At 38.2% G+C, this 103,493-nt stretch overlaps 7 protein-coding genes across 11 annotated transcripts; 4 read left to right on the top strand and 3 right to left on the bottom strand.

The window, feature by feature from the left end:
- Window positions 1-514: 514 nt before the first annotated feature.
- ap1m2 (adaptor related protein complex 1 subunit mu 2) lies at window positions 515-7,784 on the top strand. The gene is made up of 12 exons (XM_067458817.1): window positions 515-687; window positions 1,218-1,374; window positions 1,911-1,978; window positions 2,079-2,209; window positions 2,297-2,444; window positions 3,428-3,554; window positions 3,652-3,794; window positions 5,004-5,075; window positions 5,225-5,383; window positions 5,528-5,653; window positions 7,013-7,088; window positions 7,507-7,784. Exons 1-12 carry the CDS (start codon window positions 646-648, stop codon window positions 7,530-7,532), a joined length of 1,275 nt encoding a protein of 424 aa, XP_067314918.1. The 5' UTR covers window positions 515-645; the 3' UTR covers window positions 7,533-7,784.
- A 137-nt stretch (window positions 7,785-7,921) lies between these two features.
- Window positions 7,922-10,361, top strand: cdkn2d (cyclin-dependent kinase inhibitor 2D (p19, inhibits CDK4)). 2 transcript variants are annotated; one of them, XM_067458818.1, is made up of 3 exons: window positions 7,922-8,226; window positions 8,385-8,537; window positions 9,513-10,361. In XM_067458818.1, the coding sequence occupies exons 2-3, from the start codon at window positions 8,394-8,396 to the stop codon at window positions 9,873-9,875; spliced, it is 507 nt and encodes a 168-aa protein (XP_067314919.1). In that variant the 5' UTR covers window positions 7,922-8,226; window positions 8,385-8,393; the 3' UTR covers window positions 9,876-10,361. The 2 variants fall into 2 exon arrangements, with proteins under 2 accessions (XP_067314919.1, XP_067314921.1); XM_067458820.1 differs by having other exon boundaries at window positions 8,350-8,537.
- Window positions 10,362-16,687: 6,326 nt separating this feature from the next.
- Window positions 16,688-26,462, bottom strand: si:zfos-323e3.4 (volume-regulated anion channel subunit LRRC8E). 2 transcript variants are annotated; one of them, XM_067458814.1, is made up of 3 exons: window positions 26,316-26,462; window positions 23,990-24,149; window positions 16,688-21,109 (listed from the first exon to the last, which is right to left on the bottom strand). In XM_067458814.1, the coding sequence occupies exons 2-3, from the start codon at window positions 24,128-24,130 to the stop codon at window positions 18,845-18,847; spliced, it is 2,406 nt and encodes an 801-aa protein (XP_067314915.1). In that variant the 5' UTR covers window positions 24,131-24,149; window positions 26,316-26,462; the 3' UTR covers window positions 16,688-18,844. The 2 variants fall into 2 exon arrangements, with proteins under 2 accessions (XP_067314915.1, XP_067314914.1); XM_067458813.1 differs by lacking the exon at window positions 26,316-26,462 and adding an exon at window positions 25,034-25,110.
- Window positions 26,463-27,816: 1,354 nt separating this feature from the next.
- On the bottom strand, window positions 27,817-43,329 carry keap1b (kelch-like ECH-associated protein 1b). Of its 2 annotated transcripts, none has more exons than XM_067458815.1 (7): window positions 43,183-43,329; window positions 41,035-41,898; window positions 39,264-39,509; window positions 35,849-36,525; window positions 33,328-33,533; window positions 32,426-32,602; window positions 27,817-28,984 (listed from the first exon to the last, which is right to left on the bottom strand). In XM_067458815.1, the coding sequence occupies exons 2-7, from the start codon at window positions 41,344-41,346 to the stop codon at window positions 28,821-28,823; spliced, it is 1,782 nt and encodes a 593-aa protein (XP_067314916.1). In that variant the 5' UTR covers window positions 41,347-41,898; window positions 43,183-43,329; the 3' UTR covers window positions 27,817-28,820. The 2 variants fall into 2 exon arrangements, with proteins under 2 accessions (XP_067314916.1, XP_067314917.1); XM_067458816.1 differs by lacking the exon at window positions 43,183-43,329 and adding an exon at window positions 43,042-43,155.
- A 7,428-nt stretch (window positions 43,330-50,757) lies between these two features.
- On the bottom strand, window positions 50,758-55,329 carry s1pr5b (sphingosine-1-phosphate receptor 5b). Its single transcript, XM_067458234.1, has 2 exons — window positions 55,208-55,329; window positions 50,758-53,574 (listed from the first exon to the last, which is right to left on the bottom strand). The coding sequence occupies exon 2, from the start codon at window positions 53,355-53,357 to the stop codon at window positions 52,200-52,202; it is 1,158 nt and encodes a 385-aa protein (XP_067314335.1). The 5' UTR covers window positions 53,358-53,574; window positions 55,208-55,329; the 3' UTR covers window positions 50,758-52,199.
- A 28,246-nt stretch (window positions 55,330-83,575) lies between these two features.
- fdx2 (ferredoxin 2) lies at window positions 83,576-86,266 on the top strand. Its single transcript, XM_067458812.1, has 5 exons — window positions 83,576-83,777; window positions 83,855-83,909; window positions 83,986-84,092; window positions 84,577-84,664; window positions 85,427-86,266. Exons 1-5 carry the CDS (start codon window positions 83,603-83,605, stop codon window positions 85,581-85,583), a joined length of 582 nt encoding a protein of 193 aa, XP_067314913.1. The 5' UTR covers window positions 83,576-83,602; the 3' UTR covers window positions 85,584-86,266.
- A 557-nt stretch (window positions 86,267-86,823) lies between these two features.
- zglp1 (zinc finger GATA like protein 1) lies at window positions 86,824-93,985 on the top strand. 2 transcript variants are annotated; one of them, XM_067458811.1, is made up of 5 exons: window positions 86,824-87,947; window positions 89,268-90,210; window positions 90,281-90,390; window positions 91,940-92,033; window positions 93,440-93,985. In XM_067458811.1, the coding sequence occupies exons 2-5, from the start codon at window positions 89,285-89,287 to the stop codon at window positions 93,558-93,560; spliced, it is 1,251 nt and encodes a 416-aa protein (XP_067314912.1). In that variant the 5' UTR covers window positions 86,824-87,947; window positions 89,268-89,284; the 3' UTR covers window positions 93,561-93,985. The 2 variants fall into 2 exon arrangements, with proteins under 2 accessions (XP_067314912.1, XP_067314911.1); XM_067458810.1 differs by having other exon boundaries at window positions 86,825-88,115.
- Window positions 93,986-103,493: the final 9,508 nt, after the last annotated feature.

The raw sequence follows: 103,493 nt of genomic DNA, 5'->3' as shown, positions 1-103,493 counted from the left end.
TTTGGCTTCAGTTGCAGAAGGGATGAGATAACGCTAGTGTTATCAGAGGAAATATATCGACACTATGCCAGAGAGATGTGCTGCTGTAAATTGCTGCAAAAGGTGGACAAATATTAAAGTTAAAGTGCATAAAAACAGTACGACATCTGATGTTTGATGTTCAGAGCAACCATCTGCATGTTTCATGAACATTATGAAATTAATTAATGTTTTGGAGGCAAAAAAGGTCATTTTTTTAAATTCCACATATTTTCTGATCTGTCAGGTGGTCTTATAATTGTAGCCTCCACTGTATAAACACCACAACAATTATTATATTATTATTTAGTAATTGCACAAAATAATTATAGAAAATAAAGCATTTGCATACATTTATGCTTTAGCAGCGTTTGCATGCCTTAAGGGTTCAAGTTTCTCTGATGAGCGTGGTTTGATGTTGCCCTCTACCGGGGCTGCTCGGCTGTCACGTGATCTCTGGTAATGTTTTACCTGGCGCTGTGTGTGACGTCATCGCGCACCGTGCAGGAAAAGGAACTGGTGATGAGTTCATAACTCTCCGCTAACTACGGGAATGTAACTGTACCTACTTTAAACTGATTTAACCGTGTTCAACACTGATCCAGGTGATTTGATTAACTTTAGAGCATGTCTGCGTCAGCTGTGTTCGTGTTGGATCTGAAGGGGAAGGTAATTAGGACTTATTACGACCGACTCTATAGGTGATATTAAAATTAACCCGATTTAAATAGGTGTTCATGAGTCGCTGTTTATAATAATCTGAGCATTTATACAGCTGTCTACTCAAACGACTATAACAACATCAGTCTTTATTGGCGACATAGTGTTTAATTATTTAATGTCATATGATAGTAACCTATTTTGAAGATGTGCCCTATTTGAACAGCATAGAGGTGTTACAGTTCATGACATGAGCAAACGTCATTTCCTTCCCAAAGAGGAAGGAGTATTAGCACATATAAAAAGTGTGGCTAAATTAGGAACCGCATACAACTCTTACTATTTTTTGCCATAGAAAGATGTGGTAAAAGTAGTAGGAGTAGTATACTAGTATGCGGTTCTAAATACAGCATGTCTATTGTTGTGGAGTAGATGACATCACTCAAGAAATGGGTCATAAAGATCATAAATGATGAAACTAAATCTATCTGCCGTAGTTTGATGCAAATGTCACGTTTCCCAATTTGTCTTCCCATCAGGTGCTGATATGCCGCAACTACAAAGGCGATGTTGACATGTCCGAGATTGACCACTTCTTCAACCTGCTAATGCAACAGGAAGAGGAGGGGCTTGTTTGTCCTGTGATGTCACATGGCAGCGTCCACTTCCTCTGGATCAAGCACAGCAATCTGTACTGTATCCTTTACATCACAAACTTCCCAATCTGATTGTGAAAGATAAAGTTATTCCAAATAACCAGTGTCAATTAGAATGTATGGGGTGTCTCAATTTGCATACTTATGCACTATTCTATACCGATTTGTAGTATAACTTTAAATACCTGTTTGATGTACTTAATTAACTGAAAAAACAACATGTGGAATGTTGGACACTTGACTCGACTGTCATAGCTTTAATTACGTGGGGGGGAGGCATTAGACTCAGATGATGAATGACAAAAAAAACGTAGAAAATTAATACACTACACAGTTGAGTGCATAAGTACATAATGTAAAAATGCATAAGTGCATAGTCTATAAGTGCATAGTACATAGTGTATAAGGCAGCTAAGTGCATAGTGCATAAGTGTATAAGTGCATAGTCCGTAGTGTATAGTGCGTCATTTGGGATGCAACTTGTGTTTTGTTGGTATATGTTGAATTTTCAATGCTGTTCAATTGTGTATCAATTTCCAATGTACCCGTTTAAACTTAACCTGCCATTAAAATCAGTGGTGGCCACCACCAACAAGAACTCTAATGCATCTTTGGTGTATGCCTTTCTGTATAAGCTCGTGGAGGTAAGCCGACTCGTAGTCGTTCATTAACTACCGCTGTTAATTCTCCAAGCGAGGTCTGAATTACATGCTAAGAAACAAACACTTCTCACGGCCTCTTCAGGTGTTCACTGAGTATTTCAAGGAGTTGGAGGAAGAGAGCATTCAGGATAACTTTGTTATCGTGTACGAGCTGCTCGACGAGCTCATGGACTTTGGATTCCCGCAGACGACGGACAGCAAGATTCTTCAGGAGTAAGACCCGTTTGCTTTATTCGGTCATGAAGAAACTAATTTCCTGCAGATCTGTGACCTCCTGTGTGTTGATGGTCTTCCTCTTAGGTACATCACTCAGCAGGGTAACAAACTTGAGGTGACCAAAACCAAAGTGCCCACTACAGTCACCAACGCAGTGTCCTGGAGATCAGAGGGCATTAAATACAAGAAGAACGAAGTTTTCATCGACGTAATTGAGTCCATTAATGTGCTGGTGAGTTACTTCATCTTCCTTTAATTGAATTTCAGCAGGTGTTTCACAGAGGAAGGTGTTTCTTGGTGATTCTTTAGGGGTGTACAATATATATCACACACTACGTGATGTAGTCTAGTAGGTTAGACTAGTGCTCATTTCGAAAATCATGCAGTGAAAGCGTAGCCTGGATGCAAGCCCCGCCCACAACATTTGAGCTCGGGCAGTTCGGTCTGGACTTGATCCATAGAGGAGTAATTATGCCCGAAAAGAAACTGTTCGGACCAATGAAATTATCAGGGCGGGCTGATAATGAGAGCTTATTTGTATATGCATTCACCTTCACTATTTCTCTCTGAAATGAAGATCATGTTGGTAAGTACTCTGTGTATTATTAAATTCTTTCTTTTACAACATTATGGATAGTCTTTTTACACCCCTAATATACTACACACTGCAATTTAAAAACAGGTATATGCTTTTAAAGCAGATTAAATATATTGCAGATTAAATATAACATGGATAACATGAAATAACTATTTTTGTCAGCTTAAATGTTAATTATTAGTCAATCAAACCCCTTTATCTAAACCTCTCTACTTAACTGTCGGTTGTGCACATACATTTTACACACATTTTGTCGTTTTTGAACACTTAACTTCTATTTATATTGCTGAACCGAATCCTACTCCAAAGAGAAATAGGTTGTGGGCAATATTAGCTGTTAAAGTGTGCAGGGATCCACACTTTGAAAATCTCCCGGAAATAGTAGACCATTCAGGGACTGGCATACTCTTTGGGACACACTTATTTTAATCTCACGTACTATTTAGGATGCAAGGCATGGCTCACTCATTAAAAGTGACTTGCTGCCACCTACTGGCAGTTTTACTTTCACATTTAAAGTATCTTTTTAAAATCATTTCAAATGATCAATAATCAATGTTTTATGTTTGCACCCATCTAGTCTCCTTAAGTGTTTAAAGATGTTTGTGTGTGTTTAGGTGAATGCTAACGGCAGCGTTATGAGCAGTGATATCGTGGGCAGCATCAAGCTGAAGACGATGCTCTCAGGAATGCCAGAGCTCAGGTTGGGCCTCAACGACCGCGTGCTGTTCGCCCTCACTGGCCGTACGAATCAGCCGTTATTAACTAAGCTGTTTGAATTCATTAAGTGTATTGTGCAGGATGAGTTCAGTCCTGAAAATAACGTGTTGTGTGTGCACAGGAGACAAAGGGAAGACTGTAACAATGGAGGATGTGAAGTTTCATCAGTGTGTCCGTCTGTCACGTTTCGAAGGTGACCGAACCATCTCTTTCATCCCACCTGACGGAGAGTCGGAGCTCATGTCATACCGTATCAACACACACGTAAGGCTCCTGCACCAGTACATCAGTGGCTAACTAAACATTTTTTTATTATCTCTGTCGCCTACACACCTGTTTTATCTTCCTCTGTGGAAGATATACCATGCAATTGACCAATTTTTTGCTGTTTTTCATGAAGTGACTGATACAGCATGCACTTCAACCAAACTTGCTCTCAAACTCACAAAAAAATTGTGGTAGAGTTTATTAAAGGCTGCTGTTCGATTTGATCTTACAGATTGTCCTCCTATTATGATTTTTTTGTTTTATTCCCTTTCATGTAGTGTGCAGTAGAGTTGTTTGTGAATGTTAAAGGTCTGCAATGTTTCGAAGGTCAAAATGCAGATTAATGGAGTTATTGTCTCAAAAGAAAGAAGTGATTCTGAACTGCTAAAACGAGTCATCTTTCAGTCGTCTTCCTTCCTTCCTTGAACCTACATAAAGGACTAGAGGGTGACACGGGAATGGATTTTCAAACGACTCCCGTACCACTCCCACAAAAAAAAATCCTTTCCCATCCCAATCCCACAAAAAACAGGAAAATTCCCGTCCCAATCCCAGAAGAATGATTCCCGTTCCCTCCCACTCCCGTGTTGTTTGTTTGGACAGAATATCTGTTACAGTAAAAAATTAAATACAGGTCACAGCATACCCATGCCCAGTTGAATAAAATCCCAAAATGTTGTTTTTGTTTAAGATGGCAGTTCAATATAATAACAATGCATACACAATTAATTCCACTTAAATCATCTATCCAAACACAGGCACACACGTGCACGCTCAGTAAATGTCTTGCAGCTGGCTTATGCGTTTTCTCGCCTTCTTTTTTGTTACTTCAGACTGCCCTAAAATGTCAGTGAGCACAACTGAGGTATCATTTTCTTTAAAAAACTTAGTTCTGGGTTTTTTAGCTTGTTTGCTGTTTATCCTTTCACATAGCAGCTTTTAGACATTGTTCTGTTTTTTTTTTTTTTGTGCCGCTCTATTTCTATAGGTTTGTTACTATTTTGGAAGCGTTTTCTCATAAATGACAGAAAATTCTGTGTTTGTTGGGGAAAGTGTTAAAATACAATAATAGGGGCACTTTAGACAATCCAACTGGAGAACATCCATTTTACCATTTTGAACATGATCATCATAGTTGATCATATCCATTGTGTGTGTAGTGTTGCAAAAGTCTCTTTATTAACCTTATCAGTCTTTCATCTGCAGGTAAAGCCACTCATTTGGATAGAGTCAGTTATTGAGAAGTTCTCTCACAGTCGAGTGGAGATCATGGTGAAGGTTTGTCAGCAAAACTTTCTTCATTGCACCATACTGGAGATATTCCGAGTTTAAATTAAAAAAAAAAATTATTGCATTGTTCAGCTAATGTAGAAATGTAGTCTGACTTTCCATGTGTGAATCCCCCTCTCTCTCTATTTGTATTTCAGGCCAAAGGACAATTTAAAAAGCAGTCTGTAGCCAATAATGTTGAGATTCGTGTGCCTGTGCCGAGTGATGCTGACTCTCCCAAGTTTAAAACCAGCACAGGTCATGCTAAATACGTTCCGGAAAAGAACTGGGTGGTGTGGAGCATTAAATCCTTCCCAGTAAGGAACCATTTACTGATGCCTAGCTCTTCTGTCATAAGATGTTGTTTTGTGAAGACCATTGTCATTTGTTTATTTCAGATTCTCATGCACTTTGTTCAAAAAGACTCTCTCTTGTCTCTCTGTTATTGTGTCCATTGACAGGGTGGGAAGGAGTTTCTCATGCGTGCCCACTTCGGCCTGCCAAGTGTTGAAAATGACGAAAAAGAGGGAAAACCTCCGATCACCGTCAAGTTTGAGATCCCATATTTCACAGTGTCAGGCATACAGGTGTGTATGACTTTTGCATGGGCATTTGCATATGCGTTATCACTCGGTTTACTTGTGTCAAATGTTTCATGTGCAGACAATCCATTTGCATATTGATAGTGCCCTGATACCTGTAAATCATACAATATCCCAAAAATCGAGTGTGCGAGACAGAAGCCCTGTTTTCACCCAGTATTGAGATGCATTTTTAGTGATATGATCCCAAATGGTCAGTCAAGACACTACTGTTTTGTTTAACTGGAATTATTTTGCGTTTTAAATGATTCGCCTGTGACCACTTGCGTTCATGTCCTTTTATTCACACTTTATATCACTTTCACAGCACTAATAATATAATATAATATGATTTATTATAATATAATAAAGTAGTAATGCATTGGGGCAATGTATTCTGGGGGGGGATTCGTTTTTGCAGGATTGGACGTCTGCATGTGTTCTTTAAACATGATCTGCTTAAGATCTTATGTAAGACTTTATGATCGGTTATGGAACTGTGACTCAGATATGAAAAATGTGATTTTATTTGAAAGGGACAATACATGAAGATCATTGAGAATATCTCTAGATTCTCATTGGTTGCTGGCGAAGTTGTCACATGGCGATACTATAGCAACACCTATCAGCACTCCTCCCTTTTGTCCAATTATGGCAGTCGTGTTGGCGTGTGTTGCCTCTGATTGGTGTAAGTGTGCTTGTTGTCATGCAGCTCTGTTTTCGATCAAGTGTGCGATGTAAAGGGGCAGCCATGAACATAATAATACAATATATTGTAATATAATATAAAATTCTGAGGTATGCAATATTCTTTAAAGGGGTGGGTTGGTTTGTGCCATCTCCCGGAAATTAGTTTTTGCAGGATTGGATGTCTGCGCGTGTTCTTTAAACACGGTCTGTTTAAGATCTTATGTAAGACTTCATGATCAGTTATGGAACTTGTGAAAAATTGTATTTGAAAGCTACAATACATGAAGATCATTGAGAAGAACCTAGATTCTCATTGGTTGCTGGCACAGTTGCCACCTGGCAATACTGTAGCAACGCCTATCTGCACTCCTCCCTTTTGTCCAATTATGGCAGCCGTCTTGGCGCGTGTGGCCTCTGATTGGTGGAAGTGTGTTTGTCGTCATGCAGCACTGATTTCGATCAAGTTTGCGAGGTGCAACCATGAACATAATATAATATAATATAAAATTCTGTTGTAATGCAATGTATTCGGGGGGGGGGGGGGGGGGGGGGATTTTGCAGGATGGGATGTCTGCATGTGTTCTTTAAACATGGTCTGCTTAAATCTAATTTAGGCTTTATGAGCAGTTATGGAGCTTGTGTCTCAGGAAATAAAAAATATATATTTTTTATAAGGTACGATACATGAAGATCATTGAGAAGAGTGGCTATCAGGCACTGCCGTGGGTCCGCTACATCACACAGAGTGGAGGTGAGGAAATGGTTTTGCATATTTTTAACAAACCAGGTTTTTTAGTAATTAAATTTTAGTAGGTTTTCTTATTCACACAAACAAGGAACAATGTTAAACATACACTAGCTCAATCAGTTTAACAAAAACACTGATAGACCAGCACAAAACTAAATTAAATGAATAAACATAATAATATTAAATAATAATAATAATTAATACTAGTAAACAAAATTCCCAGGCCTTGCCATATAATTACAATTTATTACAAATAGCACCAAAAAAAGCAACCTTTAAATGTCCTGCACTTAGAATACTGTATATTTATTGTCCCATAAAGCAGTTTTTTTTCCTAAAAGATTGTGTTTTGCAATGGAGCAGATGTCAAAATGAAGAATGATGTTTTAATCTCTGTATTTATATCTGTGTATGCTTTCAGATTACCAGCTCAGGACAAACAACTGATGTGGACTGCAGACACGTACATGACTTGCACATCAAATTGTTTTTTTTTTTGAGGAAAAATAAGTTTATGTAATGTTTATGTCTATGTTTTTAGTCGATTTTATCCTGTCAGAATTTCATTTAATTTTACCCTGAATGTAAACATAACAAACATTTCAGTCACAATGTATGTAGTGCTTTTTGCACCAAATCATGGAATATGTTGTCAATCATTTTTTTTCCAATAAATGGAATATATTTGTCTTGAAATTATTGATAAATGTGGTGACTGTTCCTGTTGTTGACATATTTCTGGGTCTTGTGTAGACCGTCACAAAGGCCCGCTCTTTTTTCCACACACACACGCACACTAACACACACTCAGTGAATGAACGCTACAGTTTACAAATAAACCTTCTCAAATCGCCCGCCTTCTGCGCGCTAGATTCTGATTGGTCGCTGACGCAGTTACCACGGCGATACTGTAGCAACGCCTATCAGCACTCCTCCCTTTTGTCCAGTTATGGTAGCCGCGTTGGCGTGTGTGGCTCCTGATTGGTGGAAGTGTGCTTGTCGTCATGCAGCACTGTTGCCGATCAAGCGCGCAATGTAAAGGCGCAAACGCGAACCGAGCATATATATGTGATTGTTTTGACGTATTTTTGTAAACAGATAAACAGCCAACGGTCACTCATCCAGAAACAGCAAAGTAGAGGTAAGCGTGTTAAATGTCGTTCGTACGTCAATGTGGATGTTTCTCAGTTCCATTTATCCAGTTCTCAGATAGATCCGCGTTAATGTTCCGCATCACCGAATTATTTCCTCGGGTTTATCTCAGATCCGATCTTATGTGACTGGTTCGTGTCCGTCCAGGTGTTTCAGATGATGGTTCTTGACGGGTTCGGCTGCGGGAAGAGTCTCAGCACGGCGGCGGCTCGGGGGAATGTGGACGCGGTTCGGCGGATCCTCCAGGATCACCGGGTCGAACCGGACACGCTCAATGAGTTCGGGAAAACCGCACTGCAGGTGAGTTACTCATTTACAGCAATAAAAGTCATAATACACGAAACACATTCCTACTATTTGTTTCGCTTTCCTTTTGCGCCGTGCATCTGACTGCGATGATGTCATAATGACCGCTGTCATTCATTACGTTTATTTACTTTTCTGCCGAGCAATGCAATGATCGAATTAATGCAGTAATCACATCAAAAAGTAAAACTAAACATAAAAGTATAAAAACAGGAACTAAATAGCTAGTAATGTAACTACTCGATTTTTTTTTTATTAAACAGGAATGGTAGAACTGGCATAGCTTTAAAGGTTTAGTTCACTCAAAAATTATCCAATAATTTACTCACCCTCAAGCCATCCTTGGTGTAGATGACTTTATTCTTTCAGTCAAACACAATTGGAGTTATATTAATAAATTATCCTGGCTCTTCCAAGCTTTATGATGGGAATGATCTTGGATTTTGAAGCCCAAAAATGAATATCAATCCATCCATTGTAAAAGTTATCCATACGGCTCCAGGGGTTAATAAAGGCCTTTTGAAGTTCTGCATTTGTGGAAGAAAAATATCTGTGTTTATAACTTTTATAACCAAATTTATAAGCCAGTACTTATAGATAATACAGTTATAAATATTAAAAACACAAACGCATGATTTCACTTCAGAAGGGATTTATTTACACCCTCAAGCTGTATGGATTACTTTTATGATGGCTGGATGCACTTTTTTTTTTCTGGGCTTCAAAATCCAAGTTACCATTCACTCCCATTATAAAGCTTGGAAGAGCCAGTATATTTTTTAATATAACTCTGAATGTGTTTGGCTGAAAGGAGAGAGTCATACACCTGGTGACCTAGGATGGTTTGAAGGTGAGTAAATTATGGGATAATTTACATTTCTGAGGTCAGATTATTTAGCTTCCCAAGACATTTTTTCACCACTGGTTATCAGCTGTAAAGCACTCAGTGAGATGTTTGGTGTGCTGTAGGTGATGATGATGGGCTGCACCAGTGTAGCGTGTGTGTTGCTGGACCACGGTGCTGACCCAAACATCCAGGACCGGTGCGGCGTGACCCCTACGCACGATGCAGCCCGCACGGGTTTCCTGGACACACTGCGAGTTTTGGTGGATTACGGCGCCTCTGTCAATGTCCCTGACCACAGCGGCGCTTTGCCTATCCATATCGCCATCCGTGAAGGCAATTGGGACGTGGTGGAGTACCTGGCCCCGCTGTCAAACCTGAGGCACCAGGACAACCAAGGAGCCAATGTTTTGGACGTGGCCCGGGACGCATGCGCTCCGGAGATCGTGGAGCTGATAGAGCACCTGATGGCAAGCAGTTCGAATTGAAGAACTATATGGTGTCTGAGCCATCAGTGCTCATTAGCAGGTTGTAATTTATATTAATATGTTGGATGTTGAGATATATGTTTGCATAGTTTGTAGTTGAACTGATAATTTTAGCTGGAATATGTAGCACCAGTTTTGCACAGAGCAAATCCCTGCACTGATTCAAGAGAGCTGCTCTCCTTCAGTCACGTGTGGGTTTGCCAGGCACACATGTAAATAACTTTCTTTGGTATTTTGCAAAATATTTCTGTGCAGAAACTTGAACTGTTAACATTTTTATTCTTGTGAAATTATTCCCTGCCATCCGTGCACTGATGAATTCTCGTTTTGTGTGCAAGTTTGGTTGGAGTGTTAACATCTGTAAATAACATTGTATGAATTTATCTGACTTATTTATTGAAGAATTGTATATTAACGTTATGTTTACTGTGGTATTTCAAATGTTATTTATTAATGTTTAATAAATGAAAACTCACTTTGTCTGAATTGTTAGTCGTGTCGTTTTTCCTCATCAAGAATATTAAAAACAAACGTAAATCAGGGTTTCTTACTTCCTGCTTCTACAAATGATGGCCTTAGATCAAGGTCTTAAATCAGCAGAAAGTCTTAAATTCATAAAGTGGCATTAAATGTTGCATGCGCTGCATAATATCATTCTCAGTATTTTTGTTTTGTTTTCCCATACAAATATCTGACAATCCTAAAATCAAAATACTGTACATTTACTTGAGATGCAAAATTATATGAAGTCCTGGTTTTGGACTCAAATCATGCTTCAATCAAATCAATGCTTAAACATGTTTTTGTTTATTTTTGAATCAAGTAAAAAAAAAAAAAAAAAAGCCTGAAAGATCTTATTTATTTTTGTCCCTCAAGTAAATGCTCCTTGATTTAAAAATCATTAGACTATTGCACTGGAAAACAAGTAAAAAATACTGAGGTAGAACATCAATACATTTGAGTGTGATTAGAAGGAAAAGTAAAAGTTATTTTCATAGTGTTTGGTAGCAGAGGTATTAAAGCCATAAGCAATGGTTTTGTAAAAGTAACTAAAATGTAATGGAGATATGTTCGCAGTTGAACTTTAAACCTTTTAAATCATTGCTAATACAAGGCCTGTTTCTCCCTAGACAATAACATTTAGAAAACATATGGCGTAATGTGTTTAATTCAGTTTATTCCTTATATTTTCTTTACTTTGTCAATCAATCAATCAATCAACTTTATTTATATAGCGCTTTTACAATCACGATTGTGTCAAAGCAGCTTCACAGTGTCAAACAGGATAATATTGCGACAAAATTAGATTTGGCTGTACAGTCGTACTGGAGAAAACAGTGATGTTATCAGCTTATTTTAATTTATCATATAGCGACAATGTTGGCAGATCAGTATTATAGTTTATAGAATTAAATAAGACCTAATTCATACATTTTATTTGTATAATAAGTTGAATAACTTTAATCATATTTTTAGTGTCCCCAACTGAGCAAGCCAAGCCAAAGGCGACAGTGGCAAGGAACCGAAACTCCATCAGGGCGTGATGGAGAAAAATAAACCTTGGGAGAAACCAGACTCAGTCGGGGTGCCAGTTCTCCTCTGGCCTATTAACACACCGTGTAAGATTATTATTCTGGCAACCTTACAGGTCGGAAATCATATTAGATCGGATTATTCAAAATTTTCAGGGTATCACGGAAGAGACAGATTTATTTAGGATGGGGCGTCGATTACACAAGAGTATGAATACATGAAAGATCGGAATTATTGCGCCGAAGACGGGTTTTGAGCAAGTCATGCCAGTGAGGCAAATTCGGAGGAGACACCATTTGACACGGCTCAGCAGACACTCCAGGATGCGTTGGTCATGTCCAGGCAGGTCCACCATCCGATCCGGACAGGGCCCAGATCCGGGATAAACCTCGGGATAAACAGAGAGACTAACATTAGCGTAGATGTCACTCTTTTTATGATGTAACGAGTACATCAGGTGTTATGGGAAGTGTTCCCGGTTCCGGCTGACCTAGTTAATGCAGCCTAACAATCAGTCAATTGATTTGAATAATGAAAGTTAAAAATTTTCTATGTGTATGCCATAGTAAAGAGATGTGTTTTTAGTCTAGATTTAAACTGACAGAGTGTGTCTGCTTCCCGAACAATGCTAGGAAGACTATTCCACAATTTAGGAGCTAAATAGGAAAATGATCGACCGCCTGCAGTTGATTTAGATATTCTAGGTATTATCAACTGGCCAGAGTTTTGAGACCGCAATCGACGGGATGGAGTATAATGCGTTAAGAGCTCGCTTAAGTACCGGGGAGCTAAACTATTTAGTGCTTTGTAAGTAATAAGCAAGATTTTAAAATGTATGCGATGTTTAATAGGGAGCCAGTGCAGTGTTGACAGAACTGGACTAATATGATCATACTTCCTGGTTCTAGTAAGAACTCTAGCTGCTGCATTTTGGACTAGCTGGAGTTTGTTTATTAAGCGAACAGGGCAACCACCCAGTAGAGCATTACAATAATCTAGCCTTGAGCTCATGAACGCATGTACTAACTGTTCAGCATTTTGCATTGAAAGCATGTGCCGTAATTTAGATATATTTTTAAGATGATAGAATGCGGTTTTACAGATGCTAGAAACGTGGCTTTCAAATGAAAGATTGGTATCAAAGAGCACACCCAGGTTCCTCACTGACGACGAGGGCTTGACAGAGCGGTCATCAAGTGTTAGACAGTATTCTCGGTTACTACTTGTGGAGCTTTTCTGTCCAATAATTAAAAATTCAGTTTTATCTGAATTAAGTTGCAGAAAATTACTATTCATCCAATTTTTTATATCAGCTATGCATTCTGTTAATCTTGTGAATTGGTAGGTTTCGTCAGGGCGTGAGGAAATATAGAGCTGAGTATCGTCAGCATAACAATGAAAACTAACGCCATGCTTCCTAATGATATCTCCCAGTGGTAGCATATACAGGGTGAAAAGCAACGGTCCTAACACTGAGCCTTGCGGTACCCCATACTGAACTTGTGATCGGTGTGACAGTTTGTCTTAAAAAGGTCTTGAAAAAATCTGAAATTTACTTCATGAAGCCAGCAAAAACCCATTACATTAAAACAAAACACCAGGCACATGTTATGTCATGTTATGTGTCTTTATTTTTAGGACCAATGATGCGACTCATTGAAGCAGTTCTCGAACATTTGTGACCCTGAACTACAAAATCAGTCATATGGTTAAATTAACATAATCTGAAAGCTGATAAATAAGCTTTCCATTGATATATGGTTTGTTATGATTGGCCACATTTGGCCAAGATACAACATTTGAAAATCTGAGGGTGAGAAAAATGAAATATTGAGAAAATCGCCCAAATGAAGTCCTTAGCAATGCAAATTACTATTCATACTAATTTTTTAAATTATTTTTTACAGTAGGAAATTTACAAATCATCTTAAAGGAACATGATATTCACTTAATATCCTAATGATTTTTGGCATAAAAGAAAAAATATATAATTTTTACTCATACTCAGGAAAGACTTTTGTTTTTTACTCACTTATGACTTTTGAGTCATACAAGTTTTGTGGGGTCACATTAGTATATTACCACTAACTATACTGTAAAACTTGACGAATTCACTGCACAAGCCTAATGTTGCCTTCTTATCATTTCTGAAGGTGCGTCTAGTGTCCGTATGAGCTCAAGGTGACCCTGAACGGGCACAATTACCCAACACAGGAATGTGTGTGACTGTACAAGGCAAACATTGTGCTTTCACAGAGCTTTGCTTTGAACAGACAGTCTGTTTTTCTGGAGGGTTTACAACTCAGAGAGGACACAGACACAATGGCACGCTTGTTTGCTCACTGCATTCAAGCCAAAAACTCGGGATACCGCTTACATCCGCAGCAAAGCCTTCACTGTATCTGCTGCATAATATTGACGGTTTTCAGGCAGTCTGAGCGGTTTGTCATTTTAATGAGCAGTTCTCTGTAATGCATCAATTACTGCTTGAAGTCTGATAGGAAAAAGATCAGATTAAACAAACAACTTTTATACGCTCAACTTCATCAGAGCTGTCACTAATAAAACAGTGAGTGTTTGAGATCACTGAACAAAGTCCACATACTACGCGAGTAAATCATCCTCTGGAATAACTGATTGACACATTTACCTAATGGGTTTTAAAACAATGAACTCATGCCGTTCCCTTAAATCACAATTTATTTTTCTCAAACACTGGTGACCTGAAGCTTCAACTTTATTTTCTTGATTGAAATGACACAATTTTAGGGGGACTTTTGTATACTTTAGATGATTGCATGCAGTGTCAATGACACAAACCAACTTCTCTCAATACTGAGTGCACTTATTCCAACGCTGAGCAGTTTGACACATTTGTTCATCTTTCTTCTAAAATACACCATAGTCACTTTTTCATAGATGTCTTAAAATCAACATATTCTACCAAAACATAAACATTCATCACACTCAACAAAAACACTTTATAATTCATATGACCTTCAAGACATCATACTGGCAGCTTGTGAGGAAGTCCAATGTACACACAAATTAAACCGTTCAAACTAATACTGTACAATAAAAAACAAGTGTCTACACAACCACAGAACATATTCTTCTCTAAATATATAAGAGACTGGCTTATACAGTACCGGTCAAAAGTTTGCAAAAATTACAATTTTTATTGTTTTTGAAAGAAGTCTCTATTGCTGCATTTATTTGATGACAAATAGAAAAAAATTGAATATTGACATATTAGAATTTAAAATATTTGTTTTCTATTTAAATATAATTTAAAGTGTAATTTATTCATGTGATCAAAGCTGAATTTTCAGCATCATTACTCCAGTCTTCAGCATCACATGATCCTTCAGAAATCATTCACAGGAATAAATTCCATTTTTAGGTATATTAAAATAGAAAGCCATTATTTTAAATTATAACCATTTTTTTCTGTACTTTTCATCATATCAGACTTCTTTCAAAAACATTAAAAATAGTAATGTTTCCAAAATTTTGATCGGTACTGTATATGAAAATATCTCTGTGCAACAGTTTTCTTCACTTAGTCACAAATTCTTCTCATCTACATCGTACCATATGAGTTTCAGACAATCTTCAGCAGATATGTCCAGACATCCGCAATATATAAGAAAATAGAGAGAGAAAAAGGAAACAAAATGCAGCCTTTCAGTACTGATTTCAAGAATATTGTTGAATATGGTCATGAAAAGAATCTGTATATTAAAAAAAAGACAAAATGATTCAATGTAATACTACCTGTCTGAAGAGTGAATGTGTTAATCAATAAATAAACATAACTGATAGATAGAGACTTCTGATTCTTTAAAGACCACCCTTGAACCCTGTTCTCTCTTCAGACCCTCATGTACTGACTACAACTAATCTGCCAGTAGAGGGAGCCACTGAAGCTTCAGCTGATTGGCTCAAGGTTTAGCTGCTACTTTTAAATTATTTGCATATTTTGACAGTTCATTTTTTGCAAATATAACATTCAGTTACAACTATTTCATTATACTGCTTTGCAGGGTCTTAAACGTGTCGACGTTGATGTCACAGGTCAGGATAGTAGGTAAGTAGTGAAGGGTTTTTTTGGACTGTGTGTGTGTGTGTTCTTGTGGTGTCATCAGCCAATCACTGTTGGAATAACAAGTCAGTAGTCACATGACATTTACAGCTCAGGTGGTTGGCTGAACTGAATGCGATTGCGCAATGTTTCTAATAGTGTACTTAATGATATGAAAAGGAATGTTTACAGCTTTGTCCAGGTATAAAGATAAAGCTACACACACACACACACACACACACACACACACCTGTGGAATTTTCCATTGCTTAGCCACACCTGCATCAAGAAACAACAGAATCTTCATTGTTTAGGAATTGCCTTATTCTCTGGCTGTAGTGTGTCTGTTGTTATGAAAAAAGCAATCATTTCTAATCAGATCTATCCAGGTGTTCGCGTTTAAGCACTGGGGTGAACTTATTTCAGTAGATAGCCATGAGCTATACTATTGCAAAAAAACAAAAAAATTCAGGCTAAAGGAACACAAACACTGGGATTATGTAGATCTCTCAGCATGAACAATGATTGTCTTCTGTAGCAGCTGTTGATCAGTGACCTCTAGTGTGTTCATGGCCTCAAATGCACTACGCTCTCTCCGTGGGAAAAGGTCACAGCTGCTCAAAACATCAGAAGTAATCAACTACGACTAATCTCATTTACATCTCATCTATGCTCATGGCACTGTAAGTGTTAGCATAGAGTGCAACAGTGCCCACCAACTTTTTCAGTAGGATTGATTCCAGAAGTATTACAATAGTCTAATACAGCAAGGTTTATTACATTACAAAGTTGGATTGCTAAAAATGATTGGAAAATTGGTCAAAAACAATTGATTTAAAGATGTTGATTATGCGTACAGAAACAACATTTTATGTTTATTGCAAAATATACATATACATACAAAAATTTAAGTAGTTTGAGGTCATAGGGAGACTGACTACATTAGTCACTTACAATGCTCCATAGGAGTGGGCGGCACAATTTCTTGTTGTGAGTTACTGATAGGTGAAGATTTCAAATTTTGCACCAGGAATTTGCAACCTTAAAAATAAGTTGAATCTTACAATCAGTACCATAAAATAACAACATTGTTCGTTTATTAGTTACTGTTTAAAAGAATTCACCAATAGGGAAAATAAATGGGATATTTAGGCTACTTCCAAACCAACTGTTTTGGTTTGGAGGACATTTGATGTTTCTCGCCGCGGCTGCTCACTGGTGGTCTCCCTTGGGCTTAAGCTACATGGTGGCTGAAGTTTGCACCGGGCTAGCGTCATCCGGGCCATCGTCATCGGTGTCCGGCATGATGTTGGGATGTTCCGCTTCTCGGCTGTGCCGCTGTTCCGTCCTGCATTGCGGCCGTGGAGCAGCTTGGACCTCACACCTCGTGGAGCATCTTTCCTCACACCTCCCCCTCACTCTCTCATTTCTGTCAATAGGGAGATGTGAGGGAAGATGTTTCGGCCGGGACTTTTTACTGCGCCGAGCCGAAGTACTCTCAGAAGTGCTATTCCGCCATACATTATAGTTCTCCTTTTTAATCCGATTAGAAACGCGCCACGTTTTATTTTGTCACCATACTTGATCGTTCAACTATTCGTGTAAGTGTTTTTAAATAGGGGAAACGTGGAGGTGTTTGGTACTTCTAACTTGATCTCTGTTTGGTTCCATAGTGAATGAACTGGGCTTAGTGGGCTAAGCTAAATGCTGTCAGATTGTCACTGCGTGTCAGAGATTAAGTGCACGCACTGAGACGAGAGAGGTGTGTATCAACTCGTTTAAGTTAAGGGAATAACATAGTTTAATATGAAAAGGCAGTGAAGTATCCCTTTAAACTTAAAGAAGCGTGCTTGTAAGCGCCCCCTTTGAGGCTGCTATGCGCCCTCAATGCGCACTTCAGCTGAGTCCGCAAGTTTGCGAGCTACGCAGAGGACTTCTACCTGGCAGTCAAAGCAGCATTACGTCGTGAAAATGCGGACTCAGAGGAAGACCGTGAGGGTTTAGAGGGTGCCATTTGGGACAGGGCCATAGTTTCCTGTAAAGTTTAGCTCCAACCCTGATCAAACACACCTGAACCAGCTAATTAAAATCTTGATAAAGACTTCATAATTACAGACAGGTGTGTTGAAACTCTGAACTGAGCTCCTGTCATAGGCTGCATCCAAAATCGCAACTATATATTAGGCAAAAAACGTATGGATTAAAAAGTATGTGGAAAAAATAAGTATTTCTGAATTAATAATACTCATAAAATAATAGGCAAAACGTACCTGGATGACCTACTTTTTCCAACGAGATTCTGAAGAGTGCATACGATGGACTCTTCACTACCCCATGAGGCCACAGGAGAGGATTTGTAAATGGCAGTGAAGCGAAACAACTGATGCTGGAAGGTCACATGATAATCACAACATGGCAAATACGGTATGTCCAAATTTCAATTATACTACAAGTATTCATACTCTACAGAACATTCTTTTTAGTGGTTGCAAAGTAAGAACGTCGTAAACACAATGACTGTCATGGGACCTACCTTATGTGTGTAGTAAGAACTGTGCTTGTATAACACTCAAAAAGGAACTTTAATTGCTATAAACAGTGAACATCGAGTTCTCTTCATTGCTTATATCAGCAAATAAATCAGCTACACTGTAAACACATTACGCTGGCAGAAATCCCCAAATTTGAGGCCATCAGTGGCCTCATTTAAATAAAAAAAACCTCAAAAATTAATTTAGCAGAGCTTAAAATTTTGATTTTGTACAACATGTTAATTGCAGTTTAATTAAAATGTTGACTAGCCAAACTCATACAAATTAAATTCATTAACAACATTTTAACTCTTTTACAACAATAGCACAGTTGCATGTGCTAGTATAACTAGAAAATTGATTATCACTACACATGTGCATGTACACACCATTCGACATACACAGTCTTAATAAAAATGCAATCCATCCTTGACCGAACCACAGGCTCTACTGTTCACAATGGTAACATATTAAAAACTGCAACATAACATAAACCCTGTAAGTCCCAACATAAAAGAGGCTTAAACGCTAACACATCTTGGCTTATATTAATGCAAAACACACAAAATAACACTATTTCAACATTTATTCTCCTTATGCAGTCTGACGCAAGGCATGCTGGGAACTGGAAACTAAATCAACTAAATATGAGTAATTGAGTTAAAAAAAAATCTGTTAACTACCAGGAACTTTCAGTAATTTTTGACCGAAACTAACGTTCATTTGGTTAATTTCACTGTTCAGGCTCACAGTGTATGATTTGTTCAAAGCACTCTCCATTAAAAAATAAGACTGTGTGAATGGCAGCAAGTGTTGTGATTTTATCTGTGCTTCAATCTGTCTTTAACGTCTGGAGGAAGCATGTCCATCACATTGTCATCCACTACCAGTGCAGCCAGTTTCAGCAAAGGACAGTCGACGATCTCTGCAGGCAGAGACTCCAGCTTGTTTCCATTCAGCTCGAGTCGAACCAGCTGAGCCAGATTCCTAACCTGTGGGGACAAGGTGGAAATGCTGTTATTTCCCAAAGCTAGAACTTTCAGCCTCTTGCAGGAGAACAGCTCTTCAGGAAGACTCCTCAGAAAATTAAAGGCCACTGAGAGGAACTGCAGACACTTTAGGACGTTGATCTCCTTGGGCAGAGATGTCAGCTGGTTGTGGGAGAGGTCCAGATGTCGGAGATTGGCGCATAAACACAGGGAAAGAGGAATCATCCCAATCTTATTCCAGCTGACGTTCAGTGTCTCCAGGGCACAGAGTTTGTTGATATGTTGTGGTATGCCTTTAATGTCATTGTACCAGAGTTTGAGGGTTGTCAAACGGCGGCAGTGCTGCAGACTGAAGATTTCTTCAAATGCGACGAGCCGGTTCTCTCTAAGGTCCAGCTCCTGCAGCTGAGAAAGGCTGAAGGTTGCACTGGGGATTCGGTCAAGACAGCAGCCCCTCAGCTCCAAAGTGGCCAGGTTGACCAGCTTCTTCAGGCTGTTGAAAACCTGAAGCCTGGTCACCTCGTTGTGAATGCACAGTCGCAAAAGCGAATTAGAAACGTCCACAATACTGGGTGGTATCTTGATCAGTTTGCTACAAAACGTCAGCACACGCAGGTTTTTAAGCTTACGTAAAGTGTCCAGGATTGGACTGCGAGAGAGCTCGTTGCTTAGAGGGCCGCTCAGGTGAAGCTCTTCTAGGCTCTGTAAGTTGTACATCCACAGGGGCAGTTGTTCCGGGACCTCAAAGGTCAGACGGAGAACCTTCAGGTTCTCACGCAGATAATTAAAGGCCTCTAGCTGGAGCTTGGCTGGACTGTTGATTAACACAATCTCCTGTAAGGCTGTGAGCTGGGTTACACTTCCGGGGACCGTGACATTGCTTATCATTTCCAGTTTGAGTGACTCTACTTCAGAAATCTCAAAGACAGTGTCTGGTAATCCTGGCAGCTTGAACAAGTGGAGCTCCAACCTCTTGCTCGCATTGTGCTCCAAGCGGGCACGGAGTTTATTTGCCGTCCATTCGTTGTTGAGGTTCATCTGCCTTAAGCGGCATTCGCTCACCTCGGAGAGGAAGACGGCAAAGCGTTTGGAGTACAAGGCATCATACTGGTCACTAAGGTGCAGGAGAAATGCAAAATCGTTTTCAACATCTGGGATGTCATTAATTCCAGTCTCCAAGCGAACTGCCTCAAATGAGTACTCTTTCAATGGTCGATGAAACAGCCAATAAAGTGAATAGATACACAGCAGTCCATACACCCCAACGAAGCATATGTAACCATATGCTAATTTGGAGAATAGATGTGCTTTATTGTTGTTACAGCAGAAAGCCTCAAACCCCGTCAGATCTGGAGGCACTGAGCAAATCACGACAATCTGGATGTTTGGAACCAAGATGATACTATAAACAGTGATCAGAGCAAATTTAAAGACTTTAAGCACCGTCTGTAGCACATACATGTAGTAAAGAAGATCTGCTTTTTCAACATTAGTCCGAAACTTCTTGACTTTTTCAAATAGGGCTTTGGCCTGCTCTCCCTCTTTTTTATCCAAGAGTGAAGCCCCCGATTCTGACAGTTTCTGGTCCTTTATAGATGATCGGATCAGAGACACCATGTCATCATCGTTGTCCGTGGCTGATTTGGTCCTTGTATTCCTTCTCCATACAACCCTTCTCTCTTCTCGCCTTTCTTCGGACACTTCGCTGATGGCTCTTGTAGTCCAGGGAGAGTCGAAACATTTCCCCAGTATGATTACAAACATCTCGATCTTAGACAATGTCCCTGGGAACTTAAACCAAAAGCTGCTGGCCACCATGAAGATCATACTGTGGATGATCACAAGGTAAGGGAAGTACTTGCCATACCAATGCACAGCACGTTCATAGCAGAAGTGGTTGACAAACTCGTACTGGTGGAGATCAAGGCCGTTCTTCCTTCCGAATATCTCCACGATGTCTGGACTGTGATGTTTGATGATGGCAAATTCCCATAGACTTTTATTCTCATTGTGCTGCCGTAGGTAATTGCAGTCCCTGTCACGATGAGAGGTATCCGTGAGTCGGTTTGGCAGGCAAGATATCTTGTCTTGTGTAAGCTGAGGAGAGATGAAAATTGTCTAAGCAGCAATTATGATAATAAATGAAACACTGAAATCATGAAAGGATTAGTTCATCCAAAAATGTAAATTCTGTCATTTACACACCCTTGTGATGTTCCAAACACGTAAGACTTCTGTTCATCTTTGGAAATGAATGAAGACCTTTTGATTGAATCTGAGAGCTTTCTGTCCCTTTATTGACAGCTACACGACTACCACTTTGACGTTTCAAAGGTTCATATACTGTAGAGATCGTAAAATGAATTAATTGTGTGGCTGTCAACCGAGGGACAGAAAGCTCTCAGACTGCATCCAAAAGATCTTCTTTTGTTCTCAAGATGAACAAAAGTCTTATGGGTGTGGAACGACATGAGGGTATGTAATGATAGAGTTGTCATTTAGGGAAACTACCCCATGAACATGTTTCTGGTGGTGACAACAGAATACAGTTGGCAGCAAATTAAAGAACACACAGGAGCATGATGGTAAACACACCAAACAGACATTTTATCTAATCAGCTAACAGTCTTGCCTAATCACTTCTCTTTATTGCACACACTTTATTGCACGAAGTTTCGTGGCCATTCACGTGCCACCTCTGATTTTTGAGCCAAGTGGATTTTTAATGCAGCTTCACAAAAGCAGAAAAACTAAATATATTTTCCTTTGTTAATAAAGTTCCACTTTTGTAGGGCAAATCTTAGTGCTACAGACTCGTTGCCCATTTAGGATCCAAAATATTGTATTTACATGCAGAACTGGGAACAAGTTGGGAGTGTTTTTTTATTTTTTACAAAAGAATAATTTGTCAACAATACCACTGAAGATTTTAAACATAAAAACACCAAAAGAATGGTACTTTTCAAAGGAATTGTTCACCTCAAAATAATGTATCCATGCAGCATTTGTAAATATAATAGTTTTAAAAGCTGTGGTGGCAGAAAATAATTGAAGTGAAAAACTAATTAAATATCAGTTTGTTCTTTACACAATCAAAGTGTCTTGTGACTTCTGAAAATGCATGACTCACATGGATGTATTATTATACTTTTATTATATATGATGTTGTTTGATTTAGAGGTGCAGTAAAAATCACTGCCCACTCTCAAGAAATGATAAGAAGTTCCTTTTGTATTTAAAGGGTTAGTTCACCCAAAAATGAAATTGATGTCATTAATGACTCACCCTAATGTTGTTCCACACAGTTTAAGATATTTTATATTTTAGTCCCAGAGCATAATGCAGTCAATGCACACTTTACTGTCCATGTCCAGAAGGGGAATAAAAACATCATCAAAGTAGTCCATTATGTGAGAGACTTTTTTTCTTGCAATTCTGAAAAAGTCTCTTGCAAGTCTCTTGAAGCATCGAAAATACATTTTGGTCCAAAAATATCAAAAACTACGATTTTATTCAGCATTGTCTTCTCCTCCATGTGCCTCCAAAAAGAATCAAACGGTTAATGAATTAGTGAATCGATCAAAGATTCAGGTCGCCAATGTCACGTGATTTCAGCAGTTTGGCGAATTTTAGCAGGCAACCGTGCCAAAATAACACACATTTTATCCCCCAAACGGCATTTTTTTCCGGAGAAGAACCTATTGTTTAGGGCTAGTAGTTGGCGGGTTTTGTTGTAAAAACTTGGCAACCCTGTATGCGCGCTGGAATAAACGATCTTTGCCTGTGTTGTAAAAAAAACATTTAAGGATACACAGAGTACTTACCAACATGATCATCATTTCAGAGAGAAATAGTGAAGGTGAATGCATATACAAACAAGCTCTCCGTTTAGGATTTGAACAAATATAATGCAAGCTCTTTTGATGACGTGCATTAATACATTACTGTTGATCATCTGTCCATCATCGTCTTAAGCCCGCCCTGATGATTTCATTGGTCCGGACAGTTTCTGTTCGGGCATAATCACTCCTCTATGGATCGAGTCCAAACTGAACTGAAAATGTTGTGGGTGGTGCTGAGTTCGGCTGGCATCCAGGCTACCATAACACCACACTTTTCCCTAACTTAATCCTTAAACTTACCCATACCACCACACCTTTCCCTAACTTTATCCTTAAACTTGCCCATACCTCCACACCTGTCCATAACTTTACCCTTAAACTGACCCACACCACCACACCTGTCCCTAACTCTACCCTTAAACTGACCCACACCACCACACCTGTCCCTAACTCTACCCTTAAACTGACCCACACCACCACACCTGTCCCTAACTCTACCCTTAAACTGACCCACACCACCACACCTGTCCCTAACTCTACCCTTAAACTGACCCACACCACCACACCTGTCCCTAACTCTACCCTTAAACTGACCCACACCACCCCACCTGTCCCTAACTCTACCCTTAAACTGACCCACACCACCCCACCTGTCCCTAACTCTACCCTTAAACTGACCCACACCACCACACCTGTCCCTAACTCTACCCTTAAACTGACCCACACCACCACACCTGTCCCTAACTTTACCCTTAAACTGACCCACACCACCACACCTGTCCCTAACTCTACCCTTAAACTGACCCACACCACCCCACCTGTCCCAAACTCTACCCTTAAACTGACCCACACCACCACACCTGTCCCTAACTTTACCCTTAAACTTACTCATACCACCACACCTGTCCCTAACTCTACCCGTATCCCACCTCAATATCAGTAATAAGTACATTGTGCTTTATTTTTGATGTAAGTACGTAGCAATTAAGGGCACCTAATATCATCCCTTAATTTCTTTTTGAATTGCAAGAAAAAAAGTCAGAATTCTGAGATGATAAATCTGCAATTACTTAATTAATTCTGTGGCGGATTCAAGCTCCCATGATATCATTATGAGAACTGAATATGTCCTAACCTGTAGTGTACAGCCAAACACTCCAATCATGAGCATAGTGATGGCCAGATACTCAGACAGGACATCCCACCAGGGCTTCAGGACCCTGAACTGTGGGTTCTGCTCTGATGTAATGTTCCGGAACTCATTCACCGGAATCATCTCCACATCTGCCACAGACCTGCATGTTAGGAAAATACAATGTCGGAAAAAATATTAAAATTCAGTTACAATAATAAAATTGAGCATGGGCTACTCTAGGATTTTCATTTTAGGGGGACTCAGCCCCCAATGAGGGTATGATAAAATAAAATAAAAAATGTTAACACTTTAGCTTAGGGTGACCCAATCCTCACTATTAACTAGTTTTCTTATTAAAATGCATATTACTAAGACATTGCTTGCAACTAAGGCTTTTTAGTAGTCCTTAGTTATAAAGCACACATTGATGCCTTGATCTGCATGAAGGCTACCAGGAAAGATAGGTAACAGTTTATTAAATTAATTCACAACATTATGTACATTTTCATTATTAATCTATGGCTGTATAATCAAAGAGGTTCCAAATTTGTGGGTGTTAGGGGCGTTCGGGAAACATTTTGATTTCTCTGATCTGCACATTTCAAGAAGTTTGAACTTGAAGGCCCAAAAAGGATATAAAACTCTTTAAAACCATGTCAGTGGGCAGTATTGATAACTTGTCAATACCTGCTCTCTCCTCATCGTTATCACTCTTTCTTTTTCTCTCAGTCTCCGAAATTAATTTATTCGCCTCCTACAGCTGAGATTTTTCAACTTACTGAAGGCTGCTACTTGAATAATGTTAATTTACAGTACACAATTTATTGACTTTATGCCTAATCTGATGAACACGGCTTCGTTGATGTTTCTTGTCCCTTCACAATGACAGTTAACGTTACTAATTATTACGTTGCATAAATCACGTTACATAGGCCTTTTTTTAAATTCAAATCGACAATTTTATTAGTTTGGCTTATTATTATTGTCATTCGTTTAACATTTATGACCTAAATTTAAATATGAAATGTTTAATTTACTACTTACATGTTTCGTACTTGACCGTTAAATTTAAGCGGCTGACGCGCGTAGCAGCGTCTGTGAACATAAAGCCCGCCTACTTTGATTTGATTGGCCGTCTAAAATATTTTGACATTGATGAGCGGCGACAGACCAATGAGGCTCCGATGATCGAACGCACACACCTTGCCATCTACGACGCGCTCGGCACCGTTGAGGATTAACGCGTTTATTAACACAGACTAAAAGACAGGGCGAAGCAGAAGCCTGCCGCCGTTTTATACCTTTTAAAGGGGACTGAACTGAAGCGATCACGAATTGGTGTTTGGAGCCTGCTGTTTATGAACAATCGTGTAGATTATAGTAATTATTTTACACCAGCAGATGGCGATCGAGCTGCGCTGAATCTACTTTAGTCGCGCACACATGGATGTGGTGGTATGGATGAAGCTAAACTCAATACTCAAATATGAAAAAAAAAGATTCGCAAATATTATATTAGTAGAAAACAATGTTAAAACGAGCCTTAAATGCACATTATAAAATCTAATTAACCATAGTTAAAACGTTGCAATTGCTGTAGGCTATAGGCCTACAGTATAAACAGTTTATATTACATACCATTATAAAATGTTATGTTAATGCATATTTTGTTTTATTTGTATAATGCATTTTATAATTTAGTTTTCATTTTGTGTGTGTGGTGATTTGCATAAAAACCAGACCAAAAATCCTAATAACCAAACTAAATGAGAATAATTATTAATTTTAATCCTAATACAGAATTCCTAATATAAAAAAAATATTAATCCTTTTTTTTTTTTTTTTTTTTTTTTAACTAGGATAATAACACTCAAATAGGACTGTGAGCAAATCTGGGGCCTATTGCACAAAACTAGGATAAGGGATTAAGCCGGGATATTTTAGTAATCTTGTCATCTGTATGCAAAATTTAGTAGCTACACCGCTGTCTTGTAAACGTACCCTGAAGGCACACTCACACCAAGAACGATAACGAAAGATAACTGTATATTAGCGGATACATTCAGCCAGGATCACCAAGATATCCTGGCTTAATCCCTTATCCCAGTTTTGTGCAATAGGCTCCTGATCAGTCAAATATAAACGTTTAGCCTTCACTTGTTTTATTGATTAAACTTTGCTACTGAATTTAGTACCATTTTCAACACTTAGGCCTATTCATCACATATTTCAACTCTAATAGTTTCTATCAGTCAGTTTCGTTTACAAGTTTGGAAATGAAAACGATATGGACTGGAGTTGTAGCTGCACGAGAAGCACAACTCACCTGCGCGTATGAAGCGAACAGCGTCAGTTTCTCTCGCTTTTTTCCATCTCTAGGGGTTTAACGCTGAAATAGACTCTGTCCTCCCACTAAATGACTTCAACAGCACAAGTTTCTCCTCGGACGGTCGAAGGGCGGCCTCGCTCAAGCACCTCCCAGAACAAGTTTCAACAATGAGAAGCAACCGAGTCAGAGATGAGACAGTCATTATAAACAGCCCTACAATAGATTCATATTCGGCATTCATATTTTGCCTAACTGACATTCCATTGCGAAATGTATACAGCGCGCGCGAACGGCCAGTTTTGGCGACACTGAAATATTATGACAACCGACTCGTGAAGACATTTAAATCATGTTTAGCCTACTTTTAATCTGAGGATGTGAAGTTTCTAAGAATTAACCTTATAAGAATTAACCACGTAAACAAAATATATTTTTATATTTGCCCCGTCATTGTTTAGAGAATAAGAAACAAATAGATTTTATTTTTGTGTGTGAATTCGTTGTATAATATTGTATTACTAAGTGGACACGGAATCAGCTGTTTAAAAAATAAAATGATGAGGGATTTTCCTCCCACACCAATCAATTTACATGATTTTTTTTAACCAACTAACTTTCACTTTGTTTAAAGATGATTCTCAACTATGAAATATAGCACGTAGCCTAATTAATTGATTACATTTTACTTTATGTAATATGTGGATAAAATTACCATGGGTTTTCCCATTCAATGCAGTGTCTATACACTATCTCTAATCTGTGTAGGCTATGTATGTGTTCTTGGAGCAACATGTAATGAAAAAATAAGTGTAATAGTTGGCAACCTTTTTTTTATTATAGGCTATCTAATATTTTATAGAAACATTGATATGTAATTTCTTTCCCTATTCAACTGTCTCCCAGAATGCCTGATAAACATGATTTAAGATCCCGGTGTCCCCTAAGGACATAATGCCCAGTAACATATTTTGATTAGACACCCCATAAAATTGTCCTGAGATGTTGATTTATAACAAACAATTTGAAAATTAGTCATATAAATACTTACAAAATATTTTATTTCCACAAGAATGCTAAATTTGATCATTTAGTCATTTTTAAGATCAAGGAGAAGTTTTTGTCCTGGTGGAAGCTCAAAACAAATGGTATCTCTGAAAAGCTCCGAATGTGCTCTTTACATGTCTTTCAGATCTTATGGTGTCAGAGAAATTCACTAAAATATAAATGTTATACGAGGACAGTGTCAACCATCAAGTAAAAAATAAACAAATAGGCCTATATATATTTCAGAGCAGTTTCTCCACTCAAAACATTTTCGTTTAAATAGTATAATGATGTTTGTACTCTACGATAGGGAATCCCTCACTTGTTTTGATTTAAAGCTGTTTAAAATGTAAGGACAGCGTTAATGTTTTACCAAATGCCCCGCGTGCTCCGTTCGAGCGTCATTCGGTGTTTTGTCGCCACCGCGCGACTGAAACAAATCAAGACAAACTACTACAAGAAAACATACGCTTTTAATATACAACATTTTTACAAGGTATTCGATGCTGTAAAATTTACAAAGCAGACTTTAAATAATCCTTTATATTTCATTGAGTGATTTAAATGAAAAAAAGCATCCCTTTAAAAAAAAACTGAATTTGTAAAAATGAGCCCCAGTTGCGTCCATTGAGAGAACAAGAGCCAACATGAACCAAAAGCAAAGGGACAATATTTCAAATAAATACAAGAGAGAGAGAAAAAAAAACTGACTTCATGCAATATACCAATGTACAAAATCCCTGGAAAAGCAGCTTTAATTGTTTTTTTTACAAATACATCGTTTCATCAGCCTGTGAAAATCATCTTTCATTTGAGCAAAAACAACATTGGCATCTAATGCCTTTCTAGGCTGGAAGATATACAGTTAGATAAATCTGGAAACGTTTCACATCTCATTTCATTAGTAAAATCTCTCTTGTATGTGTGTACATCTGCAAAAGCTCTGTTTCGAACAAACTCCTCACCATCAACTACGAGTGCGACGGACATTTTGACATGAAAAAGAAATACAAAATCATCCGAACAGTATAATCAGAGCTGAAAAACTGATTTTCAAGAGAAGTGTTCAGAAGGGTCAGGGTTTGTTTTGGCCATCTCTGTTCACAGTGCTCAAACCTCGGCGAGCGGTTCGAGCCCTCAGACATACTGATGCGGTGGGTCATGGCACTTTATTCGGCTCAGGAAGGAGGTAGACATCCACACGACTGAATCATTTTACAACATCCTGTATAGAACTGGCTGCTGCACGATTAACCTTCACTCAGATCGACTAGTAAGTCAGTCAGACTGCAAGTCAGACTAGTAATACAATACAAAACAGGCAGGAGTCTCAAGGTGCGTGGCGTTCAGAGATCTCCTGGTGCACTGAGACTGAAGTTCTCAGTTTCCTGTGCACTAATGACAGTGGCTGGGAGAGAGAGACAGACAGATCTTTAATGAGCAGAGACAGACGTGGAGCTAGTGTTTCTGACATGGGCTCAGACCCTTTTGGCACGGCTCCATGGTTACGGCCACTCCGACCCCGCTACGGCCAGACGTCATGTTGGTGACCTCAGTCCATGTGTCTGTTTCTGGATCAAAACACTCCACGCTGTCCAGGAATGTGTTCCCATCATACCCACCTACACACACACACACACACACACACACACACACACACACACACACACACACACAGGTTACATCCAGCTGCAGCAGAACGGAATGTCTCTTAAAACTTCAATAATCATCACTAGATCACCCAAAAATGACTGTTAGGGCCAGATTTACTAACAGCTTGAGCCAAGGCAAACCCTCTTTTTCCGTTATAAACTACTGTCAGGATTTACCAAAGACATGCAGTGAAACATTAGGGTTGAAACTGTTATTTTTCAGCTGATCTTATTGTATATGCATTAATAGGAGTTTCTAGCCTGACAAGCCAGACCCACATCAAGATGTTTGGTCTGGAAACACACCATTGACAGCTCAATCCAAGGGGCGAGATAAACGGTTGTCTTTCAAACTCCCTCTGCACGTGATAGGATAGCGCTACACCAACCATAGAAACATGGTGAAGCGGAGCTCGCTGACAGATTGAACATTCACCGTATCCGGTCGGCTAAACTCCGAACACATCTTCCCTTTTTAAGAATGACTTCAGTGCCGCTCTTTGTTCTTTTCTCAGAGAAAAGCTTAACTCCAAGTCTTCCAGAGTCACGGTCAAAGCTGATTCGAAAGACCGCCGTTCGCCAGTTTCTGTGTTTACTAGAAGCACGCAAACGCAACTCGGCCGTCGTCATTATGGCCCCGCCCGCCGACTCTATACATGATGTGATTGGGCAATCCAGATTTTGAGGAACACAGCTCACAATGGTATTGAGAGTTCCTAGACGACACTTGCGGGCAAATTAAATTTGCTGCCGCTAGGGTGCGTCTAGATTTCTAGGCTAAGGAGTTTCCCTTTCACAAGCAAAATTTATGGGAGGAGAGGATTTAAATTGATCATGCAAGGTGATTTACTAAGGTTTGTGCTCACCTGTTTACTGGCGTTTGTGACATTATTTACCGCTCAAGAAAAGCATGTCTTAAACCAGATGCTAATTTGAGCTGCTCTTAGTAGATTGTGTTTGTCATTGTGGAAATGATCCGGCTGCGTCTGTGTTCTTTAATTTGCACGTCGTCAGTAGATCACTCGCTTAACTTTACACTCCCACAATCTTCTGTGCTCATGCTAATTTGCCGTTTAGTAAATCTGGCCCATAATGTGTTCCAGGTTACGTGTAATATGCAACTCACCAATGACTGTTTTAGGCAACATTGCGATAAACCGTAACTCATATAAACACAATATTTTGATTAAATTGATGCGATTAAGCTCCACAACTGTGAAAGTGATTTAATGATTAAAACAAGAACAAATATCTGCCAATGGGTTCATATAAATAAACTTATTCTAGCAATTCAAGTAATTTTCATACCCAATGACAAATATTTGTTCTTGTTTTAAGCATAAACTCACTTAATTTTGATCGTCTTTCAAAGACTTAATTTTCAATTTCTTTAATTTCTTCATTTTGCACGTCAAGTAAAAGAAAATCTTGATTTAAGGATGTTATGAATTTGTACTGGAAAAATGTAATCTGTTTTATTTTCTGGACTCTGCTTTAATGGTTAAATAAAATTGTACAGATTTTCATTCATCTTCAGAACACAAATGAAGATATTTTTAATGAAATCTGAAAGATATCTGTCCTTCCAATGACAGTTTAAGCAACTACCACTTAGACACTTCAAAAAGTTCATAAAGAGATCGTAAATCTAATCCAATTCCAATCATGCGGTTTATTCTAGATTTTATGAAGAGAATTGATCACTTATATGATGAAGGAAAGTCTTACGGTTCGGAATGACATTAGGGCGAGTAAATGACAGAATTTTAATTTTTGAGTGAACTGTTCCTTTAAGGTACTGACCTCTTTTGATTTATTCATCCAAAATTTGACAAATTCTGTGAATTTCTATTATAGAGTCAATTTTTTTATTAATGGATTCTGCAATTACATCCACGTTTTCTGCATCGCTGAAATCATAGGGCCCTAATTTAATGCCATGATATTACATTTAAGACTTTCTTAAGATTTAAGACATTTGTTAGGCCATAAATTGTGGGAGGTCAAATTAAGACCCGCGGAAATCCTGCATGTGTGCATGTCTGTGATGAACACGATGATGTTTTCATGCACAAATTTGTAAACATAGCAGTAAAGGTGACGTCACATTTTTGGGGTCCTAAAAAATTAGCTCATGTTGACAATGTTTTGCACCATGAATATAATTATCACATTTTGATTATCGATTAATGAAGACATTTTAGGCACATCATAGAAAAAAATCCAATGCGTCCATAGAAATGTTGACATAAGTCGATTAAAACAGTGTCCAGTAGCACCGACTATATGAGAGTTATCATTTGTGCTGTGCATGTGTGAATAATGCGGTAAAAATAACCACAATTCGTAGCGAATAAACAGAATAATGAAAATTGCATGTAAACGGGAATGAAGAGGTTCGTCATGTTAATATTTTACTGCGATTAATTCCTTACTATAATCCCATTATTGGTGCACATGTAACTCAGTGTCAATTGTCAAATATTAAAACTAAATAAATCATTTTAAAACGTAGAACGAGACTTGATTCTCTCCATGATGAATTGATGTGATGTTGAAAGTGTATCAATATGAAGAGGAGGGATTGATGACATCAGCTGAAGGAAAGTCATTTCAGAGGTGGAGTTAGTCATTACATTATTATCGCAGATTATGAAACATTTATTCAGACTACAACAGACCTTTGCATGTTGCTGCGAAAGCCAATGAAACCCATTCAAATCACTGATGCTGTTCACCGTCAGGGGTGGACAATGAACCAATTTAAACAGATATTATTAACTTATGCAGTATTGTTCTATCATGGTTATGTCAATTTTTCCCAATCATAATAAGTCATATTTACCCTGAATCAAGTCTGAATCGAATGTAATGAGATGATCACACACATCCTATTGATTTATCCCTTCCAAACAGACTTGAGTTACATTTATTCATTTAGCAGACACCTTAATCCAAAGTGACTTTAAATTAGCAATACATGTGATTTAGCTTAAAGTGCTAGTGATACAAAGTTTCAGACATCGTTCAGAATAGTGCAAGCTAGAACAGGGAAATATTAACGAATAGTGAGAGAACAAACAGGAACTGAATTCCTCAGTTACTGAATCAACATCTGACTCATTGCAACCTTGATATAAATGTATCAAATCTGTGATATATCTGCCATTGCATTGGAAACTGGACCATTATTTGTTCAGCTTTTTAAGTCGTGTTTCCATAAGAATGTGTATATTGTGATAAAGTGTAGGAAGTTTTACAAATTTCATAATTGTGCTCATATTGCCTGTGGCTAACTGAAGTTATCTTTTTGGTTTAGACGGTGTTTCGTGCACTGACGAATCGTTCACAATAAGACTGGAAACATGTCTGTTGATTCTAAACATGCATATGAGTTCGGTAAGCTCTTACCCAGCACATAAATGCGTCCGTGGTGCGCCGTCACTCCCAGCGCGCTGCGTCTGTGTCTCATGGATGATGTGAAACTCCAGCTGTCCGTTTCCACATCGTATCGCTCGACCGTGTTCAGCTGATTCGTGCCGTCATATCCGCCCATCACGTAGATGTAGTTTCCCAGCGCACACACACCTGAACACAGATGTCACATGACTCACAACACATGTCCCTTATCACATGGACGAATCAAAGAACATGTTTTTGTTCACTACAACTTCACATGCAGTTTGAACAATCATAAACAGGATTAATGATCTGCGTCTGATCACTAATATTTAACATCATGGTGAAACTGAAACTGGCAAATACAGATGACTTATAATGCTTTTTGTCATGTTTGGAGCTTGAAGGCTTGGTTAAAAAAAACTGTCATCAATCACTCACCCTCATGTTGTTCTAAAACCTATATAAGACTTCAGAACAAAAATTAAGGAATTTTTAACGACATCTGATATTTCTGTCCCTCCATTGAAAGTCTGTTCACCCACAATCTGAAGAGATCGGTTTAATCCAAGTCTTCTGAAGAGACATGGTCGCTTTATACCATTTGACTTAAGCTTTTATTCACATATACATTGGCCAGTGTACATAACAGAAGCTCGACCTTACTTGTTTGACATGCGAGAACAAACCTCAATGGCTCTTGCGGATGCTCAAACATGCCACATGACATGCATTGGCTCTTGCTTTTGCACTACATGGAAGAATGAACAGGTTTGGAACGACATGAGGGAAAGTAAATCATGACAATTTAGATTTTTAAGTGGCCGTGCACAAAAACATCCAGAGATTTATGCGAACGAGTTTGAGCCACTGTGATCAGAGCATCACGCCTGTCTTTGATTGTGAGATCTCACCGGCACCACTGCGGACTGTGTTCATGGACGCTACACTCCTCCATTCATCTTTCTCGGGGTTGTAGCATTCGGTCGAGCTGAGTCGATGCGTCCCATCGAAGCCGCCCACTGCATAAAGCAGACGGTTAATCACGGCCACACCTACACCAATACGCCGCGTCAGCATGGGCGCCACAAGCTGCCAGCAGTCTCGCTCTGGATCATACCTGAAACACACAACATGAAAAAACTTACTGACTAGTGCTGGGTGCATTCTTACTGACTAGTGCTGGGTTAAAATATACATTTTTATTTAATTCTCATTTAATTTAACCGATATTGATTCTTAAGTCTTTAAGTCTATGCTGTTTTCAGTTGATTAATGCATGAACAAAACTATGTAGAGTGCTTCCCATCCAATTATCTTAATAAGCTTTGGGCTTTGTTACTTTTGACATAAAACAAAGTTGTTATTTTTATTATGAATTTCAAACAATAAATGTGGTTCAGTGTGGTGACGGTTTGTGAACTGATCATCTCTTCCTCTTTACTACTAGTTACAGCACCAATTAAACATAAATAAACATCTAGAGGAATGTTGAACGATACTGAACAATTTACTGAAATGAATCATGTCTTGTCTAATTGCTCAATCAGTGTTTTCGTCAATAAAACAGCTGGAGAACAATGTCACCTAATGTCACATTTACCTCCACATTTACATCCAATGACCATACTGTAACTCTAAAGAGAAGCATTTTGATGAATGCACGCATAATATTTGAATAATGCATCATGAAAACAAGTTACGATAGCCACCATTTATATCTTTACATTTAAAAAAATGAGTAGAAACATAACTGTGATTAAAAAGTTATTTTAATGTTAATATTATAACTCCTTGTGAGTAATTTACACAATGTAACTAACCATATTCATTTTAACCAGTAATATTTTAGTAATGTACTGACTGACAGGGTTCCTTTTATAGTTTACAGCATATTTTTTCCTTGAGAAAATCTGACGTACTGTACTTGATGTATATATCATATTCAAATGAATTGATATTGAACTGACTGTTGAACTGATTGAACTGACAAGTGGGACATGAAAAACACGTACACATGACATTATTTATCACCACAATAAATATCATAAAAGCGAGTGTTTCTGTTATTATTTGAGCTATGGCTATTTATGGCTGTGGATCAGTCAATCAGATCACATCTTGAGGAAGTAAAACACAACAGACCTGTAACTAATTTACCTGAGTCACACCTGACAGACCGACGTGTATTTTATAACTCCAGTCTTGAAATATCTATTAATAGCTGGTTCCACTTGCTTTAACTCACAGAATAATGCTCGTCATATGGAGTTCATCACTAATCTCCATAAACATCACAAAGGAAGTGTCATAACAGGTCATTGTTATGTGGATGCAAAGGGTTTTAGGTGTTTTCTTGATCCGTCACTACATCCTGTAGTGGAATGTAGGCGGCAAGATGAAGCTGATTTTAACATTTATATTTAGTCTTTTCCCTCCAAAATGTTCATTTTTAGCAGTGAGAAAACTGATTTGTTGTCTACAACATGGAAAAAACTCTGTGAATCAGATGTGGGAACGCCCACTAGTGTAAACGGGGATTAAGGGTGTTCTCACACTAGGCACTCTGAACCGTGCCCGGGCGTGTTTGACCCCAAATCCTGGTTCGTTTGACAAGTGAGAGCGCACCAGTTCGTGCCCTGGCCCGATTGGAAGAGGTGGGCCAGTTTGTGGTTCGGTTGGGCTTGAGTTAACTGTGCCTAGTGTGAGTACACCTAAAGGGTTAGTTGACCCAAAAATGAAATTTATGTCATTAATGACTCACCCTAATGTCATTCCACACCCGTAAGACCTCCGTTCGTCTTCAGACACAGTTTAAGATATTTTATATTTAGTCAGAAAGCGCATGCAAGTGTATGCACACTATACTGTCCAATATAGCATGTTCAAAACGTATGTCAAAAGAGGTGCGTGCAAACGCGGCACATGGATTCACTATTCCGACCTTATACCATTGTGTCATTTCAGTTGATTTTGATTGATATGTGCGAGAGTCGAGAGCGAAGACTGCGATCATTTTGAAGACAGAGAGAGTGCGCGCGCTCTCTGCTTGTTCTCTGTCACTCAGTTAATGTGCGCCCTGTCACGTGCATTAGTAATCTACATCAATTTATAAATCAAGAATTCATCAAATAAGGCTTTGGCGGGACAAAAATTTGTTTTTGCAGCTACCCAAAAAAATGTAATGTAGGAAAAACCCTGGTTAATGTTAGAGGTCTTTAATGTTATGAGAAGTGTACATGTTTTCAGTTCATTATGAAACTGGCGGGTCAAATTGGTGAACCATCAAAGCCTCGGTAATGGGAAACACTGCATGATTACTGGAAAAAGTGTGAACTGCTGCAAAGGGATGTTGGTTTAGTGTGGAAGAGATAAAACACATAACAACACAAGCCGAAGAAGATAACAAGCACCGTGATATCTGCCCTATCTCACCTCTCCACACTGTTGTGATGGACGCATCCGTGAGAGCCACCCACTGCGTAAATCATGCCGTCTATTACGCCCACACCGATGCGATTTCGCGGGACGCTCATGGGCGCGCAGGGCAGCCAGCAGTTATTCATTGGGTTGTAGCAGTCCAGCGTGTTGGAGTCCATGTTGCCGTCCGGAGCGTTATTCCTCCCGCCTACCGCGTACAGCAGACCGCTGATGACGCACGCCGCCAGCCCACTGCGAGGCACCTGCAGATCGGCCAGTCGCAGCCACGCACCTGTGCAGGTGTTAAAAGCCTCTAGGTAGCTGAGCGACTGCCGGAAATATCCGCCGGCCGTGTAGATAAGCTGTGGGACTTTAGGCGTCCTGCAGGGAATGACTTTGGTTGGCTTGTGCAGCGTGAGATCCTGGAAGATCTGGGACAGGTAATCTTTACTCTGAGCGTCCCACTCGAAGTGCTCGAGTTGCCGGCGAAGGAAGTTGGGTGTGAGAGAGTGGCAGCGGACGGCCTGCAGCAGCGCCTGCACGTATGGCCGGCGGTTCTCCCGGTCGTACTGAACCCACTCCACGCATGCATGAAACACTTCGGACTCACATCGCACGTTCAGCTCGTCGCGGCTGATCAGCGTCACCAGCTGACAGTGAGTAAGGTTGAAGAACTCTTCTTGCGTAGCCACCTGAGAAAGACACATGCATTCACATTTTTATCTCATCGCATTTAAGGCCTACTCACACAATGGACAATGACTATAACGATAGCAATAAATATATAAAGTTGCTCTCAGACTACATTTATTACAATTAGTTTTTTTTTCCACAGCTGATTAGGATAAAATATTGACAACCAATCAGAATCCATCCTGCTTTAAGAGCTCGAGTATTTAAAGTTGCAGATGACGAAACTGCAGCGTGCTTAGAATAAACCGAACGATATCTGGTGTGGATGCTAATAAAGTTGTTGCTATGGTTAGTCGTACACAAAAGTTTACACACCCCTTGAAGAATCAGCAAAATGTAACAAATAATAAATTACAACAAAAAAAGAGGTGATCTTACAAAATGCATGCTATTGAGATATTGTTCATACATATAGTCCACAAGACAAAATAGCTGAATTTATAACATAAAAAAATGACCCTGTTCAAAAGTTTACATCCTTGATTCTTAATACTGTGTCGTTCCTTGGATGTGTGTGTTTTGTGATGGTTGTACTTGAGTCTTGTGTTTGTCATGAGCAGTTAAACTGCCCAAGGTCCCCCAGAAAAATCCTTCATGTCCTGCAAACTCTTCAGTTTTCCAGCATCTTTTGCATATTTGTACCATTTCCCGCAGTGACTGATTTTGAGATCCATCTTTTCACAATGAGGACAAACCGTGGCTTTTAATGCATCATATTTCCCTCTAGAGCATCTGTGAATGTTTGAACCTTTTTTTAAAAGTCCTTCAGTCGTCCTCAGTGTAAAAAGATGGATATTGAAATCAGTCACTGCTGGAAATGGTTCAAATATGCAAAAGATGCTGGAAAACTGAAGTTTGCAGGACCTAAAGGAATTTTCTGGAGAACATTGAGTAGTTTAACTGCCCAGGACAAACACAAGACTCAAGAACAGCGGACTATATGTAAACATGTGTTATGCACAATATCTTATTCAGGACAAATAACATGCATTTTGTATGATCCCTCTTATTTTGTTAAATTATCCTCAGATTCTGCAAGGCGTGTGTAATCTCTCTTTAAAGGCCCGTTCACTTACGTAACATGAGTGTAAGTGAATGGTGACAGAATGTTTACTAAAGGGTGAACACCATGATGAGGAATCAACTTATCTTTGATCATTTGAGATCACAGTTCATTGTACTACGAAACATCCTGTGATAACTCAAAACTTCCTCTTCCCAAAAACTGCATTTACCAAAACTAAACAGCAGAAATGGCTCATTTCAACATATGGAACTTAATGAAAAAATTAACATGACCATCCCCATTAACACGCCAGGAGGAAGCAGGAGAGATACTATTGTTCCTGAACAGCAGAAGAACATACGAGAAGTCTCAATATGGAAAAGTGTGAGCAGTTCCTGTCAAAACTAGACTGAACATGTGATAGGCCAGCCAAACATAACGGAGGCTAACAACCGGTACAAATGCAGAAATATTCTGATTAACCGTGAAGCCGGTGACAGGTAGGGATGGGTATCGTTAAGGTTTTAACGGTATTACTACTCTTACCGATACTGCTTATCGGTCCGGTACTTTAACGGTATTTTTATTGGTACTTTTTGAGATTTGATATATATATATATAATATATATACACACACACACACACACACACACACACACAATTAACAAAAATACACAGCCTACACATGCAGTGCTTTCATTTCAGGAAGAATTCTACTAATCAAATGTAAAATAACACTGTTCATCATAAATAGCCAAAAGAATGCTTATTAAAGCTGAAGTTATTCATGCAAGAGCTGTGAGGGATTTTCTCTTTGCATTTGGTTGTTTAATTCCCAGTAATTCGTCAGCATGTTTATTTACACTGCTGCCTCTTTAAGACAGATGTGCAGATCTATAGGCGACTGATAATAGGCAGATGGACTATATTTTCTCCTGACTATATCCATAATAACTACGTCCATTTTAGACACAAACTGTGTTGTGTTTAAGAGACTCTCCAAGCCGGTCATTTTGACAGATGTTTGTGTACATTTGATCGTTTAGACGCGAGTGTGAAACCGAAAGTGTAATTTGCTCGTCTCGTTGCGGCTGTTTCAGAGCGCGCGCTGACTTGGGAACAATCTCTTGCGCACATTTTTGTGCATTTAATCGCTCTTTTTATTATTAAACGCGTCCCACAATTTACCAACAGTAGCTAGACTGTATTTTACAACATTCACTGATCGTGCTGATTCCGTTTGAGTTTGGAGAAATGACAACGTAGGCTAACGTTACCGCTGCAAAGGGAATTAAGTTGGGCTAGACATAAATATTATTATTATAATCTTTGGAAGACAAAATCTAAAATAAAAGCAGACTATCACAGATCTAAAGTGTAACCAGGCTACGTTTGAATGTTTGGTTCTGTCCTCGGCTGTCGTATGCGGAGCTGTCCTCGGCTGTCGTATGCGGAGCTCTCTCTCTCTCTCTCTCTCTCTCTCTCTCTCTCTCTCTCTCTCTCTCTCTCTCTCTCTCTCTCTCTCTCTCTCTCTCTCTCTCTCTCTCTCTCTCTCTCTCACGTCACGTGTATTTTCAAAAGTACCGACAGCAGAACCGATAACGTCCGAACTTATCGATACAACAGTCTTTCAAAATTCAGCCCCGGTGCCCTATTAATACCGGTTTTCGGTACCCATCCCTAGTGACAGGTCCTGTCGTACAGGCTTATTAAGAGGTGTGTGTTACTGACCTGGCTGAAGTTCATGTAGATGTATTCTCTGGCCTTCTGATGAAGCTCCATACAGCCGATTTGCTCAGCAAAGTTAGCGATGCCGATGGCGTTGCTTGGGTCGAGCTGCTGCATGAGGAAATCACAACAGGCCTTCACCACGCTGTCGATCTGGTACATGACGGCCCCGTTCATCACATGAATCACACACTTCTCACCAACAGAGATGCTCGCAGTGTACGCAAACTCAATGAGCCGTCCCATGACCTGAAAACAACAACCAGCCACATTTACAGATAAAAGTGCATTACGTAGTAGGATTACTGATTAAACATCTGATTATGGTTATCTAATTGCAATTATAACTGAGCAATAATTGTGCATTTTAAGTTAATTCAATCACATTTTAAACTTTTCTGATATCCTGGACATAGAGATTAAGTAAAATGTAAGTGTCAGTCATATCGAGACTCCTGTGAAACTCCAGCTAGTCATTTCACTCCCACAGAACGCAGGATATTTGTTTTATTTCAATCACATTCTGTTATACAAATAAGGGAAATTTAAGCCTTTAAAGAAATGCCATACAATGCGAAAATATTATATTATATATGATGCGAAACAAAACATTAAATAAAAGCCCTGCACTGATGAACAAAAAAGGTAACTGTTAATTAGAGCTGCACGATTCTGTATAAATGGAAAAATCATCATCGTTGCCTTTTTTTTTAATTGAAATCCTGATTCTAAATAAACAACTAAACAAAATAACATGTAATTTACTAGAGGTTCTGAATGTTAATAGCTGCAGCCTATTTAAAACATTTAATTAATAAGATTAAAAAAAAATCAGTTTAAATGAATGATTCAATGAATCGCTAATAAAGGCTTCACTTGTTTCATTACTGGATGAATCAGTATTTTTGAACAAATCTGTTGAATGAATGATTCGAATGACAAAAACATTTTTAACAGTCACTTGTCGCCACCTACTGGTGTAACTATGTAATTGATATAATCTTTATGTGATGCATCAGTACTTTTAAAAGTTTATTTGATCTATCAGTGTTTATATACATACTATTAACTTTAATTTTTAATAAATTTTTGTGATAATTTAAATTATCTTAAGACAGAAATAATGATACTGTGTTGTTCAAAATACAGTTTCATACGTATACATGACAACCGCACTCTCTGGGTCATGCCAATGTGAATGTTCGCTGTGATTGTAATTGTTAAAGGTTTAATAGATATTGCCAAATCATTGTCATTTAGGAATAATATCACAGGTGTTTAAATTGAAATCGCAATATTTTAACATTTAATTGTGCGGCTCTATTGTTAATCGCAATAATTTGTATGAAAATACCCAGTCTATTCTGACGATTCAAACCCAGCCTGATCTGCCGGCGATTTAATTTCGCCCTGCAGCTCAGTCTGGAAACCTGTAAATTCATTTCTACTGCTTGTTACACTTTTGCGGGAACTAATCGGATACTGGTTTATCCATCTGGCTCGCTATTTGCAGGTTTAACATGACGGATATCGAAATGATGTGCCGTTGCCTGTTGATCATGCCTCTTGTGGTCTGATTGGTTGAAGGACTATCCAATTGCATACAGAGTCATTTGAATAATGGTGGTTGCTCATGCCTCTTCTGCAGTAGAAAATACAGAACAGGCTCCCCAGACCAATGTTCAATCTTAAACTGAGCTTAGTCTGGTGATAGGCCAGACAATCGTCTACATACAATTCAAGACAATTACAGGCCTTGCAACACAACTCATACCTTGGGGTGAATCCCCTCGATGGGCACCACCTCCATCCCACACTCCTTCAGCCCATTGGTGAACATGGCACGAAACACTGGCGAGGATGACGCCAACACCACCTTATGAGCCACGAAGTCCACAGCCTCAAGATCGTTGTATTTGACCCTCAGCGTGACGTCGCACAGCTGCCGCTCCAGCCGCAGCTCGTTCATGATGATGAAGGCGGCCGCCGTGTGGCTCTCCAGCGTGTAACTGAACACACGATGCCCATTACGCTCTGACGGCGTGACCTCCGCCTTGCACTCCGTCATCCCGGACGCCGCGTACATCCTCACCGGCCGCGGTCCGGCACTCGCATCCTCGCTCGCCAGCGCAGGTTGAACGGCGTCAGATGGGAGATGGGTGAGTTTTACAGGGTCTTACGGCTCACTCAAGTGAAACGTGCTGTTATAGAGGTCTATAATCTGCTGATAGTTTAGGTCTGTGAGACTTCTCCATTTTATACGCAATCATTTTGATTTGACAGGGGAATTTATGAACAAGGAAGAGCATAAGCTCCCTTCAGCTGAGAAGTATCCAATGAGTATGTTGCTCAAATATTTGTGTCTCTTCCTCAAGGAAGGAGGAAAAACTTCTACAGCATGTGAAGTGAAACCGTCTCTCTGTGCAGGTTTGACCTCAAGGTGAAGACAAATGAGTTTAAAAGCAGCCTCTGAATCTAAAGGCCAGACGTCTCTTGACTGTGAAAGTATCTTACTGTTTTTGTGTCAGAATGAGACCCATCAGTACAATGGGAAACGTGTCATGTGTGTCATTTAGTCTCTCAATATCCTTTCATGAGTTTAATGGTGTTGATTTATTTTTACTGGTGACTAGGAGTCCTGAAAAAAAGAAGAAAAGAGATATTTAAAGCCAAAATCTAGAAAAATAAGAAACACATCACACACAAACAAACTCAACATACTAAGGTACAAAATAACCAATTAAGCTCACAGAACATGTCCTTAAAAAACACATTAGTAACTGATTTGTATTACATTTTTATATAACATTAAATAGAAGACGAGGGCTGTCGTATCATTTTATTGGATGTAAAACCTCTGACATGAGCAACTAAAGGGTTTTCTTCTCCGATAATTATATTGCTATACTACGGATGCACAAGTACACTATTTAAATGGTTATCAGCACAGTTTGTCTGTTGTCAGAGACCTATCAGAAGAGAATCAATGATCCAGAAAGAATCACTCAGCTGAAGAGCAGGCAATCAACTTAGTTAAGACTTGGTTTTAGTTGGGACTGTATTAAATCAACTGTAAGTCTTTTCAGAGATTATCATAAATGTTAAATATAAATATACATAACAGATCTGCAGCATGAATGGCAAACTTTACCAAACAGCCGAACGTTTGAGAAATCAGAACAGATTTAAACACGTTTAGGGTTCTTCATTGAGACTGTTTACAGTGAAAGTGTTTACTATCACAATCAACACATTCAATCATCCGTTTAATAAAGTTGGATCTAAATTCATATTTTACTGATAACCTCTCTAACATACATTCATCATAAAAAAGCGCACTTTAAGTCTGAAATGTCAACATGTAAACGCTGATGGGCCTGAAATCCCCGAGCTGGAGTTTAAATTCTGTCCGCCCTCCAGCCGCTCAAATGCAGCAGCAGCGCCGCGACTCGAGAAACTAATTTACTGCGGTGAAATGTACTTTAACATTACAAGCTTTCGTCAATATTCAAACCATTCTTTGCAAAACGTCCCGTATGCTTAAATTATTAATCATAAACACTATAACAGTTAGTTACAAAACATCAACACTTGATAAATATACAGCGAAAAACAACTAAAGGTGACAAACTGCTGTGCTGTAAAAGTGTTGTTATTATTATTGCTCAAGCTTTAACGTTATAACAAAACACAACGAAAGCCTGCAAATATCTCTCAAGATTATTAAACTTCATAATAATTTGATACTCATTTATAATCAATATAACCAAGCCATAATCACCATTATCGTAAACACTGTCAATCAGGAGTTTGAATAACGTATATCAACACGCGCATCACAGCGACACGAAATAAAATCACATTTCAATAATTTCGTTTAAATCTAAGCAGAAAGACTAACACAGTGAACAAAATCTCTTACTAAGCACTTGCAGATCATCGGAAACGGCTCTCGGTGACGGTGACAGTGTGTGTGTGTTGTGTGTTATTGTGTACTTCAGTGTGTGTGTGCGCGTGTGTATGTGTGTGTGTGCGTGTGTTTCGTACTCAGAAAGCGAAACTCAGCGTGACTAAGCACAGCCGAGGAACGCGCGCTCCCGAAAGCCCGTGAACGCGCTAACAGCGTTCATACGCCAGTTAATCGAGTGATCGATCATAATTACTGCTCAACTGTAAATTTTATTATGTACTAACGTTACTGAATTAGGTTTAACCAAAATGTTGTATTATACGAAATATGATTTTAAACCCAGAAACAAGTAGCTGAAATGTGTTGACTACTCTTGATTGAAACATCAAATCATCATCATCATGACATTTATCGGTCGTCTGTGTCTGTGTGTGTGTGTGTGTGTGTGTGTGTGAGAGAGAGTGAAGCTGCTCATCAAGTTATGCTGGATGAAGCAGTATAGAGCATGAGCACTAGATGTCGCTACACGTCAATAAAAACTGCGTGCGCAGATCCGTTTTGATGATTGCGATGAAACAAGGCAGGGGTCCCCAAACTCGGTCCTGGAGGGCCGCTGTCCTGCAGAGTTTAGCTCCAACCCCAATCAAACACACCTGAAACCGCTAATCAATGCCTTTATAGGACCTAGTAAGACATTGATCAGCTGGTTCAGGTGTTTGATTGGGGTTGGAGCTAACTCTGCTGGACAGCGGCCCTCCAGGACCGAGTCTGGGGACCCCTGCCGTAAGGCTTTTTTTTGGATATAAATAAACCGGCTTGGTTTCACACAGACAGTTCTTAGATTAGGCCAGGATTATGCCATAGTTAAATTGGGACATTTAAGTAGCTTTGATAAACATGCCCTAGAAAAAAAACTACTGGTGTGCATCTTGAGACAAAACAATGGCACCATGTATTTTAAGATAAATTGCTTTCAGTTCAGACAGCTCAAATATGCACTTTAGTCTGGGACTAGGCATAGACCTTGTCTGTTTACCCTTTATCAGTAGCCTAGTGATAAACAGGACAGAAAGTATTTATGCTGATTTTGAGCAGAACAGTATGGAGTTGATTTGTGCCAAACAAGTCAACTGATTTGTGTTTTGTACTATACATTTGTTCTTGTCAACAGTCATTTTCTACTTGTTCAGATAAATTAGTATATGTTTATGCTGTCTGTTTATGTCATCTTGCTATGACATCTTGCTAATTCTACTTGCTATGTCATGCTGAGAGAGGTAAAGTTAATTTTAGGTGCTTTATGTCTACAAATTCACCACAGTGTAAAACAAAGCCCAATAATCCATTGCCCTCTAAACATTGATTTGATTGGATTATTGGGCTTAATTTTGAATGCAATTACTAACGAGGGGGAACGACATAGCAATACTACATAGCAAGAGGACAGTAAAAACGACATAGTAAGATGACTGTAAAGATAACAGTAAGGACCACATTGCAAGACTAGCAAGACGACAGTAAAAACGGCATTGCAAGACGAGATAGCAAGACAACATTAAGGAGGACATTAAAGACGACAGTAAGGATGACATAGCAAAACGACAGTAAGTACGACAGCAAAACGAAAGACTGCATTAAAGACGACAGTAAGGACCACATAGCAAGACAACATAAACAGAGAGCATACACATAAACATATTAATTTACCTGAACAAGTAGGCAATGACTGTTGACAAGAACAAATACAAAACACAAACCAGTCGACTTATTTTTGGCACAATGGAACCCCATAGTACAAAACCTTAATCTAAACTAGACATGAAAATGTGCAACAACACATGAAGTGTTGGGGCATTACAAGTAACTTGAGTGACATAATCAGATTTCTTTTTCCAAGAAACTAGTAAAGTAACGCATTACTTTTAAAATGTACAACAAATCTGAGTTACTTTTTCAAATAATTAACAAAAGTAACACATTTATCGACTGACAACTCTCGTCACAATGTTTAGAAAAATCTAAAATGAAAAGGCGTGTGTAAACTAATCTTTACTAGGTGAAAAGTCACCTAGAAAAAAAACGCAACACATTGTTTTTTCAAAAAAGTAACTAAGTTATGCAATTAGAGTGAGTAACACACTATTTGTAATGCATTTTCTTTTCATATAAGACTTTTAAGACAAACTTTTCATATAAATTATATATATAAATACCTTATTGAAATATGCCTATTCAAAATCTAAAAAAGGACACATTATCAAAGCAATTAGATGCTAATCTTTTATTTATTCTGACCCACAAGCCTGACAGAAGTGTAGGTGTGTGTCTGCATGTGTGATACACACGTCTGCCTCACGGCCATGGCTTTGTGAGCTGAGCTCGAGGCTTGTGGTTTTGGTGCGTATGGCTCTCTGAAGTGTGTGTGTATGTGTGTTTGTGTGAGACTGTGTGTTTACGGTAAAGAGGGCAAAACTGAGCTGAGTATGTGTTTCCATGTTACTGTGCAAATACCAGCCCCTCTGCAAACTTCCACAGATCTGAACCCACAGCAAACCTTACATGCATCACACATCAGCGGCGTGCTTAGCGGTTAACACACTATGACAAGAAGCACACTGGATGTGATAAAGCGTCAATCCAAAAGGTGTTGGATGACAAATTGTGTAGTGTTTAATTATAGTGACCCTAAAGCATCAACCATATCTAACAGATCTACGGCAAAACAGAAGCAACTAGAAATCAACTAGAGATGAATTCAATGTAAGTATGAAGTGAAACAAGTGCTTACTCATTTAATGCAGAATCATGACTTTCACTGGATCACACAGTGACTGAAGAAAAGGTTCTATATGGAACCTTAAAGGGTTCTGTCAGACACTACTATATAGAACTTTTTAAGTATCCCCAGGTTTTTTATACAGTTTTTTTATGGATTAAAAAGCTCGTAAATATACTTTATCACAAAAAATATATATAATTATTATGCAATAATTTTATCTACAGTCCCTTATCAAAAAATTAGCATATTGTGATGAAGTTCATTATTTTCCATAATGTAATGATAAAAATTAAACTTTCATATATTTTAGATCCATTGCACACCAACTGAAATATTTCAGGTCTTTTATCTAAAAAAAAAAAAAAGCATATTTCATCCGACCAATAAAAGAAAAATGTTTTTAATACAAAAAAGTCAACCTTCAAATAATTATGTTCAGTTATGCACTCAATACTTGTTCGGGAATCCTTTTGCAGAAATGACTGCTTCAGTGCGGCGTGGCATGGAGGCGATCAGCCTGTGGCACTGCTGAGCTGTTCTGGAGGCCCAGGATGCGTCGATAGCGGCCTTAAGCTCATCCAGAGTGTTGGGTCTTGCGTCTCTCAACTTTCTCTTCACAATATCCCACAGATTCTCTATGGGGTTCAGGTCAGGAGAGTTGGCAGGCCAATTGAGCACAGTAATACCATGGTCAGTAAACCATTTACCAGTGGTTTTGGCACTGTGAGCAGGTGCCAGGTCGTGCTGAAAAATGAAATCATCTGCATAAAGCTTTTCAGCAGATGGAAGCATGAAGTGCTCCAAAATCTCCTGATAGCGAGCTGCATTGACCCTGCCCTTAATAAAACACAGTGGACCAACACCAGCAGCTGACATGGCACCCCAGACCATCACTGACTGTGGGTACTTGACACTGGACTTCAGGCATTTTGGCATTTCCTTCTCCGCAGTCTTCCTCCAGACTCTGGCACCTTGATTTTCGAATGACATGCAAAATTTGCTTTCATCCGTAAAAAGTACTTTGGACCACTGAGCAACAGTCCTGTGCTGCTTCTCTGTAGCCCAAAAGTGTCTTGACCTGGGGAATGCGGCACCTGTAGCCCATTTCCTGCACACGCCTGTGCACAGCGGCTCTGGATGTTTCTACTCCAGACTCAGTCCACTGCTTCCGCAGGTCCCCCAAGGTCTGGAATCGGTCCTTCTCCACAATCTTCCTCAGGGTCCGCTCACCTCTTCTCGTTGTGCAGTTTTTTTTGCCACACATTTCCCTTCCCACAGACTTCCCACTGAGGTGCCTTGATACAGCACTCTAAGAACCGCCTATTCGTTCAGAAATGTATTTCTGTGTCTTCCCCTCTCGCTTGAGGGTGTCAATGATGGACAGCAGTCAGGTCGGCAGTCTTACCCTTGATTGCGGTTCTGAGTAATGAACCAGGCTGGGAGTTTTTAAAAGCCTCAGGAATCTTTTGCAGGTGTTTAGAGTTAATTAGTTGATTCAGATGATTAGGTTAATAGCTCGTTTAGAGAAGCTTTTCATGATATGCTAATTTTTTGGTTTTCATGAGCTGTACGCCAAAATCATCAGCATTAAAACAATAAAAGACCTGAAATATTTCAGTTGGTGTGCAATGAATCTAAAATATATGAAAGTTTAATTTTTATCATTACATTATGGAAACTTTATCACAATATGCAAATTTTTTGAGAAGGACCTGTATATGTAAGAACTGACATGTATTTATTGCTTTTTTATTACCAATGTTTGAATAGCTGTTGACACAAAAACGAGAGCTTCTCCAGCTTCCTAGGTTAAATTTTGAAAAGCCTGTAGACTGATTTTTATGTGAAGGTGGACTCAGGTTGTTTTCCTGGTAAAATCAAAAGGATGTGACCATTATAATCCTGAGAGCCTCTACGACACATGAAACGAACAAATGCCATGTTCAGGATCATGATGAAAGAGCTATTCATGTGTCGTGCAAAGAAAAGGGATTCAACCATACACTGAAAAAACAGATTTTTTACTGCTTGTTTAAATTGCTAAGAATCTCTTGAAGCATCAAAAATACACTTTGGTCCAAAAATAACAAAAACTACGACTTTATTCAGCATTGTCTTCTCTTCCGGGTTTGTTTTCATTACTCAAGCAAAGATTCAAACAGTTATGAATCAGCGTATTGATTCATGATTCGGATCGCCAATGTCACTTGATTTCAGCAGTTTGGTAGCCTAGAAATCTAGACGCACCCTAGCGGCAGCTATTATATAAATTTAATTTGCCCGCAAGTGTGGTCTAGCAACTCTCAATTCCTATCTGAGCTGCATTCCTCAGAATCTGGACGGCCCAATCACATCGTGTATAGAGTCGGCGGGCGGGGCCATAATGACGACTGCCGAGTTGCGTTTGCGTGCTTCTAGTAACACAGAAACTGGCGAACGGCGGCGGTCTTTCGAATCAGCTCTGCCCGCGCCTCCGGAAGACTTGGAGTTAAGCTTTCCTCTGAGAAAAGAACAAAGAGCGGCACTGAAGTCATTCTTAAAAAGGGAAGATGTGTTCGGAGTTTAGCCGACCGGATACGGTGAATGTTTAATCAGTCAGCGAGCTCCCCTTCACCGTCGTTGCTCTGGTTGGTTGTAGCGCTATCCTATCGCGTGCAGAGGGAGTTTGAAAGACAACCGTTTATCCCGCCCCTCGGATTGAGCTGTCAATGGTGAGTTTCCAGACCAAACATCTTGATGTGGGTCTGGCTTGTCAGGCTAGCAGTTTGGCAGTTTGACACACAATCCAAATCATGAATCAATACGCTGATTCATAACCATTTGAATCTTTATTTGAGTACTGAAAAGAAGACAATGCGGAATAAAGTTGTAGTTTTTGTTATTTTTGGACCAAACTGTATTTTAGATGCTTCAGGAGATTCTAATTAACCAACTGATGTCTCATATGGACTACTCTGATGATATTTTTATTCCCTTTCTGGACATGGACAGTGTAGTGTGCATACACTTTCATTGAAGGAACAGAAAAGCTCTCGGACTAAATATAAAATATCTTAAACTGTGTTCTGAAGATGAAAGGAGGTCTTATGGGTGTGGAACGACATTAAGGTGAGTCATGACATCAATTTCATTTTTTGGGTGAACTGATTTTGAGCAAGATAAGAAAGGGGGAGACTTTATTGTGTTTAATAGAGTTTAATATTCAATTATGTTGGAATTATTAGAACAATTTAAATTACAGTGGGTGGAGAAGAGTGGAGCATTTGCTTAAGTTGTTGACTTAAACAACCTAACCTTTGGCTTTGCTGAAGGAGCTTTAAATGTTTAGTATTTAAGGTGCTAATGTGTGGTAATGCTAGCTAAAAGTTTGTCATCTAGCTAGTTCAGTACTGCAGTTGTGTAACGTTAAAGTATAGGAAATTGAATTTCTGAATCATGACAGGGAGCTCGAGGCATCCAAACGTGGATTTTTAGTTATTATTTTGTCTCAATAAGCTGGATTTTGGGGTAAAATCATACCCTATTAATTGTATTATTATATATTGTATTGCTATCTCATAAATTAAATATTTATCATTGTATATTCTGCCTAATTTGATGTTTTTAAATAAACACTGACAAAAAGTTTCCGGGCTGGATCCAACTCACAAAAAGTTAGGCTAATGATTATGTTTTAGTTTACTGGACAATTAAATGCAAAAAAGTTGTCTTAACCAGTGAAAAGAAGTTGGTTCAACAATTGTTGGACCAACTTAGTATTAATTGTAAATTTGATTTGTAATTGCAAGTTAACAAGCATACAAGTTGCAACAAGTTAACAATGCATTCTGGGTGCATCATTTAAAACTCATCCACGGCTCCCAGCATGCATTGCGGCATAAAGCATGTCTCCATTGTTGAGATTCATAGGCTGATTCTTGATGTCTGTGAGAGAAAATCTCACAGGAGGTCAAAGTGCTTAATGTACAATTGGTTTTAAACCTTATTCAGCTTTTCTAAATAAAACAGTGCTGGATCGTTTCACCATAATAAAAATAAGTTAATAATATATTGCTTATATTAAAGTCAGTCATAAAAGCACTGAATTAAACCACTACACAATGATTCAATTCTTATTCAGCAGCCAAAAAACACTATCATTAAAAAATCATCAAAATGCTCAATTAAAGAAAACACTAATCACACTGATGGTGAGTGACATAAAAAAATACCAAAAAATTCAACACAAAATCAAAAAAACTCTAAAAGCTCAGTCAGCTTAACAAAATATCTTAAATTGGGAGACATGCGACCTTACTCAGTTAATGGAGTTCAGTGATCTACTTTGTGTAAAAGTTGAGTGAACTCAAAAATGCTGTGCAGCAAGTTGCCTTACAATCCTGGCTGCATGTCAATATCCCTGGATTGCTGAATCTTGGGTATGTTATAATGAACACTATATCGAGACCAGCCTTTACTTTAAACTGATGCATAACCTAGACTCTTTTTGCAAAAACTATAAAGAGTTTTATATAGAACCCCATTTAACCTGCAGCTGTGACTGTTTAAAGAGAAAGTGTTGATCGGAGAAATCAAACGTGTATTCAGTGTAATGGTGACAGATGAACAGAGAATGATTGGCGCTGCAACGTGATCTCATTCACACATACATGAGCTAGTGATATTTCACCAGGCCCCTCTTTGGGACTATATGTAAAATGCATGAACAAGGGTACACATTGTATCTATTATCTTAAAAATATTTAATGTCAAATAAGAAAAAAATATAATTTAATAGCAAAGAAAAATGCTTGTAAAAAAGCATGTCAAACATATACACTGTACAAAAGAGCCTGTACAAACAAATTGTAAATGCTTTTGTGTTAAGAGATTTCAATAAGAGCACTCAGAAAGAGTTTCTGTAGAAGTGGGATATTTACAGTGAGATCCTCATCTTGTTTTAAAGGGTTTGTATATATATACTTTTTCCCCGCAACAGGCCATCTGCTGTTCAGTGCAGCCTGCAGCAAAATGTATTTTTTGTTTGAAGTCTTTGCATGCACTGCAGATCTCCAACAGATACTGATGAACTGATAGAGTATTTCTGTATATCATACACAAGATGAAAAGAGTGCTACTGGGTTATAAAAAACTCTTGTGACTAAGTCAGTTCAAATGTAAAAGGGCATGTGGCTGAATGTTGAAATGCTGGAAAACACCTGCGTATGGACCTCTTTCTGCCCACAACAGCATCATTGGGTTCCATATCGCAAGGGTATTTTTGCCAAAGTTAGATTGTCGTGTTCGAAGTTCTCACGTTTTTTCCCCCTATTGTGGCCGTGACTGTGATTTATTATATGCCTTTAATTCGGTTTGTTCATAATGATTCAGTCCAGAGCCTGAATGAGCTTGGTTTGTATGTGTGTACTTTGTATGTGTAGCAAAGTAACAAAGTCCTCAGGATCGTTTTCAGCGCTGAAGATGTCACGGCCAAAAAACACATTTTACACTGTTTCCTAACAAGACAAGATTTAACACAATTCCAGCCAATTAGAAAGGCGTGTGGGTGGAGTCTCTCTGCAAATGCACTGCAGTCGCAACCAAATCCATTCAAAATCACAGCCAATCAGAAGAGTGTGTGTGGGCGGAGTCTCTCTGCAAGCGCACTGCAGTCGCAACCAAATCCATTCAAAATCACAGCCAATCAGAAGAGTGTGTGGGTGGAGTCTCTCTGCAAGCGCACTGCAGTCGCAACCAAATCCATTCAAAATCACAGCCAATCAAAAGAGTGTGTGGGCGGATTCTCTCTGCAAGCGCACTGCAGTCGCAGACAAATCCATTCAAAATCACAGCCAATCAGAAGAGGGTGTGGGCGGAGTCTCTTCATAAATATTACACTATTTTACCATTGTTAAAAATACATACTGAGTGACAGTCTTTGTCATGTAATACTCTTGTTGTTTGTTCACAGTTAGAATGTACTTGTTTCCTTTCATTTTCAAGATCAAAGAATAATTTCCATTGTCGCTTTCAGTACGGCTATAAAGGTCACGCAAAATAATAGATGTTTTTAACATTAAATAAAGCATATAATTATTACCTGAGATTATCATTGTCACACTTGTTGTATCATTGTATGTTATTGTTCTAGCTGCAAACAAAACTAAAATAGAATTGTCAAATATCGTTGTTGCGGCTAGTTAGGAAAAAATGCCGATTAACATGGAAAAGATGCCCTTTATCACATGTCCCATCTGGTTAGGACATGGTGTTAGGCGATGACGGATAATTTGAGCTTCGGGTAGATTGATTTGACTTGTACGGTTGTGGCATTGCCAGATGAAACAGTCGTCTCCTGTCCATGGCGGGTTGCTTCCGTCTTAGTGAAGCTAATCTTGATACCGATATTCCTCACTTGCCCGTCTTTGGTCATCAGGCATCTTTTGCAGAGCAGCTTCCAGATGGCCCGCCGTATGTCTCTGTTTGTCATCGTGTAAATAATGGGATTAATGAAGGAATTGATCATGGCCACGCCCAGGAAGTATTCAGCTTTGAGGAGGATCGGACAGGCCTTTGCGGGACACATGAAATCCATGAGCAGGAGCACAAACAGCGGTAGCCAGCACAGGATAAACACTCCCACCACGATGGTGACCGTCTTCAGCAACGCCATGTACTTCCGTGAGTGAAGGCCGTAGGCTTGGCGCGGCACGTAGCTCGGGTTCTGCGTGTTGGACTTCACGAAGTGAAAGATTCGTCCGTACAGAACGGCGATGCCCAACAGGACAGCCATGAACACAAACACAGAGAAAAAGATGTAGCTTTTGGCATAAAGCGGCAGCACAGTGGAGCACGAGTCCAGGTCATGCAAACAGTTCCAGCCCATAATGGGCAGGGTGCCTAGTAACAGTGACAATGCCCAGCTCACCACGATCAGAGCAAACATGCGGTTGCGTTTGGCACGGTAATAAGGCCTTGTGTTGAGCATGGTGAAGTAGCGCTCAATGGCGATGGCGAGCAAGCTGATAATGGACGCCGCCAGCGTGATAAACACGCCGCCCTCTCTTAGAAACCAGAGCAGCGGCGTCAAATTCAGTGTGTTTGGTCCCGACAGGATGATATTTACCATATAAGTGAATCCGGCCAGCAGGTCTGAGAGCGTCAGGTTGCCCAGCAGATAATACATGGGCTTGTGAAACTTCTTGTTTTTCCAGATGGCCATGAGGACAATAAAGTTCTCCACAACAATGATGAGGCAAATGAAAAGAAAGACGATAGATTCCGGTTTGAGTCCATCTTTGTAACGGTCCTTATCCAGTTTGCCCACATACTTATAGTGCTTGTGAAGGACTTCATTGCTCTGGTAGGCACTTGTGGGAGTGGATGAGGACGTGTTGGGCATCCCTGCACTGGGTGAAGAGGGAAACATATCTATGCGTCACCAACAGTCATAAATGTCTTCTAGCTGTTAGTCTTCCTCGGTTATAAGATGGCATTAAATTCAGCTCGTAAAATTCATCATTGCGGTGTCAAAAAACCAAACAAGAGTTGAGTTTTATACAAGCCGATTGTGCTGTTGAACACGGAGCAGCCAGCAATTGGTACAAGTGAGCAGAGCTGCTTCATTTGGGTCCATCACTTCAATCCTTAAAACACAAGAGCATGAAAACATCATCAGCTTACTAAACAAAGTGAGCAGAAACAAACCAAACACCCAATTGCCACTGTCTGTTTGATCATCCAAAGTCATCTGATTAACTTCACATTCAGTCGACTGCTGCTCTTTATGTTTAATGGAGTTTAGAGAAATTAATATGAGCCAGTCTGATTCATTTCAGGACCAGAAATTTTAGTCTTTTACAGTTATTCAGTTTCAGATGAGTTATGTTGAGCCAAGGAATTCTCCAATGGAAGGCTCCATTCAGACACATGTTAACGTTTAACTGTATCATGTTACATTAGAAGACTGCATATGTAAAAGATTGATGCTTGTTTGCCCAAGGAAAGCAACGCAACTGTTCATAAGTTCTACCATTAAATGAATAAGCTCTTGCAAATTCTGTCGATTTACATTTGTATAATAAGGTAGCATCAAATTACAGACAATCAGTCTATGGAAATATTCAGATAGGCGTAAATTTGATTCATTAACACTTTACAATGAGGTAATTGGGTAACACTTTATTTCAATGGTCCACTTTAGACATTCTCCGCTAGAGAATGTCTAGCGAGTACATGCTCTCCTTAAAGTAATATGTAGTTGCAAAGTTACTTCTAGTCAGTAGAATATCTAAAGTGGGACATTGAAATAAAGTGTTAATGCTTGTTAACATTGAACAATATTTCTTATAATATTTGTTAATCTTAAATCTCAGTTAATTAAAAATACAGCTGTTCATTGTTAGTTCATATCAGTTCAGGTCCATGTAATAATATTAACAGATATTAATTTTAGTAATATATTAGTAAATGTTGAAATTAACATGAACTAAGATTATTATATTCTTAAGATTATATTATTCTTATTATTAATTTTAGTTTGTGTTATCAAATGGAACCTTATTGTTAAGCTTTCACTTTCCACAAAGTTCAGCAAATAGACGTTAAAATCATTTAAATACTAATTTTCTTTGCATGTATTTGATTTTCTGTACATTGTTTTACTGTGTTTTAAATGTTAGATTGTTTGTTGGATCTTAGATGTCTTTGGTTCTTAGTAAATTTCTTTACAGAGACACATGCTAGATTATTAATCATCTAGGAGCACATATATAGAGAATCTTGAAAATAGTGTAGCAATGTTATTCTGTATTGTCCATGTCAAATAAAATATTACACAAACTATTACACACACACACACACACACACACACACACACACACACACACACACACACACACACACACACACACACACACACACACACACACACACAGGACATTACATAGACTTCCATTGATTTTATATCAGGTTTATGATACTTTCTATCCCCTAACCCAACCCCTATCCCTAAACCTACCCATCACAGAAACATGTGGAGAACAATAGATTTAAATACAAACATGTTTTGGTCGATTTATAAGCCGTTTAACTAGTGAGGACCAGTCAAATGTCCTCACTCATTTTCATATTTTACTATATAAGTGAGGACATTTGTGTCCTCACAAGTATTGCCAAACAAGGAACACACACACACACACACACACACATCTCCACTCACAGTTCCTGAACCTCATTATTTATAGTAATTATTTGTCAGAAAGGCAAGAAATCACTTACCATTTCTAGTTGTGTGTCAGTGAAGTTTCTGTTGTGCCATGAAGAACTTCAGTGCCAGAAAGAAACACGACTCAACTTGAAACAGAGGAGCTGCACGTTTTCTGAAGACTCGCTTGCTTGCTCTCTCTCTCTCTCTCTCTCTCTCTCTCTCTCTCTCTCTCTCTCTCTCTCTCTTTCCTCCTTCAAACCTTAAGTGGTTGAGGGTTTAACACTTCATGTATGTTGGTTTCTGTGAGTCATAATATGATTCCGATATGAATATTGCTATAGGTAGTTACAATAATGTCCACTGATAAACATATCAATTAGCTAAAAATACCAGTCTCAGGGATGTAACCGTGTTCAGTAACTGATCTACCCTTAAAAATAAAGACATCGATGATTCCATAAAGAACCTTGAACATTCCATTCCACAAAAGGTTCTTTATAGTGGAAAAAGGTTGTTTAGAATTTCAAAAACTGTTCTTCTATGGCATTCCACCCTCTTTTAACCTTTATTTTTAAGAGTAGGCTATTCTGGATCACTGGATCATCGTGTAACTGAAAGGCTTTGACACGACTGAGCCAAATTAAGGTTGAGTCAAATGCAATGAAAGTGACTGTCGTTGGATCAGACTCGAGCTCAGACTTGTCTTCTCGTGTTCCGCCTCAGGTATCAGAGTTACTGTTACTGCCCACCAACCTGCCCGACTGCATCTCTGAGCTTCCTGTTCACACACCTGCGCGTTTATATTTGTGTTTGAACTGTGTCACTGTGTCGTGCGGGAACCTCCCGTGAGCCATGACGCACACCAGACACTGCCAACAGGACTTGAGCAGTGAGGAACCATCGAATAAAACTAACACTGAGCATCTGTGTTTAGCTGAGAGAGGTTACAGGTCTAGAGATCATCTGATCCGGTTTATCTCTGGGCAGATCCTGCAGAACGTCTTCAGTGAAAGATGCAGTACTCATGGGTGTATCGGGAAATTTAATGCGAGCATGTTTGTTTGTTTTAAGCATGAATGTTCAGAGTTTTGTCTAAAGGTTGTGTGCATCACTGACTTAAATGTCGGCTGACAAACAGTCAGATGGAGCATCCAGTTTGACCTTTGAGGTCACTCTGTACAGTGCAACATGAAAATAATGCAAAATTAAAACCGGAATAAACAGAATATCTTCCGTTAAAGAAATGACATCAGATTTTAAAGGTAGGGCCTACTTAAGATTTTTTTTTCTAAAGAAAAACTAGAGAGCTTTCTTTTTTTTCTTTTCTTTGTTTTACCAGGGTAGTCACATTGAGAAAGTAGTCTCGTTTTCAAGTGAGCCCTGGCCAAGAAAAGGCAGCACATAGCTAAATAAGAGATGGACACAACATAAAAAACATAAATACAATTAACAAGTGAGAATATGCAGGCTGCAAACAACAAAAAGTCTAGACACACTCACATGTATGATGTAAAGTGTCTACCAGATACGGCTTAAAATCAGAGATGGAGATAAACATGTTTAGTTTCAGTTCTTTCTGTAGTGCGCTCCAGGTTGACGGAGGATTGTAACAGTAGGTTGTTTTACCAAATTCAGTATGCTATTGTTGGACCTGAGGTTATATCTATGGTTTGCTGCCAATTAAAATACTGATAAATATGATGGTAATGATCCAGTAATTGCTTTATAAATGAAAATCAACCAGTTGCGTTGTCTGCGTATAGACAGTGGTAACCAACCAGATAAGCTGTACAAATTGCAGTGATGTGTATTATAGTCTGGTTTTGTTATAAATCGTAGTACTGAATAGACAGAATCCAAAGAACGCAATACAGACTTTGAGGCATGCATATAGATAATGTCGCCATAATCCAGAACAGATAAAAATGTGACAAGGTCTTTTCTAGCTTTCAAATTAAAACAAGCCTTATTTCTAAAAAAGAAACCTAGCTTTACTTTAAGTTTCTTTACCACATGCATAACATGAGGATTAAAAGTAATATTTTCTCTATTTCCTTCTCTATTTCCTGTCCCTGTGCGGTTACAATTGGAGTTAGAGATTTTACTTTGAACTTGGAGTGTGTGAACAACATGTATTTGTTTTTTTTTTTTAGCATGTTTTAAGCATTCTTGTAAATGCAGCTGTGCTGTGGTTGCAGTGGTTTATTAGTATATTGTGGTAATTGAGGAGGTTGTTTCCTGTCTTTCTGCAGTTGTTGGCACATGCTGGGCAGCTTGTTTCAGAATCAGACGGTTCATGTGAGTTTTTAATACAAACTTGACTTCTGTGTGTGCAGGTTTATGTGTGTGGGCGGGAAGTTGGTTTACGATGGTTCAGTGTATCTATCATCTGTCCTTCAGTAAGGTGACGAGTAGCATGTTTAGTGTGTTCTTCATCTCTCTTCCTCCTCATAGAGAGCAACTCTTCAGAGAATGTATGACATATTTTCCTTTCAAACACATTTGATGAGATTCCTACTTTGTTGCTTTGTCCCTTTATCTTTTTCTCTGTGCTATTAACAACTACGAGTCCTGTGCGTGTGACATATGGCAGTTGTATCCATGTGATTGGTTGTTGGCTGTGTGTTCCCATATCTAGCAAAAAAAAATTCGAAGAACGTTTTGCTAAAATTTCCACAACGTTACGACAACGTTATTTCTGAATGTTGTCTAAACATTTCTTTTTTTGTTATCTAAAAAGTTTTTTCTTGGTTGTGCACATGTTAAATGGGTCATATAATGCCATTTTTTGTACAAGTTAATATGATTCTTAAGTGTCTAAATGAAAAGTTTGTAATTTGTAACTTACTTACTAAAAATTCTCCTTAGTATAGTAAGAAAACAGCCATTACCTGGTCAAAAACAGCTCTGTTTTCAGCAAGCCATATCAGTTCATGTGACTTTTAATGAAAATTAGCTTTGCTCAGCCCGCCCCTCTGTTCTGTGGGACGTTTTGACACAACACATGTGGAGTGTTGCCTTAACAACAGTTGAGGGTATATTTTGAAGAAAGAATGGTTAACGGGATTCTTTGAGGGCACATCTGTGCAACCGTATCAATTTGAACCAACCGGAGTCAGACCCAGAACAAGATGACGGCCTGACAATTAAGGCTCGAACAGGACGTTTCTGAATGGTTGGTTAACGTAATGTCACTTTGATCTATCTTTGTATTGGCAGGATAACGTTAGCGTAGTGAGATACGAATGCTATGTGTTTACTGACACTAGTTCATTGACAGATTGATGTTACAGCTAATGGTCATGAAAAACTTTTTTTCTGTAAATGTAGGCTTGTCAGTGCTGCGTAACGTTATATATGCAGTGTTAGATACAACTGAAGCACTGACATTAGGTCACCACTAGCCTGACGTGGTCATACTCAATTCTAGTCAGAATATGAGTCTGAAACTGCTCCATTGGGCTGTGATTATGGGGTGTGTTTCAACCCAACCAGGAACGACATCAATTAGATAGACCTACAACCAATCAGAGCAACGAAGCGATGTCAACAGAGCTCAACTGCACTGTGTTGCCAAGTCAACGTTTTTTTCCCGTGGGTTGTTTTCTATGTCCTCCGGTTGAAGCGACTATTATGTGATATAAGACTCATGAGTGCAAATTTTAGCAGGCAACCTTGCCAAAATAACACACATTTTACTCCCCAAACACTATTTTTTTTTGGAGAACCCCCGAGAAGCTATTGTTTAGGGCTAGTATTTGGCGGGTTTTGTTGTAAAAACTTGGCAACCCTGTCTGCACGCGAGCTGAAATAAACGATCTTTGCCGGTGTTGTAAAAAAATAAAATAATTTAATGATACACAGAGTACTTACCCAACATGATCATCATTTTTGAGAGAAATAGTGAAGGTGAATGCATATACAAACAAGCTCTCCGTTTAAGATTCAAACAAATATAATCCAAGCCCCTTTGATGACGTGCATGATTACGTTACTGTTGATCATCTGTCCGTCATCGTCTAAAGCCCGCCCTGATGATTTCATTGGTCCGAACAGTTTCTATTCAGAGATAATTACTCCTCTATGGAGCGAGGCCAGACCGATTTGCACGAGCTAAAAAAAATGTGGGCGGGGGTAAGTTCGGCTGGCATCCAGGCTAGGTCACCACAGGAATGCTTCAACAGACACCATTATAAACCATCTAACATTACAAAAGTAAGCTTAGTGTAGTGTTACCACGTCAAATTTATCACCAGCGTACACAGTTTGTAATGACACAATAACCATAACGCGTTGAAAAAACCTTCCATGAAGAATGTACAACTAATGTTTTTGTGATACCATTTTCAGAACATTATAACACATTGAACGGATGTTATATTATAGTTACTGGAAGAATGTTTGTTCACAACTTTGAGAGAACCTTGCCAGAACTGTGAGCTTGACCTGCTTTAGTTCAGAAGAGTTTCATTCGTCTGTGAATCTGTGTCTGTCTAAACCAACGCAACACGCTTCTGCTTGTGTGTCTGTAAACCTCAACACAAGAAACCTTAAAACATGAAAGTCACATCACATGAGCAGAAAGACACGCTATTCCTCGCACTCACTGCTTATCTGTCTGTCTGTGATTGTTGTAGTATCTGAACATCTGATCTCTTTCTTACTGTTTAGGTTGTTTGTGTGGTTTATAAGACTAAACAAACCCACCGTCTCGAAGCCATCTGCCTGAATGCATGCAAGACAAACACAAACACACACACACGTGCACACACACATATACATGCACGCACACATCTGGTTCGATATCTTTCTGGGGACTTTCCATAGGCATAATGGTTTTTATACTGTACAAACTGTATATTATCTCCCCTTGGCTTATACTAACCCCACCCATCACCGAACACTTTCTGCATTTTCACATTTTCAAAAAAACTCATTCTGTGTGATTTATAAGCTTTTTATTTATTACTTATTTTAATACTTACTCATTTATATCAGTCTTTCTATGTTGATTTCTACTCATTTTAAAGCTTTTTATTAACAGACCTGAAACTATAACAGCAAACTAAATATTAAATGTTGCCCTTTTGTATAATAAATAACATGATATGTAACAAAATATGTTATGAGAACATTTTCGCATTAAGTTACAGTCCCAAAAGGTTATTTCTTTTATGTTTTAAAAAAGTTTTTTCTTGGTTATGTGAAGGTTAAAAGAATGTTTCATTTTGGAAACATGGGAACGTTACTTTTGAATGTTCTCCCATAATTGTTAAAGACCAGCATTGAACGAACAGTCTAGCATTACTGGAAGAGCAATTGCTCATAACTTTGAGCGAACCGTGGCAGAATGATCTAAGCCTGTGTAAAAAAACACTGATCTGACAGAAGCTAGAAAACATGAACCCACTGAATCAGTCAAACTGCTGTTGTGTCTGGATGTTTTTCTGATTAACATCTCGCTCTTCTTTATGCTGCTTTCAGCTTCAGAATGAAGATGAGATGTGATGAAGCTCCACTGTGGGTTGTATTGAGGCTGAATGGCAGTCTTTGTTTCGCATCAGTGTGTTTCTGAAACCCTCAGGATTCACGTTCACTGTAGCAGCACAGGCCTGCCGTTCTCATAAAGATCTCTCGCTTCCACTAGATGGCAAAGTCAACATCCAGCAGCGATACGGGATCTGAACCGTCTGGAGCTACTCGTCTGGAAATTTTCATCACGTCATGAAACAAAGTAAACTCACTCCTGAATGATCAAAACACCAACTTACCCAATTTCATAACTAAGTTCTATATAAAATTAATTCTCTAATCCTTAAATTATGTGTTGCCAGATAATGTGTACTTTGTGTGGGGGAATATGTTTATATGTCCAGTGGGGGTAGGCTGCAGGGGCAAGGCTTTATTAGAGGGCAGGCCCAGAGGAAGACCATCAAAGAACTTTCCACAGTGGCTGAAAGGAGCAGTCATTGGCTGTGGCTGAGAAGACAGGAGATAGCGTGGGGAATCAAATGACCACCCAGTCCCCTTACGACACACACCCAGGTCTGATTAGTGAAGGGTGTCTTGTGATAAATGGCCGAAACACCCAAAAAAGCCAAGGTGCACAACTGAAGATGTGTCGTATAGGAGGAAACATCACTAAGAGGTCACCAATGAAACCCTCCAAACCTATGATGCCCCAAAAACACACTCAAGGCAAGTATCGGACTGAATCAGCTGAGATTGCAACATAGTCCTATTTTATGTAATTAAATATGACTTAGTGTTGGCCATTTTTCCCAAACATGTTTAAAGGCACAATATGTAAGATTTTTTGGATTAATATATCTACAAAACATATATTTTGTGTAATGATTAAATCCAGAGAAATAAGCAATTTTACCCTTCCTGATATTTTTTTCTCCCAATGCCATCTGTTGATTTTTCACCATCTGTGAGGTGAAGACTACAACTCCCATGATTCCACGCTCAATCTTGGTGTCATCAAGCTACACCTTTGTTTTTAATAGGCAAGCTCTACCAGCGAAAAACTACATATTGTGCCTTGAAAATGTCGTTATCATGCACGATACATCATTTGATATGTGATGAACATGAGACAAAATTATTTTGTTTGGTACATGAAAGTTTCTTTACTTTCCCTTTTTGAAACAAAAATATATTGCAGTATATTGGAAAATATCATGCAATACATTAGACAATATATTCACATATATGGGATTATATTTTCTAATATATTGCAATATATTGAAAGCGGCAATCATTTGTATATTTTGCTATATATATTCATGAATATATTTTATAATACCATCAATATATTATTCAATATATTTACAATATATTAAAATATATTTCAAGTAATATATTGGTAAATATATTTTCCTTTCATAAGGGTTTTATTCAAATGATTTGATTTATTTTGGCACATTCAGGTGATTTTCTGTAGTGCATATCTGCCAACAGTGCATCTTTCCCACATGGGTGAATGATTCATGTACAACTTTTCTAGTATACGTTACCGCCTACATTAGGGTACAGGGACCGTCCCCAAACTGTGAGCTTTGTTCCGCCTGCTGCAAGACCTAATCAGTGTCCTGCATTTCAATTATGTCTGTTATTATTTATTTCTTCCTAGAAATTATAATACTACAATAAATAAATATAATAAAAAACTAATTGACATTTAAAAATCCATTTGCACTGACGTTATGTTCTAGCTTGAGTGGGGAAAATAACCAACGCATAAGAGTGTTGTTTTCTGCTAATGATGGAGCAAAGGAACCAGTCACACTCGTTTTAGGAACCAGTGAACCTCGGCTAGTTTTCTCTTTCCCATTGTGCAGTATTTCCGAGTGAAACGGCTTCTGGAACAAGACCAAATGTTGGGCGGGGCTTGATTTTGTCCGTGGCGAATTGATTGGATGGTTGTGGTTTGCTATTGGTGGATCTCGTTGAGTGACAGGTTACCCCGCCTTCACACCAGTTAACACTTCATTCAATTTTTAATAACATTTCATGGTAACTTTAAAGGTGCACTGTTCAGCTCACCCCTCCATTTCGAAGCACACATCTAAAACAGCAGAGAGTATCTAGGGCTCTGTAGGGCCAACACATTCTCACACCCAATTCGTCACATATGGACGCTTTACCCGGACCCCTTGTCGTCACTTTTCAACGAACTGGGCGTACCTTTATCGTAAATTTTCGACACACTGGGTGCTCCATTCATTTCAATGAGAAACCTTTGGCGTCATACACAGACGCATTTAATTCTTTGCGTTTGTAAAAGCAGACATGATTTTATTAATATTTAAAGGCTACTTTTATATTTTGGAGCAACTAACCCAACTCCTAACCTAAACCTACCCACATCTTAACAATATAAAACACATACCAGGCAAATAAATGTATTTATTTAAGTATTTATTGCAAAATCTGACCAAAACAGCATAAAAGTATTAGCTCATGTTGCATTCCAAGTCTTCTGAAGTCATACGATGTCCTCATGTGAAGAACAGAGTCGATCTTGATGTTTTAAGCGCTGAAATGATGATCCCGCTGCCCCGTGAACGAACTCATTCATATCTCATTCAAATAATTCAAAAGACTCCTGAGCCTGACGCAATCGGTCACAAGACACAGGAGAGCCAATGACATTTTACAATCAATGCTGACGTAATGACGCAATTGGTCACAAGACACACGAGAGCCAATGACATTTCACTATGAAATCTGAAGTACGCGGGCAATATTTATAATTTGTTGTGTTTGTGATCTTCGACGGATGGAGATGCTGATCGCTTTTGGGGATTTTCTTCATGCAAATCAATCGTTTTGGCCCCGGAAAACGAAGATTATTTAACTTTTTTTGAATAACTCGTGGATGCAGTCGTATGTTATATCCTGTGTTTTATATCATGTTCACACAAATGGGTAGGTTTAGGGATGGGGTGGGGTTGGGTTACATGTTAAAATGTGTCTAAATAGCGTAAATTAAATAAATGTAAATGAAATTATGCTTGCTGTTTTAATTGAAAAGCACACTCCAACATGTCATAATGGCAAAATTATAAACCAATAAATAATTTCAATAAATAAATAAATAAATAAATAAATAAATTTCACCATGACGATAATATTCCCATTCCCAGTGCGTCTGTGTATGACGCCAAAGGTTTCTCATTGAAATGAATGGAGCACCCAGTGCGTCGAAAATTGACGATAAAGGTACGCCCAGTATGTTGAAAAGTGACGACAAGGGGTCCGGGTAAAGCGTCCATATGTGACGAGTTGGGTGTGAGAATGTGTTGGTAGGGCAGTTTGTCCCTTTAGAGCTACCGTAGAAACATGACGATGCGAAATGGCGACTTCACTGTAAGGGGACCCATGGTGTGTAGAGACAGAAATGCCTCATTCTAAGGTAATAAAAACATAACGGCTCATTATGTAAGGTCTTTATACACCACTGAAAACTCAGTTATGTATATTATATTGGATTTCTGTCAAAAGATCAGATAAATACTACACACTGCACCTTTAACGAAGACTACTGTTTGTCAATCAGCAACATATAACACATAACACATTTCCAACATTTTACATGCAAATCAGTTTTATTTCATACCTCAAATTCATATTCATTCACTAAAATTTTATTAGGCAAATCGTATTCTCTCTCTGCTGCTGTGTGATCCACAGACAAGCAAGAAAGTGAGACAATCAGACAGACACGCGTAATCGAAGAGACATTCAGCCTGTAATTGAGTGTGTGAATCACCCTCGTAAAGCTCAATGAGTGTGTGAATGCAGCATGACATCACTGTCTGCATTCACATACACACACGTGCGCTTAATTAGATTGTCCAATAGGTGAACAGAAGAAAACACACACACACACACACACACACACACACACACACACACACACACACACACACACACACACACACACACACACACACACACACACACACACACACACACACACACACACACACACACACACACACACACACACACACACACACACACAATCCATTCCGTTCCATTCATAGAGAAATTGTATTGTCACAATGACATTTTGAATACTAATGTGAGGAGGCCATAACTGCAGCTGTTCTGATTTGAAATATTCAGACTTATTGTAACGTGGTCTTTTTATAGTTTGAGTGTGGCCAGCGAGAGAGAGACAAGCAACAACCTGCGAATGACGCTCCTTTATTTTGTTAATTAACTTTTGTCTCAGACACAGATGTTCAGTCATAAAATAATAAAGACTTTTCACATACACACTTTCATTATTAAAAAGTGAAGTAGCCTATTTCTTATCTAAAGCTAAACATATTGTGAAATAAACACAAAACATATTTAGGCCATGAAAATAAGTTTTCATGTTTACATTTTTGACTGACTGTCTGTTGTGGCATCATTTTAACTATCACATTCTCTAACATTTATTATGCCTGAAAAACAGAGACAGGGAAGAGCTTGTGTTGAAAATAAATCATGGTAAACAGAACATTTGTAATTTGTGTAATTTCCAATATTTTTGTCAAACAATTCAAAAGCATGAATATATTTTAGTGTTTGGATTGTTGACGTGACATGGCATTTTCATTGTCACACAAGATTAAAAAAAATGAATATAATCAGTATTGTCATAATTTAAAACGCAGTTAACATTGCTTTGTCTTACATGGACCTACTAATTTAAAAGTTGCTTTATCTTTAGAATAGAAAAATAAAAAAATAAAGCAAAATCTCAAATTGTTTAATAAATTAAACAAATAAACAAAACTTTTATAAATTAAAAAGAAAAGCATAAAAATGTTAATAAATACATATAGACAGAATTTTACAAGTGTCTATTTTAGTAAATTACAATAGTTTATTACCTCCATATATTTCTAAAAGCATAGGATCTTGATACATTTTGTTACTGAAAACCATGTCCTGGTGTGACACCAAATCCTGATTTTAAATCAGCCAGTTCCACTGACAAGTTTAATTAGTTGAAGGACCCAATTCAAGGTCATGTCACCGAAGTCCCCCATAACGTGCACATGGTTCATTTTTGTCTCAGAAGTGTTCAGATATTTAACTTTTTTGGAAACATTATAAAAGGGTTAAGTTCTGTTGTCGTCATCATCTCTATACTCTTAAATGTTGTAATGTCACACCATATAGGACAAATTTCAGTAAAAACTTAAAAAAACTCATGAAAAGAATTGACAAAGTTAGTGACCCCTTATATTTGATCAAATATCAGACTTCATACTGTGTAATAATATGTACTTTTTTTCTCAATCCCCCCCATTTAAAATGGGCCAGGGCATCCTAAGCTTTACTTGAACTAGTCTGATTATTTACTTAGGGTTAATCCTGGGTATTCATGAACTAATGTTTTACATTGTCACTGTCAGTGTGCTCTTTTTTTGTCCTTGGACTTTTATGTTGTAATGCGAGTTTCCTGTTTCCATGTTTGTAGTTTATTTTCTGTGATTTTCTCTTCCAGGTGTGTCATCTCTTCCACATTATTCTCCTACTGTAAATACAGTGCAGCGCTTTCAGTTTCAAAATGCTTGCTCATTATTGCTCAACGTCGTTCACGTGAGCACCATGACACGTGTGTGATGCTGACGCAGGAGCTGGCCAATAAAGAGCTGGTGTTCTGACGTAGAACCTGGAAGAGCTGCACTGTATTTACTACATTAACGGCGTAAGGAAATAATGTGGAAGAGAAGATATTGTTGAGGAAAGCTGTTATTTTTGTTTTGTTTTCGCACTCAAAAAGTATTCTCTTCGCTTCATAACATTAAAGGGGGGGTGAAATGCTGTTTCATGCATACTGAGCTTTTTACACTGTTAAAGACTTGGATTCCCATCCTAAACATGGACAAAGTTTCAAAAACTAATGTTGGACGTTTGATGGAGTATTTCTGTGTTTCTGTCCGGTTTCTCACAAGTTTCGGAGAGTTTTTTTCGAGTATGGGTCTGCTTGACGTTAATAGAGCGGAAGGTCCTTGTATGGGCCGTACAGGCTCTTCTCCCGGTAGGGTGCGCACGCGCGTGACTAGAGCGAGAGAGGAAATGCACGCCCATAAACACTCCGCGCCGCGCTCCACTTTATTCCTATGAGTGACATCAAGCGGCTTCAGCACAGCATTCTGGGAAGGCAGCGTTGCATTTGAACCGATTTGAACGCAGAAATGACGGAAAGCTTCACAATATCGCTTCAGTCGCGTCGCAAAGTGGATCTCCACCGTTCACTGCTGTCACAGGACTTCACCAAATCATACCAAAGAAGTGTGTTTTTGACGGAGCGGTCCCAGCGATAAAGGTTCGGTCCTGCTTTGGAGGCAGCCGGTGAATAAAACTGCTTCAAATGTCTGTGCTGTTGGCTACCGTCGTGTGAGTAAACATCAGTAAACGACACGATCGCGTGCTTCGTCATTCAAATGCGCTAACGGACTCCATTGTTGTTCTATGTATAACGTTACACTAGTCTGACGTGCAAAACCGTTTTGTTTGCTACTGCTAAGGTTTAGTCGCATACAATAGTCCATGAACCGAATCATGTCCTCATAAACTGCGAGTAAAGACACACACATGTTCACAGGCCACTAAATACAGTCCATACCACAGAGACGGACGTCCTGCTGTTGCTGTTTCTCCTGTTCTCTTTATTTCAGCCTCCGAATGATTCTGGATCATATCTGTATTAGCTGAGATAGCGATGGGTTTCTCCACGCTTGAGGACGTCACCGCTTTGCGCTCGTCATTCTTTAGCTCCGCCCACACGATACGCCTCCAGGCGCTCGGTTTTTTCCGGAAAGACTCGGTACAGCCCATATTTCTTTTATAAATATAATAAAACTAAAGACTTTTCGGAGATATGAAGGATGCAATACTACTCTATAGGTACTCAAGATTGACTGAAACTGAGTGTTTCACCCCCCCCCCTTTAAGGTTGAACCACTGGAGTCACATAAACTATTTTAACAATGTTTTTACCTTTCTGGGCCTAGAAAGTTGCAATGACATTGCTGCCTATGGGTGGTTCAGAAACCTCACGGATTTCATCAAAAATATCTTAATTTGTGTTCCGAAGATGAACAAGGTTCTTATGTGTTTAGAATGACGTGAGGAAGAGGAATTAAGGACAGAATTTACATTTTTGGGGAATTAACCCTTTAACATTCTAACATCTTTTAACGCTTTTCGATGGCAATATAGAGCAAAAACAGACAATACTGTATCTAAAATGTAACTTGCTTAATATCATCTAAATTTTGAGTTTATAACAGTTTTGAGTTTATCAGTATCACATTTTCAAATGTGCTGATATTCGGAAATAAAAGCTCTCATTTTCCTTGTCTAATATTGCTAACTATACTGTATGTTATAAATATAAAAAAAAATATGAACTCAAGCAGACATGACTGCACTGCGTGAGTAAAGACGTTAGAACAGTGTCAATTGTGTTTCATGCTGAATGTGGGAAAAAGGTCATTTTATTTCAAATGCTTTTTATATTATGCTATCAAACAAGGCACATCATTTGAGATCCGATGAACCTGTTCATGTCCCAGTGTCTGTCTGTGATCCCTCGGTCCACTGCTTGACAAATGAAAGATGAAAGTGTGTTTTAGGGGAGTTTAATGCAAAAGTGTCTTTAGTTGAGGAGACAATCAACAAAAGATAACACAACAATGTCCAAATAAATAGAAATACCACATAAATGATGACTCCATGACCTGCTCCACAGCGACGATCCCATTTTACAAGATCATTTACAAACTAAAACCATAATTAAATAACATTTCCTGCTACATGTGGAAGTTTTGTAATGATCAGGCCTGTGTGTGTGTGTGTGTTTGAACAGGAAACCTTCTCTATATTTCATCTGCTAGAATGACAGACGGCGAGTGTGTCAGATGCAGATATCAGCCGCCTCTCTCACCACACACGGGCCGTTGAACGGATCCTCACGGGCGTTCAGTGATCTGATAGCATGCACACACAGCAGCCATTTCCTCCACACACAGACACACACATGTTCACTGAGCTATCTGAACACACAGATATCACACACTGCTTTACATGAGGCTCTTCATGACCAACACAAACCCTGCTGACTCATTAATTGTCTGTCATGTTCTCAAACTCAAACTTCTCTTGATGATTCTGGAGGTCTAAATCTCCTGAGATCAGCGGCCTATCAAACAGAGAACATTCTCAGAACTTTATGAAGTTATTAATAAACCTTCTTCCAGTAATATTCATTGAACATTCATTCAAAATCCTCTGGTCTTTAATAACGTCTCCAAAATGTTAGCAGGAACAATGTTATTTATACATTGTTCATGGAATATTTTTTGGGTACACTTATATTTTAAAGGTGTCCTTGTTAAAGTGTGATTATACATTTAAGTACTCAGTAATATTAATTAAATATTAATGTACTTACTATACGGTTAGTTGCATGTAATTATGCATAATTTACTACTACTGTTACTGTAGTCCCATAATGTTGGCAGAATGTTTTCATAATGCAATGAAAATGTAAGGAAAAAAATGGGCTCCATACTGTATATAGGGCCCATATGGATTAACCAGGTACCCTTACAAAAATGAGCTATGTTTTTTTTTTTTTTTTGTAAGGGTAGCTCCTATTCACTGCCTACAGGAGTCTCCTGCCTACAGGGGTTAGTGATGGGAGCCAGCTGGGTCTTATCTAGGTCTTTTATGGATGTAACCACCATAGACATTGAAGGGGACAAGTCCCCCCCCAAAAATTTTTTTTATTAGAAATGGTCAAATTGCTGCACTACATTACACAGCGCTCTGTATGTTGTTAGGATGAGAAAAAGTTATAAATGTTACATTTATAGACAGGTCTGACTCAGCGCTCATCACTGTCAGGATAAATGAGATGGTCAATCAAATCAAAGAAGGCGAGGCTTTTTTACATTCCAGGTATTATCAACTGGCCAGAATTTTGAGATTGCAATAGACATGAAGGACTATAATGCATTAAGAGCTCATTCAAGTATTAGGGGGGCTAAAGAATTTAGTGCTTTGTAAGTAATCAGCAAGATTTAAAAATGTATGTGATGTTTAATAGAGAGCCAATGGAGTGTTAATAGAGCCGGACTAATATGGTCATACTTCCTGGTTCTAGTAAGAACTCTAGCAGCTGCGTTTTGGACCAGCTGGAGTTTATTAATAAGGCTCTTATTTATTTAAGCGAGCAGGGCAACCACCCAGTAGAGCATTACAATAATCTAGCCTTGAGGTCATGAATGCATGAACTAACTGTTCTGCATTTTGCATTGAGCGCATATATGTCGAGATGGAAGAATGTGGATTTACAGATGCTAGAAACGTGGCTTTTAACTCCCTGTGCAAACTCTTAATAATGAAAATAAAATAACTGTTTTCGACTGAACAAAGGATGAGAAAGAGGATCTAAGTGGAGCAGTAAAAGGTGGTCTATTTAACAAAACTATTTAAAAAAAACACTTTATAAAACAAGAACAGAACAACTGGATAACTGAGTAAAGATTATACATTCATACTCATTCATAATAAAAGTCAAATATTGTTAAACATGGAGTGTATAAGACAAAGAACAAATATGCTTCTGATTATTCTTCATTATAATCATGGTTATTTCTGTGATTAATCCTTTCAAACATATTTTTCTTGTATTGATCCATTTATGCTTTTTGTCTATTGTATCTTTTAAAGGCGCTGTATGTAGGATTAGAATCTAAATAGGTATGTGGTCCAAATTCAAAACATTGTAGATTGTTTTCTTTTCCTCAGACTCAACGCTCACTCGGGTTGCCATTTCAAAGCAGGATAACTGGCCGTAGCCGTCACATCTAAAACAAAGGAAAATAGGTAGGAGGACTCAAGTGCAGAAAATAATAATTTATTACAAAATAAAACATAAACACAAAACCCACGAGGGGGAAAAAAAACACATAATCAGAAATCTAAAATACAAACTAACAGCAAAACAGGAGCCATAGACCGAACAATACAACGATCCAACAAAGACTAACAAACACAAGGAGCTTATAAAGGGCACAAATCAAGAAGGGAATGAGGGAACACAGGTGGGGCAAATGAAACCAATAATGAGAAAACAGGGTGGAGGGATCATGAGCGCATGCCCAAAATACACAAGACAGGACAGGCATGTGAAAGAAGCATTGCTTTTCAGAGAAACAAGTATGTGAATTTTGTTTTATAAATATCTGCTAACATATTAAGGTATTTTTATGCTTTAGTAAAGTCAAACACTTACATACAGCACATTTAATATCATATACTCAATTATACTCATATTAATGTGTTCTATTCAGACCAGACATTTAGTTCACTTCTTCTCTGAAAATGTACATTTCTATATTTTGTGGCTACTGGCTAGACATGCTATCTTATTTCCATTTTCTGCTCGGTGTGGTATTTGTGTGGTATCTTGTTTATTAAGCTTCACATGAGATGGTTATCTTACCTAGAATTTAAGTACAGCTGTATTTGCATGTCTTGACATGATGTAAATACTAAAGCCCTATTCGCAAGAGATTAGTATTATCTGTGATTTAGAAATTACTCCCCCACATCTGAATTTTGCGTGGCACATTCGCATGGGATAAGCAAAGCCGATGCGATTTTACCGAATTTACTGACCTATGTATCGATATCGTTTTATTTGTTTTATATTTATAAAAATACATTTGTTCAGTTAGAGAAAAAAACGCTACAATTAAAAACTGAACTGAGCACAGACCAGCGGCATGCAGGAGATTTCATTTATCACAAGTGAGAAGCTGACAATATACGGTGGAAGATTCAGTTTCAAAGCTAAATGTAAAAGTGCCCAGCTTGTCATTGTACTGTTCTATTGTTATGTTTTTCATTAAGAAATGTATTGATATTAATATTAAACACACCATTCAAGCAATTTGCTCCCAAATTAGTAGGGGAGACCGGGTATTTGTAACACGGGGACAGTTACACTACCATTTCCATGAATCAGGGATAAGATAGGAGTCATCTGACAGTTTCAGTTTTTTCATACTTCCTTTATGATCTCACATGGAGGTTTTGCTGTCTGTGTTGCCATCTCTCCTGAAGCTACAGCTAAAAATCTAATTCTGAGGTACAAAGTAAAAAAAAAAAAAAAACAAGATAATATTTTTTTTAGTACTTCTACTGTTGTAGATAATGTTGTATGAGTTATATCAGTTCAAACTTTAGTTTCTCTAGTAAATGGTGTATCAACCTCCTACTAATTTCAAAGCACCATGCTAATACAGCTAGCTAAACAGTGGGCGACAGTGGTGGGGTAGGTTGTAACACGTGTTTGGAAAGTGTTACAACCATCCCCATACATACAAATAAGAAACTGTTTGTAATTTAGTAATACTACAGAATGCCTAGAACTTGCGTGGAAAAAAAAAGAATGTAAAAAAAAAACCTGCCGGGAAAAGGATGAAGGATGATAACTTTCTGTGTCATCTGCATGGAAACATTTAGAAATTCAAGACCCAAAGAAGTGTGGGTCAAGTGTGTTTTATTTAGCTTTTGGGCCCACCAGGCATGCACTCCAGGCCTGACCAATTTCATTTGTCACCATCGTAACTCTGATTAAGAATGCGCTTAATTGTTTTGTTCTTGTGACTTAAAAATGCATTTTTTGTTTGTTTTTTTGTCACTATTGTGACTGATAAAGAATGCATTTTATTTGTTCGTTCTGTGGAATGGGGGTAAATATGTTAATTATCAGCTATTGATTTAAAATTAAACTTTTTTGTTTTTGTGGCATAACACTTGGAGTACCCTTTTTTGTGTTTTTGTGCATTTTGTCTACCTGTTACAACTTACCCCAGTATGTGTTACAACCTACCCCAGTAGTGGGGTAGATTGTAACAAAGGACCACCTTGTATTTGTCATCATCTCAAAACGTCTGTAATATAGTTGGAGAAATTTAAATTGTTGCCGATTGTAGTAGACAAGTGTGGGTACTTTGCCTAAAAGTTTCAGACGTGTATCTAAAAAAAAGGTAGTTTTAGGTGCTGAAGAAAAAAGTGTTACCATACCCGGTCTCCCCTACTCATTCTAAAGTGAAAGTAGGCTAATCTGTGCGGGAATTCATAACGGTGCGCATTATGAATGCAGCCTCCATTCTTCGTGAAAGATAAAGATAGAAATGCGCACAGGAAACAAAAACCTTGCAAAAATTATATTTGATTCGCCTAATCCTGGCCAAATCACAGAGATGCCAATTCCCACGGGACTACTATTATCACAGTACCTCAGTGTTAGGCGAAATATGGTAGGTCATTTGTGGGGGAATTTTTACTTTACAAATTACAGACATGGCCGATTCCAATTATTACAAATCACCAGGGCCCGGTTTTTCAAAAGGTTTAATCTGGATAAAATTGATCCGGATTTAGTAATCCTTTTTGTGCGATCCATGATCACGTAATCCATCTTACTTTTGGAGCCAGTTTTTCATAATGGCAGTTTTTTAAAGCAACATCGGATTGGATCAATCTGATCTGGATAGGAACTTTTCAGGATCACTAAATCTGGATCACCAGTGCTCAAGCATGATAGGAAATCACAATGTAGATCTATATGTAAAGAGCAACGAGTAGAATAGCCAGTGTGAGGTCAATATAAGTTTAATTTTATTTGAAATGAAAACACACACATTTAAAAAACAACTAAAAACAAGAAAAACCCCATCCCATCCTCTTCCAGCAGTCTGCTCATCTGAGACCTACAACATAAACACTGGACATTGAGGAGATTTATAACAAGAGATTTATAACAAGTACATACATGTACTGTAATCATTGCATGCATCACTAATAAATATTCTAAAAACAAAAATATTTTTGATTGTGATGAATATATATATCAATTAGTGACTGAATAAAATGTATTGTTTTTGGTCAATTTTGGCAGTTGTTTAGGGGATTATTTTATGAGGCCAAACTCTTTCTACTTTGCTGTAGGCCTATACTGAAAGGCTGAATACGTTAAAGCCTACCTAATCACTGTAGCCTGACGGATGAACAAATCAAATTAAAACCTTATGAATAAATAGGATATCTTGTAAGATACTGCATAATCCAAATACAGTATTATTTGATAAATTTTTTAAGTTTTCATTATATTTTGGGCACGAAATCCACGCTGAATCCACCCTTCTGATGGGATCAGTTTAATCCAGATTTTTTCGATCAAAGTGATCCAAATCCTACAAAAAAGTTCTGAAAAACCCAAACTAAAGGTTTGATCCGGATCAAAACCAAGATTGGATTACGTTATCTAATCCGATTATGTAATCCGTTTTTTCTTTTGAAAAACACTTTTTCTAGATTTGATCCAATCCGTTGTCCAAAATCCTGGATTACTTTTGAAAAACTGGGCCTAGAGGTCCGCAGATAATACTAATCCCATGCGAATAGGGCTTAATTTGGGCTTTCCTGCTTCTTAGGGTGGACACTTACAGAAAAGCGCGAGTTTTTTCAAAGTTTAACTGATTTTAACTTGAGCTCCGCATTTTTTAAATGCCTTGTTATGCGCCAGATGCTTTAAAGACGCAAGACACGAGCGCAATAGTCATAGACGTTTGAATAGAAAACCAATGGAAAAGCAGCACATTGGAATGGAAAACTTGTTCTGTGTTCTCATAATTAACACTCATAATTAATGGTTATCATGGTGTCCATGCAGCAAAATTGTGTATTTTTTATAAGATTGATAGCATTGATATATTTCCTTAATTGTTTTAACATGCTGTTTTTTGACGATTACAATTGAAATTAATCAAATAAAAGAGAATTCAGAAGCATTAAACCAGAATGGACATTTGACATTAACTCATATAATCTCTGAATGTGTAGTTCGCATCCAAGTGAGTTATATTTGAAGCAGACAATTATGACTACAATGTATCCAAATGTGTCTAGCACAAAAATCCATGAGTTACTGATGCTCAAACAAAAAGTGTTACAAGCTGTTTTCAGATGCTTCACGTTGAGTTTGCGGCTGGTAAACGCATTACGCCGTGCAGCTCCAGAATTCCTCCAGTTTAATGTTTATTCCTGAAGCGGGTTAAATCCGCTGAGAGCTGAAGCGTCCGTGAGGAGTTGGAAAAACTCCAGCACTTCAGAATGAAGTCTTTGTCTCGACATTGATGGTGTCTGTATGAAGGAACCGCAAAAATGATTTAGTTTAGCTGAAAGGAAACACGTCTTTCACATTTATGTTTAGCAGATGCTTTTATCCAAAGTGAGTTACAGCAAAGGAAAAACACAAGCACTTGATTACAAATGAGCAACAGTATTAGAATTTCACAAGAACCAGATTAACTCAGTCCTAGGACAGATATTGTGTGAATCAATTAATGTAAAAATTGGCTGTTTACAAACAATCTATCATAAACCAGCTCATTACATATTCATGAGCCGTGTACAGTATAATAATTTCACACGTATTTCATTTCCATCTGAGAGGGGGATTAAAATATCAAAGTGACATTGACACTGTTAACATTTACAGACGCACAGTGTGAAACCGATACCTGAAAACCCCGGGATAAATCCTAACCTGGAATACAACAAAATAAAGGAAACAGCTTATAAATCATACTAAATTATGTTTTTCTATGTAAAAATGCAGAACGTTTTGTGTGATGGGATGGAATGTACAGTTTGTAGAGTATAAAAATAATTATGTCTAATGAACATAACATAATATGTGACTGTGTGAGGCAATAACAGAGTCTCATCAGCGTCACGGAGGCACATCTACTCTCACACACCACAATAACGATGCATTATGGGAGGGAAATCACTTACTGTTTGATTTTTGTTCCAGGAAGTTACAAATGTGTGTCAGGTTGAATGAGGTCGAGGTCTGCTGCTGCTGTGAGAGCAGCATGCAACTCAAGAAAACAACACATTCAAGGACGGATTGATTTGATATCTTATGTAATGAGTATACACCGATCAGGCATACCATTAAGACCTAATATTGTTTTGGTCCCCCTTTTGCTGCCAAAACAGCCCTGACCTGTCAATCAACTTTATTTATATAGCGCTTTTACAATGACGATTGTTTCAAAGCAGCTTCACAGTGTTAAACAGGACAATATTGCAACAAAATTTGCTTTGGCTGACCCGTCAAGGCATGAACTCCACTAGACCCCTGAAGGTGTGCTGGCACCAAGATGTTAGCAGCAGATCCTTTAATTCCTTTAAGTTGTGAGGTGAGGCCTTCATGGATCCAACTTCTTTGTTCAGCACATCCCACAGATGCTCGGTTGGATTGAGATCTGGGAAATTTGGAGGCCAAGTCAACACCTCAAACTTGTTGTGCTTCTCAGACCATTCCTGAATCATTTGTGCTTTGCGGCAGGAGCATAGCCTGCATCCTGGTGCCATGTGTTCCCCAGGTAAACGACACACGCACTTGGCCATCAATGTGATGTAAAAGAAAACGTGATTCATCAGACCAGGCCACCTTCTTCCATTGCTCCGTGGTCGTTTTTGGATGCTCACATGACACTGTTGGCACTTTTGTGGGAGACCGGGGTCAGTATGGGTACCCTGACTGGTCTGTGTCTGTGCAGCCCCACATGTGCTCTGTGTATTCGGACACCTTTCTATCAGAACCAGCATTAACTTTCTGAGCAATTAGAGTAGCTTGTCTGTTCGATCGGACCCCACGGGTCAGCCTTTTGCTCCCCACGTGCATCAATGAGCCTTGGCCGCCCATGACCCTGTGGCCGGTTCTCCACTGTTCCTTCCTTGGAGCACTTTTGATAGACACTGACCACTGCAGACCAGGAAGAGCCCACAAGAGCTGCAGTTTTGGAGATACTCTGACACAGTCGAGGACAAAATGTTCACTTGCTGCCTAATATATCCAACCCACTAACAGGGGCCGTGATGAAGAGATAATCAGTGTTCTTCACTTCAACTATCAGTCATAATGTTATGCCTGGTTGATGTATATCATACTGACATGACACTATCATGTTTACAACCACTGCATTTTACATCAGTTGCTATTGCAATTAAAATGCTACAGTGCACATAATAATAAAAAAGATAGGAAAAGACTGAAAATATCAAAGATCTGATGCTGTCACTGTCAGCATTGATGTTACAAACAGCAGACAGGCCAAATGCTCAATTTTCATACTTATAAAAGCCTTAAAAACTCACCAAATATAATGCAATATTTGTGGCTCATCTGTTGCATGTGAGTGTTTTATTACAATTACAGCAACTACCAGCAGTGTTAACTAACCACCAGCCAAACGTTGAGCGAATGTTTTAACTATCTGCTGAACTATAGGCAAGACTAACGTGACTATATGCAACATGTGGTCATGGTTTAACAGCCTCACATTGTCTCTGAGTCTACTGACATGTTTTGAACCTGCATCAACAGAAGTGAAAGCATTTAAAATACCAAATATGGTCCGAATCAAGCGAGCCGTGCTGTTTCCCCTACATGTGCAGTGTAATAGCAAATACAACAAATAGAGGATTTTTCCACATAAAGGTCTGAGATGACATTGATCAGCCTCATGTCATTCATCAGTAAGACCAGCGGAGCCACGGCCCTCAGGAGTCTCTCAGGGGCCCCTGCAGAAAGACATAAGAGCTCGAGTTTCACACGTCCTGCTGTGACGGATCACAGATCATGCTAATGCAGCCCACAGACGTCCTGTGTGCTTTTACAGAGTGTAAATGACTGTGTTTACATGGGCTCCAATAATGGGATATTTCCATGGTAACGCTTTACAATAAGGTTCATTAGTTAACATAATGAACTGCACTTAGAAAGCATTTATTTATCTTTGTTAATGTTAATTTTAACATTTACTAATACTTTATTAAAATCTTTAAAGGGGGGGGGGGGTGAAATGCTGTTTCATGCATACTGATCTTTTTACACTGTTAAAGACTTGGAATCCCATACTAAACATAGACAAAGTTTCAAAAGTTAAGGTGGACGTTTGATGGGAGTATTTCTTTGTCAAAAATACTACTTCCGGTTAGTCATAAGTTTCGGCAAGTTTTTTGCGATCATGCGTCCCCTTTGACGTTAATGGGGGCGGAATTTCCTTGTATGGGCCTTACGGACAATTCTACCGGAAGCGCGTGAGAGAGAGAGAGAGAGAGGGAGAGAGCGAAAGCAACAGGCTACGCCCATCAAAGCGCTGGCTCGTAGGCTGCGCTGCACAGGTGATGTGCACAATTAACAATGACATCAAAAAGTGCGTTTTTGGTTGCACAGATTCCCCAAAAACCCCAAAATGTAAGGCAACAGTGGATGGAATTTGCTTTTCCGGATCAGCAACTGAGTTGCGCGAATGTTAATATCTGTTCGCTGCATTTCGGTGCCGACTGTTTCATAAACAAGGCCCAGCTTGACGCCGGATTTTCCAATCGCCTAATGCTGAATGATGGAGCAGTCCCAACGATAAAGGTCCCAACGTTAGAACCGCGGGCGGTGAGTTAGACTGCTTCAAATGTCTGTGTTTTTGCCTATGCTCATCAAGTAGCCCAAACATGATCACGTATAGTTACTATATATATTACTATATATAGAAATTGATCAATGGAGCATGCGATGTGTAGTGCGTGTACATTTGTTTAGCTGGCCACTATATGTGTAACTTTATGTTTGTGTATTGTAAAAGCACTCCAAACAACAATACACAAAGAGGGGGGAAATATGTTGAACTAAATAAGCGCGCTTCTTCATTTAAATGCGCTACTATTCCGTGGCTTTCTATGTAAACACTAACTTAGCCTGCCGTGCAAAACCAGTCCGCTTAATAACGTTACAATTGTCTACACAAACCACGCGTAAACACACACACACACGTGCACAACTGCACTTCCCACATGTACACCTTCAAAGACAAAAATACGACGATATAATTCAAGTATAAATATGTAAATAACACAAGCCGCTAAGCATATTATATAGTTAGTGTATAACTTGTACCACATACAGACGTCCTGCTCTAGTCGTTTTTGCTGCTGCTCCTGTTCAACTGCAGCCTCTGGGTCTGATTCCGGATCATAGATGTATGGCTGTATCTGATTAAAAGCCATATTTTTATTTTGAATAAAGTTTTTTTCCCGCTGTTAGGGATGACACAGCTTTACGACGCACTCGACTCAACACAATAGCAGCAGCGAGCACACGTCATTATTTAGCTCCGCTCACACGACACGCCCCCACCCGCTCGGCTTTTTTCGGAAAGACTCGGAACAGCGCATCTTTCTTATATAATTATTAAAAAAATAAAGACTTTTCGGAGATATGCAGGATGCAATGCTACTCTATAGGTACTCAAGATTGACATGATACTGACTGAAACTGAGTGTTTCACCCCCCCTTTAATGCACTGTGAACTAACTAACATACAATGAACAGCTGTATTTTAATTAACTAACATTATCAAAGAGTAACAAATACAGCGACAAATGTATTGCTAATGGTTATGTGAAATAATGAAACCTTGATGTAAAGTGTTACCATTTCCACTAATCAGAGTGAGGAATTAATCGCAGTAAGATGTTAACATGATATGACAAACCTCTGTTTGCATGCGATTTTCATTATTCTGATTATTTATTTGAAGAATTGTGGTTATTTTTAGTGCATTATTCACACATGCACAGCACAAATTATGAACTTGCAGACCGTTGGTGTTACTGGACAATGCTTTAATCTACTTATGTCAAAATCTTATATAAAAAACACATTTCTAATGACCTAATGATTTTTTTTCTTCTAGTGACACGCCTGAAAATGTTTCTTTTCAAAGTTTTTCGATCATCAATATATTGCATTATCATCATGTTATGCAAGGTTGTCAACATGAACTCAGTGTCTTCAGAACCCCAAACATGTGATTGATGTATTGATTATGGTCACTACAGTGACCATATCTCTATCGCATCAATATGGTCAAAGGATTGTGTTTACGTGAGTTAAAGTTTTAACACAATATTTGTATTATGAAGGTGCATGTAAATATAATCAATGTATAGGCTACAATAATATCTTAAATTATAAAGGACAAGACATTAATAATTAGCTGTATAGAGTTTGTCTCTAATACTTCTCTCTCTCTCTCTCTCTCTCTCACCCACACACACACACACACACACACACACACACACACACACACACACGATGCCAGTCTCGTTGGTCAACAGTCTCATTGGTGCTCTCGTGTTTTGTTTTGTTCTCTAGTTACATGGTCTTTGACTTTTTTTGTAGGAGTTACTATCACGGGTCAAAGGTCAGGAGACCTGTGACAGCTCCAGTTTGATAAACATACCACAAACAGTTCTACGTCTACACTGAAACCAGAACCTCACCAACACCAATGCCAACAAATCAGCTCGGACTGATATTCCTGAGTTATTGGTTCCCTCACCGACACACGTCTATCTTTACTTTCATAATGGTTTTACTGTTCAAACAGTATATTCTCTCCCCTTACACTAATCCTACTCTAAATCATCACATAAAACATTCTCAGTTTTTACATTTTCACAAAAATAAAATAAATAATAATAATAATCTGTATTTTATAAGCTTGTTTTCTCATAAGGGGACCTCAATGTAGGGTCCCACTGTGACACGAGTCCCCATGAATCTGTGCATTCAGGTTGAAGTCCACACTGAGATAGAAAAACATGAACACACACAGACACACAAAAAATTACATAAAAACACACCAAAAAAGGCATCTGTGGCTGAGGGTCCGAAGCGAGTGACGACATTGTCCTACATCTAAATCACAATAAATAACTTGAGCTGGAAAATTACATTATTAATGTCAAGGTATTAAGTCTTGTTTTTTGAAAAATGTGTCAAAAACAAACAAACGAACAAATGAACAAACAAACAAAAAACATTTGCTTTGCCTATGCTTAAACCAAGATAAAATATCACAAAGTATAACATTAATAGAGCATCTGTTCAATGTATCTGGTCTTTAATAATGTTCTCTATTTATTTTTTAAATGTTGGATTACTATTTGTTTCAGAAGTTTTAGAAAACATTCAAAAGAAACGTTCTCATAATCTTTGCAAAATGTAATGATCCCATAACATTTGCATTAAAAAAACAACAACAAAAAAAACAAACATTTATAACATTTTTATAACATTTGGGGGAAAAAAACTGGATGTTTTGAATATTCAGAAATAACGTTTTCATAACGTAATGACTATGTTGGCTAAACGTTCTAGCTGTGGTAGTAGCCTATTTGTTCTGGAAAACAAGACAAAAATATTGAGAAAAATAATTTTAATTCTTACATAAGCCCACGATCATTAGTCTGATTACAGTTGGATCGTTTGGGTCCATGTAAACGCGGTATTTAGTTGGCTTCAGCGGATCAGAGGATGTTTGATCATAATCTGTCGGGGCACGTCTGGAATGTCTTTGGATCCTGTGTAACCTGAAAGAGGCCAGTCACGGTGCTGTTATCAGTTAAAATTCTGTTTGAAGAGATTCTGTAGGGAAGGATGGAGATTTTTTTTTAGCATCTTTAAGAACGTTTACCTCACTAGATCCAAACCAGTGTCTCCGTGAATTATTCAAACTTGCATCCAATAAACATCACAATACTAGCTCAGCCAAATGTGTGATGTTTATGTCTCATTACATCAATATTTAATCTATCAACATTTGCTCATCGATTTGACCAATATCACCCAAATATAATAATTAATTCGGCTAGCAGATGCTTTTCAAACAACAGTGATTTATCCTAGAGAGTTCGTGACACGGGGAGCAGTAAACCAGAGGTTTAAAAGCTTAGTGAGTGTGTAAATGAAAATCTTTCTCACGCTTTTTCATTCACTTTTTTGGCTGTTGGGGTTTTGGCGCCCTCTGGCAGATGATGCTGTAAATAACACTAGAATGGGTCATTTTATGACCTTTCACGAAGTCTTCATTATGTTTTTGTAGTGTAAAAAAAATATTTTTTCATGCTTTATTGTTCAGATATATTTTACATATTTTACATTATTATAGCTCCTCTCTTCCAGTCTGACTGGGCGTTGTGTTCGATGAAGCCACGCTTTCCAAAATATGAAATGTGCTAAGATTAGTTAGATGGCCCAGACCCCATGTTGTGATTTCCATTACAGTATCATTCCTGTGTGTGATGCAGTGCCGTCTAAGGGCCTGAAGATCACGGGCATCCAGTTTGGTTTTCCGGCCTTGACCTTTACTCACAGAGATTGTTCCAGATTCTCTGAATCTTTGGATGATATTATGCACTGTAGATGATGATAACTTCAAACTCTTTGCAATTTTTCTCTGAGAAACTTCTTTCTGATATTGCTCCACTATTTTTCGCCGCAGCATTGGGGGAATTGGTGATCCTCTGCCCATCTTGACTTCTGAGAGACATTTACATTTAGGCTACTTTTAATCATTTAGCAGACGCTTTTATCCAAAGCGACTTACAAAAAAAAGGGGGAGAGCAATAGAAGCAACGAAACAAACAAGGCCAACAACCTGTAAGAGCTGTAAGAAGTCTCAATTAATTAGCACAGTACACAATTTTTATTTTTTTTATTTTTTTTATAGCCATCTACAATAGCCATCTACAACAAAAACTCACGTACGCAAAATACAGAACACTGAGAGACAATGCCACTCTAAGAGGCTCTTTTTATACCCAATCATTTTCCGGCCTCTTATTGATACTTTTTTGAGATGTGTAGCTCTCATGAAATCCAAAATGAGCCAATATTTGGCATGATATTTCAAAATGTCTCACTTTTAACATTTGATATGTTATCTATATTTTATTGTGAAGTTATCTAAGTTTATGAGATTTGTAAATTATTTCATTCCTTTTTTATTCACAATTTGTACAGTCCCAACTCTTTTGGAATCAGGTTTGTAAATACAAAAAAAAACACTGTTGTCCCTCATGGCATGCCTAATAAGAACAAAAGTAGCAAAGTGACTGATCATAAAGAGATCGTGTCATATGGAACAGTAAACCAGTGGTTTAGTAAAGCATACAGTGAGTGTGTAGATGAAAACCTGTTTCATGCTCTTTCTTTCACACACATGTTTGGCTGTTTGGAGTTTGGCGGCCTCTGGGGGATGCTGCTGTAAATAATAACACTAGACAAGTAAACATTTAAAATCAAAATTGACAATTCTTGTTTTTTAATGAAATATTGAAGTGTTTATTATAAATGTCTCACTCACTCAGTATAAATTCCCCTCCCACATTTTTTTCCTGATGATGAGGGCATGGCAATCTGTCACTCATATGAGCTCAGAGGCAAAAATAATAAAAAAATAAAAAAAGAATACTTCTTGTAATATACTTCTTGTTTTTTTATTTTTCATGTTATTATGTATTTGGTGCATTTACATTTTTTGGCATTAGCTTAATTAAAACATGTATTTTTATTTGTTTTCTTACAATGACCTATTGATGAACAAAGAACGCAAAGAAAATGTTATAAATTTATAGTAAAAAAATACATCAAAGCAAAGAATACATTTGTTATATTTGAGAATATCTTCAAGTGTATTTAATGTTGATTTAATATTATTTATTACATTTAGATTTATTCATTTAGCTGACACTTTTAGAAGCAATATGACTTAATGAGGAACATCATGAACATCATAAAACTTATCATTTATAGTAAAGAATAGATTAATACACAGAAATGCAGAAAAGAAGAGAGTTAGAAAAATTTTTTCTTAAAAAAAGGAATTATAATATATACATATACATATACATATACATATACATATACATATACATATACATATAATGTTCCGTGACGTCACGTCTCGTTTACTATTGGCCAGAGCAGATCACGTGATCAAAACAGTGTCATGGCGGCGTCCGCAGCGGTCCGGGCGGGCGTGGGTTTTACTCAGAGGTTCGTCCGAATTTTGCCGGACTGCAGCATCTGTCCGCTTTACCGTTTAAAGGTGTGTACGGGAGCCGCGGTTGGACGAGCGGTCGACGGGTTTTCAGCTCCGAACAGGCGCCTACAGACCACTATTGGTGGGTTCATCACACATACACACTTCAGCCGCTGATGGCGTAGTATTAGTTTGCGTAACTGCGTTTGTGTTGTCCAGGTGTGTGTCAGAGTGAAGACAGCAGCTCACCCGAGGAGGACATACACGAGCATGTGTGAGTTTACACACCCTGCTGTGTCGTGACACTTAAACTGTGTTGCTTGACTGATGTATTTGATTCTTTATTGTAGTGTTAATGTTGTGTATGTCGACCGGTCTGGACAGAGGATTCCAGTCAAGGCGAAAGTTGGCGATAATGTTCTTTACCTGGCGCACAAGCATGGCATTGATCTGGAAGGTGGGTTCAAACATCTTAACTGTGCCATTGAGATTCATCTTAATAATCTGCAAAAGTGTATGTTTGATTTTGACATCGGTAGGGACATTAAAGCATTTGTGATAGACTTTTGACCGCATGTCATCTAAAAAAAAGTGTCCTGTGCTGAAAATCCTTGATCTAATTTGGTGTTCCAGTCTTGTCCTTGAGCGGCCTTTTAAATAGCTTAAAAATCTCCCATTGTGATATATCATCATCAAATACTGGAGTCAATCTTTTTGTGTGTTTAAAAAAATAAAATTATGTATTTATTTTTGGAACTGACTCATCATGGGCCTCATGCACCTCAGTTTAATATATAATAAGCATGACTGAGCTTTTTTTTCACTCAAAAACTGAAGTACATGAGCTGAATTGAATGACAATTCGTAGTTGCTGGATGTTGGCTTGGACATTGCAATTCAATGCCATTGTTTGCCGGTGTCTTGCATTGCTCTGTTCTCAGGGGCCTGTGAAGCGTCTCTAGCCTGCTCGACGTGCCACGTGTATGTGAACAATGAATACTGCAATAAACTTCCAGAACCTGAAGAAAGGTAAGAATACAATGCATAATAGTAGAGCTACATGATTAATCGTTAAGATATTGCAAACTCTATTTAAATACCCACACGACCTTATTACTATATGACAATAATTCAGCTAAATCTATTATAATAAAAGTGTACAATAAATGCCATATAGATATTTTTTATATTATCTCATTTTTGAAAAAGTTTAATGGCTCCGAGAATATATTGTTGTATAAATATATCTGAATATTCAATACATCAACAGAAAGAACAGACCCTCTGATTGTAAGCTGTTTTATTCTAGCTTCATGCATTCCTTTTTTATCAACACTTGAATTGAACTTGAGCAAAGGCTGAGAAAATCAAGTTTTTCTCAAAGATTACATTCAGGTCATATTCAAAACGATGGTCAAAACACAGATGGAGGAGATCAAGTCCACCGACACCTCTAAAATCATTATCATCATTGTTAATCATCATTCATTCAAACCAATTTTCAGCATTTTTATATATATATATATATATATATATATATGTATGTAATAATAATAATTATTATTTTTATTTATTTATTATTTTTTAAAAATAGACTGCAGTAATCAACATCTTGTCAGAACCTCTAGTAAGTTATTTTATTTAGTGGTCTATTCAGAATTAAGGGAGAATCGTGATCTGTATTTTAAAAACAAAATGATCATTGTCAATTTATCCAGAATCCGGTAGTTTTACATAATGGTTTTCATCACATCTCCTTGAACGAGTGTCATACATGTGTTGTCCCTGCAGGGAGGACGATATGTTGGACATGGCGCCGCTGCTGCAGGAGAATTCCCGTCTGGGATGCCAGATCATCCTGACGCCGGAGCTGGACGGCATCGAGCTGACGCTGCCCAAGGTCACACGGAACTTCTATGTGGATGGTCACGTGCCCAAACCTCACTGATCGCACTGGGGTCACGAAAGGAGAGTTCAAGTGAGAGCACCGTAGGGCAGGGGTACACCTCGCAAAGCACTGTGGGATACCGATTAAACAACGCCTCTTCCAAGGAGCAGGTTATAGTCATTAAAGGCTTGTTAACTGCGTGGCATGAACGGTCCGTGTGGGGAATCTCTTGTGAGCTGAAGAGCGCAGAACTCTTGAGCTCCAGCTAAATTTGGTCCACAGGTATTTCCTCATGGAGAACTCTGGTATGATTATTCATTATCCTTCATGTAACCTGATATACAGAACTTTATAGATTGTATATTTTTGGCTTAAATGTACTGAACACATCAAAATCCAACAAACTGTCTGTTTTCTCTCGTTTCTTTTATTTTGTTTGAATAAAATGAGCCTATTTTTTGGCTTAATAAGGTGCATGTTTTCCATACCTGTAACTTCTGAGTTTTGAAGTTCACATATTCTTGATGGCTTACTGTAGTGCAGGTAAAAAATTACTACTACTGTTGTGCAAAATACACTATATACACTAGCATTAACAAGTTTGGGGTCTTGAAGATTTTAAATGGTTTAGAAAGAAGTTTCTTCTGCTCTCCAAGGTTGCATTTATTTGATCAAAAATACAGTAAAAACTGTGAAATATTACAATTCAAAATAAATGTTTGGTATGTGAATATATATATATAGTAAAATGCAATTTATTGCTGGGATCAAAGCTGAATTTTCAGCATCATGACTCCAGTATCCAGTGTCACATGATCCTTCAGAAATCATTTTATCAGAGATTTGCTGCTCAAGAAACATTTCTGCTTATCATTAGTGAAAACAGTTGTGCTGCATAATTTTTTTGGGAAACTGCCATGTTTTATTTTTCCGGATTCTTTTATGAATAGAAAGTTCAAAAGAGCAGCATTTTTAAAATATAAATCTTGTGTAACATTACTGCCTCTTTTGATCATGATTTTTTTTTTTAAATGTAATTTCTTATTTTAAAAAGAGTTATACAATAAAATAAAAAGTTTGCATTGCTAAAATGGTTTACACAACATTAAGCAAATCATCATATTAGAATGATTTCTAAAGGATCATGTGACTAAAGACTGGAGTAATGATGCTGAAAATTCAGCTTTGATCACAGAAATTAAGGATATTTTACTATATATTCACATAGAAAACAGCTATTTTAAATTATAATAATATTTAACTGTTTTTACTGTATTTTTGATTTAATAAATACAACCTTGGTGAGCAGAAGAGACTTCTTTCAATGACATTAAAAAAAATCTTACAACCCCAAACTTTTGACGGTAGTATAAGTAAATATTATAGACTGTGCAATGAATAAATTTAAAAAAAAAAACAGGCTTTGTTTTATTAATGCAAAATATAACTTTTTTTCTCGGGGTGAAGTATGACGTTTCATGAGGCTCAGCAAAGGATACTGAAGCATTCCACAGTACAAATGATTTCTGGTTTTCTTAAATGTAACCTGTTCTGACTCTTTCTGTGTGAAGCTTTAGCGAGAAAAACATGACACTGCAGAATGAGTAATTCTCCCTATTTGCTCTGGTGTTTGATGATCAGTTTATGAAACTGTCTTTCAGTAGATGCTGTTCTGAAGTTCATTTTATTACTAATAACCCCTGAACACACAAATATGTAAAACCGTCACACACTTTTCTCCTCCCATCTCCGCTCAGGTCGTTTTGCGCACAGAGGAAATTATTCATCAGACTTAGAATCCACAAATCTGTTGAAGGTTTGTACAATAAATATTGCTTGCGTTTTTTTAAAAATGTATGATATAAACAAAATGTATCATATTACATGTATTTGGAGTCTGAGATGAATAAAAATGTCTTCCCAGTGAATCCACTTTCCACCAAGATCCACGTCATACAGTATTCTTTAGTGAACTCGCTTTAAAATAAATACGAGTAAATAAAGCACTTTACAATAAGCTCTTAACATTAGTTAAAGCATTAATTAACATGATCAATATATCTGTTGGCATTTAAGTGTGTTAATGTTAGTAAAACTATAATTGTTTATTTTTCATGTTTGTTCACAATGCATTAACTAATGTTAACAAACACAATTTAGGATTTTCAAAATTTGTAAATGTTGAAATTAACATTGACTAAGATTATTAAATGCTGTGGGAGTGTAGTTAATTTTTATTTCATGTTTGCAAATGAAAATGTAAGTGTCATCACAACACTTTTGAGTGAATCTGGAGCTCCAGAAGGGCAGGTGAGATCCGGAACACCTGCTCATCATCACGTCACGTGACAGTCGGTATTACATGTGAAATAATTCCGGTCATCACAGTCTTGTTACAGAGTCACAGCGGCTCGTTTTCATGTGGTGAGTTTATTTACATCTGTTCATAACCAAACATCACTTCTACATCTTATGTCGCTGAAGCCTCAGCCGTTCAGGTCAAACTGCTGAGGAACGTGAGCGCGCGGCACGCGCGGGAGATTTGCTGTTACTTTGTAGCGGCTCCTGAAGGAAAATTCGATCTGCTACATTGTAAGTTATGACGTTTATTACCAATTATAACCAGTGTCGGAAGTATTGTAGAGTGGAACTAAACTGTAATGTTTCGAGTTTATTTAATTTTCAGCAGTTTTCTATCAGTTGAGATGTAAACGTGACTGATTAAACCCATGATTTAAGAGTGCCATCACACTCTTTAAAATACATTTGGACGTCATATATCTATTATATAAACCACTTTATGGGTAATTTTCTGATCGTCGTTTGTGCGTTTTCAGTTCTAGTGAACAGATGTGTAACATCACTGGGGAAAACTAGAGTATGGAATATAATGGTTACTTCAGGTTGATTGGGACTTAAGCCATTGAGATGCCTGGGGTGGGGTGGGAAGAGAGTCACAATCAACCAGAATTCACCTAATATACTAATGTAATAAAAATAAAAAAAATGAAATAATTTTGTACTTTTATTCAGTAAGGATGCGTTATGGGGATCAAAAGTGACAGTACGCACATTTATAATATTACAAAAGATTACTATTTCAAATAAATGCTGCTATTTTGACCTTTCTCTCCATTAAAGAATCCTGAATAATTTTTTTTAATCAGTTTATATACAAAAAAAGGATGCAGCACAAATAATAATCAGAAAAGGTTCTTAAGCAGCAAATCATCTTATCAGAATGATTTCTGAAGGATCATGTGACACTGAAGACTGGAGCAATGATGCTGAAAATTGTTGATCACAGGAATAAATGACATTTTTACAATATAGTCACATAGAAAATGTGTATTTTAAATTGTAATAATATTTAACTATTACTGTTTTCATAATAAAAAAATAAATGCAGCATTGAGAACAAGAGACTTCTTGTGATTTTTGTTTTGATGGGGACAGTTTCATCCCAAAGGATAGTCATTTACTCTCCTTGAAGTTGTTCCAAACCTGTATGACTTTCTTCTGCTGAACACTATAGAAGATTTTTTTGATGAGAGAACCAAACTGTTGATGGACCCCTTTGACATCCATAGTATGGAAAAAAATACTGTGTACTTCATACAGTTTTGGGGTCAACTTTAGGGTCAGTAAATTATGACAGATTTATCCTTTTTGGGTGAACTGGCCCTTTAATACTACCATTCCATGTTTGAAATGCTTGTGTGTCAGTTTATGTCTCTTTTTCAGCAAACAGATGAGGGAACATGAGCTCTCATGCATGTTCTCCACGTGACCCTGCAGAAGATGTGCAGCACCAGCAGGTCACACAGTCCACAATCCTCCTCCTGATCCAGGAGGCCACGAATCTCGCTCCGCCTGCGGATGACGGGAGCTTGAATTCTGGAGCATCACATTTGGAGAATCCAGACGGCAGCTCGCTCATCCTCTCCGGCCCTAAAGACTCAGAGTTCACGGGCTCTTTCTCTATAATGCGAGAGTCTGACCGCAGCAGTGCATGGGAAGTTATGCGTCTGATAAACCAGCAGTGTGAGCGGCTGCTGCAGTCCGGAGGTCCGGTTGATCTCGACTTGTCAGATGGGACTGAAACCATTATGCTGTCCAGACCACCCGAGTGTCCCGCTGTGTCCTCCAGCAGCGTCCCGTCCAATGCATGTTTCTCAGTTGCAGTCGTCTACAGTTCTGAGTCCATGACAGATGCGGAGGAACTTAAAGAAAGCGACGATCTCGCTGAGCTTATAAAAACCAACATGAGTGACGTCAGCACAACCGAAATGTGTTGGACAGAAAACACGACTGTCGAGTCTAGAGACGAGGGCTGTTCTGATCAGGGTGAATCTGTCCTGTCCACAGGAAGTGACTGTCCTCTTGACTTCACTTCCTGTTTAGTATCTGAGCAAGATGCTGAGAGTGCTTGGCTCCCTCTGAATGCCTCTGAAAACACATCGTCATCACAGACGGCTGACCTCAACAACAATCTTGTGGAGAGTTCAAATAAGGACATACAGACATTGTCATGGGATGGCCACAGACGTACGCAGAGGAAACAGCCTCGTCCCACCCGGAGCCCCGACCCTCAGGACCCTGATGTGCAGGGCGTCACGTTCACCATGTATCCGAAACTGGAAGGCAGCAAAGATCAGAGCAAACTGATCATCACCTCCAATTACAGGTGGAGCTGCTCTTCAATTAATATAATATTTCTGTAAAATGAGACTGATGTTGTGTTCTCGTCTGCTCAGCGAGGAGATGAGACGCTTGAGAAGGAGCAGGAGCAGCCGCTGCAGATCTCTCCAAACTTCCCAGAGGAGCAGCTGCTCTGAGGAGGAGAGCGACTCCTGCGGTCTGTCCAGTCAGTACCAGACACCAGCACCAGAGGGCACGCAACACACACACACACACACACACACACACACACACACACACACACTCTAGTTAGTGTCGTTCAAGTCACTCATCACGAGCACTAGTTCTTATCAAACCTATAGCAGTGAGTGTTTAAGTTGAGTGTGTTTGAGCTCCAGACCTGAATGATCCCTCAATCTCGTGTGCTGCTACTTTAGGTGATCAGATGTGCTATTTTCACCTGCTGGATCAGGGATTCCCAAAGTGTTTTGTTATATAGACCCCATAGACATGTTATATTTACTTGAAGCCCCCATGTGATTTTAAGTTAATATTTCTGTAATTGAACCACACATTTACATGTTAAGAGTTGTCTGATGTTGGTTAATGGTCACATGACGTGCAGGTAAATTTATTTTTGATTTCAAAACATTATATAAAGCCTAGGGCTGCACAAGAAATTATATGGCACTTATTTGTCGAATATAGCATATACAGCCCTGAAAAAAATTGAGACTCATATTTTCCCCCTTAACTGTATATACAGCAATATGCTGAAATTAACAAGTTCTTTATTATTACAACTAATAGTAGTTTGGTAACACTTTATTTTAAGTTCTCATTTTTTAATGTCATTGCATTATTTAACAATGAGCTATATTTATATTTTTATATATTTTATTAACCTTCCTTAATGTTAGTTCACAGTTCACAGTTAGTTCATTCAATTTTAAAAATGACAACACATTACTGTTGCAAATTATAGTTGTATTGTAAAATAAATTATTTGATAGTTCTAAAAGAATTGTTAACACTACATTAATCTCATTAATTAACATTGATTATAGAATTAACTAACATTAACAGTAAACAAGACATTTATTGCAGTATTAATTAAGGTTAGTTGATAAATACAACTGTTCATTGTATTTTTTTCCATGTCAGCTCAGGTCTATCAATTAATATTAAGATACTTTTGATTTTAATAATGTATTAGTAAATGTTGAAAATAGTTTGAACTAAGATCCCTTTAAAGTATTTTTCGTTGTTAGTTCAGGTTAAATAATGGTTATCTAATTGTTAACAAATGGAGTGTCACCAAATAATGTTTTATATATTTGTCTTCAATTCAGTTTGGTTATTTGTATAGTGCTTTTACAATCCACATTGTTTCAACACACCTTTACAGAAAATCTTGTTGTAATGTTAAAATGTTGAATTCTTTACATTCACACGTTCAAACCCTTCAGTTTTAATCACTTAAAATCCTTAATTGTTTATGTTGGCGGAATGCTGGTGAGATTATGTAAATGTCCACCCATAGAAATGTTGAAAATTATGCGACTGTGTAAATAAAGTAAACCAAGTGCACACTGTGTTCATAAAAGAAGATTAATGGTGGAACCTGTGACTCTTCATTACTGTCAGGATCTCAACATTTATTCAGTGGGTCATTTAGGGTCGCAGTGTTTGTAAAGTCACACTGAACGTTAGTTTTGTGGTAATGAGGAAAGTGAAGTGTACTGGCTCATTGTTCTCATATTTTTGTTCCTCAGGGAGTAAGATATGTGCGTCCTGCTGTACGAGCAAGACTCCTCTCTGGAGAGATGCTGAAGACGGAACGCCTCTCTGTAATGCCTGTGGGATCAGGTGCGTAAACTCTCTACATGTATTCCTACTTTTGAGGCAGTTCACAAGGAAAACGATAACTAGAATGATAAATATAGCTTAAGCTTGCAATTTCACAACTTTTTACCATGCACAATAGATGCCATTGGACCATTCAATGCTTGTCCCCTAAATATATTAGTATCCACCCCATCACACAATATCGTTCTCTTTATAGTAAGCACGCTGCAGTTTTGTCACTTTTCTCTTTAAATGCTCAAGCTTTTTAAAGAAGGATGAATTCTGAAAAATTCAATGTTTTAATTTTTTTTATCAGCTGGAGAGAGAAAAACCTTTTTGCAAGTGATTCCATTGAGATTGTTTCTCTGTGCTGTTATAGTTGATCCAAATGCAATAACTGCTCACTTCACTCTTAAAACAACTTTTCTTCAGCATATGTTATGTCACTGACCTCTTTCAATTTAGAGAAACTTTCACCATCCCATCAAATCATTATGGAATAATAATAATAAAAAAATAGGACTTGATTCTTTCCGTTTCACATTGCACTCTTAAAAATAAAGCTTCTGTATTGGAATCGATAGTTTCATGAAGAACCTTTAACATCCACATATTTTTATTCCACAAAAGTTTCTTTACTGTGGAAAAAGTTTCTTTAGATTATTAATTTTCTTCGCACTAAGGAAGAAAGGATTCTTTTACAAGAAAGGGTTATTAATTCCTCTCCCTCATGTCGTTCCAAACCTGTGAGACCTTCATTCATCTTCAGAACACAAATCAAGATCTTTTTGATCAAATCTCTCCATGGATCTGTTTAATTATGATTTTCTGTGTAGGAGACTGGCACAGGCTAGAATGAAACTATTGAAATAAGTTGTAACTTTTTATTTATTTTTTTGCACAAAAAGTATTCTTGTCGCTTCATAAAATTAACGCTGAATCACTGGAGTCACATGGACTATTTTAATGATGTCTTTACTACCTTTCTGGGCCTTGAAAGTGTTCATTAAAAAGCAGTCTATGGAGGGGTCAGAGAGCTCTGAGTTCATAAAAATATCTTTATTTGTGTTCAGAAGATGAACGAAGGTCTTACAGGTTTGGTACGACATGAGGGTGAGTAATTATGACAGCACTTTTTTCATTTTTTTGGGTGAACTAACCCTTAAAGTACTGAGAAATATTGTACCAACTATAGGGTTTGGATTGTCCTTAATTTATAATGTAGCTAATACAATGTGTAACAACAGGGACACTGTAAAAAGAAGCATTACCCAAAAGTTGCTAGTGATGCGTGTGCGACTGACCGTTTCTAAACTGTTCATGTTTATTACTTAGAGGTTTATGCAAAGTGCTGTTATTGGAAATGAGTAGTAAATAATCTTCTGAATAAGGCCTGACTTAGTTAATGCACATTTTGGTTTTTGCAGGTATAAGAAATATCGCGTGCGATGTCACCAGTGCTGGAATATCCCAAAGAAGGAAGCAAACACCAACTTGAAGTGTCTGAAATGCGGCGACGTCCTGAAGCTGAAGAGCAGCAGCTGGTAGGACTTTCATTACCATTAGCTTCACATCTGCTGAAGCTCTCAGATCTGAGCTTTTCTGTGGCTCTGTGTGGAGAGATGAACGTGTGAAGCTCCGTCTGAACGGACAGAGAGTCTGTTGTATGTAGATGTAATTTATAAGCGATGTCTAAAATAACTGAATCATTCTCTGGGTCTCTTTTTGTGAATGAACTGATTTGCTGTAGTCCTTTCTTCTTGAGCTGTTGAGTTAAGTGCTGTACATGACTATTGATTGTTCACTTATTTTTCTTGTTTGTGACAAGAATTACATATTTATTAATTAACTTATTTATTGATTCATGTATTTTCTTTGGCCACAGTCTTCCCTCTGATTTGTTTTTCTACTTGCTGACTATCACATCTTGTGTTCAGAGGTTGTTCCGTAATGGAATTAAATATTAAACTGTATTATAGTGCTTTATTGTCAGTGTTTTCTAAAACATTACAAAGAAGCTTTCATATTTTATACGAAAGTATAAAAAGTGATACTCAGTTTAACATGAATCAGCCATTTTAATGAATGGAGATTAATATTAAAGTCGGTATGAAACTGAAGTTCTGCAAGTCTTTTCTTCCCTATTGTGCGGCATTTCAGAGTGAAAAGCTTCTGGATCAAGAACAAAATTGGGGCGCAGCTTGATTTTTGTCAGTGGGGAATTGTTTGGATGATTATGGTTTGCTATTGGTGGATCTCATGTGAGTGACAGGTTGCCCCGCCCTCCTCATCAGAGAAGAGGAGAGATGCAGCAAGAGTGAGGGGAAGTTCTTCTGATTCAAGAATATGAGGCACATTTAAAAAAAATTTTTTTTTTTAATAATAACTGCAATATTGCATTAAAGTCAGACTGGTCAATTTTGATTTCATGGTGACTTTAATGTTTCCTCACTGGCGATAGAATCAGCTGGTTTATGTGCGTGTTGAGTGTGAGTGAGCTGGGTTTGTAAGCGTAACTCAAATGTTTTGCTGTAAATGTGATTAATCGATTAAGCATTTCTTTAATTTTACTTTATTGGTCATATTTTTTTCTCTGCTCCTTATCCTCCTGCTTAATCGGAGAATGATTGAGATGTTCAGATTCAAAACATAGAAAACAGGGTTCAAGGGTTCTATATAAAACACTGTTTTTTGACTCAATTTTGATCCTTTATGCCGATGCTTTACAAGGAGATTTTTGTTGTTTTTTTAAAGTATGTTTACAAGCTGTTTAATACATAACATTTAATATAAACTATAATATAATTAAAACTAAATGGAAACACAAAAACGATCACATCATGGCACCCTATAAGGTTTTATATAGAACCCTTTTCTCTTAAAGGGGTCATGCAGTTTTTTCCGTGAAGGTCACTGATAATGATATTTACATCAAAATTGGTCACTAGAAATAAAAGGCCATTTTTAGCCTCTGATTGAACACTGTTTGAAGGGGTGTGTCTGCCGTGAGACTTGAGTGTAAACACTCACTGCTGTGATTGGCTGATCTTTGCATATGAAATAAGTATTACATCTGGAACTTTCTCAATCTTTTACTTTATTTTTCCTAGCTGTCAAGTTAACTTATCGTTTAAAGTGTAGATTATAGCGTTACATTTAGTACTCACGCTGTTTTGATTGACAGCTTCAGCCTTTATAAAGAAAGTGTTGTTTGATCGCTTTCTAGATTTAATTTAGTCAGCATTTAAATAACCAATTATTTTCATGCTACTAAGAGAAGCAATGTGAAGTTGACAGTTTAGTTAACGGCTTGATTTTACTGACATATATGCAGCATTAAACGATTGAGACAGAAATTTTGAGTAGATGAGTCATTACACATCAGAAATCACTGATCACAGATCAGGCTTTAGGATGAACATGTTTACTTACTTGCATGTTGTGGCATTACTGTCAGGTCCATATCTTGGAGTAAAAGTTTATTTTTAGCCTGCATCGATTCAAAATGGTGTCTTATTTACCAGAGAATCCACATTGAAATTTACTGAGCAAACAAACAAACAAATAATACTCAGATATTCACAGAGGTAATATATTAACAATATAATAATACAGTTAATATGTTAACAATAAGCTTTTCCCAGCATTAGGATCCTTTGGAAGGTAATGGTATTCTTAGTCCAGTGACTCTGTATCTCATTAATGAGCCAGTGGGCGGGGCCAAACTCATGATGATGTAGAAGTAGGCGGTGATCTGATTCTCACTATTACATCATAATGTGACAATTCTAAACAAGTCTTCTTTTGAGCTTGATTTCATTCAAAGTTGTTTTTGGACTAACGAGTAATTTATAAACTTACAAGATGCTTTTATAGTACAATGCCCTCTTAAATGTCAAAAGGAAAATGATCAAGGAAAATTATTTTCTCATAACCCTTTGAGAGTGTGTCTGTTCCTTTGCTCTTTGCAAGTTCCTCATGTTCAGGTCCTGGATCAGAACTGCAGTGGTTGTTTGTGAATCTCTGTTGTGTCATCAGAACTTGATACTCGGAGGACTCATGTTTTGGTAGCAAAAACATTGAAATAGGAGGGAAATCATATCTCATTTTTTCCAACAGACAGTGTTCCCATAGGGGCTCCATAGAAAGGCTTGTGTGTTTATTCCAGCATAAAGCGAATGATGATGGGATTTTCCACCCATCCAAACATCCAGGAATTAGGTTTTTTATTTATTTTATTTTGCATCGATATACACTTTTAACCCCAAAGTTCTAATTGTCATAATGCAAAAGTAATTCTCTATTACGCTGTGATAGTTACATTGATGAATTTAATCTATAATCATCATAATCAGAAGATTAAACATATGGATACATTACAGTAATGATGAGAATTGAGTCATGATAATGATCATTTGGGAGTGTTAAGGCCCATTCAAGCCAAGAACAATAACGATATGATATTACTAGCTATCAGCCTTCTGTTTATTGTCAGTGTATTGACACTTTGCGACATCCACCTGGATGATGCGATGGCAGTCATAATGCGCCAGACTGCCCACCACACACCGGCTGTGGAGAGCTGACAGACTTGATTGATGAAGCCAGTCTGTAACCAGCAGCCATATCACCCTGTAGCCCAAGACTGGTTTCCTACGGAAGCTAAGCAGGGCTGAGCCTGGTCAGTACCTGGATGGGAGACCAACTGGGAAAACCAGGTTGCTGCTGGTAGAGGTGTTAGTGAGGCCAGCAGGGGGCGCTCACCCTGTGGTCTGTGTGGGTCCTAACACCCCAGTATAGTGATGGGGACACTACTGTCAAAGAGCACCGTCCTTCATATGAGACGTAAAACGAGGTCCTGACTCTCTGTGGTCATTAAAAAAGGATCTCCTTCGATAAAGAGTAGGGGTGTAACCCCGGCATCCTGGCCAAATTTGCACATTGGCCTCTGTCCATCATGGCCTCCTAATAATCCCCATATAATGATTGGCTTAATCACACCGTCTCCTCTCCACCAATCAGCTGGTGTGTGGTAAGCGTTCTGGCGCAATATGTCTGCCGTCGCATCATCCAGCCTAGAAAAGCGCTATATAAATGTAACAAATTATTATAAATTATTATATTATAGTATATGGGAATTTTTAGGAGGCCATGATGGACAGAGGCCAATGTGCAATGTGCCGCTGAAATCAGTCAGTTGTTAACACACATTTACTAATTTCTACATGGTGAAAAGCACACTATATATGTGATAGGAAACCATTCAGTGTAAATATGCTTTCATTTGAGGCGAAAAAAGTCTGTTTTCACGTTAGTTTCACACACCACAGCAGCACACACACCCCAACGACTCAGGTCTAAATTTAGACTACAGACACTAGAGTGCAGCGCGGATTATATATGCGCGAGTCTGCGCTGACAACAAACATATCGACCCATTTGAATTCTGCACAGAATGCTGCATTTCAAAGCGATATGGAGGAGATTATGATGGTAAACAGTGTTAGAGGAAACTGGCTTTACCAAACAGAGAAAGGTCCGCTCTTGCGCTCTAGTCAAACTGTATATTAAAGAAACGCTATTGGCTGTTTCAAAAAAGGGGAGGAGCTGCTAACAGCTGAAGCCGTTTCAGGGGAAATTACGTCAACACGTTGAATAATGCGGTGCGTTTCAAGGCACTTCAGTGGGCCTTTAACGTCTCATCCGAAAGACGTGTTTTTTGACAGTATAGTGTCTCAATATTGGGTTATTCGGACCCACACAGACCACAGGGTGAGCGCCCCCTGCGGGCCTCACTAACACCTCTACCAGCAGCTACCTAAAGTTTTCCTAGTTGGTCTCCCATCCAGGTACTGACCAGGCTCAGCCCTGCTTAGCTTCAGTGGGAGACCAGTTTAGGGCTACAGGGTGATATGGCTGCTGGGGATATTTTACCATTAATCAGCTGCAAAATTATCTGGAAGCGATTTGAAAAATATCATTCCACTGTGTTGTTATTGTAGGGGAGAACCGGGGCGAAAGTAACGCGGGACGAAAGTAACAAAGGGATTTTCTCAGAGCCCAGACTACATTTGTATTCCAAGCTATGACAGCACGCAACCCTTGATGGATCTGCCAAAAATCATGTGATTTCGTCATCTTTTCCCACGGCTGGGTCCGAAATATAGTTTTCGAGTACGGAAAGTAAATTACTGAAGCAGTATTTTTTTTTCCAATTACAAGTTGTGTTTCTCGTTTCATGTGTCACTGTAATGATCACTCTACAGATTATTTATTGCTGTTACACATCCTGAAGGTTTTTCAGTATAAAAGTAAATCGTGTTCAAATGTCAGGACTTCCTGTCGGGACGAAAGTAACACTTGTTACTTTTGTCCCACTTGTATATACATAATGCATATTATGCTAATTTGATTTTCATATTGTTCATATTGTTGAAGAAAAAAATGATCAAACAGATCGAAATTGCACAAAAAATATACTAAACCTACAAGTTTGTACTGTCAGGTTATATTTGAAACATTTGATTAAACTTAAAATGTAAAATGAAAATGTAATTTAATATTTTTTTTGCAAAGATAAATTAGCTACAAAATATGTTTGCAGTTACATATTAACAAGGTCATAGTCAGGTATATTTAATAAAAACAAGTGTAACACAAAACAATCTAGCTTGTATTGTTGTGTTACTTTTGACCCACCTGTGTGTTACTTTCGTCCCATCTGATGGGGTCAAAAGTAACAATCTGCATCTTATGTTCAATGTGATATTATACTGTAGTCGTTCTGCATTTGTACAAAATACCACCTGCTATTGATAGACCACACTTGTGAGTTATTGACCAGAGCAAATGTATATCTCTAATATATTTTCTTATAAAAATGTTTTTCTGAAAAATGGTACTTTCGCCCCTGCTCTCCCCTAACAGTTGTGGGTGTTTAAACGTATTGTTATCGGCCTTGTCCTTTAAAGTGGTTTTACCACAGGAAATGTTGGTTTTTAGACATGAAGCAGAATACCCGAAACTCTTGTGTCTGTGATTTTTAAAATCACTAACCTGTCTTTCTCGTGGCTCTAAGACATCAATCACTGCTTCATAAATGGCTCAATTTATCAATATCAGTATTATTATTACTCTACAAACATTCAACTATTGAAGAGCATCATAAGCTGTCTAACGGTCACTCATATTTTGGAGTATTTCATTCGTATTGGTTTTATACTCGCTTCTGTCGTGTGTCAGGATCAAATGTTCGTTTATATGCATGACATCAGAAAGTTGGCAAAGTCACTTTTACAGCTTAATGCTCTTTATGGACTGAGTTTTGAGCTCTGACATTTGCTGTGTTTCACTGAACTCAACAACAATCTCATTCCCCTCTTATACTTGTAGTGTGTAATAGAGCTGTTTGTGAATGTAAAAGGTCTACAAAGTTTCAAAGGTCATAGTACAGATTTTTGGTGTTATCTCCCAAAATAAAGAAGCAATTCTGAAACAAATCATCAGTAATTCCAGTCTACCTACGTAGGTTTGTAACTAATTTGCATAATAAACGCCTATGGTCTTCATTGGCTGTTTTCATCTGTTTTCCCCCTCCCTCAAACACTGTAATTGTAGCTGAGACGGGAAGAGTTTGGTTTGTGTTGTTCATGTGGAGAAGACGCTGTTTTCTGCTGCCAAAACAAATCCACTTTGAACTGACACATTACTGTTCGTATCACTGTGTATCAAGAGCTGAGAATCAGATATGATAATGAGCGTTTGGTTTCTGGGCTATCTGACCAATAATAGCAGAGCAGCACTCAGAAAGGCGGGGTTTAGAGAGACCGACTCCTTGATCAAACCGTTTCAGACACTGTGAGAAGATCTGATGCTGCATTGGGTATTGTGAGAGAATTAAAGTGTTGTTTGACCTTTGTATGTAAACCTATTGTCTGAGATGCCAGAACACAATTAGGAACCCTTAAAAATAGGGTGCACTTTATATAATTCTGTCTTTATCTACGCCTTATCTTTCAAGTTGTGCGTTTGAACTCCTGTTGTCCTTTTGATGCTGAAGTGAATTTGGCCCTGTCCCATCGGCTCCACCTTGTTAATCGGAAACCCGGCGGCCCCTTCACAGCGTATTAAGAAATGAGTTATGAATAATGAGCGTTCGTGCACTCACACCTGTGACCACGGCAGATATATCCTGTTTGGAAAATGGCCGACGGTCTCACCAAACCCTCAACATCAAGCCTCCCGCCCCGAGCACTCCAACAGGAAGTGTGGACGGGAAACAGCTGTCGTTGACATCCTCCCTCTGCTGCTCCAGGTGCATCCTGGGTACTCGACCCTCAGCAGCGCAGACAAAATCTTTATCTGTAGAAGTCCGTTCCTTTTCAGTGAGCACTGGCCGACGGATGGTGTGCGTTGTAATGATTTAAATTTGATGCGTGTCTGAATGAATCTTCATTGGTCACTCTAGCGCTAAGTAAAGTCTGATTCTCTCGCCGTTTCATGCAAGAGCAGCCGCGCATGAAGGATATATATAATCATGCATGCAGATGTGAGCAAGCGCAGTGGCCTCTGCTGCATCTTATCAAACCGCATGATGTGTGCCATCAACTCTTGAGTTAGTTTAGACCACATATGCTAAAGCTTTCTGATGCGTTTCTTGTCATGTCATGAACATTATTTTTTAAATTTAATGTAGGATTTGATATTTGAAAATGGTACTCTCGTGTATGAAAGCTTGTAGGGCCCTATGCAATCCTTTTGATTTTTTTTTTTCTGAAATAATACAAAATTTGATTTCTCTTTTTAATGGTTAAATTCAGTTATCATAAATGTAGTATCTTTTTATCAATTCTTTTACATTTACATTTATGCATTTGGCAGACGCTTTTATCCAAAGCGACTTACATTGCATTTAAGTTACACAGTTTACATTATTATCAGTTCTTTTCAAAAAGTATCTCCAATTAATTGAAATAATGAGACTTATAAAATTTAGCAGCAATTTAATTAAGTTCAACACATTTTGTTTAGGGCTCAGTCAAGTTTGTTTTACCAAATTCTGTGTTTTCTAGATTCCATTTTAATTTATATAAAATTGTAATAATCAAAAAGCATCAAGCTTCAAGTGTACCTACCTGCTTATATTTATTAATTTGACAAATTCTGTGACGTTCCGTAATTTCGTGAATTATTCCGCAATTCCGTCTTTAATTTATGCATTACAGAAATCATATGGCCCTGAGATTTTTTTTTTTTAACACGGAATAAAAAATAACAAGGTAATTGATTTATCTTGCAATGTCAAGATCGTAACTCTTGCAATTGCACAATTGCATCTCACAATTGCAAGGTAAAAATTATCCAAATTTCACAATTATAAATAAACTCCCACATTTGTTTTTTTGTGCATTCTGTCAAATGTCAGTGCATTTTGACATTTTTCTTAAGAATTGTGAGATTAAAAATTGCAATTACCCTTTGTTTTTGTTTTATCCCACAGCTGAAACCTTACTGTTGACGTTTCAACATTTGTCCTTCAAATCATATTTTGTAAGAATAACTAGATTTTTCTTTTCGGAAGCAAACGTGAGGAGTGTTTGTTTGTCTCAATGCTCGGGTGTTGTGGGTGGTTGCTGGGGTGTTGCTATGGGGTTGCCAGCTGGTTTTTAGGGTGTTGCTAGTATAACTGGTCTGTTGTTGTTCTTCCTTTATGCATTCAAAATGATGCGTCGGATCACTTGTTAAAGCTTACAACACGCGTTGTTTGAGGAATCATTCATGTCTGGACCATACACTCAACGTTAAAGCTGGAATACACTACACTTGTGTTTATCTGTACAGTTTCTTTGTCCCAGTTTGCAGGCTGCACGCATCTATGCTAGTTGGATGAAGTCTGTCAGCACATATTAAAAATTGCGGATTTTTTTGTTTTGTTTTGTTTTTAGTGCAGTGATTCAATCCAGTTGGATAATATCAGACGTTTGATCTTTTACACTAATTTTAGATAACTTTTTCCCCATACTTCTAGGCTCTAGCAATGAATTGTGTTTTTGCATGAGTTTGTGAAATTTTGCTAGTCTGTGTATTCAGTTGTTTAGCGTATGATGCCCAGTTTTGTCTAACCATTGACAAGGTCGGAAAGTGTATGATAGTTTTTTGTAATCCGTTGTGTGTTTCAGCCTTTAGTACTAAAAGTTTCATCACTAACAACACTAGAATTAGTGATGAGTGAGTCTGTAAACAACACTAATTAAGAGGAACCAACTAATCCCATCTGAACACTGGCACTCACACAAATTGTCATAGTCTCCGTGACACAATGGTTTTTATACTGTACAAATTTTATATCTTCTCCCCTTACACTAACCCTACCATCACACACAACTTTATGCATTTTTACATTTTCAAAAACTCATTCTGTATGATTTATAAACTTGTTTCCTCATGGGGACCTCATTTTAGCTCCCCACGTTTACATGGACAACCACATTATTAACCTGATTAACAAACTACCACGTAAACAGAGATTTCTAATTACCTTTAATCCGGCTGAAGTAAACATAAATCGTATTAAGATGTGGAATATTCCCATTACAGGCTCGTTGTTGGAGAATTTGTATCTGCCATGTGTCTGTTTGCATGTATAGCATGACAAATCATTAACTGCACTTGAAGCTTTCGTAAAATTTAAATGTGAAACATGGCACCATAACGAAGACTAACTCAGGAGTAGTGATTTGTGAAATTCTGGAGCTGGATTGTCAGACTGCGTTGAATGGAGGCGTAATGGCGTATGCCATTAAACGATCTATGTTCTATAACGTAAAACGGGAACATGAACAGAATATTGTAAAAGCAACTAAGGTCAATAATTAGATTACTGCTGTCCATCAAGTCAACTTTATTTATATAGCGGTTCTACAATGATGATTGTTTCAAAGCAGCTTCACAGTGTTAAACAGGAAGATATTGCAACAAAATTTGATTTGGCTGTACAATCGTTCTTTAGAAACCGGTGATGTCATCAGCTCATTTCAATTATCATATAGCGACAATGTAGGCAGATCACTGATATATTTGATATAGTTAATTTAGTAATTCATTTTATTTGTATATTTAGTTGAAAACTAAATTTTAGTGTCCCCAACTGAGCAAGCCAAGCCAAAGGCGACAGTGGCAACAGGGTCGGCCCTGACCAATTTGCGTCCCTAGGCAAGATTTTACTTGGTGCCCCTTGTATCAAGATTTTTATATGTTGGTTGTTTTTATATTTTAAAAATACACACACACACACACACACAGCCCCTAAACCTACCCATCATAGGAAACATTCTGCGTTTTTACTTTCTCAAAAAAACTCATCCTGAATGATTTAAGCCTTTTGAAAAGTGGGGACCGCTGGCTGTTTCACACAATGTAGGTAATCTCGGGTTTTACTATCCTTATGGGGACATTTGGTCCCCACAATGTAATATAAACAAG

The sequence above is a fragment of the Pseudorasbora parva genome, chromosome 12 (assembly GCF_024679245.1).
Source record: "Pseudorasbora parva isolate DD20220531a chromosome 12, ASM2467924v1, whole genome shotgun sequence".
NCBI classification, from domain to species: Eukaryota; Metazoa; Chordata; class Actinopteri; order Cypriniformes; family Gobionidae; genus Pseudorasbora; species Pseudorasbora parva.
Note: the sequence above shows the minus strand (reverse complement) of the source record. Positions and strands in the feature narration are given on the sequence as shown.

What these genes read in the sequence shown, in the direction of transcription:
- ap1m2 (XM_067458817.1), top strand. Translation starts at nt 646, where the DNA reads ATGTCTGCGTCAGCTGTGTTCGTGTTGGATCTGAAGGGGAAG. An exon ending in CAAGCACAGCAATCTGTACT is followed by an intron (nt 1,375 to 1,910) that starts GTATCCTTTACA and finishes CATTAAAATCAG; the next exon opens with TGGTGGCCACCACCAACAAG. An exon ending in TCACAGTGTCAGGCATACAG is followed by an intron (nt 5,654 to 7,012) that starts GTGTGTATGACT and finishes ATTTTTTATAAG; the next exon opens with GTACGATACATGAAGATCAT.
- cdkn2d (XM_067458818.1), top strand. Translation starts at nt 8,394, where the DNA reads ATGATGGTTCTTGACGGGTTCGGCTGCGGGAAGAGTCTCAGCACGGCG. An exon ending in TCGGGAAAACCGCACTGCAG is followed by an intron (nt 8,538 to 9,512) that starts GTGAGTTACTCA and finishes GGTGTGCTGTAG; the next exon opens with GTGATGATGATGGGCTGCAC.
- si:zfos-323e3.4 (XM_067458813.1), bottom strand. An exon ending in TGTTTGGCTGTACACTACAG is followed by an intron (nt 21,110 to 23,989) that starts GTTAGGACATAT and finishes ATCTCTCCTCAG; the next exon opens with CTTACACAAGACAAGATATC.
- keap1b (XM_067458815.1), bottom strand. Translation starts at nt 41,346, where the DNA reads ATGTACGCGGCGTCCGGGATGACGGAGTGCAAGGCGGAGGTCACGCCG. An exon ending in CATCACAACAGTGTGGAGAG is followed by an intron (nt 33,534 to 35,848) that starts GTGAGATAGGGC and finishes TGTGTGTTTCAG; the next exon opens with GTATGATCCAGAGCGAGACT. An exon ending in CACAGTCCGCAGTGGTGCCG is followed by an intron (nt 32,603 to 33,327) that starts GTGAGATCTCAC and finishes ATCTGTGTTCAG; the next exon opens with GTGTGTGTGCGCTGGGAAAC.
- s1pr5b (XM_067458234.1), bottom strand. Translation starts at nt 53,357, where the DNA reads ATGTTTCCCTCTTCACCCAGTGCAGGGATGCCCAACACGTCCTCATCC.
- fdx2 (XM_067458812.1), top strand. Translation starts at nt 83,603, where the DNA reads ATGGCGGCGTCCGCAGCGGTCCGGGCGGGCGTGGGTTTTACTCAGAGG. An exon ending in GAGGACATACACGAGCATGT is followed by an intron (nt 83,910 to 83,985) that starts GTGAGTTTACAC and finishes TCTTTATTGTAG; the next exon opens with TGTTAATGTTGTGTATGTCG. An exon ending in CTTCCAGAACCTGAAGAAAG is followed by an intron (nt 84,665 to 85,426) that starts GTAAGAATACAA and finishes TTGTCCCTGCAG; the next exon opens with GGAGGACGATATGTTGGACA.
- zglp1 (XM_067458811.1), top strand. Translation starts at nt 89,285, where the DNA reads ATGAGCTCTCATGCATGTTCTCCACGTGACCCTGCAGAAGATGTGCAG. An exon ending in CGACTCCTGCGGTCTGTCCA is followed by an intron (nt 90,391 to 91,939) that starts GTCAGTACCAGA and finishes TTTGTTCCTCAG; the next exon opens with GGAGTAAGATATGTGCGTCC. An exon ending in TGTAATGCCTGTGGGATCAG is followed by an intron (nt 92,034 to 93,439) that starts GTGCGTAAACTC and finishes TGGTTTTTGCAG; the next exon opens with GTATAAGAAATATCGCGTGC.